At 47.4% G+C, this 113,337-nt stretch overlaps 5 protein-coding genes, 1 long non-coding RNA gene and 2 pseudogenes across 6 annotated transcripts; 4 read left to right on the plus strand and 4 right to left on the minus strand.

Moving 5' to 3' along the window:
- Positions 1-531: 531 nt before the first annotated feature.
- LOC140221865 (uncharacterized) lies at positions 532-2,584 on the minus strand (annotated as a pseudogene).
- A 20,027-nt stretch (positions 2,585-22,611) lies between these two features.
- LOC117842451 (uncharacterized) lies at positions 22,612-25,860 on the plus strand. Its single transcript, XM_034722914.2, has 6 exons — positions 22,612-23,694; positions 23,800-23,919; positions 24,611-24,727; positions 24,821-24,910; positions 25,307-25,414; positions 25,522-25,860. The coding sequence occupies exons 1-6, from the start codon at positions 22,708-22,710 to the stop codon at positions 25,579-25,581; spliced, it is 1,482 nt and encodes a 493-aa protein (XP_034578805.1). The 5' UTR covers positions 22,612-22,707; the 3' UTR covers positions 25,582-25,860.
- Positions 25,861-32,247: 6,387 nt separating this feature from the next.
- On the plus strand, positions 32,248-42,863 carry LOC117844740 (uncharacterized). Its single transcript, XM_034725509.2, has 12 exons — positions 32,248-32,669; positions 33,701-33,830; positions 33,926-34,028; positions 34,365-34,488; positions 35,645-35,710; positions 35,921-35,959; positions 36,998-37,078; positions 37,265-37,312; positions 38,742-38,792; positions 40,025-40,093; positions 41,112-41,360; positions 41,943-42,863. Exons 1-12 carry the CDS (start codon positions 32,478-32,480, stop codon positions 42,195-42,197), a joined length of 1,407 nt encoding a protein of 468 aa, XP_034581400.1. The 5' UTR covers positions 32,248-32,477; the 3' UTR covers positions 42,198-42,863.
- A 2,305-nt stretch (positions 42,864-45,168) lies between these two features.
- LOC117846373 (grpE protein homolog 2, mitochondrial) lies at positions 45,169-53,989 on the plus strand. The gene is made up of 6 exons (XM_034727524.2): positions 45,169-45,418; positions 48,042-48,225; positions 48,298-48,488; positions 48,578-48,745; positions 48,885-49,013; positions 53,266-53,989. The coding sequence occupies exons 1-6, from the start codon at positions 45,266-45,268 to the stop codon at positions 53,386-53,388; spliced, it is 948 nt and encodes a 315-aa protein (XP_034583415.1). The 5' UTR covers positions 45,169-45,265; the 3' UTR covers positions 53,389-53,989.
- A 232-nt stretch (positions 53,990-54,221) lies between these two features.
- On the plus strand, positions 54,222-56,597 carry LOC117846375 (extradiol ring-cleavage dioxygenase-like; annotated as a pseudogene).
- LOC117846376 (uncharacterized) lies at positions 55,502-57,724 on the minus strand. Its single transcript, XM_034727528.2, has 2 exons — positions 57,318-57,724; positions 55,502-56,002 (listed from the first exon to the last, which is right to left on the minus strand). Exons 1-2 carry the CDS (start codon positions 57,591-57,593, stop codon positions 55,826-55,828), a joined length of 453 nt encoding a protein of 150 aa, XP_034583419.1. The 5' UTR covers positions 57,594-57,724; the 3' UTR covers positions 55,502-55,825.
- Positions 57,725-58,683: 959 nt separating this feature from the next.
- On the minus strand, positions 58,684-64,591 carry LOC117846374 (serine/threonine-protein phosphatase PP-X isozyme 2). Its single transcript, XM_034727525.2, has 8 exons — positions 64,262-64,591; positions 62,676-62,828; positions 60,961-61,023; positions 60,783-60,868; positions 60,612-60,687; positions 60,269-60,537; positions 59,386-59,464; positions 58,684-59,300 (listed from the first exon to the last, which is right to left on the minus strand). Exons 1-8 carry the CDS (start codon positions 64,406-64,408, stop codon positions 59,250-59,252), a joined length of 924 nt encoding a protein of 307 aa, XP_034583416.1. The 5' UTR covers positions 64,409-64,591; the 3' UTR covers positions 58,684-59,249.
- LOC140222055 (uncharacterized) lies at positions 63,880-64,263 on the minus strand. Its single transcript, XR_011897623.1, has 2 exons — positions 64,126-64,263; positions 63,880-64,048 (listed from the first exon to the last, which is right to left on the minus strand). It is a non-coding gene; the product is annotated as an uncharacterized lncRNA (long non-coding RNA).
- Positions 64,592-113,337: the final 48,746 nt, after the last annotated feature.

Here is a 113,337-nt window from a genome sequence, read left to right on the forward strand (position 1 = left end):
ATGCGGGGAAGTGGATACTTGTTCTTGACAGTCACCGCATTGAGAGGTCGGTAGTCCACACACATGCGTAGGCTCCCATCCTTTTTCTTCACAAACAGGGCTGGGCAACCCCAAGGTGAAGTGCTGGGTCGGATAAAGTCTTTTTCCAACAGATCCTTCAACTGGTCTTTTAACTCGGCCAGCTCAGCGGGTGGCATCCGGTAAGGTCTTTTGGAGATGGGGGCGGTGCCGGGGATCAACTCTATGGAAAACTCCACATCTCTATCGGGAGGCATGCCCGGCAAAATATCGGGAAACACATCAGAGTACTCACAGACTACAGGGATGTCCTTTAGTCGGGTCTCCATTACAGGATATGCAGAAGAATTTACATATTCTTGGCGGGGCAAAAGGACAACAGATGGGCTTTGGTAGGGTGAGTTGACGTGGATAGCTCGGGCTAGGATATCTAACACAACCTGGTGTCTAGTCATCCAATCCATTCCTAGGATAACATCAATTCCCTCCAGATCGAGGATGACAAGATTCTCCTTAAAAAGGTTTCGGCCTAGCTGGAGAGGCACATTAACACCCATCCTATTAGATGTGATTACCCCACCCGGGGTGGATATCCTAAAAGATCCTCTAGTTTGGCATTCCTTTAGCCCATGTTTGCCACTAGTCTTTCTTCCAATAAAACTATGTGAGGCTCCTGAGTCAAACAAAATTAAAGCTGGAAGACTGTGAACAAGAAAGGTACCCATCATTATCGGTGCACCTTCAGGAAGTTCTGCTGCGTTGGTGAAGTTCAACCGACCTTGACGAACTTGCATCTTGGGCCTCTTCCCTTTATTGAGCATCGCATTGCTTTGCCCTTGGCGCTGATTCGGATTCCTGAGGCAGTCCTTGGCGAAATGCCCCACATTGCCGTAGGTGAAGCAGCGGTTACCATTTGCAGGGCGCGGTGGCGGCGGTAGGGTCGGCCGCGGAGCCTGAGGTTGAAATCCCGGAGAACGAAGTGCTGCCGCCGGTGGGGGTCGGGCAACCCATCTTCCCGGCTGCTGGGGTCGGCTGGGTGCCTGTGGTGGAACCATTCTGAAACGTTGTGTAGGTGGGCTGGGCGTTGGCAGTGGATCCTTCCTCTTCCTCTCGGCTACCAGCGCCTTCATGCAGTCCTCTTGTGAGATGGCCAAGTTGACCAACTTGTTGTATGTATTCACCCTTATCGGGTTTAGCCTTTCTCTGAGCTCCAAGCTTAGCCCTCGGCGGAACCTGTCCCGCTTCTTCTCATCTATATCCGCATGGTACCTAGCGTATCTACACAGATCATTGAAGGTCTGCGCATAGTGCAGGACATCTCGATTTCCCTAGGTAAGGGCTAGGAACTCGTTGAGCTTGCGCTCCAGGAGACCTTCAGGGATATGATGGCTCCTGAACGCCGTCTTAAACTCTTCCCAGCTGACAACGTGGTCGGCCGGCTGCATGGCGTGGTAGTGATCCCACCAAAGGAGGGCAGAACCACGCAGTTGCTGCACGGCGAAGCGAGCCTTGTTCTCCTCCGGGCAATGGGCGGTGAGGAGGGAGAACTTGGATTCGATGGCACGAATCCAGGCGTCGGCGTCGAGCGGGTCTTGTGTCTTCTGGAACAGAGGGGGTTGCGTGCTCAAGAAGTCCTCATAGCGAGCAACTTGGGGTGGTTGATGGGCTCTTCCCCTATGTGGCTGCTGTTGTTGTCCTTGTACAATGTGCCTTAGCAGCTCAGTTTGAGCCGCTAGGAGGGCTTACAGCGAAGGTGGGGGCGGAGGCGAAGGTAGATCCTGCCTCTGCTCACTACCGCTGGGCACCGAGCTAGATCGGGTGCGATGCGCCATCTGCAAAAGTCAACGTTCCATTAATTCCATAACCTCAGAAGTATTCCAATTATGTGGGAACGTATACGTTAAATCCTCAATGCGACTCTTGCCGATAAGGCAACACAAAAACATGTCTTTATTAAAGAAATACACACTTACTCTTGTCATCCTTAACTAGCAACTATCTTAGTTCTGCACAAACTTCGAGCGAACCATCACCATGTCCTAGGAGTTCCATTATATCTGATCTTTAGGCCAAGGGGGTCGGGCTAAGCGAGATAGTGAAACCAGTGATCGGGCGAAGCGAGCTGTTCCACAAGGGGTCGGGCGAGGCGGAGGACTGCCTCGAGGAGTCGAGCGCATCCGACCTTGCGACTCGGGGTCGGCCAAGCTTTGAACAGACCCACCGAAAGGGGTGTGTGGTTACAGCAAAACTTCTCACAACTTGGCTTCGAAGGCGTGTCGCAAAAGAGCCCAAGGTCAAGTTAAGATCTTATTTCACTGAGGTCATTACAGGGTTGTTCCACAAAACACAGGAGAAACTCAACTCAAGGCTAACCTACTACATCACTTATCCAAAACTTAGGTTGCCGAGGAGTACAACAAAAGATTAGATTCCTACAGCTCTCAATCTATGAGGATACGCTGTGAGTCGGAGAAAGGGCGTCGCCGTCCTCAATGTCCATGCTGGACGCTCCCATTACTTCCTCGGGATCTTCTTCTTCATCCAGCTGCATCTCAAGGGCGTGCATAGCATCGAGCTCAGCGTGATGCTCGTCCAGATGAGCATTAGCAACTGCTAGCTCCATCTCAACTTCCATCTTCTCTTCGGAAAGCTCGATCATGCCATCCACCAGGTCCGTTACTTCTCCCTCGAGTTCGGAGATTCGGTCTTGCATGTCATGGATCCGTATGCCTCTCTGGATGAGTTGATATGTCTGTCCCACCAAGTCTCTCTTAGCGGCGTTGAAGAGCCCTTGGGTGTCTACGGCTATCCGAGCCAAGACAGCCATTGCTCGGCCTTGAAGCTCAATCAGCCGATACAAGGCTGACATGCATCTGGTGGTGGTGGAGATTGTAACCAGCGAATGGGAGGCTGCCAACACTTCCATGTTGTTGACGCGATCCAGCCACGTCGGGTCTAGCCGATCCCTAGAGGGGAACAAGCCGATTGGGTCCAAAGTGACCTCCAGCAGATGTAGCCGACAGAACTGGGTGAGGATCTGCAGAGAAGCTGATTATCACGTATCCTCCAGAGCGTGCCCGCAAGTCGAGACTCCGAGCTGGGGCCACTCGGGCTGCACAGGGGGTGGAGGTACCACCACCTGCACGTTGCACCTCTGTACTCCGTGCTCCTAGTATATCCGTCCCACGTACAAAGGCGGGGACTGATACCCAAACCACCTTAAGGTGTCCCACAGAATAGCAGGAAAGCCCTCAAAGTGTAGGCACGTCGAGTGGGAAACGCCGTCAACGCCGTACAGCACGTGTCCTAGAGCAGCCATCTTGCACCAAACACCGAACCGACGTGAGATAGGAACTCTAAGAAGAAAAACAGGTCGGACAGAAAAAGTACTCGGATTTGACCAAAGCACAAGCTGGAAGGAAGCTAGAAATCCTTAAACCGAAGAAGGGCTTTAGCCAAGGCAAGGTTGCTTTAGAGAGGTGGGTTCACAGATTTCAGTCCATGCCGCATGCACGACCTACTTCGTCCTCGGAACCCAAACAACTGCCAAAACTTTGGTCTTACGCAGTCAGTGCCGGTGGCAAGGCAACCAGTACGTCTCTCCTTATAATATCTAGTCGGGTTCTAGTAGCGTCTCCTAAGCGAACGCGGTTAGTGTACCTGCAGAAAAACACACCCACATGAACCTTTCGTGCCAGCACCTACGAAAGTGTCCCCAAGCATTACCGTTCACTATAGAAACGGCACCCATGCGTTTAAGGCTACATGGACAGCGCAACAACCGTGGAAATAGGTCCCATTTGAATGGAACCGTATAACCCTTCGCATACTCGAGATGCGGAATCTGCACACGTATGATTGACGTGGGCGAACAACCGTGATGATAGGCTCGTTGGAATCGAACCATACCACCCTTCATATGAATCAACACACGGAACCTGCGCACGTATGATAGACGTGGGCAAAAACAACCGCGATGATAGGGTCCTTTGAATAGAACTGTAACGACCTCGGATAAAAATCCTTCGCGTTAATCTTAATCCGAGTCCCTGATCACCTGTCTCAGCTTACCAAGCCTAAATGCTCAACCTCCAGATCTCCTGATCCCCTGTGATCCGACCCCTCGCCGTGTTTCCCCTAGTTCCGACCCCGCCGACCCCCAACCCACCGTCGGATCTTTCTAAAGACCTCCCACAACGCCTCCCTTCAATTTGAGCCGTGGACCACCGAGACTGACCGGTGGACCCACGAGATCTTTCTCCCAGATCTCCCGCGACAGGCGCACTCGAGTTACATGCCCGCTTCAGAGTTCCCTAGCCGCGTGGCTCAACTCCTCCGACGCCCGCCGCTCCGCCTCATTGCCGGCCACGACCGGATGGATTCCCGCACCCCCTTCCCCAATCGCAGCGGAAGCTCCTCTGCCACCCTTTCTGCAGCACCTCGCCGCCCGCGCCCATCATCACATCGCCAGATCCCGGCTGCAGAGCCCGATGCCGCCCATCTTTTCCGTCACCTCTCCACAGTCGCGCCGCCCCAGTCCTCGCTATGCGACGATTCCTCCTCCGACAACCCAGACCGCGGCAGCGACAGCTCCTTTTCCACCTTGTCAGAAACTCCACCCCGATAATCTGTTGCTCCACGCTCGCCCGCGCGACCGCAGCCGCCTGTCTTCTCACCTGTGGGCCCTCGTTTCGAGCGCCGTTCCCCCGGTCACTTCCATCAGATCCACCGCACAACGACGCCCACCTCCGCCAAATCTCAACCACCGGCAAACCCGCGCCTGTGCCGCCCTGTCATCAGTGCCCAATGACCGCCGATGTCATCCCTGAAGTCCTGCTCCACCTCCCTCGTCGCTCAATCATCGCCCCGGCAGAGCACCCCATCGCTCTTCCCCGGCCTTCGCGCCGCTCCCCCTTCTCTCTTCCGCGCAGCTATAAAATGGAATGCCGGAGCCCCGCCGGAGTTCCCCTTGCCATCGCTGCCCTCCCGCTTGCTTCCTGTTCGTGCTCACAGCTCCACCACCTAAGTCTGAGGAACTCTCCTCTCTGCTCAAACACCACCTTCCCTAATCCACCAGCCACTGTTTCCCGTGGTGCACAAGAGCTTGCTTGTGATCCACCAGAAGCACCGCCGCCGTCGGAGTACCACCGGACATCCTCGCCGCTGTCCCAAGCCTTAGTCTTTCCACCCAAGCCTCATCTGTAAGAACAAGGTAAGCTGCCGACCCTTGTTCGCCTCGTCCGACCCCTCCTATCCGCCCAACCCCGGTTCCGTCTCGCCCGACCCTATCTGTTCCGCCGACCCTTCTCCGCCTCGCCCCAGGGCTCGGCTGTATCTTTTCCTTGAACCGAGGGTGTATGTGTAAAACTTGGGGACTTTTCAGTGTTACGTCTGAGGACCCCTAGCACATCTATTCCTCTAGATTAAGGGTCAGATCATAAGTTCCTCCCCATCCGACCCTTATATCTTGATCTCCACCAACTCAATTGAACCTCCCCACCCTCCTGTAACTTGCCGCAAGTTTCTGGGATCAAACTTGCAAGTGTTGCTGTTGAAAATAACCGTCTAAATGCTAACCAATGCATTGCATTCGTGTAGAGCTGCGTCTCGCCGACGGCTTCTACGAGCTGCACCCGGCGCCAGAAGATGAAGGTGTAGCCGAGCTCCTGCCTCCAGATGCCGAAGCCGCCCAAGCAGACGAGCAGCTTCCCTCCTCCTTGCTCGAAGGCAAGCCCCGGATGCATGAATTCCCTATGTTTTACCAAACTTGCGCATGCCTTCTTTAACATGCTTGTGCATTTACGTATAGGAGTTGTTTGGAACCAGAGATGCATAACTTAGATCCCCTGATCTGATCACTAGCTGTTGGACTGAGTAGATGCTTTGCTTAACTAGGAAACGGTAAAAGCCGAGTGATGTCATGTCACTCGCGAGTTGTAGGAGATGGTTGTTTCCTCTTCTGTTACAACTATAAGGACGATGGACGGGGCAGGGTTTTTGGGTAACTCTTTGGTGGTCGGCTGATCGCCCTGTCTGTCTATGAAACTTGCTAAGGCCCGACAGTGGTGGTGTTCGTGATCAAGTGTTTGAAAGTACTAATCTCATATCTAGTATGGGATGGGGAAGCCTAGTACCTGATTGAACTAGGGCGTGGCTTATACCCCTGCTCTCCCTGGAACGAGGTTCCCATGGTGCATCATGTGGGTGCAAGTGCGGTCACAGTACAGTAGAGACTGGGACTGTGGAGCATTGCATGCCAAGGGAAGTTTGGATCTGACACGCGCCTGGGAATTGATGGGGACGGCCGACACAGGAAGCGACCCTTGTGGTGCACGGATGTCGTGAGATTAGGTTCGCCATGCATGGTTAAGAAACTCGAATCGATTCGTCTGCCTCTCACAGTTTGAGACTGCTTGATCGCTATGTCACCCTGAGTAATAAAGGAATCTGATGATGACATGGTCTTGATGATGACGTATATACCTTAGTTGGTTCTATGTCTGTTTAGAGTAGGTTGCAAACCTAGACCGGATAATGAACTTAAAACCTGAGCTAAAACTTGAAAGTAGGGATACGCCTAGCGCTTTTGGCAAACAAACCCCTCAGCCAAAAAGCCTTGCATGTCTAGAAATAGTGGAGTAGCGTACTCCCTGTCGGTTAAGTCTTGTTGAGCTTAGTAGCTCAGCCTTGTTGTGGCTCTTCTTTTTCAGGTGAAGTTGCTGTCTCTCAGCCTTTCTCTCCTGGCACTTGGCCACCCCAGCTCCCTCCGGGTTGGACGGTTGAGTGGGATCCCTCCTCGGACGGCGAGGAGAGGGATAACTGATATTTCGGTTGGCCTCACTAGGGATATCCGACCCCGACGAAGTAGCTTCCGCGCGTTGTTTTACTTTCTGTTGTTTTCCTTCTGAATCTTGTAAACTCTGATGTTGTTTTATGACCAAACTAAATGGTTAATTTGATAACTCAGTAGGACTTGTTGTATTCTCTGGAACCGCTCACCTTCGTGTGGGTTTGCCATTCGGTCCTGTTCAAGTGGTTAAATCGGATGAAATCCGACGGCACTTCGTGTTTACTTGGTTAAGGCATGAGCTTCGCATATCAGGCGGCTTAATCATGACTAATCAAGCAAATCCGAAGTGGATCCGCCACAAGAACTCCCTATCAACCCTCGTATTCTCGTGATGCGGAACTCGGCACACGTATGATACACGTGGCGAAGTGCTGGGGCTTAGCAAGATAACCAATAAGTAATAGCCACCTAAAAATAACCCCAAAATCCCCTAGGGCCTCTCGTACTAAGGTCATCCTTAACGGTTGTACGAGATTTTTCAACAGTTTCTTGCAAATTTTACTTTGAAAAAAAGGAAAGTGTTTAGGACCTATTGTGTTCTCTGTGCTAAACCTGCTCTGATACCAGCTGTGGCGGATCCACCTCGGATTATCTTGATTAAAGCACGGTTAAGTCACCTGACACGCGACGCTCATGCCTTAGTCAAGTTAACTCGAAGTACCGTCGGATTCCATCCGATTTAACCACTTAACAGGATCGAGTTTAACAAACTCACGCAAAGGTGAGTGGTTCCAGAGAATACAACAAATCCACCATTAGATTAACAGGTTGACAATTTAGTTCGCATCAAAGCGAAACTCAGAGTTTTACAAGATTCCTAAAGAAAACAGATAGAAGGTAAAACGAGCGGAAGCTATTCGTCGGGGTCGGATGTTCCAGATGAGGCCGATCAGGACATCAGTGATCCCTTTCCTCGCCGTCCGAGGAGGGATCCCACTCAACCGTCCAACCCGGAGGGAGCTAGGGCGGCCAAGTGCCAACAGAAGCGAACTCAGGAGCTGCGACTTCACCTGAAAAGAAAGCCACAAACAAGGCTGAGCTGCTAAGCTCAACAAGACTTAACCGACCAGTGGTAAAACCACTCCACCACGTCTAGACATGCAAGGCCCTTAGGTTGAGGGGTTTGTTTGCCAAAAGCGACTATGTTAGCTCCTTACTTTCAAGTTTTAGCTCAAATTCTAAGTTCATTAACCAGTCTACGTTGGCATCTTACTCTAAGCAAACATAGATCCCACTTTATGTGTATAAGCTCATCATCCGAAACCATGTCATCATCAGACTCCTTCATTACTCAGTGTAGCATAACCACTGTCGGGCCTTAACAAGTTCCATAGACAGACGGGGCGATCAGTCGACCACCAAAGAGTTAACCAAAACCCTGCCCCATCCATCGTCCTTATAGTTGTAACAGAAGGGAAAGAACCAAATTCCTATAACTCGCGAGTGACAGGAAATCACTCGACTTTTACCGCTTTCTTATTTAAGCATAGCAGCTACTCGGTCCAACAACTAGTGTTCATATCAAGGGAACTATGTTATGCATCTAAGGTTGCAAACAACTCCTATACGTAAATGCACAAACACGAGAAAGAAGGCATGCGCAAGTTTGAGAAACTTTGGGATTCATGCTCCGGGGCTTGCCTTCAAGCGAAGGGGAGGGAAGCTGGTCTTCCGCTGGGGCGACTTCGGCTTCTGGAACTGGTAGCTCATCTACAGCTTCGTCTTCTGCCACCGGGTGTAGCTCGTAGACGCCGTCAGCAAGATGAAACTCGACACGAATGCAAAGCAGGAGTTAGTGTTTAGACGGTTATTTCAACAGCAACACTTGCAAGTTTTAGCCCAAAAACTTGTAGCAAAGCTACGGAAAGAGTGTGAGGGTTCAGGCTTCAGTGGGTAGAGAACAGACCAAGGGTCAGATTGGAAGAAACTTATGATCTGACTCTTAAACCTTAAGGGATAACTGCGGTTAGGGTCCTCGGATCTATTACAGAGAAGTCCCCAAAATCTTACACAGATACCCTCGGGTCAAGGAAAAAGATACAGCCGAGTCCTTGGGCGAAGTAAAAGAAAGGTCGGCCAACAGACAGGGTCGGGCGAGACGGAAAAGGGGTCGGGCGAACAGATAAGGTCGGGCGAACCGGTGCGGGGTCGGCAGCTTACCTTCGGTTTATGGGTGAAGCTTTGGGGTTGGGAAGGAGTAGACTTGCGCGGAAGGGCTTAAGCACTTAAGCACTAAGGCTTGGGTGGAGGCGATGTCCGGCGGTGCTCCAGTGGCGGCGGAGCTTCTTGTGAGCAGCAAGGAAGCTCTAGCACAGTGCGGAGAAGCAGGCGGCTGGGTGGATTGGGGGAGGTGCGGGTGTTGAGCAGAGATGAGAGTTTCCCAAGAACTTAGGTGGCGGCGCTCAAGCACAAACAGAGGAACAAGGCGGCGAGGCAACGATGGCGAAGGGAAGTCCAGTAGGACTCTGGCATTCCCTTTTATAGCTGCGCGGAGAGAGAGGGAGTTGGAGCAGCACAAAGAGCGGAAGAAAAGGAGGGAGTGCGCGGCCATGGCGGCGATTGAGTGGCGATGGGCGGCGGAACAGGACTTCGAAGATAGCGTCCTCAGCTATTGGGCACTGGAGACAAGGTGGCGCAGGCGCGGTTTTGCCAGTGGTTGAGATTTGGCGGAGGTGGGCGTCGTCGTGCGGCGGATCTGATGGGTGTGACAGGGGGAACGGCGCTATAAGCGAGGTTGCATAGGTGAAAAGACAGGCGGGCTGCGGCTGCGCGGGCGAGCGCAAAGCAGCGGCTTGCCGGGTACAGTTTTGGCAAGGCGGAAAAGACTGTCGCGGGCGAAGACGGGGTTGGCGACAGAGGAATCATCGCGTAGCGAGTTCGGGGCGGCACGACTGTGGAGAGGTGGCGGAAAAGCCGGAAGTATCGGGCCTTGCAGCCGGGGATCCGGCGAGATGATTATGGGCGCGAGCTGCGAGGCAGTTTGGATGCAGCAGGCAACAAAGCTCTGCCACAGCGACGTCGGAGCACCAAGGCGCGGCCGGCAAGGGCACGAGCGAGATAAGGCGCTACAGAAAGGGGTGCAGAGGGGTTTCCGCTGCGATTGGGGAGGAGGGCGCGAGAATCCATTCGGTCGCGGCCGGTGACTGGGCGAGGCGGCGGGCGTCGGAGAAATTGAGCCACGCGGCGGGAGAGCTCTGAAGCGATGCAGGTCGCTCGAGTGCGTCTGCCTTGGGAGATCTAGGGGAAAAGATTTGCGGGTCCACCCGTCAGTCTCGGTTTCTGCTCTATTCAAGATTGAAAGGGACACTGTTATGGAGACTTAGAAGGAACCGGCGGGGTGAGTGGGAGTCTCAGGGGTCTGGACCATGACCGGAGGCGGAGCGCTTAAGCTCAGGGGAGGGCTGAGACAGAGGATTTTTGGGACTCGGATTAAGGTTAACTTGAATGATTTAACCGGAATTGTTACAAGAAGTCCACCAAACGGTTACCCAAGTGGTTGATTTGTAGGTAGAGAGGATCGCGAGAGCAAGAACTTGAAGGTGATCACGAGAACACGAGGGTTTAGATAGGTTCGGGCCTTCCGAGAGTAATACCCTACGTCCTGTATGTTGGTGCTTTATATTGCTTTGCACTGGTGCCTAGTTTTACAGATTGGATTGGATTTCCCTCGAGAGGCGCCCTTGGCTATCTTATATAGGCTGACAACCTAGGGTTATAAGTCGGTTGAATCTAATCTACTCGGTTGTTACATGGAAGGTTATCTGAGTCGGATTATAATACGTATCCCGCAATATCCGGGCTAATTTGAATCTTCCGACCTCCTTGGCTTGTACTCCAAGTATCTTCATATCCTTGGCCCGCACGCCCTGGTCGGGCAGGCCCACTTGTTAGGACCGGCCAGTATCCTAGTCAGTGGGGACCCATGAGGTACCCGTATCCCTCAAGCCCCTGAGTGATATGTAGTCGAATAGGAACCTGAGGTCATCGCAGCAAAGCATGGAATGTAGTCGACTGAAGCTGCGATGGCGTCATAGTGATCGAGAGGCTACGCAGTGCTCAAAAAAGAAGAAAATCCAAGCAAAACGCATAGCCATATGCATAGAGCGAAGTTGAGTGCTGAGTTAATAGATGTCGAGCATCCAGCAGGTCGAAGCGAAGGATATGGAGGGCATCGCAAGACGCACTCCATAGTAGTAGCCCTCAAGCATTGAACCAATTAATATAATCGGTCCAATGTTCAGAAAAGAAGAAAAAGTTGGTCCCAAAAGTAGACCCTAGTGCCTAAACACAAGGATAGGAGAAGGCCCGGAGGCATGCTGAACTGAAATAAGTGCCCAGCCCCTGAGGACGAGGACTGGCGGAGCCGCGGAGGCACGCCAACTGAAAATAGGTGCCCAGCCCCCGAGGACAAGGACTGGTGGAGCTGCAGAGGCACGCCGACCTGAAATAGGTGCCCAGTCTCCAAGGACGAGGACTGACGGAGCCACGAAGGCACACCGATCGGAAATAGACACCCAACCCCCAAGGACGAGGACTGGTAGAGCCGTGGAGGCACGCTGACCTGAAATAGGTGTCCAGCCCCCGAGGATGAGGACTATCCAAGCCACGGAGGCCCCGAGGACAAGGACTAGCGGAGCCACGGAGGCATGGCAGCCAGAAATAGGCGCCCAGCCCCGAGGACGAGGACTAGCGGAGCCACGGAGGCATGCTGACGAGAAATAGGCGCCCAGCCCCCGAGGACGAGGGCTGGCGGAGCCACGGAGGCACGCCGTTGAAAGCATAACAGAAAACCCACGGACTCCGTCCTGCGCGTGCACTACAATAATGGAAAACCGCAAATTCCATCGCTAGGGTTACGCCATCACGTCCTTCAAAAGCCCAAGGGGCACAGATCCTTTTTCATTTCCATCCGCCACACTCGTGTCGCCATTGCCATAGTCCACAGAGCACATCGTCACCGTACCCGTGAACCCTAGGCCACGCCGCCGCGATTTCCAATCTGCTCACGCGCACTTCATCGCTACCGCCCGAGCCGCCACGCCGCCGTATGCGCATCAAGACCCTTGCGGCTATTAGATCCAAATCGCAAGGAGTGGAAATCGAAGAAATAGCCCAGGCACAAATACCAAATCTATCCTCAGTCTGGATGAAATCCGTGATGCTCGACTGGAAAGTGACCCCCAGGCAAGAGTTCTCGACTAAGGACAAGATGGAGACGGTGGTCTTCGCATTGTTCTTTGAGCATGGATTTTGGATCCCTTGCGAGGACTTCTTCCGGGGTCTTCTCCACTACTACAAGATTGACTTGGTACATCTGAATCCCAACTCGATTTTGGATATCACTGTCTTTATTCATCTGTGTGAAGCATACTTGGGCATCCCCCCGCATTTCGATCTCTGGAAGTACTTGTACCAGTTGAAAGTTGTGTCGACCAAGGGGAATTTGAGAGTAATTGGGAGAAGTAGGTTTTTCCTACGGTCAAAGAGAGTCCAGGAGTACTTTGACCTCCAGTTGAAGGAATCCAACAAGGGCTGGCAAAAGGAGTGGTTCACGGTCGCCAATCAGCAGCCCAAGCTCCCGCTGCGTACCGGATACGGGCCAGTTACCATGCTCGAGTGGTCGAACTAGCCGACCTTGGAGGAGCAGGTGCAAGTGAAGCAACTGCTGGACAAGATCGCCGACTTGAAGGCGCGTGGACTCACTGCCGGAGCTGTCAACATCAATTTCTGTCGAAGATTGACTCAGCCGATCAAGAATAGGGTCCGCCCAGCGTATGAGTATACAAGGCCACTGGACTCGACCAGAGAGATCCAGCGAAAGGTGACCAAGGAGGAAGTTGCCAATCGGGTTAGCCAGTTTTTTGGTGGACTCATCAAGAACAAGAGCTGCCCGAAAGCATATTTCCTCAATAGGTCGGCCGACCTGGTATGATCTTAACTGTGTTGATTTGGCTTTCCTAGTGTGCTTTTGTATTGTCTCTGACTTATGCTTGTTGATTGACCAGAATAGTGAATTTGAATTCTTTTGCCCGATGCCACTTCCTGGAGGGGTCGAGCAACAGCAGCCCAAGGTCCGCCCAACCGACAAGTCCGATCAGTCGCCTGCCTACCATGATTGGGAATCAAACTCCTCCATTAGGTCAGATGAGAGCGTGCCGGAAGAGGTCGACCGGGCCGAGGGCTCTGAACCAGTGGGACGTCGGACACGGCAAGTCGTGAAGAAGCTTCCGGCCTCCCAAACTCAAAAGTCGAGCGGCAAGAGAAAGAAGATGGCCGGCAATAAGGAGAAGACTGCACCGAGTGCAGCCTCCGCTGCCAGGTCGACCAGCAAAGTAGACGAGGAGTCTGACATGCCGAGCCCAGCCACCAAGAAGAAAAAGTTTGAGCTCCTTAAGACGACCGCGGCCGACGCGGAGCGCATCAAGGAGACGTTGAAGGCAAAGATCCGCAGGGGGTCTAGCGGGGATGTGTCAGCTGTTGGGATACGAGGTAGGCTACGCTAGCGCAAATCAAAATTTCTACCGCGTAAAACCAGGAATAACTGTCGTAAAAGGATCACGGGATTACCACTCGATGCACTACTGGTGCGGAAGATGTAGATATGCGTCGATGCAGTGAAGACGATCACGTAGTCGTACGTAGTCGATCACGTCAACGTCCAGCAGCTCCTCAGCAGCTCGTCCACGTGCAGCAAGATCGCCCCCGGTGCCGCGGCTCGTCGTTGGCTCGTCGTGGCTCGTCGGCGGCTCGTCCAAGTGCTGCAGGCGCAACACCTCCAAGGTATCCACATGTGCAGGGAGGAAGCGTCGCAAACCGGACTGCTAGATTCGCGAGTTGCAACAGGCGAGGGTGTGGGAGGCGCGGCAGATGTGTTTCGCCAAAAGGTGTAAACCCTAGGGTGCCCCCACCCCTCTATTTATAGAGGTTCCTAACGGGCCTCTGGGTCCGAGACCCATTAGTACTTCTAAACCTAATCCAACTCGGATCAGATCCGAATTGGGCTTCCCGCCCCTTAAGTGTGTGACCCTATGGGTTCGGATACGTATAGACATGGCCCGAGTACTTCTACTCGGCCCAATAGTCGGTAGCGGCCTCTAGCAAGACGTGCCAACTCCTATACGCACATGAAGATTATATCAGACGAACCATCACAACATAATATACATGCTATTCCCTTTGCCTCACGATATTTGGTCTAGCTTCAAGCCGACCGCTCTTTCTTGATCTTGTGATTCGGAATCCCTTTGTAGGTTAACTCTTAACCGTACGTAGCATGGCCATGCATTTTCGGATCCAATCACTCGAGGGGCCCAGAGATATCACTCTCAATCAGAGAGGGGCAAATCCCATCTTGAATGACCATGTCTCATAGCATGCTTCTTGACAAACCCGAAAGCTACCTTTATAACTACCCTGTTACGGCGTAGCGTTTGATGGCCCCTAAGTAGGTCGATCCACATCTAGAATACATGCGACAATCTCAGGTCTAAGGACAAAGCGTATATGTTGTTTAAAGAGAGAACTACTTCTCGTGTTGGGTCAGTCCTAGCACATGTCTCCACATGTGCCCACATTATTAGTTCAACATCTCCATGTCCATGACTTGTGAAACATAGTCATCAACTAATACATGTGCTAGTCTAATATTCATGTGTGTCCTCACATGAACTTCGACTAGGGACAACTTTAGAATAACCATACAAGTAAAGAGTTTCACATACAATTCACATAATTGCAAATCAATTCAAGTAGCCTTCAATGGATATTCAATGAACACAACATACAAATCATGGATACAAATGGAATATCATCATCTCTATGATTGCCTCTAGGGCATACCTCCAACATCAGCGCCACCACTGCCATTCCGCCCCAAATTCTGAGTGAAGAAGAGAACCATGTAAGTGCAATCTAGTTATATTGTCTGTCTTGCAAGTGTTGTTGCCACCTATCTTGCGTAAATTGCTTCTCATACTGACACTACAGGAACGTCGTGCTAGATGATGAATCTGGTACGCAGCTGACTGGTTGCTCAACCCAGACCGAGGGGGCGAGCGGGCGCACCATTGAGCAGTAGCAGCCTCCGGAGGCCGGGGCTGATCAAGATGGTCGTGCCGGAGAAGTTGTACTAAATTCGGTGCCGCAACAAGGCATAGTCGGCTCTGGGGCTACGGGCACTACTGTGGTCGACTCTGGGGTCGAGCAGGTGCCTGGTGAGGGATCCAGAGCCGAGCCTCACCTAGAAGAGTTGCCCAGGGATGATCTGCCACCCAAGAAGTCCACCAGGGATGCTGAAGATGATCCTCATACCTTGAACCTATCCAGGTCCGACCTTGCTAGGGACGCCGCGCAGGACAAGAAAGATCTTGCCATGCTGCGGCAGTCATCCTTAGAGATTTCTGAGTGGCTATTTAGACCTGGATCATGCCTTGTAGCATCAGATTCTTACTTCGCACTTGAGAGGTATGTTGTGCTGACCTGTTGACTCGGTTCTGTCCTTGTAATCTTGGTGATGATGTATACTTATCCGAATGAGCAGATGCCGAGGTCAGGGAGCAAAGGCTCAAGCGGCACCTCAAAGAATGTGAGGATTCAAATGCTCGCCTCCAGCAAGAGCATGATGTGGCGGTTCATCATGAGTATGCTGTGTCGCAAGAGCTGGCTTGCGAAGCTGGATTGTGCAAAGAAACTGAACACTGCTTAGAAGCCGCGATGCAAAGTCTCCAGCGTGACCAATCGGTGATTGCAGTTTTAGAGGTGGAGCTGGAGGATCTTCGTAAGGTGGCCGGCTATGTGATGGACATGGTCCAGCTAGAGACCGACCCGATGGCACCAACGCCACTGCTCGATCATCTCAAGGCTGCGCCTAGTCAGCTAAAGGATCTACTGAAGGACACCACGGTAGAGTACATCAAGAATGTCTTGACGATGTTAAAGACACACTTCCCGCAGATCCCCTTGGAGCGTGCTGGAGCTAGGTCGCGGCTGACTTCAATGCGGAAAATCTTCTAGAACTGGCCGACCAGTTTACTGATGTAGCAGAAAATATTGTTAATGATATGGACCTGTGAGATTAAACATGTGGTGTATTAAATTGTATGATAGGACATGTGATGTAATTGACTTAATTGTATGTGGAGAAAAAGAGGCTCCATTCCTCTCTTGGTGTATACGACAGGACAGTGTGTAGCTGAGGCATGTAGCTGCTAAGCTCCTAGCCTTGCCTGACCAGTGTCTTGCTGAGAGCGGATCTCGAGCTTGTAGGAGGAGTGAACACAAGCTTGTCTAGGTTTCGCGAGCTAGAACACCGACCACACGAGTTAGTCATATTTCCTTGAGAGGGGGAGGAGAAGGATGCAAGACCCGGAGGTCGGTGCCTGGTGGAAGCCCCAGAGCTTGAAAGCGAGTGGTCTGTCGAAGAGGTCGGACAGCCCCCAAGCGTCAGGAAGAGCTCGAGCAAAGGAACAGTAAGGCAGTAGGTACGCAAAGAACCTTGGAGGTTTTATTCATTCAGTAAAAAGGGAACGATAGAATACATACCTTTTAAATCATAAGGGTATAAGCGCAGTAGGTGCTCGTTGTTCCACGGGTTGGGGACGCCTAAGCCATTCGCCCATTGGAGTCGATAGGTGCCTAGTTGCATGACTTCTTTGACGATGAAGGGGCCCTCCTAGGGGACGACCAGCTTGTGCATGTCCTTGGTGGACTGAATCTGGTGAAGCACCAAATCGCCAATGTTGAAGGAGCATTCTCTGACATTCCAATCGTGGTAGTGTCGTATTTGCTACTCGTGGTGTGCATGCTGGATGAGAGCCACCACTCGGTGCTCCTTGAGGCTTTAGATGCGGCCTTTCTATAGAGTTCCTTCCCGATGATGATGTAGTTTGCACTGCGGGGTCAGCTTCAGTGATGAGGACCTCGGGAGCCCTTTTTCAAAGTCGTGAGGACTCCGACCGTGCTTGGTGTCCATCATGGGTTGGCAGATCGTGGTCATCATTCTGGCGATGCTTGCCACCCTAGAATTGTACTTGCGCTGCCTCCTCTATGTCGGCCTAAGTGATGACAACCTACATCGTCTGCCCGACCATCTTGGGGGCAGCAGCATCCAGTTTGCAGAACATATTATGGTTCATTAGGCCAGAGCAGAAGTACCAAATGATATCGCGGTCCTCGACACCGGCTAGCCTGTTGCGGTTCTCGAAGAAGCGGTTGACGTACTCTCGGAGAGATTCGTTCTTCCGATGACGGACTTGCCCAATGTTCTCCGTGTTACCAGGTCGGTTGTAGGTGGCCTGGTAGTTCTGGGTGAAAGCTCTAGCGAGCTAACCCCAGCTGTCGATGCTGCTCGGTGGGAGGTTTTCAAGCAGGGATAGGACCCATCACCACCAGGAAGTAGGCGGACATCTGATCGTAGGTGCCGTTGGCGGCTTTCACCACAATGTTGTACGTCTTGACCCATATAGTGGAGTCGGAGCGGCCATCGTACTTTTCATTGATAGCCAGCTTGAACGAGGCTAGCCACTCAACGGCCCAAAGGCGGGGAGTGAAGGTGGCGAAACCTCGATCGCTATGTCATCGTTGTCCTTGAGGTTGTACATGACGGGTGGAGCCCTGGAGCATCCTCCGTTGTTGCATCTAAGCGGGATGTAGGCGTCTTCAGGGGCATCGTACATGCGGTTGTAGTCAGCGTGGTGGCGCATCTCATCTTCTTGTCATTGGCGGTCCTCCCGTTCCACGTCACGGTTTTGTCCAGGAGCGCCATAGTCGCAGTCGTACTTGGCGTGGCGGCAGAGCTCGACCTCTTCTCGCTCTTGGTGACAGTTCTTGAGGTCAACATGGAGGTCGCGGTGGTCTCCCAAGTCTTCACGAAGGTCACGTTGCCGACCTTATATGCCACGGTCCTCGCCATCGCCTCTTCTACCACGACGGCGGTTGTCGTGGTTGTCAAGTTGACGGTCATCGTTGGCGGGTGGGTTGGCGGGTTGCTCCACCTCTTCTTCACGGATGGGCTCCAGCCGACCTCCCGCACGGTTACCATGGTTGCCTCTGTGGTGGCCGGATCTGTTATGCCCGGATCGGCTCCAAGAGTGCCGGGTAGCTGTAGACCGGGAGTATGCGGACCGACTATGGGCCCGCTCTTCGATCTAGGTGTTGGTGACGCGGATACGTACCCGAATCCATCATAGTGGTTCCGAGTCTGAAAGGTTTTCCAGATCGGCGAAAGCAGCCCCCAGGTTGGCTTGGGGTGTAGTGAAGACGTTGCGGTCGGCCTCCTCGAGGTCGGCTTGTAGATTGCTGGTGCGTGCAGGGCGCCTGCGTCTGCCCAGGCACTGTCCTCGTCGGCGTTGTCACCATCATTGGCGAGCAGTGGTCGGCGTTGATCGCCTACTGCCTCGGCTCCCGCATTAGTAGCAGGTTGTTGGCGGTGCTGGGCGCGGCTTGCTCCTATTGACGCCGTACTGCTCATTTCTAGTTCTTGGCATTGTGGCCTTCTTCCTGAGAAGAGGTTTCACCATCCCTAGGTGGATTGTCAGTAGAGACCATGAAGGCTTCGTGATATGGCGTGGAGGACTTGCTCTCGTCGTTGCATCCATAGGGATTCGGAGTCAGGATGATGCGGGGGACCTAGAACTCACCACAATCCGAAAACTGGGTGGGTGCGGGTGGGTCTCCATATTGGATCTGAAGGAACTATGCCAGTTTCGTAGAAAACATGGCAGCCGAGTTCCTTAGACCAAAGAGGGCGAGGGAAGGACCCTGCGCCAACCTTGTTGAGCGTAGCACCGCCTCGGAGATATCGATGCACTCAGCGATGGTGTTGCTGATGCGATCTAGCCCCGCGATCAGGTCAGAGGGTGTGAGTGGGCAGGTCGCAGCTAGAATGTTTGGAACCCTCTTGGAGAGAGAGAGATCGCCAACCTATTCGGCAAGCGATGTGATGATCCTCAGGTGAAGACCTTGTTCCATCGGAGTAGATCCGACGAATACTGAGCTGGTGATGGATGTCGAGTCGACGGAAGACGTGGTAGAGTCAGTCCACCGGCATGCTCCCAAAGCAGAGCTGGATTGGGTTGGCAAGGAAGGCCTTCATACTCTCGGGGAAGACGATGCCGGGGCAGGATGCCATCCAGCTCACTACCCTACCTGGTGTGCAACTGTCAAATTTAGTAGCCTGGCAGTCCATCAGGGGGTTACCCAAGTGGTTGATTTGTAGTCAGAGAGGATCGCAAGACCAAGAACTTGAAGGTGATCATGAGAACACGAGGGTTTAGATAGGATCGGGCCTCCGGAGAGTAATACCCTACGTCCTGTATCTTGGTGGTTTGTGTTGCTTTGCGCTGGTGCGTGGTTTTACAGATTAAATTGGATTGCCCTCAGGAGGCGCCCTTGGCCGCCTTATATAGGCTGACGACCTAGGGTTACAAGTCTGTTTGAATCTAATCTAATCGGTTGTTACATGAAAGGTAATCTGAGTTGGATTATAATACGTATCCCGCAATATCCAGGCTGATTTGCATCGCCCAACCTCCTTGACTTGTACTCCAAGTATCTTCATATTCTTGGCCCGCACGCTCTGGTCAGGCGGGCCCACTTGTTAGGACCTGCCAGTATCCTAGTCAGTGGGGACCCATGGGGTACCCGTATCCCTCATCTACTAATCAAAAATGTGCCAGTCGGTGTTTAGATTCGGCAACCTACCGAGGGGGTACCTGAGGTAGTGTTTTATGCGTGGGGCTCGCTTAAAACCAGGAACTCGAAGGTGAATTCGAACACACGATTTAGACAGGTTCGGACCGCTTATGTCATGTAATACCCTACGTCCTGTGTTGGTGGGATTGTATTGATTGATGATCATTTGAAGGGGGTCCTTACCTTGCCTTATATTACCAGAGGTAGGGTTAGAGGTCGGTTGTTGTACAAGAGTACTAGTCAGATTCGACTAGAGAGTTCTACTCTAATTGCTACGAGTAGTTTCCTAGCTCTCGACTAGTCCTTGTCCTCCACGTAGACCACGCCGTCCTGCACCATAGTCTCCATGTCTGACACGTCTTGGTGTATAGCCCATATCTAGGATGTCCAAGTCTCCTGGTGGGCCCATAGATGTATGGCTGATAGCGCCATCAATACAAATGACTGGGCGACATCATTGAAAAGCCTCAATGCAAAGACCGAAGGCTCTGCAGAACCTATTTGCCTGGATTCTGAGCACAGGGATAGGCTTCCAAGTCGTAGTATCTTTCTGGATTCCTCAGGCATATGGTGTGCAACAGAGCAGGGAGTTATCATACAATGCTTCATATGTACCCCACTTCATCTCTAACACCTTCTGCTTGGCTCGGTAAGCCTTGTAGTAGCTAATTTTGCACTTGAACTTCTCCTCTATGGCACAAATAATCAACTTGGGCTCATAGTCAGGATTCTCGACTATTTGAAGATACATGTATTGAGCAACAAAATCAGAAGTGAGGTTGTGGTGTTGTGCTTCCAATTCATCCACCATGCATTCATGCTCCACCACTCTAGTCACCTCCCAGTAATCCTTCCACTTGCCCTTGTATGTGTGCACCCTAAACGGGCAATTGCTTTCGACACAACACACATCATATAATGTCGGGTTGCTCTTCACCACCCTGAACTACCGTTGCAAAGATAAAGTCGACCATCGCTTTATAGCTGCCTTCACCTCATCCCCACTAGGGTACAAAGCACCGACACAAACCTCATTCTTCCTATACTCCAAATGGACATTTTCCCCTTCATTGACTGTTAGGTTCAAATGGTCATAACTTGACCAGTTCTGCGGGACATGATTAGCATCATCCTCATCTGACGAGTCATCATCCATGGCACAAAGGTGCTGTTTTCCTTCCCTCTCTACCTGCTCAACTAACCTAGGGATGTGTTCCCTCTCATCAGCCTCACCATTTGACTCACGGGGTGCCTCTTCATCCTCTGCATCTCCTTCTTCTATCACATCTTCAATATCTTCTTCAGTTTGCCCATCGGTAATCTACAGACCTTCCTCACCTCTAACTTCCCCACCACTAGCTTCTTCTTGCAACTAACTGCTAGACCCAATCTTCAGGAACACTTCAACAAACAATATAAGCGGTAAACCGTGCTCAGTAGTAGCATTTACATAGGCCCTCCAGTTCTAGGTTCCTTCAAGTGGCATCAACTCCCAAAATATTATGTCAGTTGGAAACCTCACTACAGCCCTAACAGATAGCTCAACTTGATCTCTATCAAGATTGAAAGCCTTAAATGGCCAGTTGCATATTGATGTCTAAGTCCTCTCTCTTGCTCTTGGTACTTGTTTGCAAAACGACTTAAATTCAGACAAATCTACCCCTTTGAACCATATCTAACCTCCCCCGGACCATAGAACACTTGGAAAAATAAACTTTCCAACATGTCTGTCAATATACACGACATAAACAGACATTATTACTAAATGCTATTAATTTGAACTAACCCCAAAAACACCTACATTCTGAATAACTATTGACTACTACATCTACTAACTACGAGTTAAGATAAACTGCGAGATTTCAAATAATATCTCAAGCGAAGCGAAGATCCGCAAAGCTTCGCTTCAATCTCCACCCTCCTCTCCTCTCCTCTCCTCTCCTCTCCTCCCCTCCCTCCCTTTCTTTCTATTCTCCCAGTTCCTCTCCTCCCTCACTTTCTTTCTCTCCTCCCGAATGAAGCGGTGCACCCTGGCCTCGGCCGTTCTTCGAGTTTTAAAGGGCAGGGCGCCTACCGCCGCCTGATTCGGCATTATCTTCCCACTCCCGTCGTTTGAATATGCGGCAAGCTGTTATCACTGGATGAAGCGGCGGTAACCAGTTACCGCCGTCTAATGCGGCGGTAACTCCGTGGGACCCATGGCCACCAGGGTTCCGCGTGGCGCCCGTCGTTTCAGACGGCGGTAAGCGGTTTCCCTCGTGATGTGGCGCTGACGTGGCGTCCCTGCACACATACCGCTGGCTGAAACAACGGTAACTTCTCTTACCGTCAATTCAAATGGCAGTAGCCGTTTCATCCGGTAGCATACGTCTATATTTGCTAATTTTTTCCTCCACTATTTATTTCTGCAAAATCGTAAAAAAATAAAAAAAATTCGGGATCAAGCGATGAATTTATGGGCTGATGAAGATCCTTGGGCCCGTCTGGCAATACAGCCCAGTAAGTAATTGTCCAATGAGCTCATAATGGCTTTCTGGGCTAAAATAGGGCCTATTTGGCTCCATCGTGTTAAAGTTTAACACCCGTCACATCGAATGTTTGGATGCTAATTAGGAGTATTAAATATAGGCTAATTACAAAACTAATTGCACAGATGGAGTGTAATTCGCGAGACGAATCTATTAAGCCTAATTAGCTCATGATTTGACAATGTGGTGCTACAGTAACCATTGCTAATGATGGATTAATTAGGCTTAATAGATTCGTCTCGTAAATTAGCATAGGGTTCTGCAATTAGTTTTATAATTCTTCTAATTAGCATCCAAACATCCGATGTGCACTGTTAAAGTTTAACACCTCGTATAGTCGTATGCAAATATCTCGTATCCAAACACCCTAGAGTATCCAAACACCCCTAAGAGTAGGGTTGGGCGGGCCACAACACAACAGGCAAAAGCAGACGGGCCCACTCATCAGTGGGCACTCACCGCTTTCCGTGCGAACCGTTACCGTCCTCCTCGCTCGCCGGCCGCATTAAACAGCCCATCGCCCCTTCCTCGGAACTAGCCGTTGCGCCCGTCTTCCCCCAGAAAATCCATTCCCTTCCACCTCAACGGCTAGATCCCCTTCCTCCGCTCCGATCCGATCCCATGGCCGCCGCTACAGTCCCTCCGTCTCCGCGCGCGGACTTGATGCCGCCGCCGCCGCCCCCTCCCCCCGTCCCGCCGACGACCGAGCGCCGCCCGCGCCGCCGCGCGCGGGAGGTCAGCTCCCGGTACCTCTCCACGCCCGTCCCCTCCACCCCGCGCCTCTCCAATGCCTCCGCCGCCTCCTCCACGCGGTCGCGCTCCCCGACCCCGTCCCCGCGCGGCCGGCAGCGGGTGGCCACGCCCTTCGCCAACGAGAACCACCCGCCGCCGCCGCCGCCCCCCACGGGCACCGTCGCGCGCAGGCGGGCCGTGCAGAAGCTGTTCGAGGAAACGGGCGCCTGCAACCCACGCGCCTCGGTGAGCTCCGTCTCCTCCGGCGTCGCCGCGGCCACTCCGCGGCCGCTCCCGCGCTCCACCAGCGGGCCGGCCGTTCCCACCGCGAGGAGGGGGTACCCGCGCCTTCCGACGCCCGCGCGAGCCGGCTCGTACCCTTCCGCCGCCTCCGCCGCTGCGGACTCTGACGCCGCGTCGTGCTGCTCGTCGTCCGACACGTCGTCCACGGCCACCGACTTCTCCGAGGCCGACGGCGGGCTCGGGGTGGCCCCAGCCGCGCCGTGCGAGAGCCCGCCGCTGCTCGGCCTGGCGTCCTGCCGCGGCGGCCGCCTCTCGTCAGAGCTCCGGTCCTCGGTGCCGGAGTCGGGCGGATCCGCGCGGGCGTCCAACCCGCTATGCTACCGCTCGCTCAACTCGGCATTGTCGATCTCAACGGCGGCGACGGGGAAGCTGACGACGGCAGCGAGGCCACCACACCCGCAGGGGCCAAAGGCAGCCGAGCTGAAGAAGGCAGCAATCGTGGGGGGCAGGAAGGTCGCGGGGAAGCAGGAGGACGTGCACCAGCTGCGGCTGCTGGACAATCGGTACCTCCAGCACAGGTTCATCAACGCCCGGGCTGAAGCGGTAGCCAAGGCCAAGGCTTCTGCTGCAGAGGTAAGAGTGTTTCTAGTGTATCAGGGGTGATTGTCTTGTTCCGATCGATGAATGAATTGTGAATTTAGGTGCTGACGTTATTTTTTTTGTTTTGTTGGGGTGAAGAAATCCCTCTGTGGGCTCACGGAGAGGCTCATGGGTCTGCGTGAGTACGTAACAAAGAAGCGGACAGAGGTGGACACAATGAGGCGGGAGCAGAGACTCTGCTCCGTGGTGAATGTTCAGGTAAGGCGAATTTGGGCTACTTCTGCGTTCTGAAAATTTTGATTTGTCATGACATAGGTGTTGGATGGCTTCATAACTAGTGCTAAGAATAATGTGTGACTATTGAATCCGAGCACCATAGTTGTCTGAATTGGGTATATCACATGAATGAATTTATTTCATGGCTCACGTGAGGAGGGAGGTATGTCCATTCAAGTTAAGGGGAGTTTTGACACATAGATTGTAGAGGACATTACACTGCATCACTATTGCCAACTGAACTTTGAGGTGAAAATGCATCTGCTTAAATGATTTGCCAGGTTAAATATCTAGAATTGCATCAAATTTCCAACATTCAGTTGGCATTTCTTTGGTGCTGTTTCAGATACTTGATGGATATGTTTGACTGGTATCTATACTTTGTATCGAATGTGCAGAAAAGGCTTTTGAAAGTAAAGGATAGTGTATTGTTATTTGTATCAAAGTGAAAAGTGGATTTACCTAGATTGCATTTGTCTGTTGAGATGTATGGTACAAAGGAAAGGATATAGTCCATTTATGCACTCTCCTGCATTTTAATTGTGTTAGTTGCGTATGCACTAGCATTGTTCACTTGGGCACACTCCTCTATCGTTGTCTCCCTTCAAATTTCAACCTTCAATTGAAGATTGAATTAATTTTTTTAGAAAATATGTTTTGCAAAAACTATCAGGTCCCATATCTGGATCAATGGAGTGATGTCGAGGGGGAGCATTTGAGTTGTCTCGGAGGGGTATCAACAGCTCTGCATAATGCCTCACTGCGGTTACCAGTCATTGGTAATGTCAAGGTAAGATTTCCATTGAGATTCAGTTCTAGGCATAAATTGCATCAATTATTTTTGTATATCTTGTTGTAAAAGTACTTACTAAAATGCTTGCAGGCAAACTGTGGGGAAATCACAGAAGTGCTTACCTCAGCTGTGCAACTGCTGGAACCACTGTCGCCTTATGTCGGAAATTTCTTGCCAAAGGTTAGACCATATCATGAAAAGTGTGTCTGCAAAAGCAATGTATTTCCTTGCTATCTAACGATGCTTTTGAATCGTTCTCAATATCTGATAGATTTGGGATCTGAGAAAGTGGAGTTCCCAAAAAGACTCCTAACTTAGGCTTCTTCTTGAACTAGATTTAACCATGCTTACTAAGTGATGTCTGAAAATTTCACTAATAGAACAAGCTACTGTGATTTGGATCATTCTTTTTGTCATACTTATGCTACAGAGTTTTGATCTCATAACCTGACTTTATAACCTTGATCACCAAAATGGTATTGTGATATTCAGAACCTTCACTAACAGAATAAACTACTGTGTTTTGCGTCCTTTTTTGTTGTACCTGTGTACTAAAGTTTTGATCTTGTCATGCAGGTCATAGAAATTGATGACGTGGCCAAGAATGTTGCGCAAATTATTGCTACTGAAAGAACATTGATAGAAGAGTGTGGTAATCTATTATACCAAGCACATAACCTTCAGGTATGGGTTGAAATTGATAGTCATCTCACTTTCAATCAACATATACTTACTGTTCTTGTCTGGCATGTTAACCCTAGCTAATGCATTAACAATTTCCAATGGCATAGATGCGGGAGTACAGTTTGAGGTGTCAATTGATGCAGCTAAAACAAACTGAAGAAACATGAAAAAAAATACAAGGAAAAGGTGAAAAAAAAACATGCTGCCAAGTCTTTCCTCCAACTGAAGGGGAGCTAACTTTGCTCCACCATTGGTATCCAAGTTTGAGGAGGTGGCTCTGATCATTCACCATAAAAGGCAGAAGTATCCTTCTTTGGATCAAGAATAGCTGATTCTTTTCCAGTATATATGTCATTGTTTGTCATTTGTCGTGGAGGCGTTTTTGTTGTCTGGTGATGGAAAGAACAGATAAAAGCATCATTCTACAAATCAAAATTCGTTGATTCTTTGCAGTGTATTCATTGCTCACGGCTGAATTCATTTGCCGCTGAAAGAAATATGGAGATGATCTTCTATTTAGGAATGACTATGTAGCAGACTAAACCGAATATGGTCATTCTCTTGCCTCTGTCTTGAAAATATATTCAAAAAAATTATGAACAAGAAAATACATTTATAAATGTAAAAGTTAATCCAAAACTTGATCACTAATTACGGCGTAAAAAAGCCGCCAATGGACAATAATCATAAACCTCAAGTGCACGTATCAGTTGTTGCTTTTTCCTTATAATATCCCCGAGATTTATCAATCTGTCGAAACAAGGTTTAAGATCTAGAGTAACTACACATAAAAGAAAAACGATATGATTCGAGTTGCAAGATCATTATAAACAGCAAATATGAACAAGAACAAGAGGTAACGAATGTAGAGCAAAGTCTAAACTATACATATGTTGTAGCTATATTATAGCTAGATAGCAAGTAAAACATGGTTCCCATCAAAGCATTTTTAAATCTCCACATCTAGTCCTACTCTTGAATACTGACCACCCTAACAGATCTTGTCACGATCCTACCGCTCTGCACAAGATGTCACGAACACAAGATAAATGTCTAGATGTTATGATAGATCAAACACGCAATTCTAGTCACCATGACTAAAAACACCAAATACAATCTGCTAAGTCCATAGATTGGAATAAGCATACTCGTAATAGTATAAATCATAAAAGGAGACGTGGATTGCTATTGAATCGGAGCATATACAATATGTTCATCACAAGATCTCCGCCAAGGCCATATATACGACTTGTGACTCCTAACTCTGCGTGGATCTTCCTCGTGGCTAGAGCCTCTGGACAACTTGGACAGCTCTTAGTTCTCTATAGATGGTTGTCCCTCAAGTTTCTCGGCTTTTTTTACGAATGGATGAATGCTCGAGGTAGGTGAATAGGCAAAGGAAAGCCCTAGGCTAGGGGGGTCCAGGCCGGTTAGCCTTGCCCTTTCCATTGGTTATTCCCATTTTGCTTCATCGCCAAGTCTTCTCTGATCTTTCTAAGTCCTTTTAAAACTTGCATGTGGGTTTAGGATGTCGATATTCTCGAGATAAGAATGAATCTTGAAAACCTTACCAAGTTCTGATTACTTAATTATGATCCCAAGATACTCTTACCAAATCTCTTGGATGCTTAGCCTCCAAAATCTTTTGGAATGGATGTAAATCAAATCTGGACATCTGAAAGTGCATCAAGGCTCCTAAGTGGGTTTTGGTGAATTGAATGACAAAACGATTAAAGGACTAACTTATTTGCTTAAGATTGTGAGCAGGTTTTTATTCTCATATTTATGATATGATATTGTTTCATAAGTTAAATGTGTATTATATGGCCCACAATAAAGAAAAGCAAGCAAGTGTGTGATCTTGTGATGAAATTGTATGATCAATGACAAGCAAGGATGAAGTAAAACTTGGGGATATGCTTGGTGGTTGATCTATAAGTCTCCAAATCATATGATAGCTTGATTGACAAGTAAAGGGATCATTAAGAAAAGAATAGTGATATTCACAAATGGATATTGCAAGACTTCACATGTATAAAAAGACATGAGCTTATGTGTTACATATTGGTCTTGTTATTGGAAGCTTGCAAATTAATAAGATATTCTTTATTAATCAAGAACAAGCATTTGAAGAGGATTTCAAATGGGATTTCATTGTTGATGTCAAAACAAAGCTAAACTCAAAGTGGCAAGAATAGGCGAAAAAATCAAGCGAGATACTAGAGCGAGGGACTAAGCAAGCTTTGGAAAGCGATGTCTTGGACTATGTGCGTTTTGCTAAGGTGAAGTGGCTAGTATCCGGGGGGTTTCGAAGTATCATATCCAAGCCTTACCGAGGGGAGCAATGCAATGCATCTAATCTAGTGTGATTGGTAAAATGGAGTGACTTAGGGATTCAAGTATATCTTATCATGAACAAGGGAAAATCTTAAGTCACTAGCTCAAGATGGATGTGCTCAAGATGATAGCTATGTTGAGAGTCCTCAAATGACTATTGATTGAAGTATGGCATGGATGAAGATTTACAAGCTCAAGTGGATGATATAGTGTTTATATTTATTCTTGAGTATAAGTATGTCGTACTATTAAGAGGGATGCAACATTAGCTAATTGACAACACCAAAAGTGCTCTTAGTTGACCTATGTGAGATTGGCCTTGAGAAAAACCTTAAGTGTCCTAGCTCAACTAACAATGGTTGTTTCAACCAGCAGATGAACCGTAAGTGAGTGTTTGAGAGTTTTGGGGTTCAGTCAAACAGGTTCGACCGGTCTGGGGTTCACTGAGCTAATGGATAACTTAGTCAAACTGGTTTGACTGGTTTGGCAGACCGGTCTGACCGATCTGAGGGCAACGGGTAGTTTTTCAAACTAGACCGGATTGACCGGTTTGATCAGCTCCAACGGCTAATTTTTGGTTTGTGGGGTTATATATACCCCTTGGCCCCCTCCTTGGTGGGCTGCTAGTGACACACGACTTGGACACCATCTAGTGACCAGAACAACTCTCCCCAACCTCTCTTTGTGAGACTTAAGTGATTCTTGAGAAATCTTTGAGTTGGGTTGGGAGAGTGATCTTGTGTGAGCATTAGTGTGCTGAAAAGAGCAATCCATAGCTTGAGCACTTATGGTTTGCATTAAGAAAGTCCTTGAAGCATTTGTTACTCTTGGAGGTGTGCCTCCTAGATGGCTAGACGTCGCCGGCTAGCTTCCAAGGTGTGGTGAGTAGTGACAAGTTTGCAAGGGCTGCGATCTTGCCTCCGCAAAGAAAAAGATCATCTAGTGGAGACGAGAAAAGTGGTTGAAAGAGACCCGGCTTGTTGGAAGGGAGTTGAAATAGACTCGTATTCCAATAGGCTCCTCAACGGAGACATAGGATTCATTGCGGTGAATCTAAACTTCGGATAAACAAATCCTCATGTCTTCATTTTAGTTTGCTTCACTTGTTGATTTCTAGCAATTTACTTGTGCTTCTGCTTTGATCTACTTGGGTGTGCTTTTCTTATGTGCATTTTCCCCGTTGAAAATCATTTACACAAGCCACTTTCCAAATTTGGTTGATGCTAGAAGTCAAGGAGGGACTCGAGCAGCACTTGTGTACCACCCTGCCTGGACCGGTCTGATCAGTCTGGTGAACCAGTCTGACCGGTTTGGTTTGAGCAGTGCTACTGAGTGAGTTGAAGTTTTATAAATTGATCATCTTGCCTATTCATCCCCCTCTAGGTGATATCTCGGTCCTTTCAGACACCAGCGGGTGAGAGGTTTCCTTTTAATATCTATGAGGCTAGTCCTATCAGCTTAGGTCTTTTTTAGGTCTTTTGGCCATCATTTTTGCGAGCTTGTCGTTGGTTCAAGGTCTTGCCCATTTGTACTCCAAAATAGGTCAAATTCCAGCATAAATAGAACATTCTCCAAAACACAAGATGTATGCAAAATATGAAGTGATTGTTAGATATGATTAGATAGATGTGTTATTTGCATACCAATATTGAAGCCAAGCTAGGGATAAAAAAGTATTTTTAACGAGCGTCAACACCTACCCTCGCACTAACTTTAAGATTGATGTTACAAAACACATATTAATCCCAACAATCATGTTGTTACACCCATCCTTGCACTAACTTTAAGATTGTCGTTGCAAAACACATATTAGTCTCCACAATCATGTTGTTTTTAATCTCAAAAATCAAATAGGGATCTAGACGCTCTTTCACGTAAATCTTGCAAATTAAGTCATTGAATTTCCATGGATTTTTGGAGGTTTAATGACTCCCCTTTCTTCAAGACCATAGGGAGATTCAAGGGGTGGTCATACGGTGCTGGCCAATCACCTAAAAATATTCTCATCTTTAAAATTACAAGGGAGAATCACCCAAAATGCCATTTCACCTGTTTCAATCCACTTAGTTCTCGTTTGTCTTCAAAAATTGAAATCCAGAATCTTGTCAAAATGTTTTCAGAAAAAATGATGAAGAACAATTCTTTATTGTCTTTGTATTGGCCAATGCCAATGTTTTACGTTTTTCGTATTTTGGAGAATTGCTTAGAAGTCTAAATCATTTCATTGCATGCAAATGAGCCCTTAAATGTGAGAAAGGGCAATTCCATGCCAAAGAGAGCGTTGTGATGCCATGTTAAGGCTTTGGGGAGTGACAAGAGCCAAAATGTGGTGTATGGTGACAATTTGAAGGAGGGAAGGAGAGGCACATAGAACTGTATCAAAGATTGACAATTTAAAACTATTGGGTTGAAATTCAGTGGTTGAGTGGCGTGATTTAAGCATGTAGACATTTTTACACTAAGTGGGCACGGGTGTGAAATGGATACGTAGTAGTTTTGCGAGGCACTAAAATGGTCGTAGGAGATGATGAGGACATGATACCTATGCATACGACCACAGTTAAAGAATGGCGTGGAGGTGGAGGACTAGCAAGAGCATCCAAATCAAGTTGGAGATCTAAACCTTATCAAGTTCGCATCCCAAGGTGGAGGCCCAAAGTTATATCAAGTCCGAGTCATCTCAAAGTATATGAGCAATTACCTCGGAGTATGGAGTGCGATTTTGACATTTTACATATACGCGGAAAATTGAGATGACACACTTTTCAATGGCACTAGTCTCATGTCAAAATTCCTTCTGAGTCAACAGGAATGTCGAATCAAGAGGACATACAGAATCTGCGTCACCATCTTTTGGACTGTTAGGCCGTGTATCATATTGGAGTCCATAAAGGACGCATCTTGGGATCCTTGTACGCCCCTAAACCCTTTATATTACATAGCCATAATGTTTAGATTTTGCTTAGATTAATCATTTTTGAACAGTTCCACCGTTTATCGGTTGGTGAGACCCAACTTATGTGCTTCATAACATTTGCAATATTTAAATTGTGTTCTACCTTATTTTTGATCATGCTCTTAGATTTGCAAGCAGGGATTAGCTTTTGTGGTGAGGTCAATCAGGCAACACATATTTGATAACTAGAGGATAAGTGGTGCTATAATTTGTGAGTTTGCGATCTTGTTGATCGGAAATCGGATCGTTTGTGTCAAGTCTCCACCAAATCGAGAGTTATCCTCACCTGATGGAAGATCAGATATCCTAATTCCCATCGGGAGACATCACACATGGTTTGGATTTGATGGTGGAGGAAGGTTAACTATTTGCTAGTTTTTCTTAAGTCACTTTGAAACGAAACTTTTCACCATTGGACTATTATATAAGTCCAATTTTGGGGATTCAATCCGAATACCTAATACCAGTGACCATCCAACTATTAAAATTAATATTTTTTATCCTTCAGTTGATTTTAAGATGGTTGGGAGCTGAAGTGGCTACTATTTTGCCATATAGGATGATGGGGCCTAGCATGCTACATGGCAAAATTTCCATCACCTTAGCTTCAAAGCACACTTAAATCAAGTGAAGGGGCAAAAACAAATGTACATTTTTTACAAATTGCGTGACCACTCTGGTATATATCAAGCTGGCCTCGACAATTGTAAAAAAAACTTATTCCAAAATTAAAATAGCACTACTTTTTTATAACAGTCATAGCTTCTTCAACTAGTGGGAATGAATATTTCAAATTTTGGTACTAATATTGTTTGAAACATTAATGTTTGAAAATGGATTATGTAAGTGTACTATCAAGTTTATCAATTATTGAAATTCATACATCTTTTATATGGTACTCTTTGAAATCTTAGAACGAATTAATACTTTCCTAGTTTGCAGTTTTATATGCAAAGGATTGTTTTTTTGGCAGTAGGAATTATGAACTTGGCTCATTGGCTGGCAGCTTGCGATGTCAATTATATTAAAATAAACAACGGTCAACCTCTGGAGGAAGAGTGGACCAAGTTATACAAAACTTGCAAATTACAACGAGGGAACAACTACAGTTCTCTTTCGTTTTTTTATAGGTTCCACGTAGTGTCTCTACTGTAACTGCAATTTTCTTTTAAAAAAGCAATTTTCTATTTGCAGTGATTAATGTTCCTACTCTTTTATAGACCAATTAATATATTACTTTTTATGATTTCGTCATTATTACAGTATTAAAAAAATAATCAGAACGCCACAAAAGACCTCAAATATTGCGCCCAAAAAAATTATATTTCAAACTATACGCATACGATCGGAAATACGAATACGCAGACATGTACGCCGTACGAATACGTACACCAATCACCTGCTTCATCGAGGCCGACCTCCCCCTCCCGCCCCGCGACGCCTCGTCCTTCTTCCTCCTCGTCTCCTTCCCTCGCTTCCACCTCCTTTCAAACCCTAGAACTCGATTCCCCACCCAAAACCCTAACCCTAGCCCCCCCCCCCCCCCCGCCTCTTCTCCTCCGTGTACCCCTCCGCTCCGCGGTGCTCCTCGCGGCTCCCGCGCCCGCGGCCCGCCTCGCCCGGTCCTCCCCGTCGGCCCTCGCGGACCTAGGGTTTCGCTCGGTCTCGAGCTGCTCGTTCGTTCTCTGGGTTGGGCGGGCGGGCGGGTCGGCGAGGAGGTGGTGGGTGGAGATGAGATGAGGTTGCAGCGGCAGTTGGGTGGTGGGAGCTATGAGTAGGCTCTCGTTCAGGCCGCGGCCGCTCGACATCCACAAGAAGCTCCCCATCCTCAAGTCCGTGCGGGAGTTCGAGGATGAGGAGCCGGGGGTCGCGCCTCTTGCCTCCGCGAGGGCGGGGGTGCTGCTGCGCCACTCAGGGGCGGAGCTTACTGCATCTGCGGCAAACAATGCCACAGAGGGCGAGGTAATTTGAAGCTGCTGCTTGAGCTGCGGCAATGTTAAATGTTGGTGCTCGGAGGCTCGTAGAGTTTGATTCTAGATTGTAGTGAGCTGAATTGAGCTGGCTTCTGTGCTTGAATTCCCATTTCACCAGCTTAGCTTCGTGATATGCATATTATGCATGGGTAAAACTACTGTTTGGTGTAGCTTTTATCATGGTGGCCATTGCAAAAATGAGAAATGAAGAGGACTTTGGGTTGGATTACAGATTGTAATATCATGGAATAACTCCATTTCCAGTATACTGTCTGGTTTCTAGTGTTTAGACATGCCAAATGAAGACTACTATTCTAACTTATCTCATATTGCTGCCATGTACTGTGGCTAAATTTACATTGACACTGTAACGAAATATCTGTGATGATAAGATTATCTAAGAAACAAGGCTTTTCCAGTGGAATGATGCAATCTGTGGCCTGTAATAGCTTTCATGCATTTCTCGATGAACCTGTTTTACTTTCATTTGATACGGCTCACGTTATAGGTATCAAGAATTTCTTAGAGAAGTTATTGCTGCTATACTTTCATTTGTGTACAGCTTCATTTCTAAGAAACCAAAACTTTTAGCAATAAATATATTTTAAACACATGGCCATCTTTCTATGAAGTGGGTTTGGGATATACGCTGCTTGGTTTCTTGGACCATATTTCAGATATTGGACTATTTGCCAGGTGCATAGATTTGTTCCAGCGATAGTGAAAATTTTCTGTCCACCTAATTGAAACCATAATTATTTTTACATATTCTGTCTTTTTTCTGAAATATCTTGTCCAGAGATTCAAAAGATTGATGCTTTGCTAGGTTGATCTGAGAAGTATCTATTTCTGATTATTTTGAAATAATTGTATTGGCTATAACAAAACATAGTCTGATGTGGTTAGATCACTTAGTCCAACCAATATATGCTCAAGCTTGGTATATCTATTGAACTGCTACTATATCATATATGGTTCAAAGGATGCTAGACAAAGGAATTATATCACACTACTTTGCAGGGAAATCAAGCACCCAGTAAGAAGAATATCCAAGAAATACCAACCCCACAGTTTGATATTGTGGACACCTATGAAAGGGACTATACTCGTACCTTTGCACAACCGACATCTTATATACGTGGAAGAGGAGGTTTCTTTCTTATCGCTTCCCTGTAGTCAGCCTTTTTTTGCACCTAAAGTGTTGTGTTTATGAGTTCTATTACTAAGAGTGATCGATATCTGCAGCCAGAGCTGAGATCGGTGAATTTGTCGAGTATGACCTGGACAACGAAGATGAGGACTGGCTTGAGGACTTTAATAATGAGCGGAAGAATATAAACCCTGAAAAGTAAGAAAATGCTACTGATCTGGATAAATTAAGAAATGCTGCTGATTTATAAGTGAAAATGGGCTTTGACCTAGATAAATTGGTGGACTAGTTAAAGGAACTATGGTTGGAATTTAGCTGCAGTTAGAATATACGCCATTTGTATAGAATGTAACTCAAGAGTTAAGAACTATATACTTTTAGGAAGTGAAGTTTTTCCTTTCCTAGACCGCGCAATATCCCAACTTCAACTTCGTTTTTCTCAATTAAATTAGTTCCGTACAGACAAAAGAATAGCTTCTTGCTTATTTTCGTTTGAATAATATTTGTTACATTTTAATTCAAATCCTAATACAGGTTGGAAGTCCTACTATTCAAGTTGGAAATTTTGGACCACAAGGCTCGTGAGAGAGCAGGAGCCATAACACCAACTTTCATAGGGCCAGTACCAGTCCTCTTGCAGCTTGATACTGCTATGGAGGTAAAACCACACTAAATGAAAACCATACTTAAGGGGATTACAGAGTTGGCATGCAGACTATGAATCTTATTTTCCAATAGATACTGTATTTGATATAACATATTCATATAAACCTACTGTATCTGGTCCATAATCATCCCTGATATTCATTTTTTTGGCCCTTTTAACAGCTCATGCATAGAATGCTGGCTACTGGATTTTGTATGTTGAATGTCTTAGGACTCCTCATGCTAGATATAGCACATACTCGACGTTTTTGCTTGATGTGTTAAGATGTACTATGCATTGATGTATGACACCCAGCTTCCAATATATGTCAAAACACTTATGCACCAGATACAAAACTCCCTTGTCATTTCTATGATGTACTCTCTAATGGCAGAATACAACATATTTATAACAGAAGTGACTTTTCAATGTGTTCTTGTCTTTCTGTTTATTGTATGGTGTCTAAGTGCTGACAATGCTGCCACTTTGTGCATTCATTATGGATTCTCAATGGAAATTTTGCAATGAATAGAATTACATGTTTTCAACACACTATTAAGTATTAACTTTCAGTATGTACGTCATCACGGATTTGCTTACTATGTTTGTGGCATAGTGTTTATGTCATAGAACTGTGGTCTTCTAAGTCAAATGGAACTAAACTTGGGGAGTTTGGAGGTGTTTTGTGTCCACAGGGGGACATTTTGTTTGTTTGTTCGGTTCCATGCCAACATCAATGTGTCCTCGGAAAGGATATGTGAATGTTTAGAATACATAAGGTTGCAAGAAACGCGACCTTGTGGAGCTTCTGAATAATCACTGACAAGACCTTCCATACACTCTTGGTTTGCACATTATTGTGCTTGTCCATGTGTTATTGTTAAAACTGACTCATAGTTAGGTGGATTCTGCTATTGATTACTTTTTAGATATTGGTTGGGAAGGATTTCAAGGCATAGATATTTCAAGGCATAGATATTGATTGTCAGTAAGATTTTCAAGTGGGAGCGAGTAAAAAAGTAACTTAACATTTTCCTGTAGTAAATCTGCCGATGATCTGATTATTCTTCAGCTCTTTTCCCCCTAGATTCTTGGGGAAAGTTTACTTTTTTTACCTGCTTTTCTCTTTCACTCGGAACAATTACTAACCAAAGTGCTTTCTTTGTAGGCTTTGCAGTACTTGTCTGTTCGGTATGCAGTTTTCCAAGCTGTATATAACTACTGGAAAGAAAAGGTATGTTTTTACTTTCAAATGTAGTATATAGTTTTTTCGAGTACAAATGGTATTTCTCTTTTGGTTTTGTAGCTATGCCTCACTGTCATTGACTTTAATATCTTGTTTTCACGATCTAATTTGCCTGAAAACCTTTAAATCCTGACTTAGTCTTTAAATCAGAAACTTGGCTTATATTTCATGATCTTATACCTTATGTTCTTTTATCAGAGGGAACGATGGCAAAAGCCTATTCTTCGGCGATTGCAGGTTAGCATATTTCTTTGGTATCTTAGTGATTTATCTTAACTTTTCATGAAGTTCCTTCTGCCTTTAGGCATTTTTTTTGTTTACGAATGTTTCTAGTGTCCTATATACATTAGTCTTGTGCAAATTATTCCAGATTCCAGTGTGAAACATGCTATTTCTTTGTGAAATAGTGTACCACATGATGTTGCAATTTGTCACCAGATGTGGCAATTGCTTTGTTAAATTATATTTCCTCCAATTGGAAATATAAGTCCATCTAGATTTGTCTTAAGTCAAACCTTTTATAGTTTTAACTATAAAATTCTAAAATTTCATATACACTGACAAAACAAGATTGTCACTGTTAGATTCATTATGAAAAAAAATACTTCTATAAATATAACTCTTTCCATCTAAGATAATATATTTTTATAGATATTGCTAGTCAAAGTTTCATATTGGAGACCATGTCAAATGGACTTGTATTTCCGATCGGGTGAAGTATAAATTAATGTCAGTTTGCATGACCATTGGAGGGTTAACTGGAGTTACACTCGATGAGAAACTGGCTGGAACTCCTAAGACAACTGGTCCTCGTTTTAATCTTTTCCTGAAGTGCTATAAATGTTGTCCATGATAAATCTGCCCAGCAAACTTATAGTTTGCTTAATGATATCACATATCGTAATTGCATGATAGCAGGGCAGATATTGGATCGAATCTTTGCTTCAGTGTCAATTGTCCTATGGATGCCTTATGTCTGGCTTGCAAAGTGCCCACTCCTGTAGTTTGGTCATGGTCATCTATCCTGCCCTAATGAGTCATGCTGGCAAGTGGCAACTTGGTCATTCTTTTGGCATCCCAAATGAGTTTCAAATTGCAGCGCACATTTCCTCAAAGGATTTGGCCATTATTTTCCTGTGAAATTTCTTCACCTATGATATGTTTTTGTAAACTTTGTTTTGGCCTACAAGCTTAGGATTAGGATGTTATAATATGTTCGGGCTTCTTAGCTGCATTTCTTTATCATTGGTGGCTGACTTGGCTGTTGTTTTGCAGCCTCCTCCGCCAGTGAATGATACAAACCCATACAATGTCTTCAGGCCAAGAGAAAAGGCTCATCGTCTTCATACAAGAAGGGTAGGTGTTTTGAGATCCTTGAGATCAGTGATTATCATTTAATACATAACTTATGGCTGCAGCTATTAATAAAGAAGTTAAATTTTCCTTTTTGAAATTTACCTTCTGCTATCATGTTTTTCTTTTCTTTAAAACGTGATTGTGCTTTTTATTTTGAGTTGTATAACAGTTTACTGCGTTTTCCAGATGCAAAGACGAGAAAACAATATCCAGTCATTTGAAAAACTTCGCCTGGTAAGAAACAGTTATTTTTCTTGTGGTTATTATCCTAGTTAAACATCTTAATGTTGCACTGGTAAATATATTTTTATTAAGGCTTTTCTGGCATCTCATTTTCTTTTACTTATTGCTGTTTCCTTCATCCTGCCCATCTTACTGTATATCTCTGTACAAATTTCTAATCTAGGATAATTTTGTTTCTTTTAAATTGGAAACATAAACGATTCACTGATTATTTTTTGCAATGAGGTTTAGCATGTACATGTTAAAGAAAGTGGTACTCTTTACTTTTTTAACTGGTAAAAAATGTCAGTTGAATGTTTTGACACTAAGGAACCATTCTGATGTCTGCTTATCCTATTACAACTCATTGCTGAATCATATTACTTATCCATGAATCTCATTAAATCCTTTATTTATTTATACTTTTTGTTTCTAGATGCTCATTAATTAGTTGTGATCTAAGTTCTTTAGCTGTCATTTTTTATGTTGCTGCCACATGGAGGTTTTCCTGTTCATTTTTTAAACAGAACTGCACAAAATATGTTAAAAGAGGAAAACGAAGTCCATGTTTTCTTTATAATGTGCAATTATTGCTAACAATAGTTTGATCGTGCTATCTGATTTGTGAGAGCTTGTATTCTCATGCTTGAAGTACTCCCTCCAGTCACAAATAAGCGATGTTTTGGGGTTGTCTTAAGGGCCTGTTTGGCAGAGCTCCCAGAGCAAGTTCTAGGCTGAATCTAGGAGTTCTGCCAAACAGTTTTTCAGAGAGAAGTAATTCCATGCTGATTCTGTGAAGTAATTATCTGGAATCAACTAAGGGGTTGGGAGCTGTTAAAACTAGCTTCTTTTGATTCTCTTCTCGCACATAGAGAATCACCTTCAGTCACAAAATCACTTCTCTCAGATCAGATTAGCAGGTGGAGCTCTACCAAAGCCCTAAGTCATTCAATCCAAACTTTAGTTGCAAATTACCATTTATTTGTTGAATTTGCATGTTTCAATGTTTGAAAATAACACGAGTAAATTTGTCTCATGTACTTTCATAAAGTACACTTTTACTATGTTATAAAGATTTTGTAAAAAAAATTTCTAGTCAAAAGTCATGATCTGTAGTGTCAATGTCCATAATGTTACTTATTTGTTACTGGTTAATACCGTCTAGTTTCGTTGCTGTTCCACTGCATGGAATTCCCTTTTGTATAGCTGAACTACTTTTTTTGGTACCTTTATCTTATGTGATGCAGTGGCAAAGTTCAGCAGTGCATGTCTACACATTCTTTTAAAAGCTTTAAAACTGTTGCTTCTTTGCATGTGTTTTGAAATCCTTGCCTTTTGCATGTGTTGTGATATGGACTGTAAATTACAAGATCTTGAATGGTGCTACGTGATTTTGTGCTTTTTTGCTGCTTATGATATGAGCTTGAAAATTTTGTGTCAGGTGCGACGCAACTTGGAGCAAGCAAAAGCACTAATGGATGCGTTGATTAAGGTTAGTTTATGCATAATCTGATCTTGCAGTTCTTTGGAAAATATAAACGTGTTTCTGTCATAGTTATTAGGACCAGACCGGACCGGCGGTTCGATCGGTAAAAAGACCAAACCAGGGCCTCCAACAGTTTGGTTCACTTAAAAGACGTCCATGCAATCGGACCCAAAAAACCGACAAACCGGCCGGTTTTCTAAAAAACCAGCGAACTGGACGTTTCATAGGAATCGGACAGCTTTTGCTGGCATCTCTGTGCGTTCCTATTTTGACCTGCTGGGCCCTACGCCGAACCTTATCTCTTTGGGTTCTTGTCACCACGCACAGCACTACAGCAGCACCGTTTCATTCCACACGCAGAAGCAAGCGCCGGTGAGCAGGGACGGTAGCTGCTGCCGTGAGGACTAGGGGCACAGCAGTGAGCAGGCCACCGCGCTGTAGGGCTGCCATGAGCAGTGAGCGGGGCTCCGGCTGCTGTGAGCAGCGAACGGGGTGGTGGGGCAGCACCGCGGGGAGCGGCGACCGAGGCGGTGGCACAGCACCGCGGCGAGCATGGCGGCGGGGCAGCACAGCATTAGGTGCAGCCAAGGGGCGAGTGTGCCGCGGCAGAGCAAACCTCGGTGACCTGACAGAGGACGCAGCAAGGTCCTGGCGGCGAGTTACTGATGGCATTGCTACTTGTGAAGTTGCTACCGCTCGAATGTGATTGAAATGCCTTTTCCTTCTTTCTTATATTTGTGATTGAAATTATTGCAATATAAATTGAATGATGGCTGTAACAAATTTGCATGGGAGTCGATCATTTGCCACTAAAATTAAGATTCAGACTTGAGATAATGGAGCTGTAAATCCTCAAATGCATCTCAATTCTAAGCATAAACTTGCAGCCTAGTCAAACATCTTAATGGCTATGTCATGTGCTTCCCGGTTACTTGAGATCAATGTTAATCATCAATGATATGTTCCCCGATTCTAAATATTTTGTGGCCGGTTCGATTCAATGGCTATGTCATGTGCTTCCCGGTTACTTGAGATCAATGTTAATCATCAATGATATGTTCCCCGATTCTAAATATTTTGTGGCCGGTTCGATTCAACGGTTCGAAGCTATTGAACCGGCAGTTCAACCGGTTCTAAACGGATGGACCAATGAACCGACGGACTCACCGTTTCGATGACCGGTCCGGTCCTAATAACTAACTTCTGTAATTATTTAATTACTAACATACTGTTTACAGAGGGAGGAGACAAAGAGGGAGGCCATGGAATGCCATGTCAACCTTCAGCGCATTCAGATGAAATATAAGGTATAAACTGTTACACATTTTACATTTACCATATTCTAAAAGTCTACGTTATATGAATTCTGATATAACCAACAGCAAAATACAATTTATTTTTCCAACAATTACTGGTGAATTAGGATATAATTACTCTATGCTACTTATGTCATTGTTGTCTGTGAAAATGAAATCACTTGATGCTTTTCTTCATCTCCTGGACCACCATGCGACATGCGGTGGGGGATGAGATGGGGGAAAGCACCAGCAGCATTAGGCACATCAAATACTCATTATTTAGTTGCATTCAGTTACCTGTTATGTTTGCTGTCCCAGGATGTCACCCTCCCACAAGCCACAACTACCTCCCTGCTATCTTCGCAATGGCAGGAGCTTGACATTTATGAGTACCATGTTATTGCATGAAACAGTATTATGGCTTCACATGCCAAAGTAGTATTTCAATTAGGCCTTCTATGCATACTGCAGATACACCTTTGCCATTACTTATTCTTAGATTTCAGGAGGTTGGTTCATCCCTAGTTGATTCTTGTTCTTCGTGACATGTTTGTGCTTCTTGAGGACCCAAGAGGCAAAGACAGCCATTTTCATACAAAGAGAGAGAAGTTAATCTTTGTTATTTGATAGGAAATGTCGCACATAAACCAAAACAACACAGGTAATATGTCATAGTTTAAAAACTTCAACACATAGTAATTGCACTTTAGTGACAGTCAGCTGAAGGACTACTGGTACTTGGGTTTCATGAAAGAACGTAAGACTACCTTCACTTGGTTCTATGTTTTCATGGTTTAGTTTTGCACATATGGGAGCAGAAAATGTTCAAGTAAATCTATTAAGTACTTTTACCTTGTTATTATGGCCAATTCATAATTACAGATTTATCACTGAGTGATATTATGGTCCATCCCATTTTAAGATTCTAGTTACAGTCCGCTTCTTTTTTCATGTCCTATTAGCTTTCTAATTCTTGATATATTTGATTCTTATTGCCTCACTACCATTTCCATTTTTCCTGTTTCAGCATGAGGCCCAGCTTGTTGATGATGGGACCACTTTGTCTGCCTTCCAGCAAACTTCTAGCAGATTTGACTCAAGTGACGATGATTATGCTGATTCAGATGACACCACAACTGAACAGCAATATATACGACCGGCTGTTTTCCATCCTCGGTTCCGTTCTAACAAGCTATCTGTGATCCCTCCACTCCGGATAAAGCGTGAACGGGAACTTAAAAGGAGACCTCAGCAGAATGGCTGGGTATTTAAAAGGGTATGATGTCTCTCAATCTCTCCCTCTTTTTTTCTTATTGGTCACTTCAAGGGATACAAGTGGGTACCCAATGGGTAGTTCTGGCTCCACCCCCCTTTAATCCATTTTTGTTCCATTTTTTCTTGCTCTAGAATCTGGATGAGTTCATTTTGATGAGTTTTCGGTCAACCCAGTGACCCAGCCAAGAGTAAACTTGCATCCCTAATCACTACAAAGAAACTGGTGTTAAACATTTGTTTCATGCTAGCCCCAGCTGTTTTAACCAGCCAAATTTAGGAAAGCCATTAGCTGCCACTTGAATGATGTTTAGAAGATAATGTTATTATCTTGTTCCAGAATGACAGCTTGAAAACACCTGACTGGAATCCAGTGAGAAACTGGCCAGATAGAGGGTTCCTAGTGGACACCCAATTTTTTCTTTGAAAATTCATCTTTTGTTACCCTGTAGGACAATGAGCATGAGGGCACCATTTTCTTGATGGGAACTCGGTCAATCACAAAGTGTAGATTTATACAAAATACAACAGTTGTTGTAGTTGAGCAGTTCCCTCTGTCAAGTCTATTTACCATCTTCAAATACAGGACCCCGAGGAGCCAGTATTCTTATTCACAAGACCACTTGATCCAGAGAAATTGGTCGCAGCAGGTATCAAGCCGCCACCAGATCCTCCCATTGAGAATGGTGCCACAACACCACCATTTCGGTGTCGAGGTAGGATTGGACGAGGTGGTCGCATCATCTTTGACCGATGGAACCCTCTTCTCCGGACACCAATTGGCCAGGAGACCTCTTATTATGTGCCATACGGTCACAGGCCTCCCTCACCTGAAGGTTGAAGATATTATTCTTCTGCACTTGGTGCGTATGCCGCTGGCACAGCTAGTGAATTGTGAAGCCCCCCCGAGCAATTGTGTTTCCATAGGTGCACAAAGTTTGTCTGTGGACTCCATTTGCGATCACCTGAGTCTCAACTCTTGAGCTCAATGGATCTGATGGAAAGGCAAGAAAGCTGCTGGATGAGCAGCAGCCACAATGGAAGTTGAGAAGGTATGGGCTATCGTGGGCCTAACATTTCTCGTCAGATGTGGCTGTCATCTTTTCGCTGCTGTTGTAAAATTATTGCAGTGTAGGTGAAAGAGTAGAGTGTTTTTAGGGTCAGTATTTAATATCATGCTCTCTCATTTGATTATTCATTTGGAGGAGAGGAAATCCTTCTCATTGCTAAGCCAAGCTTTTCTGTATAATGTCCCAACACCTTGTTGCATGTATTTGACTAATGCGCTCACGTGTATATACTGTAACCCAACGTGCATTGGCATGTCGTGGCAAATGTCGTTAGTCAGTAGGTTAGGCGGAAAATGGTAATGGAAGGGGGCCAACAATGTTGTTTACTGTTGTTGAAATGTTGGTGGTCAACTTACTCTTGTAACCATGTACAGATTCAGGTTTTTGTTGTGTAACTCAAAGTCAACAAAGAGCTGGTCACTCTGTCAGGATTGCAAGATCTTGTGATTCTCTCTGACAACACTTTTATTTTATATGAGAATTGCCTTGCAGGATGTAGCAAGAATTCATCAGTTGGCGTTTCAGTTATGACCATTCAGAGCGGAATAGACATGTTACAAGTTAGTTGATCCAGTTTCAGTGTCAGTCTTGCTGGTGCAGTGCTTATGTCGTGGACAAGACGAGCTGACATGGTAATTTCGTCATCGGTTTGGCTGTGAGGCGTTGCTTCTGGAAATATTCATGGGCATAGATAGAGATCTGAAAAGCAGCAAACTGTTACATTCCACAGCGTGGTTTCAAAGATCTTCAGGTTTCACCAAAGCAGCAGGAGACAAGCTGTGAGCCTGGCTGGGGGCATTCTTACCTGATCAGTTGTCTTTGTGGCGATGAATTGTGCAACTCGTGGCCAGTCCTGACCGAATCTACGAAAGGAGCTAGGTTTAGAATTGTTGTACATGGAATGAATGGTGGTACAGATTTGTCGTTCCAGTCGGAAGGCTCAAGATGTTGGGATTGTACTGCGGTATATCTGGTTCATGTTTCAGCAGAACTATATACCTCGCCAGGGCAATCCTGAAGTTGATCCGTTCCCTGATGCTCCAGCATTCTTTGGGAGGCTGAGCAATGGCGCACAACAGCTCCATACTGCGCTTTCGCATGGGGTTCTTCCTTCCTGATGGTGATGAACGTTGTTTCCCCATTGCCGACGGTGCTTTCTCCTTGCATTCAGAGCACAGCATCTCGATCTAGAAGAGCCAGAATCCTAGTGCGTATATATCCATGTCACTGCAGGTCAGAAGTTTATGAGTTGATCATGCGAAAGATAAGATGGGCAAGCAGAGTGCAAATAAGCGTGAGTTGTCTGAAAAGGCCGCGTTTTACATACTGGAATCATGGTCATGCCTTGAAGAGACAAGGGAAGAGAAAAACGGAATGGCCCATATAGTCATATGTATCTCGTGATCAGTGAGTTATATGTTTCCTTTGTTTTGAAGCATCTCCTTTTTACTAAAAAGGATTCCTCAAAGGAGCTCATCGTTTACTACCAACTTGTACCTGGCGGAAGAAATATCTCTAGCATATGGAGCTTCCAATCCAAAATACTACAGTTTTATAGTGGAGCATTTTATCCTAAGTCAATTCATGCATGTAACCTCATATAAGGGCAATTCCCGTTCAAATTAACATTAAAACACTAAGGTACGGTGGCCCCTTAGGGAACCCCTTCTGATTCGGGGGGCACGCTAAGTCGCTAAGAAGACATGAAGCCCGTTGATGTTCAAAATCATGATTCTGAAATAGATGGAACAAACTGTAGGGTAATATGTTATCCCATTCGATGTGTGATATACTCCTGGGGTTCTTATGTATTTGATTATGTTTTGGTGCTGGAACAACTCCGAGATACTAGCTCCCTCCATCTCAAAAAGCAAGTTATTCTACAATTCAAAATTTGTTCTATAATCCTTGTCATTGTTAACCCTTTAGTATGTGTACCTGCATGTAGAAGTCGATTAGCACAAAATATGATTAATAAATAGAAGCAATCAAGATCATTCCACATTTTTATTAATCTATTCTAAATTTTTTATGATGACTTGTTAATCTTATTTTGGCTCATTTTTAAGTACTCTCGTGAACACACCTCTAGTTGTTTAATTTCTTTTAGTCGAAATACAATACAGACACAAAACTCTCACATAATGACATAAACAAACACACCTTTTTTATCAGTAGATGAGTACTTAACTGAATGCATAAGAATGGTATTTGAGTCGACACTACTCTTAACTTGCCAACACAAGAAATCTAAGTAGCTAAGTTACTTTGTTGTTGTCCACTTCAATTTTACAACAACAACAACAACAACAATCTCTGACGGCGACAGTCGCCTGAGCATGATATTTCAACAAGTGTGGTGGAAAAAAGAAAAAGCTACAACCCGTTGTCCGATGACTAGCTGTGCTTCTTCCATTCAAAATTACTATTCGTTTTATTTTTTCTAAATATAAATATATATCTAGATGCATATATCTAAAGTTATATATTTCAAAAAATCAAAACAAACAGTATTTTGGAAACGGAGGGAGCAGCGGGATGTCCTAAAAAACTAGTAAGCTAGATCAGCCGGTTTCATCGAGGCCTTAAACCCTTCTTGCGCGACAAGCCGACGCACTAAACCTCCGGCGCCAAAAGACATAAGCACCCCCTTGCAACTGCAGCACCCTACTCCTATGTACCATGGGTATTCCGGTAATTTTCGCGTAAATCCTCCATTCTTTTCCCCGACTGCTCTCTCGCTTCCGCTCTCCCTCCCTCCCTCCCTCTGCTGCTCTCATCTCCTGGTTCCGGCGGAAGGTTCGCCGCGCTCCTCGATTTGATCCCGGGCGGCGCAGGGATGCTGGCCTCGCGCCTCCTCGCGCGCGTGTCCAGGCAGTGCGTCGTCGCGGTGGCGGCGTCCACCGCGGCGCGGCGCACGGGGGTGGCGCGCTTCGGTGTGGCGGCGGCGGCCGCCGCAGAGCCGTTCACTGCTTCCTTCTCTTCGCTCAGGGTGAGATTTGTCATTTCTACACCGCCTCTTCGGTTGTTTGTTTGGTGAATCAGGGGGCTACTGCCGACTGGCGTGGCGAGTAGTTCTGGGGTGTTGATGCTATTCCTTGCTTCTACTGTGAGGATTTTGCATCCAGGGTTAGCCAGTCGATCTAAAGGTTCTATTTTTATGTGTCATTTGGTAGATTAGGATGGTATTGGAATGTGGCGTGGCATAAAAACAATTGATCTGGGTGATGCTGCCAATGTACCTGTGGAGAACTCCTCCACTCCTTTGTTTTAGTGTTCTTGTTGCTGGTAGCATTTCAGGCACTAATTTGTAATCACAGTGTACTTATTTTCTTGCTGGCTCTCATTGGGTTTGATCTCTAGTTTACCCCAATTAGCGATGTCATGAACTGATGAAGGAGTCTGTCAATGAACAGAAGATGGGAGTTAGGAATACGCTTTTGCTTTGATGTTTACGTTTTATGTAACGCTGTCGTGTGGGACCGGTCGGTCGGTGTCTGTAACCGGAAGGAGACGGGCTTATACTGTACCCGATCCTAAACTGATGTTTATCATCTAGAAAAAGAAATAGAACACTCGTTCAAGGGGTTCAGTGTACTCTGCCCTCCCCACCGATATCCACCGTGTCTCTACTCACGTCGACGGCGGTCCGCCGGCGGCCACGGGTGCTACAGTGGTATCAAAGCATTCCCTCAAGCTCTCATCAAATGGACTCATCTGCTGGCGGACTCGGCGACATGGGAGGACTGGTACGTCATGCAGAAGCGCTTTCCTGAGCAACTTGCTGGAGGACCAGCAAGCTCAAAAGGGGGGAGGGAGATGTCATGAACTGACGAAGGAGTCTGTCACCGAACAGAAGACGGGAGTTAGGAATACGCTTTTGCTTTGATATTTACGTTTTATGTAACGCTGTCGTGTGGGACTGATCGGTCAGTGTCTGTAACCGGAAGGAGACGGGCTTATACTGTACCCGATCCTAAACTGCTGGTTATCATCTGGAAAAAGAAATAGAACACTTGTTCAAGGGGTTCAGGGTACTTTGCCCTCCCCACCGATATCCACCGTGTCTCTGCTCACGTCGACGGCGGTCCGCCGGCGGCCATGGGTGCTACAAGCTTGTGAATAAAAGGCTTTGTTGTTGGTGATGGTGAGATTGCCATTCATGCGCAATAAGTGTATTATGTATACTAACTGAGGATGTGTTGGTTGGATTGTTCTATGTTCCTCACATTTGTAATCGAGGATTTAAGTGCACAAAACCTATTTATTTAATTTTCTTGTTTTATGGTAGGTGTCCAATTTATACTGTTAAAACATGGAAGGGAAGCAAACTATTGGTAGAGTGACATTCTATGAGCTAACTGGAATTGCTCCATAGCAGCTTCTTAGGATTTAGCCAGCTAGTAATGTACACTTGAGCTTGGCAGCATCCTTCGGTAACTTCACATGTTAATTTTGATGACATTTTTGTTTAAGAATAATAAGGTGAATAGGTGATCATATCTGTTGAATGTCTATGTAAATGTTTCATTAATGTTGATTCTTTTGTAGTTGTACCTCAGAATTTGTGTAGAGTTGCTCCTATCTGTGACATAGAGGATAGGTTGCCATGCCGTGATCAACAGTTTAAAAATCAATTGTCATATAGCATTTGTCTCTTGAAGTTTGGGTATTCTGTAAATGTAATTTTAAAATCATTTCTCTATGTTATTCTATTTCTGTCACATCATTGTCGAAGAAGGAAACCTCAAAAGGAACGATAGAATACTCCCTATATTCCTCTGCAAATGGAAATTTAGACTTGAAAAACACGTTACAAAACCAAAACCCCGTGATCACCACATTCTCTTTTAAGTTCTACTACCTGAATTGTTCTCCCTTGAACTACCTCACTATTTAGTCTTAATGTCAAATGAGCAAAAAAGGAACTGACCATTGAGCATACTTGAAATATGGTGTAGGAAATTTAGGAACATATGGTTGTGCTCCACCTAGCTTCCTCTTATCATAGAGAAATTGCATAATTTGTTTATAAAATATAAAATTGCTCCCTAGGATGTTCATGTAAAAGAAAGGAGGGTGTCTTTTTAATAACAACATAGTGGAGTTCTGCAGTAAACTGCCATTTTACTTTCCCCTGACACTTAGTTAAGATGGCATAAAGCTTCAACAGGGCTGATTATGGTACATGTATTATTTTTCCTATCATTTACAAACTCTACTTCCACCATGCATACAAGTGGGAAAATACATCGAGTGTTGAGCTGAATCATAAGGATTGTATGTTGACTGTTCGAACCAGTAATTGGCAACCAGGAAATGGATGCTCATTCGCTTTTCTTTATTTTCTTGGAAATTATGGAGTACTGATGATGCATGTGTTCTTACCCACAATCTTCCTGGAAACCAGTTGAACTACTGGTACTGGAATTCTAGTAGTAATCTGATGTTGTAAAAACTATCATTCAAAGACCAGTCTTACTATTATTTTAAATTCATTTAGTACACTTTGTTGAGGAACTGTTTAGGGAAACATGGATAACCAAAAAGTAGTGCTATGTGCTCATGCTATGTGTTCTCTTATTATAGATGTTTCTTGCTTTCTTTACTACCAGGTTCCGTATATCTTGAATCATCATTCAAGATACTCGACCAGCATTTTTCAAAGGTTTGGGTTCTCATCTGTTTCGCCCCAACAAAGTGACAAGGAAGTTAAGGAACCAAAGGACCATGAAAGCACCTCAGATGGATCCAATGAAGACAGTATTTCATCTGGAAGTGAGATGGCATCAGAACAAGGTCTGTAAGACTGAAGTCCCAATCTATATTAGGAAGTGGGGGGTACTAAATGAACTGCATTTTCTGATACAGGTATCAAAGATCTTGATCTGTCAAAAGATGATCTTGTGAAGCTAGTTCATGAGAAGGAAGGATTGTTGAAGTCCAAGGATGATGAAATCAAAGATATGAAGGATAAGGTTTTGCACAGCTATGCAGAAATGGAAAATATCATGGCTCGGACAAAGCGTGAATCTGAAAACTCCAAAAAATATGCAGTACAGGTCTGTTTCCATCATGTTTTGACATGTATTTCCATGAAATGTTCTGAATTAGCTATTGCTTATAGCATCTGTCACAATTGTGCATGCAGAACTTCTCTAAGAGCTTGTTAGATGTTGCTGACAATTTGGCTAGAGCGTCATCTGTTGTCAAGGAAAGCTTCTTGAAAATAGATACCTCTAAAGATTTTGCTGGAGCTGTGCCACTACTGAAAACACTTCTGGAGGGTGTAGACATGACTGACAAGCAACTAGCAGAGGTAATCTTGTGGCTTCCCTTTGACTGCCAAAAAAAGACTTTATCCTTTACAGGGACACTTTTTCCTTCCAATGTTTTCCTTAATTTGGATTGTGTAACAAGATCCCCTAGTGTGAAAATCTGCCCTCAAATCTGAACAGGTTCTCAAGAAGTTTGGAGTTGAAAAGTTCGATCCAATAAATGAGAAGTTTGATCCTAGCCGGCATTGTGCAATTTTCCAAATCCCTGATCCTTCGAAGCCACCAGGAACTGTTGCTTCTGTTGTAAAGGTATGCCGTCATAAATTTACTATCTATTTGTCAACATATTCTAGGAAATCCAAGCATGTTGTCTTGATCTATGCTTGTTTGCGTACCAACTGTTGACTTGTGTGGATTCATTCATTCATATCCTTGTGGTTTGTTTTGATATGAACATATGGTCCTACAAATTGTACTGCAACCATAGCTGGAAAGTGGAAACTGGAATATATCTGCCGCCAACTTGTATACAGCCCTGCTTGGTTTTTGCGTTATGTTGTAGCTTGGCAATTTGTTCTGTGCTACTAAGGTCCTGTTTGGCATGGCTCCAACTCCAAACTCCAGGCAGAATTGAGTGGAGCTAGCCAAACAGGCCAACTCTACCATTTTTTGGAGCAGCCCAGCTCCATGGATTTTTTGGAGCCCCAGTTTATTTTGGTGGAGCACCTCATTTGCAACTCCAAAACTCTCAGATATGAACCTACTCGTGGAGTTCGGAGATAATTACCCACCTCTACCATCGGTTACACAAACATACCGGTTGTTGTATTCTTTTCTTCTCCTCCTGATGCATCCTCCCATCCTCCCTGTCTCCGGTTCGCTTCTCCTCCCATCCCCGACTCCTCCCCCTATCTTTTTCGTGAATACGCAGGAGAGCTGCGTATCTTTATATTAAGAAGGAATAATATTTAGAAACGTTACAACGCGGGCCAACCGGGCACACACACAGTTTGAACAATGGTAGCAACACATCCACCCAACCAGTACAACTATAGAGGCAAAGCATCCGCCCAAAGCAACCAACAACGGCGGCAAAACATCCGCCCGACACAACCAACGACGGCAGCAAAGCATCCGCCCGAAGCAGCCAACCAACGACGGCGGCAAAGCATCTGCCAGAGAAGAGGGGGCGGCAAAGCATCCGCCAGACGACGACGACCTAAGCAACCCGGATGAGGTGGACGACCTAAGCAAGAACCCGTTGAGCTTACAAGATGACGCCTCAAGGGAGGGGGCGACGCCACTGGCGCTGTCGTCATCCGACCAACACGGTCAAGGCTTTCACCCGGAAGCTCACTGTAAGGGAGGGAAAAGGGGGGAATGAATGACGCCTTGAAGAAGGGAAGCGGTGCCCGGGGGCGTCGCCGTTATTGACCTGCAAGCAGGCACAAGGCTTTCGCCTACACTCCGTTCCCTCCCTAGAAAACAGCGCCGCCACCAGGAGCACGGGGACCGTCGGGTGCTAAGGAGCCGAAGAATGCCGCCACGTAGCTAGTTGTCTGATCCTCCCGCCGGCAGAAGTTGGCGCAGCCAACAGAGAGGGGTTGGGAGGGGCAGCTGGCCTGCAGCTTCCCGCCATTGCCACCCCTGTTGCTCGCCTCTGCCGAGCAGCAGCACATCCGGCTCCTCGGCTCCCGCCGGCCGCGACCTCCTCCTCGCTGGTGCTAGGAAGGCCACCATGGCCGCAACCGCCGCCGCCACCTGCTCGGGAGGGGGGGGGGGGGGTGCACCCGGCTTGCAGCTCCCCGCCATCGCCGCCCTCGTTCCTCGCCTCTGCCGAGCAGCAACACATTCGGCTCCCGCCGGCCGCGGCCTCCTCCTGCCGACGCTAGGAAGGCCTCAATGGCCGCAACCACCGCCGCCACCTGCTTAGGGGGAGGGGGGCACCCGGCCTGCAGCTCCTCGCCATCGCCATTGCCATCGCCAACCGCCGCCACCACTTGTTCCCCTTCCGCCACTGCCCGCTCACGCCGTCTTGCCGTCGCATGCCGCGCCGCTCGCCCGCAGCCCTTTCTCCGCGCATCTGGCACCAGGGCAGCCAGGAGCTTCCACAGCGTGGGCGCTTGCGGCCGGTTTCCTCCGCACCACCGGGCACTTGCCAGAATAGGGCTGGGGCGGTGGATCCGAGGGCGGGGGAGCCAGATCCGCCCACGATGGGGCCGGGTCCAGGCCGCCGCCACCCCGGCGCGCCACCCGGCAACTGCCACCCCGCGCCGTCTCGCCCTGCGTACAGGCCCCGCGCGGGCCAGTTTGCCCATCGCCGCCATTCTCTGGGGCTGCGCGGGCTTCCGGCGACCCCCTCTGATGGTGGTGAGGAGAGCTCGAGAGGCAGGGGAGAGTTGGAAGTGGCGGTGAGAGCGCCGCCCGTGTCGCCCGGGGGGAGCGACGCGGGCCTCAAGTAAAGGCAGCACTGGATATGTTCCCGAATCCTCGTGGGAAAGGGATGGCGTGGACGCAGACTCCTCCCCCTGTCGCGACTCGCCAGGAAGGGCGCAAGGGCACCGCTGCAGGCCACCGCCTAGCACCCCGGCAGACCGGTTCGCCGCCGGAGCTTCACTTCCCCACCCCGCGGCAGTCCAGCCAAGCCCCCGAGCCTCGGCTACCACAGCACACGGCCGCTGCCGGCGACCCCTAGGCGCTGCAACATCCTTGGCACATGACTGCCGTTGTAGCCCACCCCGCCTCCCCTCACTCGTCTGCCGCCGGCCACCCCACGCGCCGCCGGCCTCCAGCCCGCCCGCCGCCATAGCCCACCCCCAACACTACCGCTGGTTCGCAGCCTCCCGCACCGTTGCCGGCCCCTGGTTCGCACACGGCTGTTGTCCCCTAACTCGCGTGTGGCCGCCGCCCAGCCCACGCCGCCGCCGTCCTCCAGGCCGCCCGCTGCCGTCTCGCACCCCGCGCGCCGCCTGCAGCCACTGACTCGTGCCGCTCGGGAGCGGAGGTGCGGCCCGAGCCGGCCGCTGACCCGCGCTTGCTCGCCATCGGCTAGCGCCGCCATGACGCATCCCGCGTGAGTCATTCTATGGAGGAAGGTAAGGTGGAAGAGGATGTTGGAAAATTAGACAACCATAAGAGTAAATTCCGAACTAGATTTATCATGACAAGAACAAAACCTAGCGTGTAAATCTCTAACATACTATTCAACATCAAGCACACCAACATAATCTTAGAAAGCATGCTGAAATAGCAGATCAGATCATGGTGTATGTACTCAGCTGTAATGACAGGAGGTGCTGATGGAACGACAATGGTGTTGCGGGGGGAGCGCAGCAAACGATGTCGAAGATGATGGCACGCCGCAATGCCGGACTTGGACGGAAGACGAGCCGTGGCGAAGACTCTGAGCAGTCGCGCGGAGCGCTTCCCAAAAACCTTATTTGCCCTCTCCCAGTGCAGGATCACAAGAGCGAGAGGTTCCGGAGACCTGCTCTCTCGTTCGTCGGTGCACGCTGGCGCTCGAGATAGAGTTGACTATGGTGGTGGCGTAGCAGCGAGAAGAGGCAAAAACCCGAGATCGATTAGATGTCTATTCGGTAGAGGCCGATGGGTCGTATATATAGGAGAACCCACGATCTCATGTCGCGATCGTGATCTAAACCGATTAGGCTTCCATATATCTTGCTGACTTGAAAGCCAAGTAACCAAAAAATAAAACGATAAAAGGAAACCACACCACCGCAAGGCTGAAGGCCGGATTTCGGTAGACCATTCACGTAGGTGTCGCATGCCCGGCGAGGCTTGGCGAGCGAGCGCGCGTGTGGAGCTTTCCTTCTCTCCCCACACACATAGCTCAGAGGAGTGGAGACAACCACCATATTTATGTATGCCATCCTTCTTCTCCACTAGTAATGTGGGACTAAAGGTTTGCACCACTCCAACCACTTGCTAATGCCCACATGGACCTTTGAGATTTATTTGGAATTTCTGAAATTGCAATGAGCCAAGCCTATTATTTCATGAGAGGATGACATGTGGGGCCATGAGTTAGGGGTAACAATGGCAAATCATCCTAAAAGTTCTCTTTTTTGGAGCTGGAGGTACACTCCTAGCCAAACACCCCCATCTTGATAGCTCCAAGTCCACTCAGAGCTAGCTCCAGCTGGAGTTTAGAGTTGGAGCATAATATTGTGGAGTTGGCAGGACTTAAGTAATTCTGTTACAATAGATTCCACAGCTTTTGCCTTTAGGCTAGAGTGGTTTGTTGAAACTGAGCAGTTGATTGTGCTCCATTGATCACAATGAATGAATACTATCCTAGTAACTGAATCTGTCTCTTAGTAACAACATATTTGTATCTCAGCGAGGCAAATGAGTCTGAAGTTAACTTGTACGGTGTTCTTACCATGTAGAGTCTCAGCAAGTGGTTCCACCGCTGCATTCTGATACATATTACTATCCTATATTGCTCTAAAATTTCATTTTAAAATTGGCTATATCTTGTGAATTGCCAACATTGTCCTCACAACAAGCGACATCAGTGACACATTGTTCATTTCAGGTGGGCTACATGTTACATGATCGCGTCCTGCGCCCTGCAGAAGTCGGTGTCACAGAGGGAGGCGCAACCGCAGCTGAAACCGAAGAGGCAGACCAGCCTGAGCAGAAAACAGCCGGGGATTAAGTTACCTGCCGGTATAGGGATTCGGATCCGTTTCATTATTCTTTCATGTCTCCTTGCTCACTGGCACACGGTGCATATATAGTTGCTTACACAGGCTCGGCCCATACGCACACCGACCCATGGCCCACACACTTACATGGCCTCAGGCCCAGTACGGGGTTATGAAATCCCCCTCCCCTTAAGCAAGCGCTCATCCTGGAGTGCTCCCAGAATTTCGCCACCTCCATTTTGCTGAAGATCTTCACACAGTTGCAGACATCGCAGGAAAGTCACCGTGCAGTAGATGTAAGTTCTCCCAGGTCACCCTTTTCGTAGGCAGCGAGTCCCACTTAACCGGTCCATATGGCACCGCCTTGTTGCCCACCTTGTGCAGACTTATGTCCAGTACCTGTGCAGGAACAAGAGTAGTAACAGCAGTAACACAGTTTAGATCCTCATATGAGCTTACCACTGTGTCAGGGGGTATTGCTTTTTTGAGCTGAGATACGTGTACCACTGGATGGATCCTGCTAGTATCTGGAAGTTGGAATTTGTATGCCACCTGGCCTATTCTCTGGAGGATTAAGAATGGCTCAAAGAACTTGTAGCTGAGTTTTTTGTTTGTTCTTCTGTTTACTGTCATCTGAGCATATGACTGCAACTTCATGTACACCCAGTCACCAACTTGAAACTCTCTTTCCTCAGTTTGTGTTTAGAGTTCAAGACGCATCAACACAGGACAGTTTTGACCGTACGGTAGTTTGCACTAGTCACCGGAGACAGTACGACAGGCAGGCTGCTGCGGCCTCTTGTTTGGAGTGGAATCCATTTTGCGTTTTGGTGGAGACATTTGTTGTCTCCTTTTGATCTACCTACCCGTAGTACTGAGGTGACAAGAAAACTTTGATTTGTTACTGTACTCCGGCCGGAGCGATCACGCCGATGGGCGGCTAGGCTATAAGCAGTTTTAAAAGCTTCTGAGCTCGTTCCTGTTACGGGCCATCAATCATGCATGCATGATTTAAAAATCATACTATTTGTCACGCCAACGGCGAGAGGCTACGGCAAGACCCAAAGTCCCAAATCAACCAACCAACCATGGACACTTACTTCCTGTCGCACCGCGGCTCGCCCATGCTCGCCGTCGACGACACCATCCCGGCGAGGGCCTTCTTCGGATCGTGGCCGCCGGCCGCGGCGACGAAGAGGCCCGACCCCGCGCCATCCCCATCCTGGTGGTGTCGGCGCACTGGGAGACGGCCGCGCCGGCGGTGAGCGTCGTCCGCGGCAGCAACGGCACCATCCACGACTTCTACGGCTTCCCGGCGCCCATGTACCAGGTACGCTACGCTCAGATAGGCCCGCGCGCCTCTCCTCCACCACCCAGGCGGCTCCCATCCGATGCATCTCTTCACTCATCGCGATTCCATTGGCATCGCCATCGCATCCCAAAAAAAAAAGAACAATTAACCCTTGTGTATCCAGCTCAAGTACCCTGCCCCCGGCGCCCGGGAGTTAGCCAAGAGGACCAAGGTTCTCCTGGAGCAAGCCGGGTTGGGTCCCGTGGAGGAGGACCACGGCGCGTGGGTGCCGCTGATGCTCATGTACCCGGCGGCGGACATCCCGGTGTGCCAGCTCTACGTGCAGCCCGGCCGCGACGAAGCGCACCACCACGCCGTGGGCCGCGCGCTGGCGCCCCTGCGGGAGGAGGGCGTCCTCGTCCTCGGCTCCGGCAGCGCCACGCACAACCTGCGCCAGAGGGGCACCCCCCGCTCGCGGCGGCGGAGTTCGACGCCTGGCTCCATGGCGCGCTGCTGGGCGGCAGGTACGACGACGTGAGGCGGTGCGAGGAGACGGCGCTGACATGGCGACGGAGCACCTCTACCCGCTGCACGTCGCGCTGGGCGCCGCCAACGCCAACGGCGGCGCCGTGAGGGCGGAGCTGATCCACCACAGCTGGACCGGGAGCCTCTCCTACGCTTCCTACAAGTTTACCACCACGAGCTGATCATGCTCGGGCAGTCGGGCTCTGCTGTATACCGGCATAATATCGGCCGCATCCCTCGAAAAGCAAAATAATTGAATGCACGGCAAAGAATGAAAAAACTCTCATCGCTCATCTTCAGACACACCGTTCAAACATCTGGGATTCTGCACATTAAGATGTTGCTACGTCGAGCAGTACACACCAACATGAAAAGTTCACGGCTATCTTCTTACAGGAGTGGCAACTGACAAGTGATAACCGAACAGACCAATTATAGCATGTGAACATGGGCAGATCATCGAAGATACACAACACTCTACACTGAATACTTGAATAGGCATAAGGGGACGGGCTGACTGGTACAAGTTACATGCTTAGATTATGGTACACGAAATCCGCTTCGTGGGCGGAAGGTTCTGGTGGAAGACAAAGCTGGTGCTCCAATCCACATCTCTATAGGTGGCCACGGGGCTAAAATGCTTTCCGCTTCAACCGGCTTTCTGGACGCGGGTTGCTATCTTCTACGTCGCGTGGCTCATCCGTGCTCATATCAGCATCGGTGTCATCATCGGGGTCTTCCAGGTCAAGGTTCAAGTTGAGCTCGCTGCTGGTGCCCTTTTTGCTAGTGTTTTGCGCCTCCCCTGCAGCCTGAAATACAAAGATGCATATATAAGTTTTGCAGGTTTCTTAGAGAAAAGCTGTTTACATGACGAGCCTTAACAGACTGTACAACTTATCAGAATGAGAGACAGCTACATCCTTTTACCCTTACTGGCTTTAACAAAGAGAAATTCTTATGAGAGATCCAAAAAGTATGGGATACACAGGAGTTTTCTGGATGATGCCAATTCAAGACTTTCAGCAAGCAAATATTCAATTCAAGACTTTCAGCAAGCAAATGTTCACTAGTAGTCTTTGCCAATAATTTAGTAGAGCATAGCTCCGCCCCTGCTCAGCCAACCAACAAATATCACTAAACACTACGATTGTCGAGTGTTCACACACATGGAGAGAAGATCAATTGCTTGGCTCTGGATGAAATTTAAAGGGAAGTGGGAGGGATATGCAGACATTTGGAGCCTGCCTATTGCAAATCAATGGCATAATCAAGTAAAGGAGAATGTTTCATCAACAGGAACATCATTAATTTTATTTTTGCTTGCCGTTAGATGGCTAAGAATCAGAAGACTATAAATCTGCATCATTAACCATATTCTCAAACAAGACTTGCCTTCTTTTCTAATTCACATTTGAGACTAGAATCTGATCTCTTCTCAATGCACACATTGTGTAGAATCCAAAGAAAGATGAACACGAGCAACTCAGTTGACTTATTCCGATCATCACTCACACTGACCAGTATCTGGAACAATCCTGAGCTAAGATTACAGACGACTGATTACGGTACAAAGCAAATAGAATCCACGAGGAAGGCCATCACTTACACTGACTCATATGTGGATAAATCCTCATTCTCAGTCTCACTGCAATTTGAATATGTGGTAGAACGAACAAAGCCATGAACAATACCAACCTGATCTGAACACATTTGACTAAATTTCTCCCAAACATTTACAATCCCACAATTCGTGTACCACAGAACTGCACAGCTTCTAACCGGAAGGTAAAGCTAGCACACACCACAATTCCACAAATGAACTAGTTAAACCCTAACCCCTTAACCCAACCCAACCTTGACTAAAAGTGCGCTAAATCCTAACTGGTCCCAAGCAATAGGTACAATCCCCATCCACGAAATGCTACTGGATGGATTAAGACTCAAATCCATCCATACGAATCCACATTACCCGTTAATCCTACGTTTGCTCGCACAATCTGTACTCCCCAATCCAACCATAAGCATCCAAGTTCTCAAATCTCCGCATCAAATCGAATCCACTCGAGCACAACAACCAAGCATACAACCCAAACGAACCCAATCTCTGAAGCCAGTAAGCCTCACCGGGACGTAGCGCCGCCTGCCGCCGGCCGCCGGCTCCATGCCGCGGTCGGCGACTCCCCCTCCTCCCGCGCCGCCGTTCACCGGCGTCCACCTAAACAGCACCACCTTGTTGTCACCCCGTGAAGCCCCTCCCCCGGGCCCGGCGGCGCCGGCGCCGGCGAGGGGCACCCAGGCCTTGCGCCACTTCCGGACGGGCCCGCTGAAGGAGGCGGCGCTGCTGCTGACGGGCCCGTACCGTGTCGACGAGCGGCTCAGGCGGGGAGCCACGGTGTCCATCTTCCGCCCGTGTGCGGCAAGCGCAGGCGCAGGCTCGCGCGCGGCGGCGTGCTCCGGCCTCCGGCGAGGCGGGGTGGGAGTGGAGCGGGGGTGGGGAGAGGTGGCGAGCCGTCGACACGGGGGAACAACAAGCGAATATAAGATATTTTAATGGAACATACGGAGTACTTATATGACATTGACAGGTGGGCCTAAACTTGTTTATGTTATTATCAATTTTTTAGTATTTTTTTATCAGGAATGAAACTACTAACTGAACTGAACTGCTAATCTGCTATGGGGAAGTTACCGCTCCCTCCATCCTCCATCCTAAATTATAGGTCGTTTTGGAATTTTTAGATTCATAAACTTTGTTATGCATCTAGATATACCTTATATCTATATCTAGATACATAATAGAAAAGTCAAAACGGCTCATCCGTCATATTTGCAAAAAATGTTGCTTGGAGAAAAAATATTCAACTGTAATAAAAATGAAAAAAATATTGTGCCCGGAAAAAATAACCTAGGTTAAAATAAAAAAAATGTTCTGAAAGTTTATATGAATGGTTTGATGCAGACCCCATAGTCCCAAAAGTGACAGATGATCAAGCAAACCATCTTTTATCTTTGATCGACAATATCTTTAAAATTAATTTTATTTTAAATAAAAAAATATATGTTATGATAGTTTCACAATAAATCTAGTATCATCTTTACATTGACGATGAAGTAGGGCAGAATGGACCCTATATATCAGATAATCAGAATACTACTGGCTTCAACTCACGTCTAGTACCACCACTAATTTACTTATTCAGACGAGATTTGCGTGAACAGTCTGAAAGTGGACCAACCAGCTGAGTCACATGAAATCATTCAGTGCACTGTAAATAAATCTGCCAGATCTGTCCTCGAATTCCAAATAAAATCATCACGATACATTATTCCTACCAGCATCAACGTCACACGACCAATTTCTGTCAACAAGTGAGGCAAACTGCATAATCGCACAAGAACAGCAGAAGAAAGAAGGCAGGGGAAGTGAGGCAAACTGCATAATCGCACAAGTACAGCAGAAAAAAAAAAGAAGGCACAACACAGTATCAAATGCGGTTAGTAAATTTACAGCTAGCCATATTAGAAAAGCTGCTTGAGCAACTTACATTACAATCATTACATGCGAATATTTCAGGCAAGTTAGTGCTAGACGCAAACGGTACTGGACCACATGCTTTCCTACTAAAAGTTTACGAATGTCAGCTACAAAATTTCCTACATGTTCCAGCGCAACAAAGCAGGATATTCAGGCACACCATCTGCAAATCACTCTCTACCTTGGTTTTCTTAGGACGAAGGCACCGCGACAAAAATTTTACATCATGTACCAGTGCACAACACCCCACGAAACCCCTTCATTGACACATGTTTCTCGAGCTCAAATGGGAGCTATTCTGTGAAAAACTGAATGCCAACATCAGCTCTCTTACAAATCATAGGCCTGAAAGGAGAACGTGACACTAGATTTACACATCCTGAAAGCACCTCCTGGCAGGACTCCCGTGAGGCCTGAGCTCTTACAACATGGGACATCTTCCGCTGAGCTTGCCTGCCAGTGCCAGTGCAGTGCTTGAAAGCACAAATTAGGCAGCAAGTTCGGGCGTTCAATGTGCAGCATCACAGAAAGTAATCTGGTGCAGGCCTCTTAGAAGGAACGCCTCTTGATTCCTAAAGGACAAGTATGGGAAAATTAGATGCTAAAGGATAAGTTATTCAATAGAGGTATGACATATCAAAGGTGGAGAATACAAACATGTGGTGCAGCTTCAAATACACGGAACTGTTTATTAAGGTTCTCGTCCAGCTCTAGGATTGCAGCAACATTGCCACACCTACAAGAAGGTAATTTTTTGTAAGGTAAGGAATCTGTGATGTCAATAACAAAAAAAGAAAACTCCCTCCATTCTTGAATATATGACATTTAGGACAAGCTAATTAGGTTAAAAATGAGGTAGCTAGCTTGTCCTAAACGTCGTATATTAGAGAACAGAGGTAGTATATATTTACGCATCATTACAAGCTGACAAAGAAGATGAGAAACAGAAAAAAAGATGAAGTTCAGTAGCAAACAACACCCAAGGTAACATACAAGTAGGGTTGCTCTAGGATATTTTCAGGCTAAGTTCAAATTCAAACTAAATCTTAAGGATCAAGATTCAAGTCCTCCCATTCAAACAGTTCCCTAGGTTCAAGTGGCCTCCAAAATCCTAATATGGTGAGCATATGGGCAACCAGAAGAACTGCGCAGTAGAAATATTAAAACTCAGCAGGCACTATAGGTATATGTATATCATCTTCCAAAACTTGACGACATACAATTTTCAGCTATTTTTTAATATAAAACAAAACCATGGAGGCAGCAGAAACAACAAACAGCTCAGCCTCAAATGAGTTGGCAGATTTAATTGGTGGGTGAATGTTTAACAGCTTATGTCACCAAAACATATACAGTAAGTCACAGATCCTTCCCATCCCTCAGAGTCCAGAGATAGTCTATATTCAAACAGATTTTTGGTAATAACCAATAACCTATAGTTTATGTAAACCATCAGGACATTAGATTTTTATCAACAGCACAATTTAAAGATTCATTGACAACTTCAAAAGAAAATTTTTAAACCTTGAATTTGAAGTACCTGTAGCAGTAATTAGGAGCAGACCATACAGTTACAATCTTGTTGTTGAACATCCATTTATACCCTTCCATGACAAGCTGATGCGCACGGCAAATATAATCTATATTGTTTGAGTGGTTAAATGATGAAACTACATTTCCACCAAAGAGGAATCCTGCACCTCGAGGACTCAATCCCCAACCATCTACAGCATCCTCTGGATCAGACCATAGAAGGTCACACATGGCCCCATCATGAGGTACTTCTTGCTTGCGATCTATTACTCTTATCTGATAGAGCACAGGTTAAAACATTTTGAAAAATGACACATACAGACAGAAACAACACCAAGATAATAACTTACCTGATCCAGTGTTGTGATAGCAGGAGAAAGGCCTCCATGGACACTAAAGATTTTGTTTTCGATAAGTGCAGACAAACTGGAAAGAACAGATAGACCTGCCATCAGATCTCATAGGTAATTCAGTGCATGATGGTATTACTTGGATTAAAATAAGTATCCAAAGAAGATTGCCTTAAATAGTCGAATATATCTGTGCAATATCTCCAGACATTGACTGAGCCATATTTGCGAAGGCACTCATCATAAAATCCATAAACCTGCAGCAAATGAATGAGCTCAGAGGGAAAGAAAAAAGGAGATGCTCTTTCATGACAGGACAATAAAATACCCTGCTAAAAGTAACCCACACCTGTGTGATCTGCCTGCTCTCATGGTTTCCTCGTATTAAAGTTATACGGTCGGGATACCTAACCTGAAGATATTTTAATCAAACCAATTAGGAGCACAAATTAAATAGGGGTAAAGATTTGGTCTTGCTATGCTACAGGAAAAAAAATTAGATACTGCTTGATATAAAATTCAGAAATCTGGATGCATGCAACAGATATAAATGAATGAAAAACGCTTGATGGAGGCATAACTCCTCAAAGCAAAATAACAAGTGTATCTTGACCTCTCTTTTTATACTTATAGTGCATCCATTTGATAATCATTTCTCTCATCCAGTAAGATGTCATGTTAAGCTGACAAATGCAGCCTTTTTCAAGGTAATATGGCACAGTTGTTCTGATAAACCATAAAGAACAAGTACAGTTGGAAGCAGAACATAATTGCTAAGCATGCTAGGTACCTTGAAGATTATCAACATCTACCCTCCATAATGAGGATAGTAAATACAGACCTACTGCACGACAGTCTTTTCCGGTATTACTCGGTGTGGTCATGAACAAGGAGTGCCATGAGAGGAATGGCATCAGACCAAAACGGCCATTCTAACAAGGCTCATTGTTGGAAATAACTCCCTCTATTTAGTGTTCACACATTAGTTTTTCCCTATGGTGGACTCACATACAAGCACAAGGCAACACAAGTAGTTTTTGGTCGATGTGGCCACACTAGTTCTCATCGTTTTCTCACATATATATAGCTGACACAGGGCTGCACACCTGCCCATGATATCCTTCTATTTAGGATTTTTCCTAGTATTTTGACACCATAAGAATATGTTTTACTTCAAGCTTAGTGGTACTTGCCATTTTAAAAATATTTGATTTGTTTCAGTATGAAAATAAGCTTGAGCTAATAACTTTATTATAATCATCTCAGGCTTTTACAATCCTTTCTTAAGATCATTCTGAAAATTGTTGGCTTAAAGTTGAAAACAGCATAACAAGATCAATGTGATATAATTCAAGTCTTATCACCCACAATCTGTTGAAAGAACCAAATTGTTCTGGTGCCAGTGTTTGATATATAGCTGTGGACCAGCTGAACCACATCCTAACAAAGCAATCAAGCTTGACATTTTGAACACATGTCCAAATCCTATGAGAGACCATTTCAAGGGTTGATAATTGATAAACAATTATCTTCAGACAGGAGGAACTTATGAGGATGTTAAAATTTATATCCAGAATATAGAGGTCGGTCAAGATAACTTGAGACAACAAAAATTCACAGGCTTTTCAAATTGCTGCCATCTATTATTTGGATTGCACATCATTACCATAGCATTTTCCCAATGAGCCAATCCCAGCCACCCCAAACCTAGCTAGAAATAATTGCAATAGGCCATAATCTCACATACACACGCTTTATCACTCCTATGTTTCAATTTTATACGTATCACTCAGAGAAATTAGTTCATGGTCTGTTGTCTGGTCCATTGTTAGTTTCATGAAATTGATACATGCACACACCATGACTGGAAGCTAACCATCAATAAGAGCTTGTCCAGAAGGCTAATTTGGATTGTCTGGGCTGCAAGCCAGAAGCTGCCTGTACAAAAGTTTTAACAAAAAAGCTCTTTCCAAAAGCCATCCCAGTGTCAAAATGAAGCCTAGCAATAAAACACAAACAAATAATATTTATGACACAAGTTCTAGAGATAGCAAAAGAATTTACCTTTAAAGCCAAAAGAAGCAAAAATGTTTCAACAGAATAAAATCCTCGGTCAACAAAATCCCCAAGGAACAGATAGTTTGTCTTTGGGCAATCACCTCCAACCTTGAACAGCTCTTTCATGTCATAGAATTGTCCATGGATGTCTCCACAAATCTGGTTGCAAATGTAAATATAACTTATAGCAATCAGACCGAATACATGTAGGAATACCAACCCAAAAATAAAAGCAGACATTTTTACAACACATATTTGACCTAGTGTTGTTCATTAGAAATTAATGAAAATACACAATGAATCAAATATATGGAGTGAAATCAACAATTTATAGCCAGAAGGACACAATATCAAGCTGTTCCAGTTTTTTAAGTTGTCAAACATAGCGAACCATTTTACCATTCCACAACCTAGTTTTTTTCTTCATACAGTAAAGCTCATTTAACTGCCATAGGTCCATAATTGATGGTACCATGTGTGGAACCTCATCATGCATCCTAAATACAGTATGATCTAACTATTTGGCATACATCTAACAAATGCATCAAGGTAGAATGGCTTAACATAAAATGGGGATAAGTATCAAAAAGTGGTTGTAACAAATATTTATCAGGAGAATTTACAACTTAATAGTGGAAGGAAGAACAAAAAAATGTGAAAACTGTTTCTTGGGGTGCTTTTTACCTAGATGAAAAGAGCGTCACTCCTGCTATTTTATTCTAGGAAAGTGAAGGCTGCTTTGGAACAAAATGAACTAAATCAAAAAATTGTTGTTTGCCAAGTGCCAATATAATCCATGAAACTAAGCTGATCATTGATGTTTGCATCATTAGAACATAACTGACATAAATACATGCTAGGAACGAACTAGCATTGAAGTTAAACCCAAATGAATAGCAAAACCTGGGGGATTTCACTTATACACCCAATAGAATAAGCACACTAATATATCGGCAAATCGGCAAAACAGAGATTTACACCCTTCAACTAGCATTACTTTCTGAAGCATAGCCACAAATTAAACACATGATTTTCTATGCACGTCGACAGTACCTACCCAAAATCATGTTGTCGCCTGCAGCACAATACACGCAATCCTTTTCTTTTATGAAGATAAACAGAATCCTTTTCTTATATGAAGTTACACGCAATCTTTTTCTTTTATGAAGACGCACACAATCACTAATGAAACCCCACACAACACATCAGCTTAAAAGAACGATGCGGCAACAACCTCCATGTGAAGTGAGGATAAGTGTAAGCTGCATGACTACTACAAGCGTTCACATCACGGCATCTTTCTCGAGCAACCAGAGAAAGCATAACAACCATTTCGCCAATATCAGCTGCACCAAGCAACATATCTATCTGATATCATCCTGTCGCCAAAACAAACCTTGAGTCGCAATCCAGCGAGGTGCCTATTACAATCGCAAGCAGGAGCCCAACTACCTACCAAATCTGCACGCTCGGTCTCACATCACCCTTGCGAATCACATCGGTGGCACAAACCTCCCGCACCAAATCGATGCGGAGACCGAATCGAGGCGGGGAGGGAGGAAGGGGCAGGGGAAGGAGGGCGCGGCACGTACGGTGACGGGGGCGTCAACGCGCTGGACGTTGCTCTCCTCGACGAGGATCTCCATGGCCTTGAGGCAGAGCGCCTTGACCTCCGCCTCCGTGAGCGGCTCGCACCGCTTCAGCTGCTCGATCTGCCGGTCCAGATCCGACGCCCCCATCTCCGCCTCCGCTGCCACCGCTGCGGGGCCGTCCCCACTCCCCCTATCTCTCTCCTCCCTCCAGAAGCTTCCGGAAGCGCCGCGGCAGCGGGCTCCTCGCCGGGTGCTTCTCGAAGATTCTAGGGTTAGGAGGAGGAGGAGGCGGCGGAGGCAGGGGGGTGGGGGGGGATGGCCGGTGGCGTAGCCTGTCTGTGGGCCGAAGGTTTCGCTGGGCGGTAAGGCTACCGCGATTTCGCTGGGCCCGAGATTCTCTTGGCTTTGGGAATCGAGCGGCAGTCGGTAAGCTTACCGGATCACCGCGCATACCGTTTTACCCCTGTTCCGCGAGTTTGGCCGTTTCGGTGCAGATCATAATAATTTTTTTAATGCTAAGACTCTGACGGAATGTAAAAAAAATCAGACGGTTTGAAATATATTTCAATTTAATTGTCGATGTTGCGACTATTATTTTCACATATTTCATAGTGAATGTTGTATGAAACATAGTGTTCATGTGCGGCGGGAATTTTCTATTCCAAAGTCAAACAATATAGTTATTTTTTCGCATATTTTTCAATGTTGCAGCTATATATTTTCGATATTGCAGATATTTTATTTTGATGTTGCAACAGAGCGTCCGATGGAAAAATTAACATTGGATGTCCGGGCGCTAGTAGTGGCCTAATTTTTTTGACAGTAACATCCACTTGAAACTGTGAATTGTGATCACTGTAGAATGTAGGCTATTGTCATCTTGCTTCCAATTTTATTTCTGCACGTCGCAATTTTGTGATTTTATCTCTTAGACATTTAAATAGTTGATGTGAGGGAAAAAGGACAAAGCATGTTAATTGATTTGGTAGACGCTGCCGCTAGTAATATTCATTTCATTTGAATTGGCTAGAGAAATACAGCGAAAAATCCTTAGGCCTATTTATCGTATTCTTTCTTCTCCCTTTTTCCTGTTTGGGAGCACTCCACTCCAGAAAAACCAGCTCCACTCCACCAGCTCCACACTTTCCTAGCTCCACTCCACCAACTCCAAAAAAGCAAAAGCATGGAGCTCCTGCACGTGTTTGGCTGATGGCAGTGCTCCAGCTCCAAAAACGTGAGCACTTGTTGTGAATGGTCTATTTTACCCTTTATTAACGGACCCACATATCATACTCTTCTATTTTCTCCTCTCTTCTTCCTCTCTCTCCTCTCCTCTTCTCTTCTACGTACTGCGGCACCTGCCAAAAGATGGACATGGCCCAGCCTATGCCCCGGTCGCGTCGCCGCGGGGGAGCTTGCCCTGGGCGGCGCGGCGGGCGGCGCGGCGGGCGGCGGCCGGCGCGCGGGTGGGACGGGGCGGCGATCGACGCGCGGGTGGAATGGGCGACGGGAGTTTTATGTTTCGCGAACCGGTAATATGTAACAAGTGACAATGGTGGGTAAATACCCACCAACGCCACGAGGAGGTCTGTGCACCTCTTGAGGTACTCCACAAAAAATGTGGATCTACCCCCCTGCTCCACCTTTTTCCTGGAGCCGGAGTTGCTGGAGCTAGACGCGTTTGGCTGCGAAATTTTCGGAGTTGGTGGAGTGGAGCAATTTTTTTGGAGTGGAGTGCTCCCAAACACCCCCTTAGTTAAACCTTATGTTGTTGGACTACTATTTGACCGATCAATATAATTATAACATGCCACACTTCCTTAGCCTCCTGATATATTTGGCATACTTTTTTTTCACGACTAATTTTGCCACACTTGTAGCTAATAATTTGTTAACCACATTTTTATGACGAGCCACGCTTTACCTAATCATAGTCCAGAGTAAATTTTGCTTACATACAATAGTTTTATTACACACTTGCTTGCGATCAGGTCGTTTCAACCACCCTCACCACATCCCTAATTGTGCTTGCTCGCACCCACCCATCATATAGCCTCCACCACCCAGCCGATGGCACCGCCCTATCTCACTTTTGTTGCATTCAATCCACCACCAATCCACAGTTAGGCCTACCATCGCTAGTGACTATTTTGTTAATATTATCAAGCTATTGAAGCATACTCCAATCTTCAAACCCTTAACCCCAATCCCCTCCTCCACGTCCACCTTGCTGGCGATTTCCTCAAATTGTGCTCGCATTGCATAACTATATTAAAGGCAACTTAGCAACATAACCTTAGTGACCTAAAAATACACCGAATTTGATTTAATCTTACTAAGGGTGTGTTTGGTAGGTTCCATATTCTCGTAGAAATGTTTTGGATCTGGATTTTCTCTAGAAATGTTTCTCATGTGAATTAGAATCACTTTGTGTAACCGTTTGGCTAGATGGCTGGATAGAACTAGAATCAGACGAAACACCTAAAATGTCGTTTCTCTCTTGTAGGTCAAAAAGAAGAAACGATTTCTCTCCGATTCTCATGGAAACGTTTCTAATTATATTGTGTTTGGTACAGATTCTACCGTTTCTACCCAGAAACGGAACTGATTCTATCATCCAAACACACTCTAATATTACGCCACATATTACATAACTAATTAAGGACATAAGGACACTCAAAGTCGCTCCATAAAAAACCATGGTCTAGAAATGCACCGAATTTATTGATCTCACCAGTGTTACCCGTTACCGTACCAGAACAAATGTTCTAAAATATCACTAAGCATCACTACTAGAGAAATGGCCTTTCGTCCAGCACCTTCGTGCCGGTTGCAATTGAATCCGGTACTAATGTGAGCATTCGTACCGGACCTAATGGATAGTTCCCGATATGCCCCCCATGACCCCCTTTAGTACCGGGTGACAGGTCACCCTTGAGTACCCGGTGGAGCTCCCACCTGGTACTAAAGAGCTCCCATCCACAGTCTGTTGCCGCTTCTTATCCATACATCCATCCATCCCCCCTCCTCTCTCTCTTCTCACCTCCTCTGCCTCTGCTTGCCCTCACCCTCACCCTCACCCTTCCTCTCCTCCTTTGCCTCCCCTCCCCTCCCCCCTCCACTCGCCCCTCACCAGCAATGGGCAGCAGCAGCGGGGCAAGGTGAGGCGGCGACGACGACGGTGGGAGCGGGAGCGGTGGCGGGTGGGGTGAGGTGAGGCAGGCGACAGCGGGCAGGGCCAGGTGAGGCGGGTGATGGCGGGTGGGCGGGCGGTGGGAGGGAGGGTGGCAGCGGCGGGGTGGGGGTCAGGCTGGCGGGAGGCCAGATTTCTTTTTTTGTTTTTTAATACCCTTTAGTACCGGTTACTTGACCCGGTACTAAAGGGCCCCTATTTAGTACCGAACTATAACTGGTACTAAAGGGGTTCCCAATCGGTACAGAAGGTCGTTTCTTCATTTGTGCATCTAGATTGAGGATTTCAACCTTCATGCGCTAGTTTTTTTATCTATCATAAGTGCCAGGTCCAATGTTGGACCAGTTTCACAACTTTAGTATACGCACAGCACGTAGACGATGCTCCTTCCATCCTTTAAAAAAATGTAGGATCCTATAGAAACACAGCTCCCCAGGTTTTCCGACGACGCTTCATCCGTTAGTGGCACCACAGTTTTGTGGCGGATTTGCTTCGGATTTGCTTGATTAAACATGATTAAGTCGCCTAATATGCGACACTCATGTCTTATCCAAGCAAACACGAAGTGCCGTCGGATTTCATCCGATTTAACCACTTGAACAGGACCGAATAGCAAACTCACACGAAGGTGAGCGGTTCCAGAGAATACAACAAGTCTACTAAGTTAAGCAATTTAACCATTCAGTTTGGTTATAAAACATCATCAGAGTTTACAAGGTTTGAAAGAAAACCATAGAAGATAAAACAACAAGCGGAAGCTACTTCGTCGGGGTCGGACATCCCTGGTGAGGCCAACCGGGACATCAGTGATCCCGCTCCTCGCCGTCCGAGGAGGGATCCCACTCAACCGTCCAACCCGGAGGGAGTTAGGGCGGCCAAGTGCCAGCAGAAGGAGGTTCAGAGGCAGCAACTTCACCTGAAAAAGAAGAGCCACAACAAGGCTGAGCTACTAAGCTCAGCAAGACTTAACCGACAGGGAGCGCGCCAAACTACCTCTTCTAGACATGCAAGGCTTTTTGGCTGAGGGGTTTGTTTGCCAAAAGCGCTAGGTGTATCCCTACTTGCAAGTTTTAGCTCCAGTTCTAAGTTCATTATCCGGTCTAAGTTTGCAACCTATTCTAAGCAAGCATAGAACCAACCAAAGGGTATGTACAGCATCAACAAAACCATGTCATCATCAGATTCCTTATTTACTCAGGGTGACATAGCGATCAAGCAGTCTCAAACTGTGAGAGGCAGACGAATCGATTCGAGTTTCTTAACCATGCATGGCGAACCTAATCTCACGACATCCGCGCACCACAAGGGCCGCTTCCTGTGTCGGCCGTCCCCATCAATTCCTAGGCGCGTGTCAGGTCCAAACTTCCCTTGGCATGCAATGCTCCACAGTCCCGGCCTCTGCCGTGCTGTGACCGTGCTTGCACCCACATGATGCACCATGGGAACCTCGTTCCAGGGACAGCAGGGGTATAAGCCACGCCCTAGTTCAATCAGGTACTAGGATTCCCCATCCCATACTAGGTATGAGATTAGTACTTTCAAATACTTGATCACGAACACCACCACTGTCGGGCCTTAGCAAGTTTCATAGACAGACGGGGCGATCAGCCAACCACCAAAGAGTTACCCATAACCCTGCCCCGTCCATCGTCCTTATAGTTGTAACAGAAGGGTAAACATCCAACTCCTACAACTCGCGAGTGACAGGGAATCACTCGGCTTTTATCGTTTCCTATTTAAGCAAAGCATCTACCCGGTCCAACAGCTAGTGTTCAGATCAAGGGAGCTAAGTTATGCATCTATGGTTCCAACCAACTCCTATACGTAAATGCACAAACGTGTTAAAGAAGGCATGCGCAAGTCTGGTAAAACATAGGGGATTCATGCATCCGGGGCTTGCCTTCGAGCAAGGAGGAAGGGAACTGCTCACCTTCTTGGACAGCTTCGGCTTCTGGAAGCAGAAGCTCAGCTACACCGTCATCTTCTGGCGCCGGGTGCAGCTCGTAGTAGCCGTCAGCGAGACGCAACTCTACACGAATGCAACGCATTGGTTAGCATAGACGGTTATTTCAACAGCAACACTTGCAAGTTTGAGCCCAGAAACTTGCGGCAAGTTACAGGAGGGTGGGGAGGTTCGATGGAGTTGATGGAGATCAAGATGTAAGGGTCGGATGGGGAGGAACTTATGATCTGGCCCTAAATCTAGAGGAATAGATGTGCTAGGGGTCCTCAGACTTAACGCTGAAAGGTCCTCAAGTTTTACACATACACCCTCGGTACAAACAAAAAAGGTACAGCCAAGCCTGGGGCGAGGCGGAGAAGGGTCGGCGGAACAGACAGGGTCGGGTGAGATGGAACCGGGGTCGGGCGGATAGGAGGGGTCGGACGAGGCGAACAAGGGTCAGCAGCCTACCTTCGTTTTACAGAGGAGGCTTGGGCGGAAGGACTAAGGGGCTTGGGACAGCGGCAAGGCTGTCCGGCGGTGTTCCGGCGGCGGCGGTGCTCCTTGTGGATCACAGCAAGCTCTTGGGCGGCACTGAAAGCAGTGGCTGGCGGATTGGGAAAAGGTAGTGCTTGAGCAGAGAGGAGAGTTCTTCAGACTTAGGTGGTGGCGCTGTGAGCTCGAACAGGGAGTAAGAGAGAGGGCAGCTAGGGCAAAGGGGAACTCCGGCGGGACTCCGGCATCCCATTTTATAGCAGTGCGGAAGTGATAAGGGGGGAGCGGCGCGAAGACTGGGGAAGAAACGATGGAGTGCTCTGCCGGGGTGGCGATTGAGCGACGAGGGCGGTGGAGCAGGACTTCGGGGATGACACCGGCGGTCATTGGGCACTGACGTCAGGGTGGCGCAGGCGCGGGTTTGCCGGTGGTTGAGATTTGGCGGAGGTGGGCGTCGTCGTGTGGTGGATCTGATGGAAGTGACCGGGAAAACGGCGCTAGAAACGAGGGCGCACAGGTGAGAAGACAGGCGGCTGCGGTCGCGCGGGTGAGCGCGGAGCAAAAGATTGTCGGGGCGGCTTCTGACAGGGTGGGAAAGGGAGCTATCGCTGCCACGGTCTGGGTTGGCGGAGGAGGAATCGTCGCGTAGCGAAGACTGGGGCGGCGAGACTGTGGCGAGGTGATGGAAAAGACGGGCGGCATCGGGCTCTGCGGCCGGGATCTGGCGATGTGATGATGGGCGCGGGCGGCGAGGTGCTGCAGAAAGGGTAGCAGAGGAGCTTCCGTCGCGATTGGGGAAGGGGGCGCGAGAATTCATCCGGTCGTGGGCCGGCGACAAGGCGGAGCGGTGGACGTCGGAGGAGTTGAGCCACGCAGCTGGGAAACTCTGAAGCGGGCATGCAACTCGAGTGCGCCTGTCGCGGGAGATCTGGGGGAAAAGATCTCATGGGCGCACCGGTCAGTCGCGATGGTCCACGGCTCGAACTTAAGGGTGACGCTGTGGGATGGCTTAGGAAGATCCGACGGTGGGTTGGGGGTCGGTAGGGTCGGAACTGGGGAGACCACGGCGAGGGGTCGGATCGAAGGGTCGGAAGATTCTGGAGGTGGAACACTTAGGCTTGGAAAAACGGAGACAGGTGATCAGGGACTCGGATTAAGATTGACGCGAAGGATTATCAACCGAGGCCGTTACAGCCTACCCCCCTTAAGAAGAATCTCGTCCCGAGATTCGGATGTAGTAGTAACCGGTGGGGGTGTGTAGCCTTTACCTCCTTGGCTGGAGAGAAAACCGGGGAAGTGCTTGTTCAAGTACTCTTCTGTTTCCCACGTTGCTTCATCCTCCGTGTGGTTCCTCCAGAGGATCTTGTACATTTTGACCATTTGGCGGCGGGTATGCCTTTCTTTCTGGTCAAGGACCTTAGCCGGATACTCTGCATAGGTTAGGTCAGGCTCAACTTGAAGCTGCTCTTGTTCTAAGATCTCGGTTGGAACTTGGACACATTTCTTCAGCTGAGACACATGGAAAACGTCGTGTATGGCCGATAGCTGTTCTGGGAGTTGGATTCGATAGGCAACGGGTCCACAACTTTTCACAACTTCATATGGGCCAATGTAACGGGGAGCCAATTTTCCTTTTACTCCAAACCGTTGCACTCCTTTGGTTGGGGAAACTCGAAGATACACATGATCACCAATGTCAAACTGTAGGGGCCTTCTTCGCCTGTCAGAGTAACTCTTCTGTCGAGATTGGGCAGCCCTGAGATTTGCTTGAATTACCTTCACTTGTTCTTCGGCTTCTACTACTAAGTCAGGGCCATAAACTTGTCTCTCTCCCGCTTGGGACCAGTTCAATGGTGTCCGGCATCTCCGTCCGTACAATGCTTCAAATGGTGCCATCTTCAAACTGGCTTGGTAGCTATTGTTATAGGAGAACTCCGCCAATGGCAGGCACTTGTCCCAGTTTCTGTCATAGTGAATGACACAAGCTCTTAACATGTCTTCAAGGATCTGATTGACTCTTTTGGTTTGACCGTCGGTTTGGGGATGATAGGTTGAGCTACGGATGAGTTTGGTGCCCATGGATGCTTGTAGCTGTTCCCAAAAGCGTGCTACAAACTGAATTCCTCGATCAGAGATGATGGTCTTAGGCACACCGTGTAGGGAAACTATGCGGTCAAGGTATAGTTCTGCATACTGCTTGACTGTGTGGGTGGTGTGGACAGGAAGGAAGTGGGCGGTCTTGGTCAGACGGTCCACTATAACCCAAATGGAATCATGTCACTGCGATGAAAGAAGCAGTCCGACAATGAAATCCATGCTGACATCCTCCCATTTCCAAGAAGGAATAGGTAGGGGCTATAAAGTACCTGCTACCTTTAGATGACTGGCCTTGACATGTTGGCAAGTGTCGCACTCTGAAACGTACCGGGCAATTTCCTGTTTCATTCCGCTCCACCAGAAAGCCTGGCGTAGATCCTGGTACATCTTATTGCTGCCTGGGTGGATTGAGAATTTGGAGAGGTGAGCTTCATCTAGGATCTGCTTCCTCAAGTTGGGGTCGGCCGGTACAACCAGTCGGGTTTCATAATATACGCTTCCAGTTTCATCCTGTCGGAACTGCTTATACCCTTCTTCCTTCAAGGAGATCTTCTTGGTGATCCGCTTTACTTCCTCATCCTCCACTTGTGCTGACCTTATTTGGTCTTCTAAAATAGAGTCAAGGGTGATGTGGCCGAGGGTTTCATGGGAAACAATTTCCAAACTGAGTTTTCCCATCTCATGACACAAGGTTTCGGTGAAGGTTGTTGCCAACAAGCAGTTGCAACAGGGCTTGCGGCTAAGAGCGTCGGCCACCACATTGGCCTTGCCGGGGTGATAGTGTACTTCTAAATTATAGTCCTTTATCAACTCCAGCCATCTTCTTTGGCGCATGTTGAGGTCGGCTTGGGTGAAGATATACTTGAGGCTCTTGTGGTCGGTGTAGATGTTTCAGCGGGTGCCCATCAGATAATGTCTCCATATCTTTAAGGCATGGATCACTGCTGCCAACTCAAGATCATGGGTCGGGTAGTTCAGCTCATGAGGTCGTAACACTCGTGAGGCATAGACAATGACTCGGTTGTCTTGCATAAGAACACACCCAAGTCAAGTGCCAGAGGCATCACAGTACACGTCAAACGACCTAGAGGGGTCGGGTTGGGCCAAAACTGGGGCTGTGGTCAGCAAGCGCTTTAAGGTTTTGAAAGCTTCCTCACATTGACTGTCCCACACAAATTTGGCCTCTTTCTTCAACAACTCTGTCATCGGCTTAGCTATCTTGGAGAAATCCGGTATGAAACGCCGATAGTAGCCTGCCAGTCCAAGGAAACTTCGGATTTGGTGCACTGAGGCAGGAGGCTTCCAGTCTATGACTTTCTGTACCTTGCTGGGGTCGATGGCTATGCCACTCTTAGAGATAGTATGTCCCAAGAACTTGACACTATCCAACCAGAACTCACACTTGGAGAATTTGGCATAGAGCCGATGGTCTCTCAGTCGTTGGAGAACTACGCGAAGATGGTTGGCATGTTCTTCTTCGCTCTTCGAGTACACCAGGATATCATCAATGAACACCACTACAAACTTGTCCAACTCGGGCATGAATACCGAGTTCATGAGGTACATGAAGTATGCGGGTGCATTGGTGAGTCCAAAAGACATGACCAGGTATTCGTAGAGTCCATATCTTGTGGAGAAGGCAGTCTTAGGGATGTCACATGGTCGGATCTTGATTTGGTGATAACCTGAACGAAGATTGATTTTGGAGAACACTCTAGCTCCAGCTAACTGATCAAACAAGACATCAATGCGGGGGAGTGGGTACTTGTTCTTGATAGTCACCGCATTGAGAGGTCGGTAGTCTACACATATGCGTAGATTGCCATCCTTCTTCTTCACAAACAGGGCCGGGCAACCCTAGGGTGATGCACTGGGTCGGATGAAACCTTTTTCCAACAGATCATGCAACTGGGTCTTCAACTCGGCCAGCTCAGCTGGTGGCATCCGATAGGGTCGTTTGGAGATGGGGGCGGTGCCGGGGATCAACTCTTTGGCAAACTCCACGTCTCTATCAGGTGGCATGCTGGGCAAGTCCTCTGGGAACACATCAGGGTACTCAGAGACAACAGGGAGGCTCTCTAGTTGGGCTTGCGATAGAGGGTACGCACAAGGGAGTGCGGACTTAGGAGGGTTCAAGAACAGGGTAGTACTGCCATAAAAGGGCGAGTTGATGAGGAGGGTTCGGGTGGCTGGGTCTAGAACCACTTGGTGTCGGCTCATCCAATCCATACCAAGAATGATATCTATTCCTTCCAGGTCAAGGATGATCAGATTTTCCTTAAAAAGGTTTTGGCCTAGCTGAATAGGCACGTTGACACTCATCCTATCAGATGTGATCATTCCACCCGGGGTGGATATTCTAAAAGACCCTCTGGTTTGGCATTCTTGTAACCCACACTTGTCACGGGTCTTTCTCCCGATAAAACTATGTGAAGCTCCTGAGTCAAACAAAACCAAAGCTGAAAAACTGTGAATCAGAAAGGTACCCGTCATTATCGGTGCACCTTCAGGAAGCTCTGCTGCGTGGGTGAAGTTCAGTCGACCTTGGCGAACTTGCACCTTGGGCCTCTTTCCTTTGTTGGGCGTCGCATTGCTCTGCCCTGGGCGCGGGCTCTGATTTCTGGGGCAGTCCTTGGCGAAATGTCCCACATCGCCGCAGGCAAAACAGCGGTTACCCGCTGCAGGGCGTGGGGGTGGCGGCAGGGTTGGCCGAGGCGCCTGTGGTTGGAAACCAGGAAAACGGGGCGCTGCTGCTGGTGGGGGTCGGGCAATCCACCTTCCCGACTGCTGGGGTCGACTGGGCGCCTGGGGTGGAACCATTCTGAAACGCTGCGCAGGTGGGCTGGGCGTTGGCAGTGGGGCTTTCCTCTTCCTCTTGGCTGCCAGAGCCTTCATGCAGTCCTCTTGGGAGATGGCCAGGTTGACCAACTCATTGTATGTATCCACCCTTATCGGGTTTAACCTTTCTCTGAGCTCCAAGCTCAGCTGTAACACCTGCCATTTTTAGTCATCAAAGTGAATTTGAAGAATTGAAAGCAATTCGAGAAGAAAAGAAAAAGGAATTGACCGAAAATCAAATTCGGGTCAAATTTGGCCGAAATTTGAATTTTGAATTTGATATTCAGAAAAATTCGGCGAAAATATAGAGTGGAAGTGTAAAGCTGATTAGAACTTAAGGGTCAAAAATTTGGAGTAATATTTGATCCTAAACACTCAAAAGAAATCGGAGAAGGAAATGAAAAGCTACGTTTACTATTCACCGTCCAAAAACAAGAAATCAGAAAAACAGCTCAGAGTCCATTTTGGAAAGTGAATTCCGATGAATTTCTCAAATAAGTAAATCAGGGCAACTATACCATGTTGAAGTATGAACTTTGGACTCCTAACTCTGGGTGTTGTTGATCAGGAATAGCAGAGGGAACTATTTCAAGTGGAAGCCTAAAGTTGGCACTTTGTCACAATAGGCGGTTTTGCTGGATTTTGGTTAAGTCTGAAAATGGTATTGAGTACAGGACTTTAGAACCAATTTCTGGAGAAATTTCCTTAAAAGTGAGCAGATGTTTTTGGACATTAGTGTAATATGGATTATGGAGAAGGTAAATGAATAGTTGTTGTCCGGAGAAAGTGGAAGGTTTGAAATCAAATTGGAACCAAAAGTCAGCAATTGAGCAGATTTCGAGCTCCTTGCCGAATTAAGTCTAAGTCTAGAAAAACATGACGAGTATCTATGTTTGAAACCGAATTCTGCCCAATTTTTCAAGTAAGTGAGCAAAGGCAACTAGACAGAGGTGAAGTATGATCCTTGGACATGTTTAATAAGGTGTTGTTGCTCAGAGATAGCGAAAGAATCAAATTTAAATCAGAACTCAAAGTCAGCACTCTAGCTATTTCGGCCAACTCTCGAAGCTGCATAAAATCTAAGTCTGAAAACAGTGTTAACTAGCGATGTTTGGAGCAAATTTTAGGAAAATCTAGTGCAAAGGTTATATGGTTTCTGGTGCAAAATGGAATCCTTATTAGTTGTAGAACACACATAGGGAACGGTTGGCCTATATGGGATACAATTGGGCTACTGAAATTGGTGCCAAAGAAGGATAAATGACCATATTGGAACTGTCGAACTGAATCGATAGAGTTCAGTAACAGTACAAGCTGACAGAAGCTTGGAGCTTAAAAATCTCGACTTTAGGGTGCTCATCTCGGGTAGAGGCCTATTTATCAATTGAAGTGCTCAGATCAATCTACAAGTTTGCTTAAAGGAGTTCTATTAGTTGAGATGAAATATTTCGAGCAATCGAGGCGTGAACGTGTCGGTTTGGAAGGAAGGAAAAAGAACAGGAAGAACAGAGCGACAGTGCCGTGCCGCCGCCAGCTCTCGGGCATGTTGGCCAGCGCGACAGCCACGCTCGCACCCCGCCGCCTACCACGAGCTAAGCTGGAGGTCATGCACGATAATGTTGCGTCGCTATCGCCTTGCCCTCCTCCAGTTAAACTGCCGCCCTGGGTTTTTCTGCCGTGCAAGCAGAGCTTGCGCAATCAGTGCCGCCGCCGGCCGATTCACCAACATCGCCACCTCTTCTTGCAATTCCATCCACCCAAAGTTCCGCCAGCTACTCCTCAACGTCCCAAGCTCCTCCATTTTCCAGCTCCCCGCCGTCAAGCTCCGGTGTGCCGCTATTTCCATCCGCCGGCCGCCGTCATCCAATTCCCAAGGTGAGCTCCTGAATCGGCTTTTCCTTCTCGATTGGCGGGCCTAGGGGCGTCCTGCAAGAGTATAGAAGCTGTTGGGGGAGTCGAGGGAGCTGCTTGTGCCGTCTCCGTGCGCCGCCATGGCCGGCAGTGGGCCAAGCCGCAGCCGCCCGTGGAGGGGCCGGCTCGGGCCGCCTCCCGGCGAGCTGGCGGTGGGCGCAGGTGCGCCTGGCCTGGGGCGCCGCCACCCCGTCCCTCTCGGCCGCCGGCGAGCCGCCGTTGGCCGGGGCTGCCCCGTCTTCCTCACGCCAGCGCGCCCCCTGTTTTTGCGCCGGGAGGAAGAAGCCGTGCGTCAGGGGGTTGTGAGGAGAAGAAGGAGAAGAAGAAAGGCCAACCGCCGTTTTGGGCCGAGAGAGAGACGCCGGCCCAGCTAAAGCCCGCGCGGCATAGAAGAAAAGGGAGAAAGAAAAGAGGGGCCGCCGTCCGTCGTGGGCCAAGGGGAGGAGGAGGCAGGCCGGTTGGTGAACTTGGGCCAGGAGTCCAAGTCTCGGTGGGGGAGGCCCAGGTGGAGCGGGAGAGAAGGAGTAGGCCGGTCACCCGTCTTGGGCCAAGGGAAAGAATTGGCCCAGCTGGCCCGCGCAGCATAAAAGAAAAAGGAGGGGTTTAGCAGGCCAGTAGAGTGTTGCTTGGGCCGTGTTGCCCAGTTGCGGTGGAGGAGGCCCATTAGTGCGTCGACGTTCGTTGGGCCGATGACCTTTTGAGGAAGAAAGGGAGGACCGGTGGGCTGACGATCGGGTTGAAAAGAAAATAGGCTGTGCGGCCCAGATAGAAGTAAAGGAGAAAGAAGGTGGGCCGGCCGGAGTTGAGAAAGAGGAGAAGAGGAGGAAGCCGGCCCAAAAAAAGAGATACCACGAGGAAGCCCACGCGCCACGGGTTAAGGATTGACGGGCCACCTTTTGGCCCGAGGAAGGGTGCCGGCTGTGGGCCCCACTTGTCAATGAAGAAAAGAAGAAGAAGAGTAGGAGGCTGGGTAGGCCCTAGGTGGAAGTGATGGTGGGTAGAAGCAAGTTAGAAAAGTTTGGCCGGGGGTTTTTATTAAATCTTAGGTTTTCTTTTATTAGATAAATAGAGTAAATGCTGTTTTCACCATTTAATTCACAGGAAATTCTAGAAGTGCCCAAAATTAGTGAAACCAATTTTATTAGGATTGTTTTATTTTCCTTTATGCATTAAAATTCTTAAACCCTAGGAAAAATAATAAAAATTTAGGTATTTATTTAATGCCTTTTTGTGTAAGGTATTTAAATAAATGCTTAAACTTTATTAAATGTATAAAACTTGAAAATGCTTTATTATCCACAAATTATTATAAATTCATAGGAATTAGGTTTTTGAGATTAGAAAATTATTATAATGCTTTTAAAAATAAAAGAAGAGGTCTAAGGTAGGTTCAGTAAAGGAAATAAAAATGGTGGGCTAATCTTTAGGGTTTTTATGTGTTGGCTTGCAACTTTATCATGATAAATTGTATAGTCCTTGTTGGCTTACAACTTTATCATGAAGGAAAGTTGTATAGTCTTGTATTCAAAAGTTTGCATATCTAACTCTTGCATATGCTGCATCGTAGACGGCACAACTCCTGGAGTGGGAATTCGTGGATTTCAGCTGGAGATGGACAGCGTTCACGAAGTGTTGAAGTGTCTCTGTTTAATAAAGAAGTTTTCCGAAGAACTAACCTTTGTTGATCCCAGGCAAGCCCCGGTGCATTTATACCTATCTATTTTGGAGTCGTTATTTCATGTGACTAGTTATAGGTTATTTGCTTATTGTATGCACTAAGTCTAGGAGTTGATTGAAACCTATTCTTGTGTATGATCATGCCTTGATTTAAGGACATCTTTGCGACTTGTTCAAACCTTAGAAGCTACCCAAGTCTAGAGTTGCTTACTTGCTTACATGCTTGGTTTACCAACCTTAAGGAAAAACTCTTAAGTCATACATGTTGCTTATGAAAGATAGTTTGGTACATGGAACCAGACAGAAGCTAGAGATGTAGTTCTGTCTGCTAGATTAATCTGGTTAAGGACCGATCCGTGTCTTAACCATTGATCAAGTGATAACCTCAGATCACTTACTGGGTATGGGACCAGTAAAGCCCAGTAGATTAGTAAATTCTTTGATCAGGAATGCTTCGTACCCGCATTTGACGTGCTGGAGATTGGCAGGGGTGTAGCCTGAAACTCACATGGAGATCAGGCCAGACGTGGGGTCCCATGTGGGGGTGCATCCCTGGGTCCGGGTAGTTGTATTCCTAATCATTGACTTTGCTAATCGAGAGGTTGTGAGATACGACCGGAACAGTCGTATAATGCTGGTGATCAGGGTACTCTCCTGCAGGATGTAATTAGATCCGGATCGCCGCAATTCTCGGTTATGAATGCACTTGATCGCTGTTGAGCATCGTAGTATAAACTCATGCAATATAAAATCTCCTGTTGACAAGTACTGTATGATTTAACCGCTGTGATTGCTTTTACTTCTGTTATCATCTAGAATGGTTAGGTAATGACTTAACTCAAATAAAAGATAAAACTAAGGCCTCACTTATAGTAAGCTTTTCCGGCAAAATTGTGTCAACCAAGCACACCCAAAGGCTGACATGCATTCCAAAGAAAAACTATTATATTGGTTAGTCGGGTAAGACTTGCTGAGTACTTCGTACTCAGGGGATCCCTTGTTGTTGTTTTCAGAAAGCCAGCAGGGACCCACCGAAGAGGAAGCCCCGAAGACCTAGAGTATCTTATGAGTCTCATGATACTCTAGAATAAAACTTAAATGTTTATTTTTCTTCCGAACTGGTTTTAAATTCTTAGAACCACGCTAACCTGCACGATTAAGTTGTTTCAAACTATGGTTGTAATATATCGTACCTTTGTTATGTCTTTAAAAATGTAATATTTGTTGATATTATCCCATCGCGGATATTATCCTGATGTATGGCTATGAGATACGTCGTGGATCCTTCGAGGAGTCCTAGGGACACTCGACGGACTACCGGACTTAGGCTGTTTTAGGTGCGTTTCGGATAATTGCTGTTCCGACAGCGATTAGGCGCACTTAAACCAGCTTAAGTTGGGCGGTTCCGCCACATCAGCCCTCTGCGGAATCTGTCCCGCTTCTTCTCGTCGGTGTCCGCGTGATATCCAGCATAATGACACAGGTCGTGAAGGCCTGAGCGTAGTGTAACACATCTCGGTTTCCTTGGTGAAGAGCCAGGAATTCATTGAGCTTGCGCTCCAGGAGACCATCCGGAATGTGGTGCGCTCTGAACGCGGTCTTGAACTTGTTCCAGCTGATGACATGGTCTGCTGGCAACATGGCGTGGTAGTGATCCCACCATAGCCGGGCGGAACCACGTAACTGCTGGGCTGCAAACCGGGCCTTGTTGTGATTGGGGCACTGGGCGGTGAGAAGCTCAAACTTGGACTCGATGGTGCGAACCCAGGCGTCTGCATCAAGCGGGTCTTGGATCTTCTGGAATAATGGGGACTGCGTCCCCAAAAAGTCTTCATACCGAGCAACATGAGGTTGCTGCTGAGCCCTTCCACCATGGGGCTGCTATTGTTGTTGCCCTTGTACCAGATGTCTCAGCAGCTCGGTCTGAGCCGCTAAGATTGCCTCTAGTGGAGACGGGGGTGGGGGTGGGGGAAGATCCTGTCTCTGCTCGCTGCTGCCGGGCACAGAGCCAGATCTGGTGCGATGCGCCATCTGCAAGAGTTAACGTTCCATTAAATTCATAATCTCAGAAATACTCCAACAGATGGGAACGCACAAGTTAAATTCTCCAATGCAACTCTTGCTGATAATGCAACACACGTCCTCATAAGGAAGATACACTCTTCCCATTGTCATCTTAGTTAGTATTTATCTTAGCCTTGTACTCGACTTCGGGTGAACCATACCATACCCAGACTCCTGGAATTCCCTTACATCTGAGCTTAAGCCAAGGGGTCGGGCTAGGCGAGCATCCCGAGAAAAGGGGTCGGCAAAACGATCCACACAAAAAGGGGTCGGGCGAGGCGGAGAACTGCCTCGAAGGGTCGGGCGCATCCGATCTCGCGAACCGGGGTCGGCCAAACTTGAACGGACCCACAGAAAAACGGTGTGTGTGATCACTGCACAACTCACATAGTCTAACATTCCAACATTTTATAAAGAGTTAAAGGTCAGACTCAGGATTTGATTTCATTGGGATCTTTTTACAGAGGTGTTCTAAAACACAAGGAGTACTCGACTCAAGGCTAACCTACTATAGGACTTTCCAAAAATTTAGGCTGCCGAGGAGTACAACAAAAGAATGGGTTCCCTGCAACTCTCCATCTACCAGGGAACACTATGAGTGGGAGAAGGGGCGTCGTCCTCTTCAATGTCCATACTGGACGCTTCCTCAACCTCCTCAGGATCTTCTTGAGCTTCCAGTTGCATCTGGAGGGCATGCATGTCATCGAGCTCAGCGTGATGCTCGTCCAGATGAGCATTGGCCAGATGAGCATTGGCAACCGCCAGCTCCATTTCCACTTCCATCTTTTCCTCCGATAGCTCGATCATGCCGTCCACCAAGTCGGCTACTTCTCCCTCGAGCTCAGAGATTCTGTCCTGCATGTCATGGATCTGAATGCCTTGTTGGATGAGCTGATATGTTTGGCCCACCAGGTCTCTTCTGGCGGCCTGGAGGTGCCCTTGGGCATCCACGGCGGTCCAAGCAAGGATAGTCATGGCTCGTCCTTGGAGCTCAATCAGCCGATAGAGGGCTGACATACACCAGATATTGGTGGAGATGGTGACCATTGAGTAGGTGGTGGCCAACACCTCGATGTTGCTGACGCGGTCGAGCCACTCCGGGTCCAACCGGTTCCTGGCAGAGAACAGGCCGATGGGGTCTAGGGTGACCTCCAATGGGTGCAGCTGACAGAATTGAGTAAGGAGCTGAAGAGCAGCTGACTCCCAGGTGTCTTCCGGGGCAAGTCTGTATGCTGAGATCCCAAATGAGGGCCAGTCGGGCTGCACAGGAGGGGGAGGTACTACTGCTTGTACGTTGCAGGTTTGGACGCCTCGCTCCAGGTACAACTGTCCTGCATACAACGGTGGAGACTGGTACCCGAACCACTTCAAGGTGTCGCACAAGATCGCGGGAAAGCCCTCGAAGTGTAGACACGTCGAATGGAAGATGCCATCCGCTCCATACAGGACATGTCCGGGGGTGGCCATCTGGAACCAAGAACCAAAACAACGTGAGATGGACTCTAAAGGTCAGGGGTCGGACATAAAACGCATCCGGGTTTTAACCGAAAACAAGCTGGAAGAAACTAGAAATCCTTAGAACCGAAGAAGAGCCTTTCCGAGCAAGGTTGCTTTTGAGGAGGGTGACTTTACAGATTTTAGCTTATGTCGCATGCACGACCTACCTCGTTCTCAACCAAAACAACTACCAAACTTGGTCTTACGCAGTTAGTGCCGGTGGCAAGGCAACCAGTACGTCTCTCCCTATAATAACTAGTCGGTTCTAGCAACGTTTCCTAAGTGAACGCGGTTAGTGTACCTGCAGAAAAACACAACCACACGAACCTTTCGTGCCAGCACCCACGAAAGCGTTCCCAAACATTACCGCTCACTATAGGAACGGCACCCATGCGTTCAAGGCTGCATGGACAGCACTCAACCGTGGAAATAGGTCCCCTTTGAATGGAACCGTATAACCCTTCGCATACTCGTGATGCGGAATCAGCGCACGTATAATAGACGTGGCGAAGAACCGTGATGATAGGCTCGTTGGAATCGAACCATACCAACCTTCGTATGGATTACATATGGAATCTGCGCACGTATGATACATGTGGGCGAAACAACCGCGATGATAGGGTCCTTTGAATAGAACTCCCTATCAACCCTCGCATACTCGTGATGCGGAACTCGGCACACATATGATAAACATGGCGAAGTGCTGGAAGGGTTAGCAAGATAACCAATAAATATTAGCCACCTAAAAACAACCCCAAAATCCCCTAGGGCCTCTCGTACTAAAGTCATCCTTAACGATCGTACGAGATACTTTTCAAAGAGTTTCTTGCAACTTTTATCTTTTCAAAGAAGTGTGTTAGGGCCTGTTGTGTTCTCTGTCTTGCTAAACCGGCTCTGGTACCAGCTGTGGCGGATCCGCTTCGGATTTGCTTGATTAAACATGATTAAGTCGCCTAATATGCGACACTCATGTCTTATCCAAGCAAACACGAAGTGCCGTCGGATTTCATCCGATTTAACCACTTGAACAGGACCGAATAGCAAACTCACACGAAGGTGAGCGGTTCCAGAGAATACAACAAGTCTACTAAGTTAAGCAATTTAACCATTCAGTTTGGTTATAAAACATCATCAGAGTTTACAAGGTTTGAAAGAAAACCACAGAAGATAAAACAACAAGCGGAAGCTACTTCGTCGGGGTCGGACATCCCTGGTGAAACCAACTGGGACATCAGTGATCCCGCTCCTCGCCGTCCAAGGAGGGATCCCACTCAACCGTCCAACCCGGAGGGAGTTGGGGCGGCCAAGTGCCAGCAGAAGGAGCTTCAGAGGCAGCAACTTCACCTGAAAAAGAAGAGCCACAACAAGGCTGAGCTACTAAGCTCAGCAAGACTTAACCGACAGGGAGCGCGCCAAACTACCTCTTCTAGACATGCAAGGCTTTTTGGCTGAGGGGTTTGTTTGCCAAAAGCGCTAGGTGTATCCCTACTTGCAAGTTTTAGCTCCGGTGCTAAGTTCATTATCCGGTCTAAGTTTGCAACCTATTCTAAGCAAGCATAGAACCAACCAAAGGGTATGTACAACATCAACAAAACCATGTCATCATCAGATTCCTTATTTACTTAGGGTGACATAGCGATCAAGCAGTCTCAAACTGTGAGAGGCAGACAAATCGATTCGAGTTTCTTAACCATGCATGGCGAACCTAATCTCACGACATCCGCGCACCACAAGGGCCGCTTCCTGTGTCGGCCGTCCCCATCAATTCCTAGGCGCGTGTCAGGTCCAAACTTCCCTTGGCATGCAATGCTCCACAGTCCCGGCCTCTGCTGTACTGTGACCGTGCTTGCACCCACATGATGCACCATGGGAACCTCGTTCCAGGGACAGCAGGGGTATAAGCCACGCCCTAGTTCAATCAGGTACTAGGATTCCCCATCCCATACTAGGTATGAGATTAGTACTTTCAAACACTTGATCACGAACACCACCACTGTCGGGCCTTAGCAAGTTTCATAGACAGACGGGGCGATCAGCCAACCACCAAAGAGTTACCCATAACCCTGCCCCGTCCATCGTCCTTATAGTTGTAACAGAAGGGTAGACATCCAACTCCTACAACTCGCGAGTGACAGGGAATCACTCGGCTTTTACCGTTTCCTATTTAAGCAAAGCATCTACCCGGTCCAACAGCTAGTGTTCAGATCAAGGGAGCTAAGTTATGCATCTATGGTTCCAACCAACTCCTATACGTAAATGCACAAGCGTGTTAAAGAAGGCATGCACAAGTCTGGTAAAACATAGGGGATTCATGCATCCGGGGCTTGTCTTCGAGCAAGGAGGAAGGGAACTGCTCACCTTCTTGGGCAGCTTCGGCTTCTGGAAGCAGGAGCTCAGCTACACCGTCGTCTTCTGGCGCCGGGTGCAGCTCGTAGTAGCCGTCAGCAAGACGCAACTCTACACGAATGCAATGCATTGGTTAGCATAGACGGTTATTTCAACAGCAACACTTGCAAGTTTGAGCCTAGAAACTTGCGGCAAGTTACAGGAGGGTGGGAAGGTTCGATGGAGTTGATGGAGATCAAGATGTAAGGGTCGGATGGGGAGGAACTTATGATCTGGCCCTAAATCTAGAGGAATAGATGTGCTAGGGGTCCTCAGACTTAACGCTGAAAGGTCCCCAAGTTTTAGACATACACCCTCGGTACAAAGAAAAAGGTACAGCCGAGCCCTCGGGCGAGGCGGAGAAGGGTCGGCGGAACAGATAGGGTCGGGCGAGATGGAACCAGGGTCGGGCGGATAGGAGGGGTCGGACGAGGCGAACAAGGGTCGGCAGCCTACCTTCGTCTTACAGAGGAGGCTTGGGCGGAAGGACTAAGGGGCTTGGGACAGCGGCAAGGCTGTCCGGCGGTGTTCCGGCGGCGGCGGTGCTCCTTGTGGATCACAGCAAGCTCTTGGGCGGCACTGAAAGCAGTGGCTGGCGGATTGGGAAAAGGTAGTGCTTGAGCAGAGAGGAGAGTTCTTCAGACTTAGGTGGTGGCGCTGTGAGCTCGAACAGGGAGTAAGAGAGAGGGCAGCTAGGGCAAAGGGGAACTCCGGCGGGACTCCGGCATCCCATTTTATAGCGGTGCGGAAGTGATAAGGGGGGAGCGGCGCGAAGACTGGGGAAGAAACGATGGAGTGCTCTGCCGGGGTGGCGATTGAGCGACGAGGGCGGTGGAGCAGGACTTCGGGGATGACACCGGCGGTCATTGGGCACTGACGTCAGGGTCGTGCAGGCGCGGGTTTGCCGGTGGTTGAGATTTGGCGGAGGTGGGCGTCGTCGTGTGGTGGATCTGATGGAAGTGACCGGGAAAACGGCGCTAGAAACGAGGGCGCACAGGTGAGAAGACAGGCGGCTGCGGTCGCGCGGGCGAGCGTGGAGCAACAGATTGTCGGGGCGGCTTCTGACAGGGCGGGAAAGGGAGCTGTCGCTGCCGCAGTCTGGGTTGGCGGAGGAGGAATCGTCGCGTAGCGAAGACCGGGGCAGCGCGACTGTGGCGAGGTGATGGAAAAGACGGGCGGCATCGGGCTCTGCGGCCGGGATCTGGCGATGTGATGATGGGCGCGGGCGGCGAGGTGCTGCAGAAAGGGTAGCAGAGGAGCTTCCGTCGCGATTGGGGAAGGGGGCGCGAGAATCCATCCGGTCGTGGGCCGGCGACGAGGCGGAGTGGTGGACGTCGGAGGAGTTGAGCCACGCGGCTGGGAAACTCTGAAGCGGGCATGCAACTCGAGTGCGCCTGTCGCGGGAGATCTGGGGGAAAAGATCTCGTGGGCCCACCGGTCAGTCGCGATGGTCCACGGCTCGAACTGAAGGGTGACGCTGTGGGATGGCTTAGGAAGATCCGACGGTGGGTTGGGGGTCGGTGGGGTCAGAACTAGGGAGACCACGGCGAGGGGTCGGATCGAAGGGTCGGAAGATTCTGGAGTCGGAACACTTAGGCCTGGAAAAACGGAGACAGGTGATCAGGGACTCAGATTAAGATTGACGCGAAGGATTATCAACTGAGGCCGTTACAAGTTTCGACTTTCAAGTAACAACTAACAACCTTTGTTCTTGCCTGTGCACTAGTACTATACGACCATGTGTAACAGCTATCAACCTATAATCTTCTTGCCTGTGTAGTAACCACTTTCTTCCTTTAGCCTTTACACTAACAACCTTCTTCACGGATGGTCCTCTTCCCTGCAAATATGGTTACAAGTTCCATTAGCACATCACAATGAAGGTAAATAAGCAGATAGACTCTACGCCAACTTCCTGCTTAGATAATTATCGGAGTCAAATCAGAAAACAAGCATATGAAACATCACTCAATTAAGACTGTCACGGGTTCGGGGGTAAAGTACTAGAGATTAGTTGTACTGATATGTCACAGAATGAACTTTGTTTCTTTCGATATGGAGGGTGGTATAACCATTGTGATTCATTGATCTTATAAGTATAATTGACAACAACCCCAATCTGCTAGCAAACATAATCAGCCAAAGAACAGAAGCAAATAGAGCAGAGGTTACCCGAATGCTTCAATTGGTTTGCTTCAAGAATCCAAGCTCAAACCAGACAAGAGTGCTTCATAGGCCTTGCCATGCTCCTAAAAGATGAGCAATACGTAACCATATGGAGTATGATGCAGAGTGTGGAAAATCAAATGCCATTTGCTAAATGGTAGCACAGCCTACCTTCACCAGAAATAGAGCTGCTCTGTGTGCATCGCAGGATGTTGACAAACCCAGCTGCATATCTTTGTAGGTAGTAGCATCCTCCAAAGACTATGATCTGCAAATTCATTACCACCTTGGTAAAGTAAACTTGGTTGCAGATGCCTTGAGTTGGAAGGGTCATGCCAAAATGGCTCTAGCATTCCAGATGCCTGAAGGGTTGATGAAGGAGTTTAAGAAACTCAACTTGGGGATAGTTTCTCATACTGATGGAGTGACTATGGAAGTAGAATCAACTCTAGAGTAAGAGATACGGAAAGGACAACTTGAGGATGTCAAGATCAAGGAGATTAAGGAACTCATGGAAGAAGGAAAAGCTTCAGATTTTACAGGAGATGATCAGGGAACTATATGGTTCAGAAAGAGGATTTGTGTACGGGATGTGGAAAAAATCAGAGACACCATCTCGAGGGAAGCTCATGACTCAGCCTATTCTATCCATCCTGGCAGCACCAAGATATACAAAGATCTCAAGGAGAAATATTGGTGGTATGGAATGAAGTGGGATGTGGCCGCACATGTAGCCTTGTGTGATATATGTCAGAGAGTCAAGGTTGAACACCACAGACTAGCTGGATTGCTTCAACCATTAAAGGTTCATGAATGGAAGTGGGAAGAAATCAGTATGGATTTTATTGTTGGTTTGCCCTGCACACCCGAGATGGATATGATTCAATATGGGTCATAGTGGATTGATTGACTAAGGTAGCTCACTTCATTCCGGTGAGGACCACCTATACTGGGTCCAAGTTGGTAGAGTTGTATATGTCAAGAATTGTGTGTTTGCATGGTGTACCCAAGAAGATAGTGTCTGATAGAGGTACTCAGTTCACATCCCGTTTCTGGTAGAAGCTGCACGAATCCATGGGTACAAAGTTGAATTTCAACTCAGCTTATCATCCTTAGACAGATGGACAGACTGAGAGGACAAATCAGATTCTGGAGGATATGTTGAGAGCATGTGCTCTAAAACATGGAGGTAGTTGGGATAAGAGTCTGCCCTATGCTGAATTCTCTTATAACAACAGCTACCAAGCCAGTCTCAAGATGTCACCCTTTGAGGCTCTATATGGAAGGAAGTGTAGAACTCCTTTGTATTGGAGTGAGACAGGAGAGAGCCAATTATTTGGGCTAGAAATTATCAAGAAGCTGAAAGGCAAGTGCAGATAATCAGAGAGAATCTGAGGACAGCTCAATCCAGGCAGAAGAGTTATGCTGGTACTAGAAGGAGAGAGTTGACCTTTAAGGAAGGTGATTATGTGTATCTTAAAGTGTCACCTATCAGAGGCTTGCGCAGATTTAAGGTTAAAGGAAGTTGTCGCCTCGCTTTATTGGACCCTTCAAAGTTCTAGAGAGAATGGGAGAGGTAGCTTATCAATTGGAGTTACCAATCAACTTTTAGATGTGCATGACGTGTTTCATATTTCTCAGCTAAAGAACTGTCTCAGAGTTCCAGAAGAACAATTACCCATGGAGAATTTAAATGTAAAGGATGATCTCACCTACACTGAATATCCCATCAAGATCATGGATACTTTGGCATGCATTACAAGGAATAGAGTGATCAAAATGTGTAAGGTATAGTGGAGTCACCATGTAGAAGATGAGGCAACATGGGAAAGATAGGATGAACTAAAGAAGGAATTTCCCCACCTTTTTGATAATCCATCCGAATCTCAAGGACGGGATTCTTCTTAAGGGGTAGGTTTTGTAACACCCTAAATTTCAAATTTTTACAATTTAATAAAATTTGCTAGAAACAAAGTGCATGTGTTTAAGGATTCTAAGGTTGCATTTAAATTTCTTAGGCAATTAAATTTTTGATTTCAAAATAAATTAATGAATCATAGGAGTTCATTGTTGCATTCATGCTGGTGCATTGTTTTTGATTGTTTGAATTCAAATTTGTGTTTGAATTCAGTTTTGAATTTGTGTTTGTTCTCCTTTTCAAACCGTTTTCCTTTTCTTTTTCTCTTTCCGGCCTGTTCTTCTTTTGGCTCGTTTTCTTTTTCTCTTCCAGCCCGCCGCAGCACAGCTCCCGCCTTGGCCTGCTACCGCGCCGGGCCAACTCCCATGCACTGGCCCTGCTTCGCTTTGGCCCAACTTCCTTGCATCGGCCCACTCCCATGCCTCCGCCTCTCTCTCCTGCTGGCAACTGGGCGCCTTCCACCATCCCTCACCTCCGCCTTCTCCGCGCCGGACTCGGCCCTGAGCTTGCCTCCGCAACCATTGCCCCTGACTCCTCTGCGAGCATGCACTTGAGCTCTATCTCCCCTAGGGCTATAAATACCCCGCCGCCACATGCTCTCCAGCTCCTTCATCCAAAACCCTAGCTCTCGAGCTCCCAGCGCCGCCGCAACTCTAACCGCTGCCGCGCCCGAGCTCGCCGCCGCCGTTTCCTGCTGCCATCGCCTCTCTGTCGCCAAGAACTTCACTCGGAGCACCGCTAAGAGGTGATGAAGCTACTGGTGTAGTTTCCCGTGCACCCCATGCACTTTTCGCGTGCCCGCTCTCGCTGGAGCCGCGCCTTCGCCGCCGGGCTTCGCACCGCCACCGCGAAAACCACACCGGCGACACCCTAGCCGTATCCGCCGTGTCTTCCGCTATCTCGTGGTCAAGTCCCCATCTGAGCTCACCGCCGTGCATCACCGCTTGAGTCATAGACGACCCCAGCCGTCGAATCTAAATCCAACGGTGGACCAGATCTGACCCGGTCAGCGTAACGGTCAACAGTCGATTAGGTGCGCCACTTTTGCTAAAGAGTCCTTGTGTTTTTTGCATTTTGCATCGCGGTCCAGCAAAGTTCAAAGATCTTTAGATTTAGGTCCCGTTTCTTTCGCTTTAGCCCCTAAGCTTCTGCTTAATAGCACCCGTCATCCTATCCTGGCTCTTTTGCACGTTAAATCTTTGGTTTATACGTGTAATTATGTTCTAGCCCTCGGTTTCTTCAAGTTTAGCCCCAGGAAGTTTTTAATTCTTTGCCAGCAAGCCCCTGCATCTTGTTTAGTGCGTATCTTTAGCATCCTAGACCCGTTTTAAGTGTTTTTTTTGCGTCTATGAGTTCATGTTAACGCATAGATTAGCTTTTTGAGCTTGTTTTGTCTATTTATACTATTTGATGTACTGTTTTCTTATTTTATTCCTTTATTTGCTTGTATGTGCTCGTGTGATTGCGTTAGAAGGATCTCCAGTCGAGGGATTTGAAGCTCAAGACTTTGAAGACTATGAGCAGCCAGAGCAGGTGCAAGAAGGCAAGTCGTGTCCTTGACCACAGCTTGATCGTAAGAACTTTTACTTTCATGTTCGAGAACATTTATACCATGCACTTTAAATCATAAACATGATGGGACCAAATTAAGGATTGACTAGTTTTAATCCCTACACCTTGATTACCCCGGGCTTACTTAATGTTGGGTAGTACTTGCTTAGTTTCTCAACTTGGTGGTATTAATGAACCCAATTATTAATCTTGATTTACTTATGTCATACCTTTCTTTAATACAAGATCATTATGCTTAATTGGAACATGGAGAACCACCTGGGAAAACAATACAACCACAAGAACTATATGGCTTTGGTCTTGGCTAAATAATTAGGGACGCTGGTTCGTGGTAGCTTTACCTGAAAGGGGCAAGAGGAAGAGACATGAGTTGGTGTATAACCTGGTCCTCTTGGGAAGGGAGCTTTGCTAAGACCCTATGCCAACTAGGGAGGTTTATGCATTGCGCTGATCATGAAACCTTAGTGAGCTATCTTTACTAGGAAAACTTTGTAAAGGTCTCGTAGCGTCACTATACAATCACACCTTGGAAGTGTAGTATTGTGCCTAGCCCGCACAGCATGGTTGGGTCTAAAGTTCAACTTTTACACGACTTGTGGGTGTAACGCCCCTGGTTAATCCTTCAAGTTAACCTTAATCCAAGTCCCAAATTCCTCTGTCTCGGACCTCCCCTAAGCTTAAGCGCTCTGCCTCCGGTCAGGGTCCCGACCCCTGAGACCCCGACCCACCCCGTCGGTTCCTTCTGAGTTCCCCAAGGCTGTGTCCCTTCGATCTTAAGCAGAGGAGAAACCGAGAATGACCGGTGGATTGACGGGTGGACCCGCAAATCTTTTCCCAGATCTCCCGAGGCAGACACACTCGAGCGGCCTGCATCGCTTCAGAGCTCTCCCGCCGCGTGGCTCAACTTCTCCGACGCCCGCCGCTTTGCCCAGTCGCCGGCCGCGACCGAATGGATTCTCGCGTCCTTCTCCCCAATCGCCGTGAAAGCCCCTCTGCACCCCTTTCTGCAGCGCCTCGTCTCGCTCGCGCCCTCGCTAGCCGCGCCTTGGTGCTCTGACGCCGCTATGGCAGAGCTTTGCCGCCTGCTGTGTCCAAACTGCCTCGCTGCTCGCGCCCATCATCACCTCACCGGATCCCCTGCTGCAAGGCCCGATGCCTTCCGGCTTTTCCGCTGCCTCTCCACAGTCGCGCCGCCCCGAACTCGCTACGTGACGATTCCTCCATCGCAACCCCGACTCCGGCCGCGACAGTTCTTTTCCGCCTTGCCAGAACTGTGCCCAACAGACCGCCGCTTCACGCTCGCCCGCGCAGCCGCAACCCGCCTATCTTGTCACTTGTGCAACCAAATAAGGTTAGCGCCGTTCCCCCTGTCGCACCCATCAGATCCGCTGCACGACGACGCCCACCTCCGCCAAACCTCAACCACCGGCAAAACCGCGCCTACGCCGTCTTGTCTCCAGTTCCCAATAGCTGAGGACGCTATCTTCGAAGTCCTATTCCGCCGCCCATCACCGCTCAATCACCGCCATGGTAGCGCACTCCATTCTTTTTCCTCCGATCTTCGTGCTACTCCAACTCCCTCTCTCTCCGTGCAGCTATAAAAGGGAATGCCAAAGTCCTACTGGAGTTTCCTTCGCCATCGTTGCCTCGCAGCCTTGTTCCCCTGTTTTGTGCTTGAGCGCCGCCACCTAAGTTCTTGAGAAACTCTCATTCTCGCTCAACACTCGCACCTCCCCAATCCACCCAGCCGCCTGCTCCTTCGCGCTGTGCTAGAGCTTCCTTGTTGCTCACAAGAAGCTCCGCCGCCACCGGAGCACCGTCGGACATCGCCTCCACCAAAGCCTTAGTGCTTAAGTGCTTAAGCCCTTCCGCGCAAGTCTACTCCTTCCCGACCCCAAAGCTTCACCTATAAACCGAAGGTAAGCTGCCGACCCCTCACCGGTTCGCCCGACCTTATCCGTTCGCCCGACCCCTTTTCCGTCTCGCCTGACCCTGCCTGTTAGCCGACCTTTATCTACTCCGCCCGAGGACTCGGCTGTGTCTTTTTTTCCTTGACCCGAGGGTATCTATGTAAGATTTCGGGGACTTCTTTGTAATAGATCTGAGGACCCCAACCACAGTTATCCCTTAAGGTCTAAGAGTTAGATCATAAGTTTTTTCCAATCCGACCCTTGGTCTTGTTCTGTATCCACTGAAGCTTGAACCCCCCCACTCTTTTACGTAGCTTTGCTACAAGTTTCTGGGCTAAGACTTGCGAGTGTTGCTGTTGAAATAACCGTCTAAACACTAACTCCTGCATTGCATGCGTGTATAGTTTCGTCTTGCTGACGGTGTCTACGAGCTACACCCGGTGCCAGAAGACGAAGCCGTAGCTAAGCTACTAGTTCCAGAAGCTGAAGTCGCCCCAGCTGAAGACCAGCTTCCCTCCCCTCCGCTTGAAGGCAAGCCCCGGAGCATGAACCCCAATCTTTTTCCCAAACTTGCGCATGCCTTCTTTCTCATGTTTGTGCATTTACGTATAGGAGTTGTTTGCAACCTTAGATGCATGACATAGTTCCTTTGATCTGAACACTAGTTTGTTGGGTCGAGTAGTTGCACTGCTTAAATAGGTATCGGTAAAAGCCGAGTGATTTCCTATCACTCGCGAGTTATAGGAGCTGTTTGTTTTACTTCTGTTACAACTATAAGGACGATGGACGGGGCAGGGTTTTGGTTAACTCTTTGGTGGTCGGCTGATCGTCCCGTCTGTCTATGGAACTTGTTAAGGCCCGACAGTGGTGGTGTTCATGATCAAGTGTTTGAAAGTACTAATCTCATACCTATTATGGGATGGGGAAGCCTAGTACCTGATTGAACTAGGGCGTGGCTTATACCCCTGCTGTCCCTGGAATGAGGTTCCCATGGTGCATCTTGTGGGTGCAAGTGCGGTCATAGTATGGCAGAGGCCGGGACTGTGGAGCATTGCATGCCAAGGGAAGTTTGGACCTGACACATGCTTGGGAATTGATGGGGACGACCGACATAGGAAGCGACCCTTGTGGTGCGCGGATGTCGTGAGGTTAGGTTCACCATGCATGGTTAAGAAACCTGAATCGATTCATCTGCCTCTCACAGTTTGAGACTGCTTGATCGCTATGCTACACTGAGTAATGAAAGAGTCTGATGATGACATGGTTTTGATGATGAGTCTATATACATAAAGCTGGATCCATGTTTGCTTAGAGTAAGATGCGAATGTAGACTGGTTAACGAACTTAGAATTGGAGCTAAAAACTTGAAAGTAAGGACCTAAATTAGTCGCTTTTGGCAAACAAACCCTCAGCCAAAGAGCCCTGCATGTCTAGATGTGGTGGAATAGTTTTACCACTGGTCGGTTAAGTCTTGTTGAGCTTAGCAGCTCAGCCTTGTTCGTGGCTTTCTTTTTCAGGTGAAGTCGCAGCTCCCGAGTTCGCTTCTGTTGGCACTTGGCTGCCCCAGCTCCCTCCGGGTTGGACGGTTGAGTGGGATCCCTCCTCGGACGGCGAGGAAAGGGATCACTGATGTCCTGATCCGCCTCATCAGGGACATCCGACCCCCGGCGCTAGCTTCCGTTATTTTACCCTTTCCGCTGCTTGAACCCTGTAAAAACTCTGATTTTCGTTTGGATGTTGAACTAAATGATCAAATTTGGTTAACCCAGTGGATCTGTTGTATTCTCTGGAACCACTCACCTTCGTGTGAGTTCACTAAACTCGGTCCTATTGAGTGGTTTAATCGGATGAAATCCGACGGCACTTCGAGTTAACTTGACTAAGGCATGAGTGTCGCGTGTCAGGCGACTTAACTATGCTTTAATCAAGGTAATCCGAGGTGGATCCGCCACAGTGGGTAAAAATGTGCAACCTCTATAGAGTGTAAAACTGATCGATCAGCCGTGCTCATGGTCAAGAGTGGCCTGGACCCTCACGTGATTAAATTATTGAAAGACAAAATTAAATTGTTGTTATTTATTTATGTTATCTTTGTTTATGATCATGTTTAATATGGGTGGTATGAACTTACATGTAGTAAATGCTAATAAAATTTGACCAACCAAATAAAATGCTGACATGCTATTAAAACCTTAGGTTATCCTTGATTGACCTTACACTACACTTTCCCTAGTACAGTTGCTGAGTACCAACCATAAGTGTACTCACCCTTGCTAAACCGCTGCTTAGAACAAGTCAACGCCGTGGAGGTTCTACAAGATTAGGAAGAGTACTAGGCGTACGTTTCTTCGGTTAGCTGCCTATGGAGTCGCCGTGCTTATTGAAGATCCGTTGTGATAATAATAAACTTTTGTGTTATTCAGTTTAAAGACTATCGGTCATGTAATAAAGTTATACTCTCTTTATGCTATGGCATTGACTTTGATATTCATTGAAATCGTCGCATGTGTGTAATTTGATTCTAGTGCACATGTGATTTATGCATTCGGTTTTGCCTTTAAAACTGGGTGTGACAATCCTCCAAAGCCTTTACTTCATATCTTGTATGCAGAAAACAAAGGCTCCTCTTTGCGTACTAGATTGAATTATCAGGATCAATTTCCATTGCCTGCAACCATTTGATGATTTAATTTTTACTAAACAAAATATCATGTTAATCCTTATCAAAGAAGGGACTAATAAGGCAGTAGATGAAAACATTAAAATTAGATCACCTAGTTCTGGAGGATATATGACTAGATTTGCTTTCTTGAAACTTATTACATGAGTGTTCATTAAAATAAAAAAATACAATCACTCTACATGTTAAGATAATCTAACTCTACTTATTGATTGATAGGGCCTGTGTGCCACAATACTTACTTACATACTAGGCATAAGTCAGGGAAAAGAACCTCAAAACATATGCATGATACAAAAATTTACCACAGTGTAGAGAGTCAATGCATGAGAATAATCCCTTCTATAGAATGTGGCATCCCCTTCTGCATCATAATGAGATTCATTATCTTCATAGAGCACAGGATCCTAAATAACATGCAACTTAAAGTCAAATAGAATACAAAAATGTATAATGATTGAAACTATAAGAAGTTACAAAGTCAAATGATATGACATAATTTTAGAAATCTGCAAGTTTTTCTCATACTCGTGGCTCGGAACTCATAAGTTTTGCATGTTGAATTACTCCACCAATGCTCCAATATGCAACTCTAGCCACAGGGGCCGTGACACGGAAAAGAACCTCAACACATTCCTGCCATTCTTGCATTGCAGCAATTTCTACCGCAATCCTACCATTCTACTTAAGAAGGACATCAATGAGAACTTTGTCAAATAAATATATAAGAGATTAGGGAATAGTGAAGTTAGGCTTTCTGTTGCACAAATAGTAAAAAAGAATGTGAAAAGTTATTATACTCTAGCAGAATTAATGTATGTAAGGAATTAGAGGCAGTTGTCAGGGCATGTTTTGTGTACTAGAATATGGTGAAGTCTAGACAACCCTCAGGCCTCCATGACGGATCCCACCATAGAGGCTAGTAACACTTCTGAAACAAAACCTATGGTGCTGATTTGGAATCCCATTCTAAGGAATCTGGTTCTGGTGAATTTAGGTACAGGAAAAAAACATGAAGGAGATATCCTTTTTCCTGCCTCACTATTGGATTTTAATTTAAGAATCCTGGTTTAAGTAACAAGTGATCTCCCATCTCCAACATTTACTGCCCAATCGAGAGAGGATGGCTAATGTTCCTAGCTCCACATGTCTACTTATTGAACAGGGTATATAGACTAAGGTTCCCATTACCCCTCAGAAGTTAAGACCAGGCTCCTATAGTTCCTTTGGTCTTTTCCAATGCCAGGGTGGGATCATTTCAATTTCAGTATAGGCAAAATAAAGAATTACTTTATTTCTTTTTTAATAGAAAAAAGGAAATAATATAGGACTTCAAAGTACAACAATTTACCTTTAAACTGCTACTCCCTCCGTTTCAAAATGTAGGTCGTTTTGGCTTTTCTAGTTCATAGATTTTCTATGTATCTAGACATAACCCTAATCCTATCAAAGCCATTACCCACCTTAGCTAAGCCTGACTAGCTAACACGGAAGCAACAAAGGAGTTAATGACCCACCAACAAGGTCTTAATCGTATCTAAGTTCACACAGTTCTTATTCCTTTTCCATGGTCTCCCATTGCTCACCAGCCCTCTTGATGACTAACAGACTAGCTAGTGGGATTTATGCTAAACCGTTGCCACATACAACGGTCGAGTGGCTGCACGATGGTTGGGTTAGGCAAGATGACACATCAACTCGGTTATTAATTTGTGACAAGATGGATATCTCCCAACCTTGCTCAATCACAAAGGTACGAGCCCAACTTATTGGCATTTCACACAAGAAACACCCATCCACTCATCTAAGCATTTCTTTCCTTCATTTTCAGAAACCCATTTTCCCTTTTAAAAACACTCACACATTTATTCTTTAACGAAACACATTATAGTCATGATTGAATTGAGTAACAAGATCCTAAGCATTCTAGCAGTAATTATCATTCAAACAGAGCAAGTCATATTTAGATATAATTATAGGACAAGGAATAATCATAGCAATCAAGGGGTGGCTATCCAACCATGTTTCAGCAGTAAAACAATATGCAATTTATAAAACAGGCCAATAGGTTGTGTTTGAAAAACTAGGATAAATATGCATCAAAGGGTGAAATTGGACTTGCCGTCCTCAAAGCCTCCCGGGAGTTCCTGCTCGCGATGTTGGTCTTCGGGCTCCGACTCACGGTACTGGTCATAAAGATCCTCCTCTGGCTCCTTCTCGGGCACTCCACGATCTACGACACACACAATTGGGCACACAATAAATAAAAGAAAAATAAAGTTTTACCCGTTGAGTTTGAACAAAGAACGTGAACGGAAATTAGGAGGAATGAGTATTTTCATGGAATTTGGAGATGACTCGGCAGGAATATATTGGAGGATGCCGTGGTCACATTTGGGATTAACTGGAGGAAGTTTGGTGCATAAAATGACGAGATAACAGTGTATTTAGGGGTTAAAACAGGGCTTAGGACCAATCTGCGAGAACCAGGGACTTGGTTGTAATTTTTTTGGGAGGTGGAGGGGTTGATCTGCGAAGAAAGTTTGAGAGATGTGGGAGGATCTGTATACAAAAAGGAAAAAGTGGATGGGTGAAAATGCAAAATGACCTTTCTTCTTCCTCGAGACAGAACGTCTCGCACGGGAAAAACAGGAGGGGCGGCACAGTTGGGGAGAGGCAGCGCCGGGGCATGGCGATGACCGGAAAGTGGGAAAAATGGAAAGGAGGCCAAGGGGATTCGATTCCTCTCCTTACCTCGGGCTGAGGTGGCTCCGCGACGGCGGGCGGGCGGGAGACTGTGGGAACATCACTGGAAGCTCGAGAGCGAGGGGAGTTGGCCGGGAAGCTCGGTGGTAGAGTCGAGAGCGGAGCGGAGGCCCTTTTATAGGCTGGAGGCAAGGTGGAGCGGGCTGCCGACGGGCGGCGCACAGGAACGAGCGGAGTTAATGGCGGTCGGGATGCTCGGGCACAGGATAAAGCACAGGATGGTGGCATGGCGAGGTGGAGCCGCGCGTGCGCGGCGTGGCGGGACCGAGCTAGCGCGGCGAGGCGAACAGGGATGCGGTGGCGTGCTCGAGCGGCACTGTGCGTGGATGGTGCGGTCGGGTGCTGGCGCCGAGCTGTTGGTGCGGCACGGCGGCAGGAGCGCGACGTCGCGGCGAGGGCGCGGCCAGGCGCGAGGTAGGCAGCAACACGTTGTGCGCGGGTGTTAGCGTGGGGGTGCGCAGTGTTGGTGTGGCGACCGCGGCGACGCTAGCGCGGCGTCGAGCGGGCGCGCCCCGAATGCTGGTGCGGCGTGAGCGCGCAGTGGGTGATACGCGGCGCGCAGTGGCACGCGTGAGGGAGGAGTCGGGCGCTGGGCAGCGGTGCGCTGTGGTGCGTGCGCTGTGCAGGTGGGGCTGAGGCAGGCGGCGTGCGGCGCTGGGGCCAGGAGCGTGGATGGGGCAGGCGATGGTGGCACGCATGCAGGACCAGTGCTGTGCGTGGGAGCCAACACTGGTAGAGAATTGGGCTTTAGTCCCGGTTGGTAGGGTGCATATCTCTCGGATATCCATCCGGGATAAACCAACCGGGACAAAAGGGGGGGGTCTTTAGTCCCGGGTCTTTTAACCGGGAGTAAAGGTCCCCCTTTAGTCCCGGTTGGTGTCACCAATCGGGACTAAAGGGCCTGCCACGCCAGGCGCGGGACAGGCCCTTTAGTCCCGGTTGGATTTTCCAACCGGGACTAAAGGGTTACCCTTACCTTTAGTCCCGGCTGGATTCCAACCGGGACGGCACTGCCGTGGCGCCTGAATTTTTCATGCATGTATCACGTATACGTAGTACCGCGGCCCTTTTAATTTGTTAACCTTTAGTAGTTGAGATTTTTTTAGAACGAAATCAACTAGTATTTAAACGAATGGGATTTGTAATTATACAATTACTATATATATATACACAATCCTTATACGCAATTCATATACACAATTCAACTAGCTTAGTACAAATCGATCATAATTAGCGCGTATTATATATACAAATAAATCAAAGTATCTGTCTACAATCTTCCCGTCGTGGTGTTGCTGATCGGAGTGTCTAATTGTTGACCATCGTAATAAAATTCTCCTTTTGGATCTACCACCTCGTCCATTATGAATCCAATGAGACCTTCACATATTGTCGCTACTCTTTCTTCCTTCAAGAGTCCTTGTTGAATATTTAACATCTATAATTTGGAAATTTGTGAATGTTACACGAACAAATACATATAAGGAGCTAGAAAATAATTAACTAGTATTAGTTTTATTTTACGTACTTTAAAGTTGTGCGGCGTCATCTTCGGTCCCTTGGGTCCCATAAAACTGTGCATGTGCTCACAGATGTAGTAGCCACATAGATTATTCCCGGGTTCCTGTCTTAAGCACTTCAGTGTGGAAAAAAATAAGTTATGAAATATTCGTGTTATACAATGTAATAAATGTGCAGACTTCATACGTACCGGGAAGTCTGTGTTCCATGTAAGTTTTTCTTTGAATGGACCTTTGTGTGTCCTTATGAATTGTTTCCATGCGCTGCGGATTAGAATCATGAATGATATAGTGTAATAGGGATAAAATTTAGGAAATAAACTTTTGCATCGAGATAAAGGTCCAGAATTATTACAAGCCTAGCATGTCTTGCAATTCTTGGTAGTCCACCGGATCTTTCCTTAACGAATCGAAGACAGTGACGTGGCTTCTTTCAGGCTCAATTATAATAAGGATCCAGTGGAAGCTGCGTGCGTAAAATGTTCATGCATATTAGAGGTAACTAACATGTAGAGATAAGGAAAAAGACATCGAAAGTAGACGGTATACACACACTTACTTGAAGTTGTATGGAAGTAGTATGAAATCCTTGAATGTTTGTTTGTTTAGGAAATTGTATATTTCCGCAAAGGTTTTTTCCGGCGCTAATTGTATCTGTTGTTGGTTAACTACAGATGGATCCATGAAGCCTATATGTAGGTACGCCTCTCGGCGGCATGTCTGAATTAGCATCCTACATGAAATGGAAGATGAAGTTAGTACGGTGACGCACGCCAAAATTTACATGTAGAGATAAACGGACACTTACAGAATCCAAGCGCTGATCAGAGAGACGTCCAGGGCATCATGATGGTACACTTCGTATATATCCTTGAAGTCTAGCCACAGCACTTTCTCCCCTTCACCGTGAAAATCTATCGGTTTTACCTTCATGCCGATCATCTCCCTCGAGTCGGCGGATGCCATCATGTACCATTGATGGAATGCGTACATCTTTGTTGATAGCTTCCGTACCAATGAAGGCTTTACTAGAGGTTTGCCTAGCTCATAAGGCCACTTCGGCTCAGGGGGCAGTGCAGTTGGCGTCTCAACTTGCCCTATGCATTCATCAAGTCCCAGACCTGTTTCTTCCATGAACTTCAATACATTTGCTTGTTGATCCAAGGGCATTGCTTTTACCCGTTGAGCATCTTTTTTTGATAAATGGCTGAGGTCGGGGACTGGACCGCTGGAACATGACTTTCCTTTCCTTTTATCCTTTTCATCAGCCTTTACTAGAGCCCGTTCATAGTTTGACAAGAGTGGTATCCTTTTCTTGGCTCCTTCTTCCATCCTGATAAAAAAGTTTAAATCTCGCCGACTTACTGGCGGTGGCTCCATCTCCCTTGCTTTTTTTTCTTCGGCTTGTTTCTTGAACCACTCACTGGCCTCTCGTTGGATTTCTGCCCACTGTTCCGCATGAGACATTGCCTCAAAGCGTTCCTTACGAGTCACTTCAGGCTCCTTTGTTTTCTTCTTTCTCTGTCTTTGCTTGGGAGGCAGTGCTCGTGACTTCTTTAGTGGTGGTGCAGGTTCCTTCAAGGGGGCCGCTCTTGGTGCCGGCGACGGTGATCAGGAAGGGGTGTTGTTATTGTCGTCGTCGCTCCCAGCACCAGGATGTGGTGGAGATGGAGACCTTGATATAGATGGAAGGGACGATCCTGGAGCAGGAGATGACGGTCTCGAGGTATGAGGAGAAGGTCGCTGCTGGGGATCTACGGGGAGCGGTCTTGAGGTCTGAGGAGATGGCTCTGTGCCGGGAATAATGATGTAGCATTTTTGCCATAGAATGATCCCATGAAGCGCATCTGCCAATGTCTTTTCCCCGTCGCCTCCCGGGAAGTCGAGCTCTAGACCTTCATACTGGGGATCAACTATTTGCTCTACGCAGACGCTGGCGTAGCCTGTTCGAATTTCCATGCCATGACTGCTCTGCCCCGCCAGGGTTGCTAACACACTCCCGTACGCTACATGTACATATAGCAGAAGTAAACAAGTTGAACTCCGATCTCGAGGCCTGGATCAAGTGACAAGATTGCATAAATATTATGTATAAGTATACCTTAATAGTGAGGTTGCCGACCGGTGCATGCAGCTCACATGAGGTCCGTTGTGTGATGGCATCCACGGGGAACCGTTGCTCCTCCACGGGTAACCTGGGCGTCTGCGCATCGGGGACCCCTATAGAAGCACAACTGCTCAAGAGGCGTTGAGAAGGGCTGGCGGTGTTAGGATTCGGCAATGCTCCAGATTGGGCCAACTCCGCAACTGCGTGGGCCACCCGCCGATTGATTTCATCCATCATTCTTTGTTCTAGCATCTACCGCCAGCTCTCCTCGATCTGTTCCTTTCTTCACTTCCGGCTTCTGTACGAGGCGCTGTCGCCTCGAAAAGCAAACTTCCACGGAACCACCCCGAACCCTCGGCAACGTCCTGGGTGCTCTGGATTACCGAGGGCCAATGTGAGCTCATCATTTTCTCAGTCCACCTTCAACCTCCCAGCCTTAGAATCTTCAATGTTCTTCATGAGATGTTCGGCCTTCTCACGTATTGTGTCATTAAAAATCAACGTCCCATCCTCTTGGCTTAGGGAGCCTCCATGAGCATAGTACCAATTTTTTGATCGTTCGGGTCATTCAATAGTTGCAGGTACGATTCCCCGTTCGATTAGATCTTGTTCCATCTTCCTCCACTTGGGAATTGCTGAGCCATACCTACCTTGCCCCAAATGATGGTGGTAGCCTTTCTAACTAGCATTTGTTGTGTTGGTCGTGATCTTTTTCATACCGTCTTCACTCCTCTTATATTCAACAAATGCATCCCAGTGGTCCCTCAACTTTGGCCACGCATTGAAGTCTGGAGTTCGGCCCTTCTTGATGTAGTGGGTATCCAGCATCTTCTTAAATGTCTGGAATTGAGTAGCCATCTTCTTAAGCGTCCACGCTTTGACATCCTTCTCGCTATATCCTTCGGGGAATGTGAAATGTCTCTTCACGTCTTTCCACAGCATATTCTTTTCTGTCTCTGGAAGGGCGTACGGATTAGTGCTTCTGCCCTTCCATTCTCTGATGCTGATAGGCACGTTGTCCCGGACAATTGCCCCGATCTGACTCACGTACTTCTTTGCTACTTTCTCGGGAGCAACCGGCCTGCCCTCTTCTGTCACTTCCGTGATGACAAGCCTCCCTTCCATCACCTTTGTACGACCTCGGGTCTTCTGCCCTTGTGTCGATCCAGAGGGCTAACAGTTCAAGATTCGTTAATTAGTACGTAGTAGTAACGGTGGCGTGAAACAATACAAGAATGGTTATATATACCTCGCCGGAACCTTCCGCCACGGCAAGTTGTTGCTGCGGCTGTTGCTCTTCTTTCCCATCGGCGGACATGTTGAGGAACATGTCCGCCTGGGTGCCCTCTTCATCCGTGTATGATAGTGGAACGTTGTCGCCACTACCATCACCAGCGATTATCTGCTCCATGATATACCTTGCGGTCTCATCATCTGCCATTTCAACTATTGATGGAAACATACATGGAATCATACATGACAGTCATAGAAATCGTCTTACTACAAATTTCAACAAAGTCCTCCCGGCGCTGCCGGCCGGCGCGGCGGCGGACCTCTCGCGCACGGTCGTCGACGGTGGCCGGGGCGACGAGGTGGCCGGGTCGGCGGGACGGCGGCGGCCGGGCGGCGGCACGGCGGCGGCCGGTGTGGCGAGGACGGCGGGCGAGGCGACGACGACGACGGCGGCCGAGGCAACGACGACGGCGGCGGCGTAGGCGGGACAGCGACGAGACGACGACGAGGGGCGACGAGGGGCGACGAGGATGGAGCCAGTGGCCGGAGGCGACGAGGTGGCCGGGGGCCGGGCGCGTCGATGGACGAGGAGGATCGAGGCGGGCCGGCCGGGGGGATGGACGACGACGATGTCTGGGCGCGGTCGGCGGCGGGACGATGGGGGACGACGACGGCGGCGGCCGGCGAGGGAGGCGGACGGGCGGCGACGGCAGAGCAGAACGCGCGGGACTTGGCGAAAATTTGGCTAAGTGTAACTGGCGTGGGGGTAGAAGGGAGTACAGTGCCTTTTAACCCCCCCCTTTTATCCCGGTTCGTAATGGCACCCGGGACAAAAGGCCGGGTGCGTCCGCCAGGTGGGGCTGGGAGCGTACCCTTTTATCCCGGGTGCCACCACCAACCGGGATAAAAGGGGGGGCCTTTTATCCCGGTTGCAGTTGGCAACCGGAATAAAAGGGTACGTCGGGGCGGGAGACGAAAAGTACCCTTTTATCCCGGTTGCAGTTTGCAACCGGGATAAAAGGGGGGCCTTTTGTCCCGGTTGCTGTTAGCACCCGAGACAAAAAGTCTTTTTTCCTAGTTTTCTTCTCCCGCCTGTTTTTTGGAAATGGATTTTATTTTATCTTTTCACTGCATTTCAGGATGAAAAACAAAACCTTCACAGATTTTGTACATGAAAAATATATTTAATTAACGAGTAAATTGACAATAAGTATGAATTAATCATTAATTTTATACCAGTTCATTTAGCTTCTAAAATATTTATTTTACTGCATTGCTGTGATCAAGAAATTATTCAATTAAATAATTTCAATGCGCAAAAAAATCCATGTTTGTTTGTGGTTAACATTGTTCATGTTTATCTATAAAATCTTCACCTAACAAATTTAAGAACACATGAAATCATACATAGAGTAAATTACAAATTGTATCAATTAATACACAAAGGTCATGTACATTTAACGCATTACAATACAACGTTGTAAAATTTCTTCTTCACGAAAGCTCCTTGATCATGATCGCGGCGTAAGTACGGAGCCTCTTCTTTGGATAGCAGGATGCTTGGATCAACTTCAACGACGAATGGAGGTATGCCATCAAACTGATCATAATCATCTGATTGGTCTGTTTTATCCTCGACTCCCATGATTTTTCTTTTACCTGGAAGAACTATGTGGCACTTTGGCTCCCATGTCTCTTCTGGATTCCTCTTGGGTTTGCTGCACATGTCCTTCACATATAACACCTGATGCACATCATTGGCAAGTACGAATGGGTCATCACTGTATCCAGTCTTGCTTAGATCTACTATTGTCATTCCGTACTGATCTTTGGTGACGGCAGTTAGCTTCACCCAATTGCAAAGAAATAGAGGGATGTACAGCGGTCCGTATTCGAGTTCCCATATCTCCTGTATGAAACCATAATATGACTCCTTGCTATTATTTCTGTCCATGGCATCTATGCGGACACCACTATTCTGGTTCGTCCTTTTCTGGTCCTGGGCTCTCGTGTAAAATGTGTAACCATTTATCTCATAGCCTTGGAATTTGACGATTGTGGTAGCAGGTCCCCTGGCTAACCAGGCAAGCTGTGGGTGAATCTCAGAGTTACCCATAAGTTGTTGGCGCAACCAGGAGGGAAAAGTTCCCATGTGATGACGTGTAAGCCAAGCATCGGATTTGGTCGGGTTTTTGGAAGCTACCATCTGTCTGTGCTGCTCGATATACGGAGACACAAAGGATGACTGTTGTAGAACAGTGTAGTGTGCCTTGTCGAACAAATCAGTATCATTGGTCAAACTTGATTTCCTTCCAAGGGTGCCCATTCCTCGGAGCCTCCCCTCGTGGCGTGAAGTTGGAACCCCAATCGAGTCAATTGAATCAATAAAATCAACACAAAACTCGATCACCTCCTCTGTTCCATATCCCTTGGCGATGCTTCCTTTTGGACGAGCACGATTAAGAACATAGTTTTTTAGGACTGCTATGAACCTCTCGAAAGGCCACATATTGTGCAGGTATACAGGTTCGAGAATACCAATCTCTTTTACTAGGTGAACCAGTAAGTGCGTCATAATATTGAAGAAGGATGGTGGAAATAACAACTCAAAACTGACAAGACATTCCACCACATCGTTCTGTAGCTTTGATAGCTTGGATGGATCGATTGCCTTCTGCGAAATCGCATTGAGAAACGCGCATAGCTTTACGAGCGGCAACCGGACATTTTCTGGTAGAACACCCCTCAGTGCAACCGGAAGCAACTGGGTCATCAACATGTGGCAGTCATGAGCCTTGAGATTTGTAAACTTCTTTTGTTTCATATTTATTATTCCCTTTATATTCGAGGAGTACCCAGACGGGACCTTCATACTATTCAAGCATTCAAACATGCTATCCTTCTCTTCCTTGCTGAGAGTGTAACTGACAGGACGTAAGTAGTGCTGTCCATTATCTCTCTTTTCCGGATGTAGGTCATCTCGTTGCCCCATGGCTTTCAGGTCCTGTCGTGCTTCCAATGTATCTTTTGAGGTTCCATAAACACCCATGAAGCCTAGCACGTTCACGCAAAGATTCTTCGTCAGGTGCATCACGTCTATTTCGTTGCGAACCTCTAGGATTTCCCAATAAGGTAGCTCCCAAAATATTGACTTTTTCTTCCACATGGGTGCATGTCCGTTATCGTCGTTCGGAACAGGTTGGCTACCAAGTCCCTTTCCAAAGACTACATTTACATCCTTCATCATCTCGAACACACGCTTTCCATTACGGTGTGCAGGTTTTTTACGATGGTCTGGCGCCCCTTTGAAATGCATCCCGCTCTTTCTTAGCTGGTGGTGAGCAGGGAGAAATCGACGATGACCCATATAGACGACCTTCTTACAGTGCTTCAAGTACATGCTGTCTGTGTCGTCTAAATAGTGGGTGCATGCCCGATATCCCTTATTTGTCTGTCCTGAAAGGTTACTCAATGCAGGCCAATCGTTGATGATTACGAACAACAGTGCTCGTAGATTAAAGATCTCTTGTCTATCCTCATCCCACACACATACACCTTCTTCCTTCCAGAGCTGTAAAAGGTCATCAACCAACGGCCTTAGGTACACGTCAATGTCGTTGCCGGGTTGTTTTGGGCCTTGGATAAGCGCCGGCATCATAATGAACTTCCGCTTCATGCACAACCAAGGAGGAAGGTTGAACATACAAAGGGTCACAGGCCAAGTACTATGGCCACTACTCAACTCATCGAATGGATTGAATCCATCAGTGCTTAAACCAAATCTTATGTTCCTTGCTTCACTTTCAAAGTCTGGGAATGTTCTATCAATTGATCTCCACTGTGCCCCATCTGCAGGGTGTCTCAGCATCTCATCTTCCTTACGGTCTTCTTTGTGCCATCGCATCAACTTAGCATTCGCCTTATTCCTGAACAAGCGCTTCAAGCGTGGTATTATAGGGAAATACTAAATCACCTTCGCGGGAACTCTCTTCTTGGGAGACTGCCCCTCGACATCACCAGGATCATCTCGCCTGATCTTATACCGCAGGGCTTCGCAGACGGGACAAGCATCCAATTTCTCGTATTCATCACCACGATAGAGGATACAGTCATTAGGGCATGCGTGTATCTTCTAAACATCCAATCCGAGAGGGCAAATAATCTGTTTAGCTTCATATGTTGTGGACGGTAATTCATTATTCTCGGGGAGAATCTTCTTGACAATGTTCAACATCCCCTGAAATGCCTTATCGGACACACCATTTTTTGTCTTCCATTGCACAAATTCTAGTGTCGTACCTAGTTTTTTATGGCCCTGCTGGCAATCTGGGTACAACAATTTTTGGTGATCATCTATCATGCGCTACAACTTTGCTGCTTCCTTCTCAGTTTCGCAATCTCTGTATACATCTCGTATCACCTGACCAAGGTCATCAGTAGGGCCATTTTCTGCAAACTCATCTTCATCAGCCTCGCCCATTGTAGTACCTACAAAAGCTTGGCCTGCAACCCAGTCTGGAATGGTGTCATCTTCCTCCTCCTCCTCGCCATCTTCCATTACAACCCCTAGTTCACCGTGCTTGGTCCAAACCAAATAGTTAGGCATGAAACCGTATTTAAACAAGTGGCTGTGTATAGTCCCCCAGGAATCCTTTGAATACTCCTTCCTGTTATTGCATTGGAAGCATGGACAACATACGAACCCATTCTCTGGCTTGTTCGCTTTTACCACTTCGAGAAAATAATGCAAGCCATCAATAAACGCCTTGCTCCGCCTGTCTGCATTATACATCCATTGCCGGTCCATCTGCATCGTATTACGCATGAAAATGGATTACACTTGACAATGGATTACGCGTGAAAATCGATTAAAGATCCAAACAACATGAAGATCCAAATACACATATTTAAATTAAAGTCCCAAACAACATGATACAATACAACAAGCCATCCACTGGTTATTATCAAGGAGGACTTTAAGCATCCTTGGACGGTGAAGACGAAGGTTCTGCTGACCCAACCTCATCCTTAGGTTTATTTGTACCGCCTGAAACGGTAGTACTAAGTAGACGTGAAACACCCGGGACTGAGGGTGGAGCATAACGACCATCAAAAGGAGGTTCCTGACCCGCGGCAACAGCTTCTTCATGACGTTGCTGCAAATAACGAAGCATTGCTTTTTCCAGCGCGCTCTTTTTCTTCGGCTTATGCTGAGGGCCAACTATGATTGGAACCTTGCCATAATAGGAACCACGATCGCCCCCACCATCGCCACTTCCTCTAGTAGCAGAAGCCATCTATGTACAAAAATTATTATCTTAACACTGCATAAGTTGTTCAACTTGAAGACCGTGATCATCTCGCGAGGATGTCCTCAACTGGGCGGCACCGCACTTCGTCATGAAAGAGGTTAGATGCTACGGAAAAGGGGACACGGTCACGATGTCCGTATCCACTCTTTCTCGTAGAATCGAACCTCCTTCTTGACATACGTTGCTGCTCGGCGGAAAACATTCTCGGAGAGATGAACACGGTATGCAAGTTCAACAAGTATGGATTTAAAAAACCATATTGAATTTGATAAGATAAACCGTCTAGACAAGGTAGCATCATTTTTAAACCACTGCAATAATGCATACTATATATGACACATCAATCTCCCTCACATTCTAGCTCAAAATACCTCTCCATTTTTCTACTTCATCATCACATTCTAGCAAATAATCTTTCCATCTCCAAAGCATAAATCAAAGCATAACACGAGGATGAAGTAGCAAACCTTCGCAACACTTGTGTTGGCCGAGTGAAATTCCCACGAAAATGAGGGAAAAAACTTCAGGCAGCACCTTCCTTGCTTGCTTCGGCACCACCGGAGAGTAGGTGAAACTCAGCTCTCTCTGTCAATGTGCTGGACTGGCTCGGGCTGGAGGAGGAAGAAAGTCATCTGTCTTGGCCGTATATGATAGGGATGAGTTTTTATCCCGGTTAAAAACTCCAACCGAGACAAAAAGGAACACCTTTTGTCCCGGTTGGAAGTTTAGTCCCGGTTGGAGACTCCAACCGGGATAAAAGGGACACCCTTTTATCCCGGTTGGAGGCACCAACCGGGAACACCTTTTATCCCGGTTGGAGCCTCCAACCGGGATAAAAGGGTCCCGCCGCCGACAGCCCCCCACTAGCCGTTGCAACCGGGACTAAAGGGGGGCCTTTAGTCCCGGTTGCAATTACTAACCGGGAGTAAATCTCCCCTCCATTTTTGCCTACTGTGGCGCACCCCCTTTTGTCCCGGACCAACTTTAAACCGGGACAAAAGGGGGCGGATCGAAAGCCAATTCTCTACTAGTGCAAGAGCGGCGCATGCAGGGATCAGCGCGGGGGGGGGGGGGGGGGAGGTGCAAGTGGGGCCGGTGCATGCGCCAGGGTGAGAGCAGTGCTTGCATGCGGCAGTAGAAAAGGAAGCAGGCACTAGGCGTAGGTGCATGCGGCAGAAAAAAAGAAAGAAAGAAAAAAAAAGAAAACAAGCAGACGCTTGGAGCACGCATGCGGTCAGGAAAAAAAAGAAAAAAAATCGGTGCATGCATGCATTAGGGGAATAAAAAGAAGCAGGTGCGGTACTTGAGAGAAAAAGGGCGGAAGGGAAAAATAAAAGGAAAAAAAGAAGGGAGAAGAAGAAAAGAAAGGGAATAAGGAAGAGAAGAAAAGAAAGGGAATAAGGAAGAGAAGAAAAAGGAAGAAAAAGGAAGGGAAAAAGGAAGGAAAAAGAGAAGAAAAAGGGAGAGATGGCGGTGATTGCGGGAACGGTCGCGAGCATGCGCGGTGATCTTCCGTCCAGCACGCAGCATGACTTGCGGAGAGATAAATGGGGAACACGGATGGACTGCGGTTGGCTTCGGCCGGGATGGCAAACTTACCGGGAAGATTGGATTTTAGAGAGATTTTGAAAGCGATTTTTAGCGAGTGATTTTGGTTGGTAAATTTTACGGGCGTTACACAATTTCCTCCCAAACGGATAAGCCAGCATTTCCGCCCAGCAAACATCGGATTAGCTGACATTAAGAAACTTAACCCTCGTTCTATCCCACAAATCAGAGCAAAGCCCCCCCTTCTCAATCCCCATGCTCAGAAACATGATTCAACCAATCTATCCCTCCCAGCGCTGACCCAACGGATGCCACGCAAAAGCAAAAATAGCCACAAATTAAGAACCATCGGTGCTTGTTGCGTCGACATCGAGCTTGAGTTCCTCGATCAACTTGCACGCCTCCACGTTACCGGCTGACGCTGCCATATGCAGCGGCCCGTGGCCTTTGCTCCACGGGGCCTGGACCCCCGCTACTTCAGCCGACTCACCAGCTTTGCGTAACAACAGAAACACACAAAATTTCAAATAAACCCCTGAATTAAACCCAAACCAAATTAAACCAAAAGCAGGAAATCGGAATCATCAGATCATCCAGATCCCAGCAAAGCCGAAACCTCAGCGTCCGTCTCGAGAGCTCACTCTTGATTTTGGGGACGTAGCCGTTGTGCGCCTCGAGGAGGGCAAGGGCCACCCTGTCGTCGACGGAGGGGTTGTGGCTGGGGCTGGGGTTTCCGAATCCGAGCTCGAGCAGGGATGCCCGCTGCGACTGCCGCGCCGCCGTGCCCGCCGCGCCTGCTGCCGCCCCGTCATCATTGGAGAAGATGAACAAAGGGCATGTTTTTCTTAAAAAATATTGGTGTAGATTTAGAAAAAATGTTGAACATGTTCTCTTAAAATGTTGAATCCATGTTTGCAAAATTTTGAAATGGATTGTGTAAAATGTTGAAAATTGCAATATTTCTAAATGTTGATATATTTCTCAGAAAATGTTGAATGTAATTTTCGAAATGTTGAATTTTTACATATCTATAACTTGGGCCTAATTGACTTGTTTATCCAGCCCACGGAAGCTACATAGGAGCCTCCGTACTTTGCTGTCGGTGGGTTTTTTTATTAAGATGTGTGTGTTTATATTCTTTTAGAAAATTCGCCATGGAAAATTTAGCCCATTCCTTCTAGCCATCCAAATTTAGTCCATACCTTCAATTCCACTGGAAATTTGACTTCATCCCCACGTGCCATTGTTGTCACTACACAGTTAGATGGACGTTAAGTGAACGAGGAAAATGCAATATTACCCCTAGAAAAGAGATCAACCATTTTCCTTATCCCCACTGGAGCCATCATCAACCACATTCGTGTCTAGTATCTATTCATTGTGTAAATCTACAAATTCAGCAAAGAAAACCAACTAAAACAACCTGCTTGCTACACGCAAAGCCACAACAAATACAAGCTGCTGTGCGCCTGGCTTGACTGCATGCGTGCCTCTACTGCTGCTCTTTAGGAGGACTGCGCAGGGAGCGGCTGTCGCCTGGCCGCGTTGGCGGCTGACCGCGCCGCCCCCTCTCCTTGATTTGGCTGCACGCGCGTAAGCTGCTAGCGGCGCCACCGCTCACTGCCTTCCTCGATTCGCTTGCGCCGCCGCCGCCCGTCCAATCTGGCGCTTGGTGGCTTGCTGCTTGCCGCCGGTCCGAACTCCCCAGACGTCCGCTCGAGCGAGGGGGCGGCGCTCTCCACCCCGCCCCAGCCAGGCCGACCGTGCGCTGCTCCGCGCCATCGCCCGCAGTCAAGCCGGCGTCTATGCTTCGCCTGTTCGCCACACCAACTGCCCTTCCCCTCGCCGGTGGAGGTGCTGCTCCGCCCGCACCAGTCGCCCTGGGCACGCGCTGCTCTGCCACCGCCCAGAGCCTTACCGGCGTCCGCCCTTCGCCCCACCAACTGCCCTCCCCCTCGCTGGCGGCACGCGCTGCTCCGTCTACCGCCCTTGGCCTCGCCGGCGTCCGGGCTTTTTCCCCCACCGACTGCCCTTCCCCTCGCCGATTGTGGCGCTGCTCCGCCCTGCACCGGCCTCCCCTGACGCGCGCTGCTCTGCCCCCAACGCCCCTGGCGTCGCCCCACCCACTGCCCTCCCCCTTGTCAGCGGCGGTGCTCGGCCGCCCCTAGGCCTGGCCGCTGGGGCGCTGACGCACCCACGGTGAGATTCTGGCAGATCGAGCCAGAGAGAGAGGGGAAAGGGGACGTGAACAGCGTGCCTCGGCCCACAAGCTTCGGCGGCGTGTGTGGTTGAGCGGGAGGGGTAAAATCGGAAAAATGGTGAAAGGTGTCCATTTGTTAACGGCGTCTGGACCTGATCATGGGCCACCCGACCCGACAAACCCAACCCGACTCACTCGAAAAAAAATCTGACCTGACCCCACCCGGTTAGTATGTTACCTGACCCCACCCGGTTAGTATGTTGGGTGGGCGCGGACCGATATTTATGACCTGATCTAAAACACGGGTCGGGCATAGGCAAATTTTTTGAAATTTTTTTTTGAAAAAAATCCGATCCAACCTGAAAAATGGACATAAAAATTCGAACCCGACCTGACCCAGCCATGTGACAGGTCGGGCGCGGTCAAAAAATCCAACCCGATGATCGGCACGGATCGGGCGCGGGCTAACTTTTTTGACCTAAAATCTGAAAAGACACGACCCAAATCTGGCCCAACCCAACAAATGATCAAATGATCAGGTCTAATGGCGTCACAACCCTTTTTTTTTTGGCAAAGATGATGGCCACGGTACATAGGGGATCAAGTTAAATTTCCAATGGCATCGAAGGGATGTGCTAAATTTGGATGGCACTAAAGGGATAAATTAAATTTCCAATAGCATATATGGAATTTTCTCTATTTTTTTTGGTGCGATAGAGAAATGTATATCTGTCTAAAGAGTTTAATTGCGTGATTGTGTCCATAAAAAAGAGAGTTTCATTGTCCTTAAAAATCATATTAACCAGAATGGTGACCCACACGAGTTTAATGTGTTAGATTTGCTATCACTTTTATATTGTTTTCCTACATTATTATAATATACACCACCGATGGTTATCGCCGAAGGATCTTCTCTATCCCGATGGTAGCACGAGAAAAGCATGAGGTGGACCACGCTCGAGTGTGTGAGCTGATTACTAGACCATTTCACCTCCATTTCATACACATGGTGTCAGTTGGCCAAAAAACATGCCCGCGAAGGGATAGATCTGTTCCCTAGCGCCTACGTGTTGCCACATCGGAGGTTGCATTTTCTTTCCACTCGGTCACAGTTGTTCCTTGTTAAATAATATTTTTTCTTTCCACTCGGTACGAGATTGTGCCTATTTCATTAATAGAGCAAAAGAGTTTACAAGCCGGCTAGCCGGTCAAGGAAAAAAGATACAGTGTTATTCACGCGCTAGTATAGATGCCAATTTCTTAGCCCCCGCCAGGGAGGGACCATGATGAAGCCTCATCCTTAATTTTTGCGAACACCGATATTGTTGAGGACTCCTGATGGTTGAAGACTCTCGAGTTTCTTTCCTTCCAGTTTTTTCACATGATCAGCAGAGTTAGGCTTCTTATTGCTTTGCACAGGGATTCAGCCATTGAAGTGATATGTGACCACCATTCCAGGCCTGTTGCGGTCGGCGGCCATGCTGTTGGTTTTAATTCCGGTATAGCCAACCAATCGGCCACCAGGGTCCATATTCTTTTTGGGAAGCGGCAGGTCGCTAGTAAGTGGTGGGCCGTCTCCGTTGTCTGCCTGCAAAGAGGGCACGATGGACTGTGAGGCCAGCCACGCCGGGCCACGCTAGCCAGCCTGTCGAGGACCAGACGAGGTTTTGCAGGATTAGCCAGGCGAAAAATTTGCACTTCGAAGGTACCCAAGTGAGCCATATCGAGGACAGATTTGTGTCCTTCACGCATCCTGAAATTTGAGCTTTGTAGGCAGTGTATTCTTCATTACTAGTGAGTTTCCATTGGATTGTGTCCTCCTGGTGTGGCTCCAAATTTACCCCTCGAATGTGGTTCCATAGCTTGGTTCCATAGCTCGACGAATTCAGTTAGGTGAGTGGTAGTCCAGCCGGCGCTTGCTCTTAGGTCCCTTATCCAGCTTCGGTTGTGTAGCGCATCCACCAATTTTCTACCTTTGATTCTGGAGATGTGGAAGAGACTCGGCGCTATGTCTTTTAGGCAGCGGTCGTCGAGCCAGCCTGCGT

This window comes from Setaria viridis, chromosome 2 (assembly GCF_005286985.2).
Source record: "Setaria viridis chromosome 2, Setaria_viridis_v4.0, whole genome shotgun sequence".
NCBI lineage: Eukaryota > Viridiplantae > Streptophyta > Magnoliopsida > Poales > Poaceae > Setaria > Setaria viridis.

Excerpts from the sequence above, each read along its gene's own strand:
- LOC117846373 (XM_034727524.2), top strand. The coding sequence starts at position 45,266 with ATGCTGGCCTCGCGCCTCCTCGCGCGCGTGTCCAGGCAGTGCGTCGTC. Across the intron at positions 48,746-48,884 it reads CTGACAAGCAACTAGCAGAG|GTTCTCAAGAAGTTTGGAGT; the intron begins GTAATCTTGTGG and ends AAATCTGAACAG. Across the intron at positions 49,014-53,265 it reads CTGTTGCTTCTGTTGTAAAG|GTGGGCTACATGTTACATGA; the intron begins GTATGCCGTCAT and ends TGTTCATTTCAG.
- LOC117844740 (XM_034725509.2), top strand. The coding sequence starts at position 32,478 with ATGAGTAGGCTCTCGTTCAGGCCGCGGCCGCTCGACATCCACAAGAAG. Across the intron at positions 38,793-40,024 it reads TAATGGATGCGTTGATTAAG|AGGGAGGAGACAAAGAGGGA; the intron begins GTTAGTTTATGC and ends TACTGTTTACAG. Across the intron at positions 41,361-41,942 it reads ATGGCTGGGTATTTAAAAGG|GACCCCGAGGAGCCAGTATT; the intron begins GTATGATGTCTC and ends CTTCAAATACAG.
- LOC117842451 (XM_034722914.2), top strand. The coding sequence starts at position 22,708 with ATGGCCGCCGCTACAGTCCCTCCGTCTCCGCGCGCGGACTTGATGCCG. Across the intron at positions 23,920-24,610 it reads GCTCCGTGGTGAATGTTCAG|GTCCCATATCTGGATCAATG; the intron begins GTAAGGCGAATT and ends AAAAACTATCAG. Across the intron at positions 24,911-25,306 it reads TCGGAAATTTCTTGCCAAAG|GTCATAGAAATTGATGACGT; the intron begins GTTAGACCATAT and ends CTTGTCATGCAG.
- LOC117846376 (XM_034727528.2), bottom strand. The coding sequence starts at position 57,593 with ATGGACACCGTGGCTCCCCGCCTGAGCCGCTCGTCGACACGGTACGGG. Across the intron at positions 56,003-57,317 it reads GCAGGCGGCGCTACGTCCCG|GCTGCAGGGGAGGCGCAAAA; the intron begins GTGAGGCTTACT and ends TTTGTATTTCAG.
- LOC117846374 (XM_034727525.2), bottom strand. The coding sequence starts at position 64,408 with ATGGGGGCGTCGGATCTGGACCGGCAGATCGAGCAGCTGAAGCGGTGC. Across the intron at positions 62,829-64,261 it reads GCGTTGACGCCCCCGTCACC|ATTTGTGGAGACATCCATGG; the intron begins GTACGTGCCGCG and ends ATTTGCAACCAG. Across the intron at positions 59,465-60,268 it reads GCTCCTAATTACTGCTACAG|GTGTGGCAATGTTGCTGCAA; the intron begins GTACTTCAAATT and ends ACCTTCTTGTAG.